This window comes from Solanum lycopersicum, chromosome 1 (genome assembly GCF_036512215.1).
Source record: "Solanum lycopersicum chromosome 1, SLM_r2.1".
NCBI classification, from domain to species: Eukaryota; Viridiplantae; Streptophyta; class Magnoliopsida; order Solanales; family Solanaceae; genus Solanum; species Solanum lycopersicum.
The window spans coordinates 73,424,872-73,569,050 of record NC_090800.1 but is presented as its reverse complement, the minus strand read 5'-3'; the positions used below and the strand labels follow the sequence as shown (position 1 = coordinate 73,569,050).

Here is a 144,179-nt window from a genome sequence, read left to right as displayed (position 1 = left end):
TCACTAGCGTCACCTGGTGATAGGAATGCAAGCTGACCCAAACACCACAGTTTTCAACCAAAAAAAAAAAAATGAGGACCGCCTAAGTAGTGATACCACCCATCACCATTCAGGTTGAACTTCTTTGAAATGAGTTCAAAGGGATTCACCAGGACCATGGCATCCACTCTTTGACCTGCCAATATGCATCTAAAATGACAGTTACAAGGCATACAAGTCACAGCAAGGCTAAAAGTACAAAATCCCTCGATGCATATTATACCTGTGGCCAATTCCCAGAGGGGAAAAGGGTGAAGTTATATAAAGATTTACAAGCTTACACCGAGATATCAAAGCCACTTACAGCAAAGGTACATGGGCTTTAGCAACATGCAATTTATCATCATCTATCATACCTACTACCAACTATCCATCCAGCAGGATATTTTCTCTTTAACCAAAAATAAATAAATGGGAACAGAAATGAGCTTTTTTATGTTACACATTTCCGCTCAATGCCATAACATTTCTCCTATTCCACTGCCCTTACCTGTCTACCATCCCTCTGCAAGATCATGGTTGCAACTGCTCCACCACCATTGGACTTGGTAAAACCCAATGATGTTACATAACATACAAAAAGATCCAGAAGTTGGTCAACTTTTCATTGAAAAGATAACTTAAGAAGCTCGTTAACTTTTTCATTGAAACGCCACCTTAAGAAGTTGATCAACTAGTCATACATGCTGTTAAAAGTAACCCTCTTCTGTGTGTTTTCTTCTCTCCAATTGTTCGCAGTCCTCTGTTCATCACTTTGAAACCTTGAGCTTTTGTACCTCGGCACATGTTGTGAAGAACTTTCCCTCTTGCGCGAACCAGAATAAAAGGTACTATTACCTCTACTAGGTCTTCCAAAATCCACATTTCTGTCGTTACTCTGCCTTGGTTGTTGCTGATAATCCCAAGAAGTGCCCTCAGATCCTCTCCGTCTTCTGTCCTTTGAGGTTGTTCCACCACCTCGACTAAAATTCCTGTTCCAGCGAGAGCCATAGTCTGAATTCCGCTGCTCATGCCCTCCAGTATTCCAACAGGTTTGACCCCAGGAACCAACGCTATTATCAACCCATTCGTTTCCTTTAGCACCAGAAACACATGCACCACTTCGATACCACAAATTGCTGAAACTGTTATCAACACAAGCATATCCATTCTGATAATTCATCCCACTGTTCCAACCCCACGACTCATTTCCACAGCCTCCCCAGGCAGTACCCTTCAAGATGCCCTGGGTTTTTGGGGAACTCCTTTCCCACGGATTATCATTTTTGATGTTTACAGGGGTATACCATTCATTCCAAGTCTGCTTCGTATCCTCAATAGAAGCACTTTCCCAAGGATTTTCACGATTGCCAACAGGCTTTGAGTCCTGCACATTGCCACTTTCCCAAGGATTTTCACCATTAGCAGCAGTTTTAGAGCCCTGCACATTACCACTTCCCCAAGGGTTTTCACCATTATCAGCAGTTTTATCCTCCCATACCAGGGTGCATCCAGGATCTAAGTTGTTCTCAGACTTGACAGAGTTCTTAACTTCATTAGGGTTGAAATATTCTCTGTCCAAATCTAATATCAGCTCCGGATCGATAGCTGAGTCCCAATCAACTTTATCAATGTACAAATCTGGATTGGGAGGAGGATTCTGAGGGGGAAAACCAGAAATCTTCGCCCAATATCTCCTTTTTGCAACGTTGAATGCTTCTTGACCTGCAGAGTCATCCCACTTAACCACATTTTCATAACAGTCCATATATGTTTTTGCACTCACAACCTTGTGCCAGGGAATCCCGGCTACTCTGCAGAAATCTATCTCCCATAATGGGGCACTGTTTTCCTGGATAGCTTTAAAAGGCCAAAAAGAAGAAGTTATCAGATTCTGTAGATAATACACGACTTAATAGCATATATTTTATGTGAAATAGACTTCTAATTTAATTTTAAAAGAAAGAAGAAGAAGAAGAAGCTGAAGGAAACATATGAAGAGATGTATTTTATTAAAATGACAACTTCCACAACAATCAGAATTCCAAGCATGTCTATCAAGATCTTTACATACACACACACATGTATATGAGTGTGCATAACTTTTTAAAGCACAGAATCTAGACACACAAATTTCAGAGGAATATTGGAGCTGGGTCAGCTGGCTTCAACACTTACAACCTTCTACCAACTCCACTTAAATACCAGACTTGGTTCACGAGTTAGGATTTGAGTCGTGACTTGTGCCAACCACAATCTCGAGCCCTACTGCCTTTTGCCCTGAACTAAATCCTCTGAGGCAGGAAATTCGCTATTCAATGCTTGTTATTTTCCAAGTCAAAACAATGACAGACTGAAACACGAACCAATTTCCTTATAGAGAAGGTATACATGTCTCCCTATTTACAGATTCAGCTATTTCCCCTTTCGACATTTCTACTTTATATTATTCCCAGACAAGCAACTCACATGCTTTTTAAATATCTACCTTCCTAAAATAATTGCAGTCCGAAAAGTGATCATGACAGACTTTGAAGCAATAACAGTCTCAAAAGATAAGAATGACAATCAAACATTTCTAGAAGCTGATTCACACGGGAAAAGTTAAAAAGAGAAAGGTCTTCCTCATAAGCTAACTGGTAGAACAATTTAATAATTTGACAGAGGATCACAAGTCCCAACTAAAGGGGGTGAATCATTTTAAATTCTTAGTTACAGCTTCAGGGACTTGTGAAAGACAAGCTTCATCCTATAGAATGTAAAATACTGTATCTTACAAAATATTTCAAAAGGAGGCCAAAAGTAAACTACTCGATGGCATCACTGTTTGATGTGAACTTCACATGCTATCAACCAATTTTACCAGGTGTAAGTAGTCAAGGTATCTGTTCTAAGAACTTAAAAGGCACAGCAACATAGCTCTCATCGTTTTCCTAAATACAGAACTGGGAAAATAAATAAAGTCACAGTTCTTACAGAAGCGATTCAATATGATATGTGAAATTCTAGGAAGATGATAATATGTAAATGGCCAAAAAGGGTATCAATAATCAGAGCTATTAGACACTGATAACTGATAACTCCCCCACCCCCTACACACGTAGTTCAATAACTCTACAACAACAACATACCCAGTGTAATCAACAAAATTAACTTATCATATTTGACAGTTCTCATCATCATTAAGACTAGAAGTATATTGGTCAAAAGCGCAACGGTCACAGCTTCCAACAGATGGAGTTGTTTAGGGGTCAGAATTTTTTTTTAAAAAAGAACAAAGTTAACAGGCAAATAAAAACAAATCTTTGCAAATGACTATGGGGACTTAGCAATGACAACACATTCTAATGGGAAATGAGCGATTAGGGGAAAGTATGGGATGTATGGAAATTGAATTTCAGGAACAACAAATGGCTCCACTGAGTAACCCACTGGCGCCTATAAGGAAGCTTTGGGAGGAATTCTACCACCAGGTATACATGGCAGAGAAAGAAGAAGATGGTCTATCCACGGTATTAAGGTATAACTCCAAAATTTTTTTCAGATTTGTTCACCTATTCCTACACAAAGAGATATCCATAACTGAATGCAAAACTGTAGAAGAAAGAAATTGAACATGAGGAATATATTTAATCGACAGATCGATTGAATGGATCTATCATGGTCAGATATTCAGCTACTTTAACCATAAAACTAGATGCTTACAAATATTAAATTCCTCGTCTAATCTGACTTTAGTAAATGATGTCAACTCTTTTGTAGATTTCACATATTACTAGCAATGAAGTAATTTGATCATTTTGCTGCCATATCTTGAAGTGCCTTAGTGAAGTTCTCAGTGAAATTATTAACATCACTTATTACTCAAAAGAGAAAAAGACTAGAAGTTTTAAATATTAGAGAAGCTAGCACAATTTTTTTTTTTTAAAAAACCATCAGTAAGATAAACACCATCTAAAAGAATCTTGTGATGGGCAATCTGTTACATTTTAAAAAAAGAGAATCTTGTATGGACAAATATCATGGAGAAAAGAAAAAATAGTCAATCTAGTGTCTCCACTGGATAAGTAACAACAACACGTTCACGTTATCAGTAAAATATTCTATCACCAGCTACGAAATAAAACATAACCATACAGCCACCCATTTCCGTAAAATAACAAGTTTTTCCTTTTCCAGAATATCGTTCATTTATGTTCGACCAGACTGTATTTAATCCTTCACTCAAATAATAAAAACAAACGGAATAAGAAAGGAAAAATGTGCAGTGTTGACAATATCAACTGGGCAAATGGCCTACCACTTATGAATAGGACTAGCCACGTCCTTGTGTAAAAATATGTTTGGTGCTTCATACGGGAAACAACCCCTTCCTAGTTGTTTATGATCATGAATTGATTTTAATTTTCCTGTTTTCCATCTCCTCTTGGGAATTCCTCAATTTGTTCCAATGTTGTTTGCTGGGGCAGAGATAGGTAGTGGTCAGGGGGTTCGGACAAACCCCTTCGCCGGAAAATTACATTGTACATATACGGTTAAATCTGCATATTAGGTATATATATCATAAAATGAACTGCCCCAACACTTACCTATAGCTTGGTTCAGCGGTGAAGGCGGTGCAATGGGTCACTGGTTCCATTCCCCCAGATAACAATTTTAAGACTTCTATTTCCCTATTCTAGGTACCCACGCCCCACAACTATCTTACATAGGATACAACTTCTCGTGAATCGTGACTTTTTTTTATGATAAGGGTAACTGAATCGTGACTTATTTAATTAATACAATGTTTAGATAGATTATATTGTTTATTACATAATATTACATGTCAACAATTTAAATGGTTAGGGGGAGAGGTTCTATGAAAAGGTAGGGTAAACGACAAAATAGCATTATTATCAATAATAAGACAAAATAAGAATAACAACACAATCACGCCCAATCAGTCGTTACACAAATTGGGACAGGTGTTTTCGTCGTTAAGCAGCAATGATCCGTTACACAAAAATGGAACTTTTCGGTGTTAATGATGGATTAAACATACCAACAATGAAAACAATAAAGTTAAATAAACTAACGATTGGGGCAGTGGTTTTCGTCGTTAACTAACGATTCGTTACACAAAAAGGGGACTTTTCGGTGTTAATGATGGATTTCAACATACCAACAATGAAAACAATAAAATTAAACTAACAATCAAAAACAAACAATTTTTTAAAACTAATAAAACAGTACATACAATGGGTAATAACCATCCAAACAAAGTGTAAATCTTGTTCTTTAATGGATCCTATACAGTCCACACACACAGACGCAATCCCAGATGAAAAAAATTAATCAAACAAAAGAAAACCCAACAAAATTCACCGAATTCTTGATCAAAAAAACACCACCGGCAATAATCATTACAGAAAAATAATTGATAATCAACAAATAGCATGAACCAGTACCTAAAAAGAGAAAAAAAAAAGACAGATGAGTACCATGATAAGGAGATTGGTTGTACTGGTACGGCTGAGAAGGGGGAAGATCTTCCTGCTTGTACTTTTTTCTGGGTATCCATCTTCTTCTGTTCCAATTCCCCATTTTTGAAACTCAAAAACAAGAGTTTCTTTTCAGTCGGCAAAAGGGAAATACTCAGATTTAAGATGTTTTTAGGGCTTTTTAGTACTGAGAAATTGCTTTAATTCGCGCACACACAATACATGTTTGAAACCGATAATTAGTAAATTAATTGTGTGTTTATATATTAGTAAGAAAAATTGAACATGAACATCATCAATGGGCCAAACCGACTTGATAGGTGATGATGGGCTTTGCCACTTTTATTGCAAGTTTATGCTAGGAATGTTTCTAATTTGGGATTAATATTTATCGGATACATCGAAATATATGTATTTTATCATTAGATATATTCTAAAATAAGCATACGTGGAAAGAGATGGAGAGAGAAATATGAAGGAGGCGAGCAAGAGAATTAATTTACATAAGGTACATGTGAATGTGAATCATATATATATCTGGAATATAATTACGTTCTGAAAAATAAGTACAGGGTGAGAGAGACGAGCAAGATAGGAGAGAGTTATTGTATTTCATATAATAAATTAAATCTAATTTTGACCTAATGTATTCGAGATACGTATGCGTGGAGATCGAGATCTGATACTGTATTTGGAAACTTATGATAAAGCACATAATAATACCCTATACTGGTGTGATTTATGTTGTATTTCCATGTTTGTTTCTTGTCTCATCGCTTTTTATTTAATAAAAATATATAGGTTAAATACGCTATTTATGACCTCTTTAATTATTTTTTTTCATACCTGATAGTATTTAATTCGTATGACATAAGTTTTTTTAAAAAAATTGAATTTATTTTAGAAAATTAAGAGACATAATCTTGTGGATTATGAAACAAACCTTATGTTTTGTATGACATACACGTGCCTTGTGAATTTTACCTAGTGTGCTTATAATTTTTTGCCTTGTCGGGTATAATTTGTGTTTTGTGATTTTTATTCTTTTTAGATGTGGATATTTTTTATCATTTTTTTATTACTTAAAAGGAGGAATAACAACTTTAGTCCATGTATTTTTGTATAATTCTAATTTAGTTCATGCATTGTTTGACTATACATATTTAACCTTCAATTATTTAAAGTGTGCGATTTTGGTCCTTAAAGTTAACAAAAATTAACTATTTAACTAAATGATTATTTCAAAATATATAAAATAAAATAAAGGGTTGGTAATTCTAAACGTTTAAAGAATTATGTATATGAATGAATATATATATATATATATATATATATATATATATATATATATATATATACAAGTAGATTGATTATTTTAAATATATAAATTGATCTTAATTGCTTCTTTCTTTGCTTTGTTTTTTATTCATTAGCAATTCGTTCATCTTTTTTTTAACGATTATTAATCAAGGTCAAATACGATTACATTGAAAATGTTTTAGTAGGTGGGCAGGCTCCTTAGAGCTATCAATATGTCTTAACAACTTTCGATCTTTAAAATATTAACAATTTTTATTATTAATAATAGTATAGCTTTCATTCATTACCAAACAATGTACAAGTCTATCAACAACCTAGACGAGTTGCTCATACATACTCTCAACTAGTTTCAGTAAGATGTGACAAAGCAAACAACAAACCTATGTATCTTCCTAAGGGATAGGTTGCTTGATGTATTAGATATGTACCCATTGGACCCAAAGACAATCCTTCTTTTTATTGATATTCCATAGCAATTTTAGGATGGGAAGTGAATTTTTTTGCATATAGACATTCAAAAATAGTTTAATTATGTTTTATAACTATAATTTTCTAATTACGATTTATAGCTACATGCTAGAGGAAGAGAGAAACGAGCGAAATTGAGAGAGGGAGGAGAGAGGTGAGCGAGAGAGGATAGAGAGTAGAGGTGAATTGTATATGTATATTTTGCAAAATAATTATATACATGCAATTGGTATTCATGTCTATTTGTACATCTGGTGAGCAAGATTGAAAAATAGAGGAGAGAGACGAGCAAGATTGGGAGAGGAGAAGAGATGCGCGAGAGAGAGAGGGTAGAGAGTGGAGAGAGGCGAATTGTATATGTATATCTGTCAAGATAATTGTATATATGTGTCACGACCCGAAAGCACCCCGTAGTTGTATAACGACGTACTTGACCCCAAAGGGTCTCATACAAGCCCTTAGGGTATCTCCAATCCTACACTCTATTTTACTCTCCAAATATAGAGTTCTCTATTTTTTCAGACAGCCGACTCCAACTCAATTCTCTATTTTACTCTCTAAAAATGAATTTTTTTCTTTTTCCTCAATAATTATATTATTATTTCTATTTCATTTTTATGTCTTATTTCATAATATAAATCATTTCTTTTTTTCATAAATAATTACACTAATATTTATAATCTTCGTGTAATATATATTTTATTCTTTTCAAAAATTTTTATTAAATATAAAATTATATTTTATTCTAAATTTTTAAATAAAATAAATTACAACAAATATTATGTATAATACATACTAACAAACAATTCAAATAAAAGTGAAATCATTGATAAATACACAATTACATAATAAATAATGCATTATTGTAAAATTAAATTTTAAATATTACATAAATACTTGACTTTCAAGACTATATGTTGCTCCCATAATGCTCTATTAATGCATTACAGAGTTCAAAATGAGTAATTTTTTGTCGATTTTTTTTTATGTATAGCTAAAAATTATTTGAATTAACAATTTCATCTTGTATCCAATTATTTTGTGTACTAATTTACTTCTCCCTGTTCCATTTTGAACTATTGCAAAAGGTATTTTCATGCTCATTAAAAAGTGTAGTGTAATAATTTATCACTATAACACAAAAGTTGATTGTTTGAATTATCATGTAAATTTTGTGTCCTTCATATGAATAATTATAATTTTAAATTAAATATTTCTAAAGTGACAATTTTTTAAACAAATTTAATTTTTTTTAATTCGTGATGAAAATAGTATACTTATCAATAATATGTTTTTTAGATGTTATACTACTTAGATAATAATTCAACTATTAAAAACTTAATTAATAATCTCATATAGTATAAACAATATTAAAAGAATTTGAAATTACATATTTTAAGTGACACTTTTTTTAGAAAAAAATAGAACATTATTAATTTGGATGAAATAGTAACTAGCCAATAATATGTTTTTACATGATATATTATATCAAACAATTAATTACAAATAATAAGACTTAATTAATGATACAATGGAAATAATATTAAAATAATCAAAAAGTGAAATAGAGAGGTGAATAATAGTTCTCCAAATTTGGAGAACATCTATTCTCTCTATAAATGGAGGATAGAGAGTAATATGAAGAGGGGTTGGAGAGCCCATTCTCCATTTTACTCTTTAAGTATAGAGAATATTTAGAGAACTAATATTCACCTCTTTATAAATGGAGGATAGAGAGTAAAATGAAAAGGGGTTGGAGAGCCCATTCTCTATTTTACCCTCTAAGTATAGAAAACATAGAGTAAAATATAGGTGGGTTGGAGATGGTCTTAACATAACCATCATTGAATAAGACATTAAATAATGCGGAAATTCAAAACTTTTTAAACAATCTATGTCAAACTCTTTCATAATAGAAAATAGAATGTTTAGACGTCATCTCATCGACCATTGAAGTACAAAATAAAAGTCTCAAATAGGGACCTTAGCCCTTTACAATAAAAGTGTATCAAATCCATGTGAAACCATTAAAATATGCATAAAATGGACCTTTAGTTGAACATGCTATTTTAGCGTGTGGGCCAATTGTTTCTATAGCTAAGGTCTTAGCGGACGCCCATGAAATATTTTTACAAAAAAAAAGATCAAAATTTAAGATCACCAAAAAAGATAGTGAAATATAGAACACGAAAATCAGCAAAATTGTTTGAGGGGGATAGGGGTGTACCAGCTCTGTGGCTTGCTTAACCTTGCAAATGGTTAGTTTTGATCGTGTGGACAAACTGGGTCCATAGCAAAGGTTTTAATGGACGTCCATGAAAAATTTTGGCAAAAAAATATCAAAATTTTGGATCACCAAAAAAGATGTTGAACTATAGCACACATAAATCGGCAAAATTGAAGAGGGGGGAGGGCTGTTTCGTGCTCGGTTGACCTTGAAAATGGATCATTTTGGCGATGTGGACAAATTTGGTCCATAGGTATGGTCATACGGATGTCGATGAACAATTTTGGAAAAAAAATATTGGAATTTCGGATCACCAAAAAAGATGGTGAACTACAACACACGAAAATCGATAATATGGGGGGTTTGCCTGCTTTGGAGCTCGTTTGACCTTGAAAATGGATTATTTGGCTATGTGGGCCAATTGAGGCCTTACCTAAGGTCTTAACCAACGTCCATAAAATTTTTTGGAAATAATAATTTTGTAATTCTAGATCATGAAAAATCAATGGACTATAGCAAATAAAAATCGATAAAATTGGGGGTTTACATGTTTGGGGCTTGGTTGACCTTGAAAATGGATCGTTTAAGCCGTGTGGGCCAAATGGGTCCATAGCTAAGGTATTAACGGACGTCCATGAAAAAATTTGGTAAAATTATTTAGGAATTCCAAATCACCAAAAAAGATAGTGAACAATAGCACACGAAAATTGGGCAAAATGTGGTGTGTGTGTATGTAACTACTTCGAGATGTGGAAAAACTGAGTGCATAACTAAGATTTTAGCGGACGTTCATGAAAAACTTTAGCAAAAAAATGTCGGAATTTTGAATCACCAAAAAAGATAATGAACTATACAAAATGAAAATTGGCAAAATGAGAATTTACTTACTTCGAGGCTCGTTTGACATTGAAAATGGGTTGTTTTGGCCGTGTGGGCCAATTGGGTCCATAGATAAGGTCTTAACAGACGTCCATGAAAATTTTTTTCAAAAGAAACGTCGGAATCATGTACACCAAAAAAGATGGTGAACTATAACACATGAAAATTGGCAAAATTGGGGTGTACCTGCTTCAGGACTTGTTTGACCTTGAAAATTGATAGTTTTGGTCGTGTGGGCCAACTAGGTCTACAACTAAGGTCTTGACGTACGTTCATAAAAAATTTTGGCAAAATAATTTTGAAATTTCGAATCACAAAAATTTCATGGACAATAGCACTAGATTATTGGCAAAATAGGGGGTTTACCTGCTTCGGAGCTTGTTTGACCTTGAAAATGGGTTGTTTTGGTTGTGTGGATAAACTGGTCTACAGTTAAGGTTTTAACAGACGCTTACGAAAAATTTTGGCAAAATAATTTCGTATTTTTGGATTATCAAAATTCCATGGACTATAGCTCACGAAAATCGGCAAAATGGGAGGCGTACTTGCTTCGGGCCTTGTTTGACTTTTAAAATGGATTGTTTTGATCGTGTGGACCAACTTGGTCCATAACTAATGTTTTAGAGAGCGCCCATGAAAAATATTCACAAAATGACATCGAAATTTTAGATTACCAAAAAAGATGGTTAATTATAACACATGAAAATCGGTAAAATGGAAGAGGGGTGTACCTGCTCTGAGGCTTGTTTGATCTTGAAAATGAATCGTTTTGGTTGTGTTGGCCAACTGAGTCCATAGATAAGGTCTTAATGGGCATTCATACAATTTTTTGGAAAAAAAGTAGGAATTCAGGATCAGCAAAAAAGATGGTGAACTATAGCACATGCAAGTCATCAAAATGGAGGGTGCACCTGCTCCGGGGCTCGTTTAATCTTGAAATTGGATTGTTTGGTCATGTGGACAAATTGGGTCCATAACTAAGGTCTAAAGGGTAACTATGAAAAATTTTGGCAAAAAAAAATCAGAATTCTGGATTACCAAAAAAGATGATGAACTATAGACATGAAAATCATCAAAATTGGGGGGGGAGGGGGGGTTACGTGCTTCAGGGCTCGTTTGATATTGAAAATGGGTCGTTTTGATCGTGTGGGCCAATTGGATCTATAGCTAAGGTCTTAAAATACATCCATAAAATTTTTGGCAAAATGATATTGAAATTTCGGTTCATAAAAAATCCATGGACTATAGCACATGAAATCAGTAAAATAGAGGGTGTACCTACTTTGAGGGCTTGTTTGACCTTGTAAATGGGTTGTTTTGACTGTGTGGATAAACTGGTCCATAACTAAGGTCTTAACGGACGTCAATGAAAATTTTTGGCAAAAATGATTTCGTAATTCCAAATCATCAAAAATTCATGGACAATGGCACACGAAATCGGCAAAAATGAGGGGGGGGGGGGGGGAAGTCTACCTGCTTCGGGATTTGTTTGACCTTTAAAATGGGTCGTTTTGATCGTGTGGGCCAACTTGGTCCATAACTAATGTCTTAACGGGCGACCATGAAAAATGTTGACAAAATTGACGTCGGAATTCTGGATCACTGATCCGAGGCTTGTTTGACCTTGAAAATGGATCATTTTGGCTTTATTGGCCGTCTGCGTCCATAGTTCAGGTTTTAATGGACATTCATGAAAATTTTTGGCAAAAAATATCGGAATTCAGGATCAGCAAAAAGAAGTGATAAATCATAGCACACGAAAGTAGGTAAAATGGGGAGGGGGGGGGGTGTACCTGCTCCGGGGCTCATTTTGATCTTGAAAATGGATTTTTTTTGGTCATATAGACAACCTGGGTTCATAGCTAAGATCTTAATGGATGATGAAAAAATTTGGCAAAAAGTAACGTCAGAATTCTAGATCACCAAAAAAGATAGTGAACTATAGCACGCGAAAATTGATAAAATGGGGGTGTACCTCCTCCGAAGCTTATTTGACCTTAAAAATGGATCGTTTTGACCGTGTGGGCCAACTGGGTCCATAGAGTTTCAAAAGACTGAAGTAAGATGAAGTTCAAAAGCTCATAAAAAGTATACGATCATTACCTTCGGTGGCTTGTGAGGAAAATGTTTGAGATTAATAGCTTTATCAGACAATTTTTTTAATGAACTTGTACTTTTTTATGTTTGACTTGAAGATAACTTCGTCTATGTTGCTCGAATTCTTCAAAAATATCAAAAACACAAAAAGAGGTCTGGAGCTTATGCTATTATTTTATGCCAATGATAATTTTCTTTTAGGAGATGATCTGGTACACTAATGATATGGTCATTTTGTACTATACAATTATTTTCCTTGTGGTATCTTTTTCTTATGAGAGGTAGTGAAAAAAAAAAAATCTAAAATGGATTTCTACCTATAGGTGGTGCTTTAGTTCCAGGTTGGCTGCCATGTTAAAAATCCTTGGGAGGAGAGCATAAGGTAGTGTATAATTCAACATTGTGTTTTTACTTGCATGTTACAATATTTGGAGATACAAAAATTGTTACTTTTGGGTTGAGATTCTAAAATTGAAATTTATGCCCAATTATAAATACTTGAATTTGTCAAATTACGATAAAATGCTAATATAATATGTCATTCAAGGAGAAAAATTAAAATTAATTCTATACAATCGTGTGCGCACCTATATCTCTTGCCCTCTTCGTCTCCTTTTGTCATTCCTCCATCTCATCATTCTTGATAGCGGAAATTATTTTCTTGAGATTTTGTATATCTTTCGAACTTTATCTAGATAAATAATGTAGCATAAACATATTTTTCTTTGATAGTTCATACTTGAAATATGGACTGTAATTTCAAGTTGGCTAAAATTTTAATAGTTTACAAATATACTAGTAACATCAACAAAAATAAAAGTAGTGCTACCGTTGAATGATTTTTCAATTTTGCGGTCTTTCTGTGTTGCCAAAATGGGACGTCTCTATCGTCAAATAATAAAATAATTAAACAATCCTTTTGAAATGTGTAGCAGAGTCAGTTACCTCCATATCCTATAGCTCATCACTTCCGGTGAGGCAAAACCCTAACCCTAACCCTAATCTGAATTTTAATCCTAAATGGAACCGGCGAACGACGATGACCACCGAGCTAATGGCTCCGACCACAGTCATTTGGCTAAGAAACCTAAGCTGTCCACCAGATCGTCTTCTCTCATTACGGATTCCGAAATACGTGAAGAGTTCGCCCATCATCAGACCGGGATAGCTCGTATCAATAATGGCAGCTTCGGTAGCTGTCCGGCATCCATCATCGCAGCTCAGAAGCGTTGGCAGCTCCGTTTTCTACAGCAACCCGATGACTTCTTCCTTAACCATCTTCAGAAGCGGATTCTACATTCACGGACTATTATCAAGGATGTTATTAATGCGGAGCACGTGGATGAGGTATCTCTTGTGGATAACGCTACTACTGCCGCTGCTATCGTTCTTCAACATGTTGGATGGGCTTTCGCGGAGGGACGGTTTAAGAAAGGAGATGCTGTAGTCATGCTCCATTGTGCGTTTCAGGCTGTTAAGAAATCGATTGAAGCTTATGTCACCCGGGCTGGTGGTTCTGTGATCGTTGTTCATTTGCCCTTTCCTCTTCGTTCGGAGGAAGAGATTGTTGCGGAGTTTCGGAAAGCCTTGGCTAAGGGGAAAGCGAATGGAAAGAAGGTTCGGTTGGCTATCATTGATCACATTACATCAATGCCGTGTGTTGTCATACCTGTGCGTGATTTGGTTAAGATTTGTAGGGAAGAAGGTGTTGAACGAGTATTTGTCGATGCTGCCCATGCCATTGGCAGTGTTCCTGTCGATGTTAAAGAAATTGGAGCTGATTTTTATGTAAGCAACTTGCACAAGTGGTTTTTCTGTCCTCCATCGGTTGCCTTTTTGTATTGTCGGAAATCACCTGTATCACCTGATCTACACCATCCTGTGGTGTCGCATGAATATGGTAATGGACTAGCCATTGAAAGTGCATGGATAGGGACGAGAGACTACAGCTCTCAGCTAGTTATACCTGAGGTGTTAGAATTTATAAATAGGTTTGAGGGTGGGATTGAGGGAATTAGGTTGAGGAATCATAAGGCTGTGATTGAAATGGGACAAATGTTGGCCAATGCTTGGGGAACATCGCTTGGCTGCCCCCCTGACATGTCTCCAGGTATGGCAATGGTTGGTTTGCCTGTTAACCTTAAGATTCTCAGCGATAAGGATGCTTTAAATTTGAGAAATCATTTGCGTGACCATTTTGCGGTGGAAGTCCCAATTCACTACGAGGAAATAAAGGAATTACAGGATGGTGATGGCTACGTGACAGGATATGCTCGGATTTCTCATCAGGTTTACAATAAGGTTGATGACTATATAAAGTTGAAGGATGCAATTCTTCAGCTTGTGCGAGACGGAGTAACTTGTAAGATGCTTCACTCAGAATAAGAGGTATCGTTGTGCTTGTACAATTCTTTTTCCAACACATGATTGTTAATTAAGTGCACACTAGATATCTACAAGTTTGTGTGCTGTACTTCATGTTTATTGTCATGTGCATAGTGTCATATTTCTTTCTAATCATTTAAACAAGATGATGCTTCCAAGGATAGAGCAGTGTACCATAAAAGAGAAGCTTCTTGTTCCTATATTTAAATTATATATCTTATATATGAAGTATTTTGATTTTACTGGAATAGTAAACGAGCTAGACTGTTGTCTCCTTAGTTTTGCTCCGTTAAAGTCTCATGTCGCTGTTGAGTAATGAACTGTAGTCTCTTTTTTTTTTAAATCTTGCGCACCCAAAGGATAGCGGCTGCAGGTTTCCCTTGTCAATAAAAAAAATAAAAAATTGTGTACTAAGTGATCTCATTAAGAATCGGTAGTTTGTTTATGTCTCAACATTGAGGATGTTGGATTGGTATTGGCAATACTGGATGCTGAAATAAGTTGCTTTAATCCCAAACAGTCTCAATTGTACTAAACTCTCTTGATGAAAATGAAATGTACTGGATTCGTTGATTTTGTGATATTTTTTAATTTCCTGTTGATTGTAAGCTCATACTTCACTTCTCACTTTAAGCGATTTTGTCGCGTCTTTGCTTTGGATATTTAAAACACTGAAATACAACAGTATTAATTCTAAAAAAGAGGTACCAAAAAATAGAGAATTTACAGAAAGACAGAAGTCTCTAGGGAAGTCACCCAATCTTTTATACAAATAAGAGCCTGATGGGTATATACCAAAAAGACATTAAAGATGGGATGCTATGCTTTTTGTGCACTAAAACAAGCTCTTCCCCTTCAAAGATCTTCCTTTTCTCTAACCTCATAATATCTATGTAAGTGCTATAAAACAACATCCACGATCTACTTTTTCTCTTTTCCTGTAAAGGCCCAAGTAATAGTGCATCCTTCCCCTTTTTTTGAATGGTCCTTTGTATCAGAACCATCTTAAAAGCTTCCAGCACAAGAGTGATACTTTGTAGAATGCAGTAAGAGATGATCCATGTCATCTCTCTAGTGTATATGCTGGGACATGTTATTTTCTCCTTGTATGGTATCAGTCAATCCTTACCTTATGAGCTATCTTTTGAAGCTGATTTAGGATAAAAATTTGCTTTTATCGTTGTATTAGAATTGTACATTCATATTTTTTGATATACAGAGTAAAACAAATTCATGTTATAGGTTTTATTTAACGTGGTCCCCCATGTCATATGGTCATGCTTCAGATGTTCAGCCCTAGGCATACGGGGATTCAAATGCCTTACATAGTTGAGAGAATGATTGCTGTGTCCCGATATGATCTTTGATATTTCTCACATATTAACTAGCTTTTGAGATTGAGTTAGACTCAATGTGTTTCCTCAAATAATCTGTTTGCATTAAGTGTGTCCTTACTTCTTGGTGCATATACTGTAGTGCGGCACAGATGGGGCCAAACGACTAACTTACATTGCACCGAGTTTTAAGTGCTTCTCAAGATGACTTCTACAAAACTGCAGTAGATGAGCAAGAGAGGATGATGATGAGATATTTTGACTTGTAAATCATCAAACATATCTTGGATTGGATAATTTTTTTGATGAAAAGACCATGTGGTTTTCATTGTATACAAATAAAACAATTGTTTTCTAGATTATTATTGAACTCCTAATTTGAGATATACCCCAAGGTGTGTGCTATTGACAAGAAGAATCCACTTAGTAGAGATAAAGAGGGGCAAATTTCTGTCGGATCCAGCCTAACAAGTGGCAGCCCAATACAAGGTTTGTGGAGTCTGGGGCCAAATTGGAGAAAAGGAGAACTTTGCGCCCAATTCAAATTTCAGAATCAGTTGAATTAGTAAAACCCTACCCAAACCAAACCCTGATTCGGTCAATGTTAATTCTTGAAACTGGAGAACCAGATACTTTGGCAACTGGACCTACTAAGGGTTAGAAATTGAACCAACTGAATGGATACCCCAAGGTGTGCTCTAGACAAGAAGAATCCACTTAGTAGAATTGGAGAGGGGCAAATCGTTGTCGGATCCAGCTTAACAAGTGGCAGCCCGATACAAGGTTTGTGGAGTCGGGGGTTAAATTGGAGAAAAGGAGAACTTTGCGCCCAATTGGCCCAATTCAAATTTCAGAATCAGAACTAGTAAAAGCCTATCCAAACCAGACCCTGATTCGGTCAATTTTAATTCTTGAAACTGGATAACCAGATACTTTGGAAACTGGACCTACTAAGGGTGAGAAATTGAACCAACTGAATGGATATCCCTGAGATGTGGGGGTAGACTCTGAACCATATGGGGTGTGGGCATGGAGACCAATCAGGAATCTATGGTCACAAATGGATGGAAAGATGTATATCAAGGTGGGCAATGGAAGCAAAACTAAAATTTTGGAAAAATGGCTAGATAGATCAAACCTCTCTTGGGGAATTTTTTCAGATTTGTTTCTAATTTGTGAGAACCCTGATGCTAAAGTGAGTGACTGTTGGACTTGGACAGAACAGGGATGGGACATCTTTTAGATGACTACTTAATGACTGGGAGGTGGAGAGGATGGCAGCGGTACTGGAAAAACCAGCTGGAGTGAATGTAACAACAACAGCCACAAACAATATCCTGTGGAAACAGAGTAAGGATGGAGTCTTTTCAGTCAACAATGCCTACAAAAGAGGACTGGACTACAGTGGATGGCAGGGGGCCCAAAATATTGTTCTGGTATTCCTACAAAAGTGAAGTGCTTCACCTGGTTAGTGATAAAAAGAGCATGTCTAACACAAGAAGTTCTAAAGATGAAAGGCAGCTGGTCCCAGGGTGTTTCTTGTGCAACTTGACAGCGGAAACAAATAACCATCTTTTCCTTCATTGAAACGTGTTTCTCAACATCACAAGCATGAACTGGACAATGCAAGAACATACATCAGATCTGTTGAGCTGCTGGATTAGGAGGGGAGGCAGTAAGAGTCAAAAGAGATTGTGGAAGCTAAACTATCATGTGTATGGTGGTCAGTCTGGAGAGAGAGAAATGAAAGATGTTCGAAGATAGGTCCAATTCCATCCACAAAGTTAAATGGAATTGTAATTTGTAAAGTATCTTTACTTTGGTGTTAACAACTTTGTATAAATGATATAGATTAAATTATAGATTTGATAGGAAATCTGTAATTATCCCTTTCTGGAGGTAAGCAGCATATCCTTAATGCAGAAGAATACAACCTTATCAGTTTCACAAAAAGAAGATGTGGGGTAGCCTGTTGCATTAGGAAGCCAATTTAAGAAAAGAAAAGAGAAACAATGATCTCTTCTATGCATATCTAATAATATGACATAGGATTAAATGAAGCAACCATATATCTGGCGTTACAATTCATTGCTTTAACCCTTTCTCCCCCTAATTTATGTTTTTCATTGTCAAAATTTCTCTTTTCCTCTGTTGGTCTACAGTAGATGATACAGAAAGCTAATGCCTTTGTACTCAAATGTCTTCTCTTTTTGGTCTTTGCAAACATCTGCATTTGGGTGGTTTTGTGTCACCAAGAACGATTTACAAGTACATATATTGAGCTTGTTCAAGTAGGTTCTCTCTTGATATGTATGTGTTCACAGTCTACACTGTACAGTAGATGATACGGAAAGCTAATGCCTTTGTTTTCAAATGGTTTCTCATTTTGGTCTTTGCTAACATCTGCATTTGGGTGGTTTTGCGTCCCCGAGAACAATTTAGAAGTACATATATGGAGCTTGCCCAAGGAGGTTCTCTCTTGATACGTGTTCACACTATATTTCCATTAGATACAAGAAGAAAATACTTTGTGAACATAGTTTACTCATGCAAAATCCAAGTTTTAGCAAAAAGACTATTTCTGTAGTTCATGTAGTTGGGTATGGTAGTACATGTGAAGATTCATTTTCATATTTATTTTGAGTTGTATAACCTGCTTTTAGTTCATTGGATTTGGATATTTGATCAGTTTCTACATTGAAAGCTATGTAGGTAATTTTATTTATTCCTTTTTTGTTTTGTTTTGCAGGAATTCCTCCGAATAGTTTATTGATAGGTTGTTTGACTAGTTTGTATGGAGTTCTGTACTCTGGAAAAACAAGCTGTAGAAGTTTTCTGGTTATCAAGAATAATCCTTGTAGAAGCAGCATTGTAAGCGGCTAATAAATACCTATTATCGTTCCAATTCGGAAGTAGAATTGTGATTATATTTCTGTGGTACTTACTTCAAAGACTTCATTGCTTCTTTTTGATACCTGGAATTCCTTGACTTTTTCTTCCGTCCTAAATAGTCACTATACATAGGGCCGTAAACTCCCTTCTTTTAGGTACATCCTTGCTCCTTAGCTTTAAACTATCTTCTAACCTTAATGAGCCCCTAAATGGCAATTCGTCTGCTACGTACTTGTTAGCTGAAGATCTCTCCCCTCTTGTTCTACACTTGTTCCTTTTTGATATGTGCCATATAAGCTCTGGGCATATATAGAAGATTACAAGCATTTCTCTCTCTTTAGTCATTTAGGAAATTGGGGAATTCCAGTGAAGTGCTTTATATCATTCACATTTTCATGTTACTCCAGAAAATTAGTAGACAAATACACACTTCATTCTATCCAAACCACCCATGAACTACACGCTGGAAGTGTATCCGTTTCTCCGCTATTTTTAGCTTCAACCAACCAATTCTCCATCCTTTTGGTCTAGATTGATGTTCAGCTATCTGACATTGACATGCATCTCAGATAATTAAGTAGAAGGATTGGACGTTCGGTTGGAGGTGTCAAGAATAAATATTTTTTCCTTCGCAGGAAAATGAAGCATGGCTAGATTAAATCTTTAAAGATGCATGAAGTGATTTAGAGTTCTTGCTGTCCCTCCGAATGAAATTGGAACGATATAGAGAATCAACTTCTTGTTGGAAATTGTCTTCTTCTGTTATTTTTCAAGTATGAATCTTATTTACTGGTCTTTTACTGCTATGTTTATGTGCAATTTTGACGAAGGAATGCTTTTGGAAATCTTACTCTCTGGTAGGCTTGAGATAACACAAAAGGGATTATACATAAAGGATCTAGGTTAGACTTTAGAGGATGTCCAAGTGTGAAGTAGCGTGAGCGTAAGGGGTTCATCTGGACGCCCTTTAGTGATTTCACAAATTTTCTCCACTATTCTATATTGTCAAACTGAGTAGTGGGCTTCGATGCATGTTTCCTACTAACCTTTTATTATATACTATATTGGGATAATTATATATAATAACATAAAATAAATAGAGTAGCTATGGTTTGATTTAATTGTGCTTCATAGCAAACGTTAGCCAAAGTTTGTCAGTTCCCTCTCTCCCATTCTCACTTGCCACTCTCCCTCTGCTCGCCTCTCTCGCTTTATACACAGAAGTGTATAAATTGTGTTTCTGTTTTGTATAAAATGAGAGAAAATTGTATATACACATGCTAAAATATATATTTTCGTGCTATACACTTAATTATACAATTTACAGACATTATACTTCAATTCAATTGTAGACAAATGCAAATTTTATACAAATATAGCAGCAAAAAAGGCTAACGAATTATACAATTGCGAATTACACAATTGCAGTGATATACAATTTTCTCTCGCTTTATACAACAGAAGTGTATAAATTAAGTTTCTGTTTTTGTATAAAGCGAGAGTAAAACATATATCTTCTTCCTATACACTTATAATTTGCAATATACATACATTTTACTTCGATTCATTTGTATGCAAAGCAAATTTTATACAAATATTGCAGCGAAATAGGCAGTGAATTATACAATTGCAGTGAAATAGGATAGCGAATTATACAATTGCAGCGAAATAGGCCAGCGTATTATACAATTTAGGCCAGTGAATTATACAATTGTATATATATAGCGAATTATACAGTTTCTATGTTTGCTATGGAGCGCAATTATACAAATTTTGCTATAACATACAAATATGAATTTTTTGTTTGCTATATGTGAAAGTTGTCCTACTATATTTGTCATACGTGCATTATAAGGGAGTACCATATGGTTTGGTGTGAGGGCTTATCAATGATACTGATCGGATAAAGAAAAATTATCTTGTTTGGTTGTCATGTTTGGAATAATTTATTCCACTATTTATATTATAGTGGTGGGTTAAGTTGTTCCTGAGATAACTTGTTCCCACCCAAACGTTCTCTTAAAGTAGTATAGAAGTATAGAAAATTGCAGCTAGATTTAGTTTAACTTCAAACGGTTTTGTCACTTTTTACGATTTTTAAATAAATGTATGCTTTTATGTAATTATATATATAATTAAATAGTAGCATTTTATGAATTAAAAATCATCTTAAAAATTAATTGATATTTATTTTATTTTGTTAAAATTAAGAAGCTTGATAATTAATTTTATTTAAATCCTAGTAAATTTGGTTACATTCATAACTAGAACAGACTATAATTATATTGGAATAATTGTATAGAATGACAAACTAATAAGATAAAATAAATATAGCAGCTACATCTGATTTATTTGTGTTCCATAGCAAACTGTTTGTCACTCCCTCTCTCCCTCATATTCTCGCTCGCTTTGAATAGAATTGTATGAATTGTGTTTGTAATTGTATAAAGCGAGAGCAAATTGTATATACACATGCAAATACATATATTTTTATCTTATTCACTTATAATTATACAATAAAAGTACTCCCCTGCCCGAGTCTCTTTTGTCTTTCTCTCTTTCTCATTTTATACAAATTCAAATTGTATATAATTTCTCTCTTTCTCGTTTTATACAATTTGTTTCAATTGTATATTCCCTGCCCAACTCTTTTGCCTTTCTCTCTTTCTCATTTTATACAAATTCAAATTGTACATAATCGCCCTATACACTTATAATTATATAATTCGTTTTGTATGCCTCGTTTTATACACTTTGTTTTATACAATTCTCTGCCCAAGCCTGTTTTTCTTTCTCGCTTTATACAATTCGCATCAATTGTATATGTATAACGAATTATACATATATATGTTTGCTACGGAGCACAATTATGCAAACTTTGCTATAGCATACAAATATGAATTATATAGAGATCATTGTTTAGAATGACAAACTAACAATATAAAATAAATATAGTAGCTACCCTTTGATTTATTTGTGTTCCATAGCAAACTGTTTGTCAGTCCCTCTCTCCCTCATATTCTCGCTCGCCATTCTCCCTCTCTTGCTCGCTTCCTTCGCTCGCCTCTCTCGTTTTATACAATAGAACTGTATAAATTGTGTTTCTAATTGTATAAAGCGAGAGAAAATTGTATCTACACATGCAAATACATATATCTATGTCTTATACACATATAATTATACAATAAAAGTACTTTCTTGCCCAAGTCTCTTTTGTCTTCTCTTTCTCGTTTTATACAAATTCAAATTGTACATAATTTCTCTCATTCTCGTTTTATACAATTCAATTGTATATTCCATGTCCAAGTCTCTTTTGCCTTTCTTCCTTTATCGTTTTATACAAATTCAAATTGTATATAATCGTCTTATACACTTATAATTATACAATTCGTTTTTATACTTCATTTTATACAATTTTCTGTCCAAGTCTCTTTCTCTTTCATGTGTGTGTGTGCGCGCGTGTGCGTGCGTGCGCGCGTGTGCGCTGTGCACTATGCGTGTGCGTGCGTGTGTCTAATTCTAGACAAACTTATAAAATACAATTTTTAAAATACAAATCAGGTTAGAATACAACTTTTTCTAATTATAATTAAGTGTGTGTGTGTGTGTATATATATATATATATATATATATATATCGAGTACAAGATATATTTAATTTTAATTACAATAATTATCGAGTACAAGATAAATATTTTCTAATACACTATAATTTAAAATTAAAGAAAATTATTTCGTAATTTTAGTTCATCAATTATTTCATCCATCCGCTATTAATCATATACTTTATAGTTTTAGGCAGACTATAAAAACTTTAATTAATATTTTAGGATAATTTTTTTTATCATATTGATATGTAAAAATTTGCAATATATAATACTTTTTGTAAAATTTTTAAATATTTAAATTTTTTCATTTACAAAATCAATTGATTTAATATAATATAATTATAAAAATAAATCAAAAGATTGACTTTTTTTGAAAAGTGTAAATAAAAGTTGACTGAGTGTGGTAAATTAATTCGAGATTACTTTATCCCTGCTCCCAATATAGGCCTTCGAGTTAGGGATTGAAATTGGAAAAGAAAGAGGGAAAACACAGTTGCTTCAAAGCATCTCTATTGCTACTAATATACACACTTCACCTCTGCACTCGAACTCCGACTTAGCGGTGTAACTACAATGGCGGACGAGGATTTTCCACCTCCGGTGAGGTTGATGAATTTTGTCTCCGAAGAACAGGTAGTATCGGAACCCCGTACCTCTCTCTACACGAGGGTTAATGTTATGTTGCTTAAACGAGTTTTTGTTTTGTAGTTGGCAGAATCCAAGAAAACTCGGGGTGCTCGGGTTGAAGATGGAACTGCTCAGAGAGATCGCCCTCTTTATGAGGTCCAATAACTCCCTTCATTTCTTGTTACTTCATTCGCCTCCCATTTATATCATTTACCTGCGTCAAATGTGTGTGGATACTTGGGTAATTTGTCTTAATTCTTCAGAATACACTAAAATTTAGCAACAAAGTGCAATTATCCTGTGGGAATCGGGATACTTGCATACTGTATGCAAATATCCTAACTTGGTAGTAATGCATACATTTTAGTGATTCGTATCTCCGAAGGTGTAGCTAGGACTTTAAATTTATGAATTCTGTATTCTAGACAATGCAGCTTATGGGATTATTTATAAATTATTTATGCATATTAAGTGGATTTTTGAACACAAATACAGAGTTGAGTCAAAACTACCAAGTCTACTGAACTTGTAGGTGAAGTGTATCTCTTGCTCGGCTGATTGAATAGCAAGACTATTGTTGTTAGTTTTCCTTTCACTTACTATCCATTCCAGTTTCAATCTTTTAAGTGAAGGTGCTCTAGATCATATGTTCTGCCCTCTGATATGTATGTGCACTGAATTTTCAAACTCTCCTGCTTGAGTTCTATTTTCATTGAAACCTCAGATCTTGAAGGAGAACAAGGACAAGAAAGATGCTGAATTTAATGAACGCTTTAAACACCGTGAGTAATTGAGGTCCCTTGTTCTTCTTGGTTTCTTGTGTAATGACTTATGATTATTCATTTTTCTACTTACTCTATTTGCTTACAATTGGTCTTATTTATGTTGTTGCAGAACCACCCAAAGCCTTAGATGAGGACGAGACCGAGTTTCTTGAGAAGCTTGAAATGGTTAGTTGTTGCTGTATGTTATTTATATTTGTTTGGGATGCAACTAATAGATAATCTACACATGCTTTGAGATAGTTATTCACTAATATTTGTTGCTGAGGCACTGATATGATGTCCTGTCCACAATAGATAAGCTACACATGCTTTATTATTTCCAGATTTTCTTTCACATTTGGTGGGGCAAGTTCAATTTTGCTTCATGGGCTCATTTGATGGACGAAGTTAAGATTTAATGTTTACGTGAGCGGTGGGTTATGAATAACTATCTCAAAGCTTATTCCATCTTAAGGTTCCTTATAGTTCTTTTGCAAGTGAGAACCCCTCTGATCAAGGAGTTCAAACTTACGGTTACACAACAACATACCCAATGTGATCCCATATATGAAGAAGTTCAAAATTACGGTTATTTATGGATAATGATTCACTCTTTAAAATTTGTTGATTGTAGTATGTATGTGGAGGTTGTGATGGAGATACAATTGACGGAAGTAGACAAAATTAGAAACAATCTCATCCAACAGACGATACCAGAAATAATAGTTGGGATTAAAATACAATAAGTTTGTTTGAGATGTATAGCATTCATGCTTATAGCCTAGGGATAAGCAATAAGCTAGCTTCGTGAGTATTACGTATCCTGTACTAGAGCTCCAAAAGCACTTGCCCTTAGTTGCGACACTGTAATGGTTAAATATGTTAAAAGGGGACGAGAGCGTGAGATAACATGATGGGAAATTGTCTTAAAAGACATAAATCTCTTGAATCTATGTGAACTTTTTGAAGAAAAGAATAGCATAGAAGTAAAAGTTCTCGTAGGTGATACTAATAGTTAGGATTATGGCCTAGTTGTGTTGGTACACATACATAGGGTGTGTATGGTATGAAAATGTTTTCCAATTTTCTCATGTTTGGTTGGGTCAAATGTTTTCCAAATCAATTCATTTTACTCAAATTTAAGGAAAATGACTTTCCTCCAGAACTTGAGGAAAACATTTTCCAAAACTCTCTTCCAACCTCCCTCTACCTTCCCCACCTTACCAGCCCCCAACCCACCCCCCTACGAGCCCCCAACCCCCAACCAGCCCCCCTACCCCTAAAGAAATTTTAGTTTATTTTTTTAAAAAAAATTTCAACTTCAAAATTTCATTTTTTCACCCCTACCCTCGACCCCCATCCCAAAAAATTAATTTAAGTTGGTTTTTAAAAATATTTTCAACTTCAAAAATTCATTTTTTTGATATTATTTTTTTTTAAGAATCCAACTTTTAAAATTTATTTTCTACTCTAGTAAAAAATAAAAGATATTTCTCAAAAACATTTTTCATTCAAAAACCAAACACTCACGATATAACTGTTTGATTATATTTTTTTTTCAGTTTTAAAAAAAACACTAAAATATTTTTCCGGAAAATATTTTCTATTCACCAACCAAACATGAGAAAGCAAGTCAATATCTACTTTTTTCCAGGAAAACATTTTCCTTCATACCAAACACACCCATAAAGTCCAGTATTTTCGTCAGCTTTCTCTCTTGTTTCCTTTTGATAAGGCTTACCTTGTTGGTTTGTATGGCACTTCCCATCTGGTGTAGGTAAAAGTTATACAATTCTATGTGCCAAAGTGATTATCTTCTTTTTGCAAAAGAAAATGATTACGTTCTTTTATAGTTCATACATGGAAATTTGGTTTTACGTACTTATATGAATGTTTATTTCAATCTCTTATTTTTCTTGTTAGTTAAGGAAAATCTTACTTAGTGTCTTCTTGATATCTTTGTGTGAAAATATTTCAATGATGGTGAATTCCACTATTGTTTTGCAATGGACAGATCAATTCCCGAGAAAATGGTATTACGCTTCAATTTATTCGCATTAGAAGAAAATACCGATATAACTATTTGATACTCTCTAACTTGTTGATCTCTTCATTGTTCAATGCATTTGTGTATGTGTACATGGCTCTCTGTGTGTGTGAACGTAACAGAAACGTATTTATGCATGAATCATACCTTTGATAGTTTTCATTAACTCTTTGATCCATTTAGTCAAGGAGAGAATATGAGAAGCAAGTGGCTGATGAAGAAGATGAGCAGCTGCGAAGTTTTCAAGTAATTTAGTGTCATTTTTCAACTTCATTATCTGGAAGCATTAGAGAGTTGAATGAAGGATAAGGGATTTCATTTATTTTTTTATTTTTATGGTTATAATATTTTAAATATGCGAAATGGGGGTTGGATTAGAATATTTGAAAGTTTAGGGTTAAAATTAAAAAATTTATGGAACCCCCCAAAACTTTACCCTATAAGGGAGATGCCTCTTGTGATTTTGGGGTTTTTGGTGGGTTTTATATATTATAACCAAAAAAAATTGAAAATCCCTTATCCTTCATTTCAACTCCCATATGTCCCGTTTAGCTCGTTTTCAAAAGATGAGCATTCGCTAGGGTCTATGAAGAATGCTGATCATTCTTGGGTTTTTTAGGCTGCTGTTGCTGCAAAGTCTACGATTGTACATGAAATCAAGGAGATGCCTCTTGTTCCCAAAGTCCAGGTTAGTCTCTAAACTAATTATGCCTTGAGAAAAGCACTGTATTTTTAATCATGTCTTATTGTTTCTTAGCCACCTTTTATCAGCATCCGGCCCAATTTTTGAAATTCTCTGCCTTCACTTCTGCTGTATGGCCTTTTATCTGAACTATCGACAATGTTATTTATTTTGAATGATTTCATAGTCTCTCTGAACTGAGATACCAATGGTCTTTCATAAACATTGGAAAATGACAAAGCTAGGTGCACATCAGGGCGGTCATGCTGGCGTTTCTCCTAGGAAGTGCCTCAGGGCATGTGTCTCATCATCCTAGCCAGTGCCTCAGGGCGTGCGTCTCATCATCCTAGCCAATGCCTCAGGGCATGTGTCTCATCGCCTAACCAGTGCCTCAGGGATTAGGTGGAAGATCATTCCTGCTTGCATCTGGTGGGGTGTGTGGAAGAAAGGAATTCCAGATTTTTGAAGGCACTAGCAGTTCTATCCATAAAATTAGGATAAATTGTCTTAGTCTGCTCTTTTTTTGGTATAAACAAAATATGAGGGGAAGTAGGTGACTTAGTTGATTTAATTGGCTGTGATCGTTTTTAAGACGGTGGTCTTTTGTACCTTTTTGTTGTTTTTGTAAAGATTTCAACTTAGCACTTTTTGTGGGTATCTAAGTCTTGTTTAATAGAAATTTAACTGTTTCCTTCCTAAAACAAAAGATCCATTAATAAGTACAGAAAACCTTACAATGCTGATGCAGAATAACATCCATTTAGTTCTTTCCTCCCCAAATCCATATCCTTCAAGACTTAGTTAAGTTACAATTAACATGGTCATATGCTTCTCCAATTCACGTAGAACTCCTGGTATTTAATCCCTCGAACTAGTACTCCTCACAGTTGTTGGTGATCAAAGATGCATCCATTATCCGTCTTCGAATGCTATTTAATGCTTGTGCACATCTTTTTTAGTGTTTCTGTCAATATCTTGGAATTGAAATTGATCAAGTACAAGTGATAAGTGATAATTTCTATTTATTTATTTTTTTGATAAGGTAACATTGTATTCACACCAAAAAACTCAAGTAAAATTAGCACCAAGGAGTAAGTAAATTCAGAAGGGAGATAAATTCCCCAACCAAACTTTTTAATAAAAGGAATCAGTAATTTTACCCATGATAAAGCTGATTACTCAGTGTAAAGAAGAGGAAATTCCCCAATAAAAATAACAATAATGAAAAAGAAGGAAATCCCCCCCCCCCCCCAAAAAAAAAAAAAAGAAAAGAAAAAAAAAGAGGAATTGTTGGCTGGCAAGTGACAACTAGGAGGTAGGCTAAAATGACATGCTGCAACAACTATTAATTTACTAGCGGGAACTTGAAAAGTATCAAACTATTCAATATTCCGTTTCTTGCTGCTGCCTTGGAGCTCCCTTTTTCTTTTTGCTCCCTTAGTGACTCGAACCCTCTACCTTAGGGTCAGGTGGAAGAAAGCTTACCATCTGAGCAACCCCTTCTTGTCAACTATTCAAGATTCAGTTTATTATATTTAGAATCTGAAACTTCTATCTGTGATATCAATAGTAAGTTTCCAATTTTAGATGAATGGTATGTTTTGCTGGATATCTTCCGTATTTCACATTTTCCTGTGGGCATAGGGTTCCTGTCTTATACAATAAACAAATGGCCTTCTGAGTCATTCTACTCTTAACTGTGCAATTTTATAAGGGAAGGGGAAGGGGAAGGGGAAGGGGAAGGGGAAGGGGAGTACTTGTTACATGCCAATATAATTAATGATGAATTTCGTGTGGTGTATATCAATATCATTAATAAACAACATTTGGCAAGATGTAACGCATTGCATTGTTGGTTGATGCAGGAGCCGAAATTAATTAAGAGGAAGAATCCTCCAGCTAATCCATTGGGAATGATTGTCAAAATCAAACCACAAGCTAAGAAAGCTAAGATGGATCTGGTATCTTCCGTATCTTCTTTGACAACAGCTACCTCATCAGATGTTGATAACGTATCCACATCTGAAACAGAAGAATCCCAGAGATTAACAAAAAGACCTATTGCTAATGCTGACAACCACGGACCTGTTACAATAGGTGGTTTGGTTTCATATAGTGATGAAAGTGATGATGATTGACTGGCATGTTCATATATTACTGAGAATTTCCCTTGGTTAAAACCACATCTAGAGAGGAACTAAAACCAAACAAACTCACTGTCACATCATCTTTTATGTGTTCTAGCACAGACACAAACTGTTTTCTTCAAGCACGTATAATATTAAATTTCTGTAGAAGATAACATGATTTTTGTAGGTGGCCCAGACACCACGGTCATCAGAAAACACTAGGTGATTCTTCCCATCTGTTCTAGCCTTGGTGGATAGAGTTATCTGGTATATTTTTTGTAGTAGTAAGTATGGTTTAAATAGTGCAGTCATCCTCGGCTAAGTTTTGCTTCTTTGGAGCATGGGTGAAATCAATGAGTTAGGGTAGGATTTTGTTTACTTCTTTGAACAAAACAATTAAAGTATCTGGTGTTATTAAGAAATTTGGGGTTGCCTAGGTTGTGCTGCTTTACGGAGGGGCTATATTGGGGACATAATTTGACACATTTATATTTGTAAAAAATGTATCAGAAGTCACACAGGCAACAAATATATATATTAACAGAATCACACAAATTAATGAATACACTTTTTGATAGCAGGAGAGACATTAATTAGTTAGAGCATCATCATGTTGAGAAATGTATGAAGATGGTGGCTGTGGACGCACCAAGTCATGAGCCTAATGCCAGTTTTAGGCAAAGGCTGTTTGCTAACAATGCCTACAGGTATCACAGCAGACCCTTGTACTGGTATAACATGCACAGGTTTGCCCCATCCATAATCAACCTCATTAAAACCCAATCGTCCCCACTCCGAGACAAACAATGTGTTGTAACCTACTCCTTGTCCTGGTGCAAATGGATCGTTGAATTGATCATCATTCGTAGGTTTGTTAGTCTTGTTATTGAGCCATTGTGAAAATTCTGCTGGTAGGTCAGCCTTGGCATCTTTGATCAGCTTCACTACCTCAGCAAGAGATGCTTCCGCCACTACTTTGTTTGAAGCCGTTACAGTCACTGGGAAGAAACAGTTCCCATAGAACCCTTCTGGTAGCGGCACTAGTTGTCGACAATTAGCAAAGAACACGAGTTTCACTTCTTCATCACCTGCATTAGTGGAAAAATCACGAATTTCACTTAAGAGTATTCAAAATTATGTATATAGAGTATTATCATTCGATGAGGGGGTCAATTGGCCATCCTCAGATGGTTGTAACTCTTCTACTGACCTGCATCATCTGCAGGAATAAAGCTTGTATTCGACGAGGTCTTCTTATCATCTGTTATATTCAAAATTGCCCGGGTTCGGTGCCTCCACAAAGTAGCAGCTATAATCTCAAAAGAGGAACAAAACACATTTTGATCCATGTTTAACTCTTGTATCACTTCATGTTTTAGCTGATTGATCTCATCCAGGGGAATGTCGAAACTAGCATGCTCCAGCCGCTGATCTGGTACTGGAATAGTGAGTGGTGGTGGTGGCATTGACGAGTTGTCTTCTGCAACTCCTTTTTGTGGAAGTGGAAGGAGAAGTTCCCTGCACCACACTGGTGCAACACTCAGTTTCTCAACTCCCCTAGCAAACTCACCCACTGCTTTCAAAAACTGTGCAGCACCCAGTCCATCACATATACTGTGACAGAAAGTAAGTCCCATAACATATCCACCGCACTTAAATTCAGTTACCTGTGCATGATCATGTCAATGACAATCGTATCGTTAACTATTTTATCATCTAGTTCTCTCTGAACATATATATAGCTAGTTGTTTACCTGCACAAGTACCAGTGGTGGGTCACTGAAAGAATCATTACTAACAGGAAGTGGAGTTAGTTGAGGTAGAAGTTTGTCAAAAGTAGTGTCATCTAAAGCTGAAGCTTCATCGAAGTAGTTGACATCTAGGAGAGTACAATCAGCAGAAGCCTCAACAAACCAAATTCCCTGACCTGAACAATCAATCTGAAGCAACTGGTTATTGTGTGCTGAGAATTTTAGACGACCTGCTAGCGGGTAATAAGGAACCAAAGCTTTTCCAAATGCCTCTCGAATAACAGTAGAGTTTCCTCCTTTAAAGACGTGTAGTGTACGAGCATTGCATCGAAGAACAGCTAAACTGTCTATGACTGACAGATCAAGCACACTACCAGTTGGAGTTTGTCCTAATGGTGTTATGAAATTGCCTCCTCCTGATCCCTTTGTAGTCACCAAAAAGTCCATCACCATTGCTTCTGATTCACTATGAACAGGGTTGAGCTTTGCTATAGGTAATTGGCAGGGCAATCCTGGATCAAATCCTGTTCTTCGAGAACAAATAAAGGACTGTTACCGTAAAGAAATGAATTTTGGGCTTAACTCAATTCCAAAATCTAGCTTTTGAGGAGAGTTTTATCCCACTTCATCTAAGGAGATCACCCATTTTCGTTAATTATCAACGTGAGACTTTTTCATTCTTCGATAGTTACAAAATAATGGCTTACGAAGGGGGGTGGAATTAGGGAATCACATTTTTTTCATTAAAAAGTCATGGAAATTCACGTAATAAACCAACTGAGCTACTAAGACGGTGGAAATCTGGAGTTAAATTCTATTTTCCCGAAAACAAATAAAGATTCAGAAAAATGGGAACTAAGCCTTGATGTAAAAACTTGCGAAACGATTATCTTTTAAATTCAGAGAAATCCTGGAATTAAAAGAAAATAGGCAAGCCAAGTCGTGTTCTTTTTCCCTTAAACAAATAAAGGTTTAGAAGAATGAAAGTTTGTAACAAAAATAAATGGAGTCTCACCTCAATTATTAGCAAATTAAATGTAGAATATATTCTATATTTTTATTTATCCAACACAATAGCAGGGTAATGGCAAATTTATAGCTGGTTGAAGTAACACAAAAGTTTGCTTGGCTTGTAAGTCCATGAAACTGAAACTTTGGCTTCACATTGGGGAATGAAGCACTAATATTATAAGCTTATCTCACTTATTTTACATATATATATATATATATATATATTTGTTTCTTTCCTAGTTAGGTGACTATATATTATAAATGAATAACTAACACAAATTTGATTGCACTTAATAATATTTGCGCTAAGAAAATACATTCATATGTACAAATATTATATTTAGGTCCTACCGTACACGACATCAACAGAAAAAGTTCATTTTCTTCTAATCACTTGTTCATTTTGACAAATTAAAAAAGAAATATATTTTTTTACTTATCCTATCCTCAATTAATTAATTTTGAAAAAGGTAGAACGTTTTGAAAATCTTAAATTTTTAATTATAAGGATAAAATGATAAATTCATTGTAAATCATGTTTACTTAATAGACGTGTCAATTTAAAAGTGGACAAATAATTAGGTAGAAAATACTTTTTTTTTATTGGGTAGAATAAAACATTATTCTCCATGACACAACTAATACTACCTTCGTCCCTAATTACTTGTCCATTTTTTCTTTTATAGTTGTCTCTAATTACTTGTCCATTTTGATAAATCAAGAAGGGACAATTTCTTTACCTATTATACCCACAAGTTAATGACTAATTACTTTGAAACATATAAAAATTTTATCCACTGTATAGGTTATAGGGTAAAATAATAAACTCACTACGTCATTAATTATTTTCTTAATAGTTATATTATTTAAAAATGGACAAGTAAAAAGAGATCGGGGAGTAATTGGTTTTAAATTGTTTTATTTCGTAACTCGAGAATTAAAACTTAATTTATTCTGGTGTAAGAATATATTTAAGTTAGCTCTGGATGGTTCAGATTCATGAATCAGTACTTTTTCTTTTTATATATTGTAGAGGCCATTATTGGTTAAATCACATGCATTAGCAACCAAAAAAATCCAATTGGGATGGAGTTCTTTTATTATCATTATTATTTTATTTTTATGTTTACTAAACAAAAATTCGTTCTCGACATATAGCCCAAATTTATTTTGCATTTTGGAATGAATTTTCAGTACAAATTTTACTTGTTTGCCTATTGCTAATCATTCACTTTTATTCGTCTAATTTAAACTTTATAATTTCTTAAGAAATAAATTACATACGCATTTATTATAATAATTATATTTGTTAAAACTTTAATTTTAGATTTAAAAAATAATAATAAGCGACATAAGTATTTATTATAATATTCACATATATTAAAAATAATTTGAAGGATAAATAATTAATATTGAAGTTAAAATATAAAGGGAAGAGAAACATGTTTTTTTATATGCTAGAAGGATGAATAAAAACAATAGTGTATTTTTGATATAGACTAATATTAAATTTGTAAGATTATTCAATACACCAATTAGTACTTCCAAATAGATTATGAAGCTTTTTGACAAACTTCTTTCTTTTTTTGGGTGACATTATGAGCATTGGGAAATGTTAGTGGTAGCAATAAAAGCAGCTAATAAGGTAGGGCTAATAACCTTATGGATGGGGCATGACTTATTTAATGTATTATAATCGTAATTGACGTTATTACCCTTTTAAGGTGGGTTATCCTTGTGTAATTGAGAAATCAAGTTAATGATTAGGAAAGAGATCAGATTAAAATTGAAGATATTTGAGACTATGAGTTAAGGCAGGAGTGACTTTAGTGGGGGACAAAGTGGTAGAAGCGAGTCTGAGATGGTTCGGACATATGAAGAGGAGATGTACAGATGTGATGTGCGAAGGTTTGAGAGGTTTACTGTAGATGGTTTGTAAGAGGTAAATGTAGATTGAAGACTAATCTGACATGATATGACACAACTTCAACTTATCGACACATGCTTTTATATGAGAGACTACTTCTGATTCCGCAACTGATGAGAGGCTATGATTACACAAATTGTAGTAAAACGTTAGAAGGTACTTTAACATTGTCTTACACATTATTTCATATCTAGTATGTCCATGTGAATTGTGATAAACTTTTTGAGACAGGGGAGTACAAAGCAATATCATGCCAACATTCTAACAAAATGTGAGTAGCTTGGTTTCTAGTTTTAAACTTCTAATTACTTAGTTACAATGCAAAACTATTAGATACAAAATAATTTGGTAAAAATATTTACTTATCTATTTAATTAGTAATAAAATGTAATTAAACTCTAATCTATTTACAATAACTACTTCAATTCAAAGAAGTAAAATTTATATTTAGCTTTAATAAACCATAAATAATAATGGCCGTACTATAAATAAACAAAAATTGAATGTATAATTTTTAAAAATATAACAAATTTATTTTAAAAATAAAAAAATTAAATTCACTTTTTGTAATAGATATGTGTAGATTGTAGACATTAAAAATTTTCGGGACTCCAAAGAGACAAGATGCATGTGTTCAATTCGAGTTAAGGCTCTAAAAAAAGATCAATTCCAATTAGGTTCTTGGAGGTTACTTAACTCTAAACTTTAGTTCATGCCCAGGGTAGTATATACCAGATCTGGCTCCTCTCTATTTTCCCCAAGTTCTAGCTTGGATTTCAGACACATGTCATAGTTTTGAATTAATGGTTGAGATCTAATTGATTAAAATAAAGTCCTAAGCATAATTATTTACTTCCACATATTTACTTCTTAAAATATATTTTTGCAATCCATTATATTTTCCTTAAATATATTTAAAATTTTTCTTTACTGCTTGCCTACATATTTAAAACTTTACTAAATACTTTACGTTTTTTGAAAAAAATTATAATACAATTAAACATTTTTATTATTCTAATAGAGTATTAAGAGCTGCAATGTCTATAGAGTAATATGGACTTGATTTAGGGAGTAAGAAACAATTTAAAGTTGAGTGACAATTTATTTTAATCCTAAAATTAAAAAAAATATCTCAGATCACAATTTTTAATTTTTGATTCGGCAAATATTATTTGAGAAATGACAAACGTTAGGGAAAAAAAGTAAAAAATTAGCAAAAAGTTACTCAAGTAATTAAGAAAAGAAACTATTTTAGATAAATTTATGAAAAATATAGTGTAAATCTAGAATTGTTGGATTGCAAAAATATTTAAAAAGTATATATATGAAAGTAAATAACTATGACTAGAACTTTGTTTTAATCAGTTAGCTCTTCTTCATTAATTCTAAACTATGACATGTGTCCAATCTAAATTAGAACTTGGGGAAAATGGAGAAAAGAAAAATGGAGAGGAGCCGAATCCTTATATATCCTTAAAGAGGCATCACGAATATCCGTAAATTCATGGAATATTCATAAAGAGATCATTCAAATAATCCTAGTTCAAGAATACGCCACTAATAACCCTCAAATCATAGATAAATTTTATCGAAGAAAAATTATGGATAAATCATATGAGGAATAAAATTATACCCGTATTATTTATCAATAAAATCATGTTTTGTCATACTTCCTCCGCCTATTTTACATGACACTTTTCAAATTTCAAGATTTAAACAATTTTATTTTTGATCATAAGTTTTTTCATAGATCTTTTAAGCACTTGAAATTATCTATTATTATGACTTACAATACTTTTTATATAGTTTATAAAATACATAAATATTTTCAAGAAAAAATAAAAATTTCATACACAAATTCCAATTAAATTAAACAATCTATTTTTATAATCCTTTACCACTCCACTAGTGAATTGGAAGCTAAAAATATCTTGTCTGATGATGATATCTTTGTCAGCTCTTGCCCACTAGTCTTTTGTTACTAGTTAAATAATTAAAAGCATTCACTTTGCTCCAATTTCATTTTTTTTATCGTCTAATCGATATTTATATTAAAATTTGATTAAAGTACATTTATTTAAATAGTTTGATATTAGTCGATAAAATAATTTTTAACAAAAAACAACTAATTATTTAATAGACTAGTGGTGGGAACACAAGATTCACGAAGAATTGTCTGTTCTATAGAGAGTAAAAGTTTCATACTAGGTTGTTGGATAACCAAAAAAAACAGGGACCTTGTTTCAGTTTCCTCAATCACCGGACTTATCCTATTTTTATGCTCTCTTGTCATTTTTTTTGGGTTTTTATCGATATTCGGAGTTTATATTGGAGCTCCGACTAAATTTGAATTGCTTAATACATAGCTCATTCGAAGGTAGCGCTCTCAATATGATTTTCTCCATATTCGGAGCTCAAACTAGAAATATGGTTAAATCACATCACTGTATCACAATGTTAATTCTCTTGTCTTTATTTAAGTGCATTAATTTGACAAGTTTAAAGTTTAAGAGATAAAGATAGATCTTTTAATCTCATGACTTCAAATTTAAAAAATGTGTATGTTTTTTAAAAAAATTGATCTAAAACTCACATTTATTGAAGTTGGAAAATTACTTAATATAAAAAGAGGTATTTTTTTGAACAGACTAAAAAGTAAAATAAAACGAGAAAGTGTTATAGTTGAGGAAAATATATTACTCCCTTTGTCCCTATTTATTTATTCATATTTTCTTTTATATCTGTCTCTATTTACTTGTCCATTTTAACAAATCAAGAAAGGACAATAATTTTTTTTCTAATATGCCTTTATTTAATTCTAGAAAATTTCTAGTACTACTAAGTTGTAATGCATGCTTTTTGGAGCCAGAAAATACATTTATTATACTTGGAAGGTAACTAACCTATGATAATTATTGGTGTCTTAATACATGTGTCACTTCTAAAGTGGACAACCAAATAGGCAAGGAGGGAGTATTTAATAAGATGAAATCAAAAGGTTTAGATAGATTAACTACTACTCCTTCCGTTCGGAAATGTTTGTCATGTTGCGCTTATTGAAAGTTAATTTGACTAATTTTTAAAGGTAAATTAGATCACATTAATTCGATATTTAAAAAAAATAGATATTCTAAAACTATATGAAAAGTACTATAAATTACAATTTTTTGCATATTAATATGATATGATAAAAAAAATGTATCTTAAAATGTTTGTCAAAATTTTTATAGTTTGACTCTAAAAATAGAAACCATGACAAATAATACCGAACGGAGAAAGTATAAACTAGTACTTGCAACAAATAAAGACAATATTTTTTCAAATTCCTTATGTATAAATTTGAAAGTCTTGTAAAAAGAAACAAATTTTCTTTTAATAAGTAGCTTAATAAATCAATTGTCCTTAGATTTCTTGCGTCAACATTTTATATATAGTAATATAATTTGAATTCTTCTTATTACATCCCACTTTTGAAAAAGCCCCGTTTTCCATCTTGAAAAAGACAATTTCAAACATAAAAGAAATTAAGATAGTGATACTAGGCAAAATGAGTCAAGTTGGAATATAATGAATCTTAGTATAAATTTTTTAAAATATATACTTTTTGAAAGATAAAATTAAAAGATTATCAATAAGTCAATAACAATATATTTGATATATCAAAATATCTATTTATTGCATCTAATATAGTACATATATATACTAAACAATCATGTAGACTGTTTGTTTTTTTTTTTCTTTTGAGTTAAGATGTTTGGTCAAAATTATTTATTGTGTTCGGATAATAATTAAAATTAATTTCCTTTTCAAGTTAAACTGAAAAATATAATTTCCCTCAAGGATAGTAAAAGTTATTTTTCATTTTTAGGACAAATATTTTTAGTAAACATAATCCATCTCTCCATTTTCCATATAATATTAGTACGATGCTCACCAACTTTACTGGTTCATGTTAGATTACTTGACAAATTTTTCTAAGAGATTAATAAATAAAAGTATAAGTTTACTATGGTATCTTTATTAATTATATCATAAAAAAAACAAGAAATGAATAATATTATTTAATGACAAGAATAAAACAAGCACAAAATAATAAATTATCACTAGATTTTGTATTGAATCTGTATTTTAAAAATATTTAGAATAATAATTTTGAAGAATTTAATAAGAAATAGTAAAGTTTAAGAGCATTTTCAAAATAAGAAAATTAAAACCAGTATAAAAAGTAGGATCAGAAATAAAATAGAAATAATATACAAAATATTTTTCTCTAAAAGAGAATTGAGTCCATTGAATACATAGTGTGTTCTTAAGGCCACAACTATTTTTCGCATCAAAGGTTAATGGAATATACCTTTAATGATAGAATGATTTTACTCACTGGTGTATCGAAACTTATACTTATGGGTCAGTGAACCACTCAACGACAATCAAATACATTTAGAATGCTAGATTTAGTAGAAGAAGAAGTACAGAAAATTGATTCTTAAAAATTGAGAGAAAGTTCCTGTATTTATAAAAAATAAAGAGTAGTGTGAATAAGTGTCTATTATGCATTACCGAAAAAGTCACAACTCTTAAAAAAATACTAAAAGTCACAACTTTGAAAGATATGGAGGTGGGGGGGGGGGGGGGGGGGATGAATTAAAATATTTGTCCAATCGACTGATTATGTGTAGTAGTCGACTTTCATGCAGGTTAGTTCAATAGAATATAAGGAAATAATTTACTGAAAGTAAATAAACATAGAAAATTTTATACTGGTTGGGATCACCATTGTAATGCCTAGTCCAGTTCTCTTGGTTTCAAGGGTGTCTACTCCGGTCCCCTTGGTTTCAAGGGTGTCTAGTCCAGTCCCCTTGGTTTCAAGGGTCTCTTAAGAGCCTGATCAATTTGGTTGTATAGAATGAATAGTCTTTTGATCCTGTCTTATATGCAAATCAGATTTTCTAAAATTGACAGTACATTTACTTGTATAACCTACTCTTTGAATTTTTCCTACTATTTTTTTTTACAATTGTTCACTCTTTGTGTACAAAGCTTTATCAAAGATAAAAGAAGATTACAAATAAGTTTAAGTAAAGTTGCGTACTTCACACTAGAGGCAAAGGAGGTTTATATAGGATAAGCTCTTGAAAGGAACCCAAGGGTGTTTGAATCAAGGATCATAAGTCTTGTCCTTGATCGATTGTAATTGATCTTGCTAAATCATGTCCATATCATATATGTGTATAGATCAATTCCTTCTTGTAGGAGGATCTTGAATCTTGACTTGATTTGATCTTCTCATACTTCCTGTAGATGTTTGCCCGATATTGTTTCTTTAGTTTGTCGTGTGATTTCATCGACTTATGTGTCTTGATTGATCTGGAGGATTTTCCTTGTGTGCTTTTTCATTTCGTAGGCTGTGAGATTTGATTTGACTGATCAAATATTCGTTTTTCATTTTAACAGAATTTGCCCATAATCAATTTGATTCCCGCAATCTCCAGGATTGATAGCCTTGTACTAGTGTTTGTATTTCGTTCCTTTCCTTTAGCAAGCGGGTTAGTCACTAAATGCATTGTCATTATTAAAATATTTGATTATGAGGTTAACAAACTTTATAATTTTTATTCGTATCTTTTAAACCCAATAGGTTTTACAAAATAGACAAGTAAAATTCAATAACTATTTTTAATATACTTGATAAACAAAAGTGGACAAAGGGAGTATTGCTTTACATTTTATTAAATAAAATTACGATAAATTTAAAGTCTCTGATAACAGAAATTTGATATATAGTAAAATCTCACCAAATTAATACTCGTTTAATTAATAAACTCTTTACGATAATATTTTTCTCCGATCTTGATTTAGGTCAAAGCAAAAGATCACTCATTTCGACAAGATAATATATTTTCAAAAGGCTCCTATATAAATTTGTGGTCTCATTAATATTATAAATTAATAAATCTTTAAAAATACAAATATATTTAAGACAATTTAGTGAAATACTATTTTATTATGTTCTTTTTTTAATTAAAATTATAATCTAGTTGAAGTTCACCTTTAACTTTTTTTATTGCATCCAAAAGTTTCAATGTTGTCTATTCAAACTACAGCATAATAATGTGAAGAGTTCTAATGCAATAAATGCTTCCTTACGCTAACTAGTTTCAAAAATATTTTTTTCGACGATATTCACAATTCTACTAAGTTCTGGGCCTCTAAAAATGTATTATTTTCACCTATTCAATATGTCATATACGTCTATTTTATTGTGGTAATCAGGATCACTAATCCTAACCTCAAATTTATGATTAACATTTTTACAATTGAGTTCATTTAAATTCTCTACGATTTCATTCTGAATTAATTTTACGGTATCAAACATTTTAAATCGATTAAATAATACTTTTACAAAGTAATAATATTTTATGGTCCTGCCTATAATTTAATGGGACTTGTATTGTATAATACTTTTCAAATAATTTAAAGAAATATAAAATTCACTATTATTCCAAAACACTTTTTTTTTTTTTTTGATTACTTAACGAAAATGCATTTCTATTATTAGTAAAAAAAAATAGTAAGATTGGCCAAACAAGCGCCAAAATTAAAGTTATAACCGACCCTCTATTGAGGCCGGTCAGTGTCACCATCATTTTCAGCTGCCAAACGTTAAATTACGCGCTTTCCTTTATTCGGCTCCCGCCCTTTTTTCCTTTTTTTTTTTCTCTCGAGAGCATTTGATTGTATTTTACGATGAAATTTAAAAATAAAAATAGTGAATAAAAATTAAAGTTTTTTTTTTTTTTGACTTTTTATGTATATTTTAATTTTTTGATTATTTTTCAAATGGTTAGATTGTGATCTGTGGAATCTGGAAAAAAGTGAAATTTCTTCCTTTAAATAAAAGCACAAGTGTACTAAAAATACACAAGCACTTTTTCATTTTTTTGGTTGGTTGCATAAACAGTGGCCTTTTAAGTTTTCTTGCTTTTGTTCATGCAACATGGAAATTATGTTTCCATTATTATTTATGTTGTTATTGTTGACAATGAATTGGATAGTAGTTCTAATTTGCTGTGAAGGAGGTGATAGTGGTTATTCCTCTGCTGTCGGAGATCCGGGAATGAGAAGAGATGGACTCAGAGTAGGTTTAGAAGCTTGGAATTTCTGTAATGAAGTTGGTGAAGAAGCTACTGGAATGGGTAGCCCTAGAGCTGCTGATTGCTTTGATATTTCTGGTAAAATCTCCTTTTTTTTCCTTTTTCTTCTGATTAAGGCGGAGCTAAATGGGGTTGATGGGTTCGGACAAATTTTTATGAACTCTGTATAGAAATATATTTCTAACATAGTTGATTGACAGCTCGTTCGGTCAAATTCACTAGTTTTTTATAGATTCTGTATTTATATTAGAAATATATTTCTAACAAAATTGATTGATAGCTCAGCGGTAAGAAAGGAGCGGCGTAAATGCTGGTTCAAACTTTGTTAATTTAGAACCCCAAATTGCCTCTGCAGTTGTACATAAATTGATAAATAGCAATAACCCCTTTTTCCTATGTAATGGATATTTTGAGCTATTTTTGTTATGGTTGTGTGATGTGCAGGGAGTTCATTGAGTCACAAGGTAACTGAGTCTGATAATAAGCTTGGTGTTGGGAAGTCATTTCCGGGGTTGAGTCTTAAGGCTAAGAACGATCCTGATTTGTATGCTGCTGAGAAGGAATTATATCTAGGTTCATTGTGTGAAGTTGATGATACCCCAAGGCCATGGCAATTTTGGATGATAATGTTGAAGAACGGAAACTACGACTCGAAATCTGGTCTTTGTCCAGAGAATGGGAAAAGAGTTCCCCCTTTTAAGCCGGGAAGATTTCCGTGTTTTGGGAAGGGATGTATGAATCAGCCTATACTGTTTCATCAGCCTACTTATTTATCTGATGATGAAACTATGATGGGAGGTTTTAATGGTACTTATGATTTGGCTTCTACAGCTGGTAGTAGTAGTAGTAGTTCCTTTTTTGAGGTAGTTTGGGAGAAGAAAATTGGCAAAGGGGGTTGGGTATTTAAGCACAAACTCAGAACATCCAAATTGTATCCATGGCTGATGTTGTATCTTCGGGCTGATGCGACTAAAGGGTTCTCTGGAGGCTACCACTATGATACCAGAGGAATGTTAAAAATTGTAAGCTCACTGTTTTTTTATACTCAAATTTGTGTTTATTCTCTCCATTCAAATTGTATAAAAGACCTTTTAAAATATCTTCCAAGGCTGTGTTTGCCTTTACTATCATCATGAGCATGAGTTTCCTTTTAAGTTCCATTTGCAATTAGGATTGTTAATCATTATTCTTTATACAGTGTCTATTAATTTGGTGTAATGTCAACTCTGATGGCCCCCATGAAAGGTGGATTAAGAAAGCAAAGAGAAAAAATGAGTGATGGATAAGTTGAATTAGTACAAGTCACTAACATGATATCCTCATTAGAGAAATTAGGTCTGCCCTGAATGGTTGTTTGGCACCATTATCATTTTATCATGTCTTTATCTTACCACTAAATTTCGATCACAACAGGTTATTTAATTGTAAACCTCCCTGGTAGGTCAGCATAGACCTGAGGGGTATTCAGCAGTTAAACCCTTATTATCATTTACCAGCTAATGTCATTATCGGAAGTGTGAGCTAGACCCAAGACCTAATTTAACACCGGGGTCGCACTTGCTTGCTGTCACTTTTGGAAGTTAATTAGTAAGAGGGCTTTGAGCACATTAGACAATACTAATAGTTCATCATAATTAAAAGATGGGTGGAAGGCAGGGGGGTGGGGAGGTGCTAGTTATACAAATAGTTTATCCGGAGTATTAGCAAAGAACTGAGGATACCAATATGTCTTTTGAGAAATGCCGGTGTTAGGCTAATGAGAATTTTTCTAAACCATTTGTCACAAATGAAATACAAAGATGAAAACGATATTTTATTAATGCTATTCCCTGTAACAGCACGATTATTTTTCTTTCAGCTGCCAGAGTCACCTAATTTTAAGGTCAAATTGACCTTGGATGTCAAGGTAGGCGGAGGACCCAAGAGTCAGTTTTACTTGATAGATATTGGCAGTTGCTGGAAGAACAATGGTGATCCATGTGATGGAGATGTTCTCACTGATGTTACCAGATACAGTGAAATGATCATTAATCCAGAAACTGCAGCTTGGTGCAGCCCCACAAATATCGGCAACTGCCCACCTTTCCACATCACACCAAACAATACAAAAATCTACAGGAATAACACCTCTCACTTCCCTTACTCAGCTTATCACTATTACTGTGCGCCTGGGAATGCCGAGCACTTGGAAAAGCCATATAGCACTTGTGATCCTTACAGTAATCCCCAGGCACAGGAGCTACTTCAGTTGCTGCCTCATCCAATATGGGCAGACTATGGATATCCAACCAAACAAGGAGATGGATGGGTTGGGGATGGAAGAACCTGGGAGCTTGACGTCGGTGGCCTTTCTAGCAGACTTTACTTCTATCAAGTAAGTGGGATTGTTAACTGTTGATAATATAATTAACTAAGAAAAGTGTCTTCTTTGTAACAACTTAAGCTTTTAGATGAGATGGTCACACACTTCAACATGGTATCAGAGCAGACAGAGGTTCTAGGTCCTGGAATCGAACCTCAACGCTATCCATATCAAAAAAAATCTCCACGTGCTTAAGCTCATGAAAAACAATCAGGCCTGCATGTGAGGGGGCGTGTTGAGAATATAATTAACTAATGGTAGTGTGTTCTTTATAAAAAATTAAGCTTTTAGATAAGACGGTCACACACTTCAACATTAACTTTATTAGATGTGTGCCAAAACCATGTTTGAATCAGACGTAAATGCGCAAACAAACACTAAAGATTGAATAACAAGTGGCCCAACCAACCTGCATGATTCCATCCTTGCTGTTTTTGGCTGCAGGATCCAGGTACACATCCTGCTAGAAGAATATGGACATCTCTGGATGTGGGAACAGAAATTTTTGTTAGCGACAAAGATGAAGTGGCAGAATGGACTCTGAGTGATTTTGATGTTCTACTTACCTCGTAAAACCGAAATTATGTTGCCATTCCATTCAACATTGTAACTGTAGCCAAATTATGTTACACCAAGTAACTGTAATATTGTACCTGTAGCCAAATTATGTTACACCAAGCAACTGTAATATTGTAACAAAGATTTGTCATTCTTGATGTGCAAAGCTTCATCTTTCTATACTAGATGTGCAAAACAAATTGTTTTTGTTTTTGCTTTATTTTCATGGATTTTCTGGATGTAACCTTGATAGCATTGGCTTCTAAAATTATAGCACAATGACTTTGGAAATGAACCGGATACTTCTGTACTTCATGGATGAACATGAAGTGTAAAATCTATGTACTTCTTGTGATGTCTATTGTTAAAAAGAGCATACTGTTTCTATAAGCATCGGAAAAGAAACAAATCCAAACCATGTAGTAGATGATGTTTTTTCTTTGGCCATGAAGCAATCATCCCCTCTTGCAGTTGGCCAATTTGATTCAACTGCTATAGTTTATCGACTTATCGCTCTATGGAAGTGGTATTATTGCACTGTTTAATAATTTAAGGACTCGAGGCCATGCTATATATACCATATCACAAACCCATTATGGTACAGAGAAATCTATGTGCTTAACATTTTTTAGATGTTTGTCGTAGGTTGAAAGTATTCCATGGGAACTGATTGATGAAGAGGGTGGAAGACAGTAGTAAGTGCTAATGGAACTTCAAATAGTCACAGGTTCAATCTTTCTGATCTTACTGCTACTATACATAAATCCTTCATTCATATGAGCACTAACATCTTATTGCAAGTTACATCGAAAGGCTTCCACACGTTTACTATTCATGAGGAAATCTGCTCTTGTCGGCAGAAGTAGTAAAAACAACATATCTTAGAGCCATACTGTGTGAAAAGGCAAAAGCTGGTGTTTCATGATAGCAAGGTGCTCCACTTTAAGAAGTGATAGTTCTATTGTACTTGCAATATTTGCTTCAGACAGGGAGTTTAGGACTGATCAGTTTGCCCTCATATGACAAGAAAAAACTGTAAATTGTGTTCTTTTACATAACTTGGATAGCCAAATGGTCAGTCATGCACCAATGCTGACGAGTTGTCTCGTTACCTGAACTCAGTCGTCTGCAAGTCCTAGCTTAGCACTCTGCACGCTTGCTTTTAGGCCTATTGTTTTTTCGCTTACTTCCCTTTAGGTTAGATATCTGTTTTTGTCTATTTCATATTTGGGTTATTGATGACTTGACATAGCTCTAAAAATAAGATGACAACATGCACCAAGTTCACAGGCATATAATAAGAAGGCGGGAAAAGTTTGCACATACAGAAATGGATTAAGAAAACATGTTTTAAACAGAAATCCAGGTCAAGTAAGGAGACGTAAAGTGGCAGACGTCTTCTATGCCGAAAAGAAAATAGACAAACAAATCCTATGAGGGAGATGACTATTTTCTAGGAAAAAACTAATTTCTTTTCCTTGTAGGATTCTACCAAGGCTTAATCCATTTCTATAGAAGGACAAAGTCAAAGAAGAGAAGGTGGACTTTTTCAAATTACAAATTGAGAGAATTCTCCAGCAAAGACATAGCGACACCTATTTCATATTCACAACCATTGGAGCAAAACTGTAAGGCTTCGTTACAACAACACTGGGACCAGGTTCATGAGTTGTGTTCGAGTCTGAACTATTGAATATTGAAGTCTGATCAATTAAAGTTTAGGATTATTAGTCTGTGTTGATTTGTTCTATGTTTATTATTGAGTTGTAACAGTTCCTATGTTTGTAACAAGAAGTGGGTTTGACTTCTTGAAGAGTAGAGTATTTTACTATAGTTTAAGTGTTGAACAGTTTTAGTGAACTGTAGAGGTGAAGGTACTAAGTTGCTCTTTGAAGATAGTGAAGTTTTGGCGTGGTTTTTCCTTTTGTTGAGCAAGGAAAGTTTCCACGATAAAATCACTGTGTTTATATCTAGGCAAATTGACAAGAACCTAGTTCTTGTTTAGGTAGTAAGGTTTCTTCAGTTATATATATATATATTGACTTGATTTTCCTTTTTACATGACATATCCACCTGAAAATGATTGTTGTTGGCCTGAAGATTGAGCTTAAAACCTGTAACTTAATCCGAATTTAAGTGAATCATTAAGCTCACATTGGCCTCGCGGGAAGATCATTGGAATAAGGTAAGACAAATATGGTGAAATTGTTAGTTACATATACCTAAACTATGCAACTGTGTTATTTAGTTTGCAGTAAGAAGAAGAAATAAGTAACATTGAAATTTTGATTTTGACTTTATTATCATCAAAAAAAGAATTGGTTACATACACAAAAAGAACAAAAGTATGTCTTATTTTTTCTTTTTTTTGTTGCTAAAAAAAGGATGCTCTAGCTTCTCCAACAAAAAATGAAAGAAGATTGAATTGGTAGGTAGAGGAAGGGGTGTTGAGAAGTAGGGAAAATGATGTTTGTTTGTGATGATCTATTTTCCACCAAGACCAGGGTAGAAAGGTGCACTGGTTCCAGGCAACCATTCATTAGCTTGAAGGAAAGTTGCAGCGGTGTATTTAGTAGCTTCCTGTGGGCTAAGAACCTTGAACTTCTTGAAGAGTTTGCTCCTTCCGTTAGTGTTAGCACCAGGTCCTCTGTTTGCATATTCATACACTTCACATGTCTGTTCGAAAAGATTTGGCTTGTCGGACGCCCAAAGCAGATATCCCTCAGGCCTGATGAGGTCACCTATCTCACTTTCCATGTAAACATTGGTGGAATATGCCTTCCATGGGCGCATTAAGTAGTGTTCGTATTTGAACCTATCTTCAAAAAGTGATTGTTCTGGTACAATTTTGCAGTTCTGAAGTACTACCCCAGTGTTTTTGTCTGCTTGGTCCTTTCCATCAGCTGTGATGGTGTTCTTGCTTTGTTGTCTAGGCCTCCTCAATATGATCTCACTGTTCTGGATGAGAGCTGTTCCACACCCGAAGATGAAATCAACGGTACCAGATATTACACAGTTGCGGTAGAATTGACGGTATGTTTGGTAGTACAAGGTGTCTTGGTTTCCCTCTATGCTGCAGTCAAATACTGCTCCCCTGTCTCCAGAGATCCTAAGTGCAACAGCTTGTTGACCCTCTGGACCAGCAGTGTTGCGGAATGTAATTCCCTTAGCTATGAATCCCTCGCTGTTCACACCGACTGTAGCACTATTCATGGTGGTGACTTTATTCATTACATTCTTGTCACAGGAAATGATGGTTTTCCCTGCTCCATCACCATACATGAAGACGTTTGGTTGGTTTTTCTCAATAAGGACTTGTTCAACGTAAGTACCAGCCTTGATGTAGATAATGTATCTGCCTTGATGGTTTGCTGGGTAAGCCTTGATAGCGTCTACAACACTCTTGAATTTTCCGCTTCCATCCTTGGCAACCACAGCATCAGGAGTTAATGGTCCTGATCCTACTGGGGGAAGTGCTGGTCCTGCTCCTAGAGGAGCACCGTCTTTTCCCTTTCCTTTTCCTTTTCCTTTTCCCTTTGAGCTCTTCTCCAATAGCTTACGGTCAGCAGCTGGGAACCATGTTGGGTAACCACCCCCATCCACCTTGTTTACATCCAACAAACGACGATGAGGAGAGCTGTTGCCATCCAGTAAACCTTGCGGGATTTGAATGTTGAATGATTTCAACACATCAGACATCTTTGCTACCATGCTGATCGCGTTATTGGTAAGCTGTGTAGCATTCACTAATCCTTTTTCAATTGCTGATTTATATTCTGGCTTTTCAATAGCGTCAATACATATGGTTTGGAACGAGTAAACTCCTCCTATCCAGTTCAACAGATCAACACTATACTCATGGATCGACTCTTCATCAGTCTCACCAATCAACTTCACTGATTCTTCGAGCTTCTCCACACCCCATTGCAGCATCAGCTTGCAATCATCAACAGCCATATGATTGTAAGGATCAGCGTCTTTGTCGACCTTAGTCTTTCCAGTCTCATCCAAACCCTTTTTCAGTTCATCAAGTGTTGTTCGGAATGCAGCTGTAAGGTAATCCTGTATTGTAGCTGACTCATTTTTAGCAGCACTTTCAAGTGACTTAGCACATTGATCTTTAAATTCAGTAGCTTGACAAAACTCATGCACTTTCTTCATTTGTACTTTTGTGCTTTCATCGTGTTTGTTGTCACCATTTTTGTTCACAACAACCACAACTCCTACTATCACACCAACTAAAAGTATCAATGATACTAATGAAACCACTATTTTCCCCACCATTTTTTATTTTTTTTTCCCCCTCTTTCCCTCTTTCCTATCAATCAATTGGAAAAAAGGAAAGAAGTTTTATTAGAGAAGATAGATGATTGAATTATGATGTTTAAGGTCGTGACCTTTTTATAGTAATTAGGAAATAAATTTGTAACCTTAATTTGCATGGCAACACGAACATCACGTAGCCAAAATTATGGAATGACCAACAATTCAAAAATGCCTATTTAATTTGCGTGGCTTTGAATTTAACTAAATAGGTTCTTATCACACATTTCAATGTTAATTATACCATTAAAATAGGAAACTAGTGGTACTTACGTTGATATTAACGTAAGCTGAAGAATATAAAATTTGATGATTAAATATTCTGATTTTCTTGTGTGTAAAAAATACTAGAAAAGATTTTACTACTACTTAGATAAAATAAAATAGATAATTCAATTACTCATCATAGTTATCGACTTCTATAATTACGATTAGCGACTAATATTATACATTAATTACGTGGGCTGACTTTGAGTTTGTATAATACTCATGTTTGTATATGTATAATTTGCCAGAATATACAAATACATGTGTATAATATACAATTATCTAATCGATATACATATAAAAATTCACCTCTCTTCCCTCTCTCCTCCATCTCTCAATCTTGCTTGTCATATATACAAATCCATATGTATAATATACAATATATACATATACAATTCACCTCTCTTCCACTCTCTAGCTCGCCTCTCTCCCAATATCGCTCTCCTCTCTCCTCCCTATACTAATCTCGCTTTCCATATATACAAATACATATGTAATTATCCAACCGATATATATATATACAATTCATTTTTCTCCCACTCTTTTCCTTCTCTCTCGCCTCTCTCCTCTCTCTCCTAGTCCCGCTTGTCTCTCTCCTCCATAAAACATGTAGCTACAAATTGTAATTATCAAACTATAGTTGTGCAGAATAATTATGCTATTTTTAAGTAGTTATACGTGAAAGTTAAAATTGTGTTCCTTTATTTACTTGTTTTTTTATTTAATAAGTATATTCATCTCTCTTTATCTACCCTACTCTTTTTTTAATATCTAAATATAGGAGGACATATATAGCCTGTTAAAAAATTGTAGTAACAAACCTTTTATAATAATAGGTCAAAATATAAGATAATTATGTAAGAAAAATATTTACACAACCAATGTATATAACTTTTTTTAAAAAAAAAAAAATTTGTTTGTCCTATGCTTAAAGGTCGTTATGTCTTATATATATTGTTATATTTGCGATCGACTTTTTGTGTTTTACTTCTTAGCTTGACTGTCTTTTTAGCAATGAGTGGAACCTCTTGTCCCTTCTAATCCGTTGTGTTTTTAGCATGCGTGGTTCAGTTATAGAGTCTATTATGATTGGCGAAAGACAGGGCATTAATGCGAGCGCGATTAGATTTTTTCAAGCAAGCCTCAAGCTTGAATGAGCTCTCTAAATGACTTTGGAGGTAAATTCGAGTAGATTCAAATAAATAGAACCATGTTTTGGTGTAGCTTATAAAATTGTTTTATATAATCTAAACAAATGTTTATTTAGATTGTCCGATTTTAGGTTTCCTGCGTAAATATAACTCGATGATTGCTAAAAACAAATTTTTGTTAATTTTTTCTTTCACAAACTTGCATCAAAGTTTCCTTATTTTGGTATCTTCTATCATCATGAAAAATTGGACGGACCCTAATTTTAATGGAACTGAATTTAAATCCGTAAATTATATGATAATTTATCTAAATCCACTTACCATTGCTAATAACAGATTCATTTTTTATTTTTATTTTGCAAACTCAACACAGAATTGGTGTTCAACTATTATTGCTCAAGTATAAAGTTTCAGTGTTTGAAAAATTAAAATTTTGCAATAAGCTTCTTTTTGAATGGTATTGTTGCAAAATCTGAAATGTTGAGGTGTTTTTGATGAATTTGCTGTTTGAATACAAGGAAAATGATGAGGTCGGATTTTGTATAATTATGTATAAAATTGTATATTGTGTATAAATATTTTGTATATTTTTGTATATTAAAATTTAAATATTTTATATAGAAAAAGGGAAACTTACATAAATATACTAAAATAAAAAAATATTTACCATTTATAGCAATAATATCTTTTTTTCACTTGATCACTTTTAATTCATTTTTAATACAAGTTTAATACATATTACAAATAACAATTTATTATTCATATATAATACAAATTTTAATAATGGATAATACATTTATCGCACATTTTAATACACTTATAATACAATATGTCAAATTTTTAACAAACAAACATAATATATTTCAAAAAACAATTATAATTCATATATATTACATACATAATTCACTTTTAATTCAAATTGTAGATTTGACATAGCATTGTTATAAATGGTAATAAATAAAAAGTATTGCTAAAATCAGTAATTATTTATTAAAATGTACTAATTTATGTAATTTTTCCGAAAAAAATATGAAAATTTTGTAGTTTATTGTATATACTAGATATATTTTATTGTATGTCAAATTAAGTTTTAAGTTAAATATTTATAGAGTTAATAATTAAAAGCGGGAAAATACACAAGTACTCCCTCAACTTATGCCTGAAATCCCAGAGACACACTTACATTAGATTGAGGGGTATTTATGCATTTTCCAATTAAAAGCTCCTTTAAATTTGGTACACTTTATAAAAGGGAAAATTGTATATAACGGCAAACTAATAAATCAAATTAATTGCTATAACCATCCTTTGATTTAATTGTGTCCTGTAACAAACTGTTTGTCAAGTCACCTCTCTCCCTCAAACTCTTGCTCACCACTCTCCTCTCTCGCTCCATCTCTCGCTTGCTTCCTCTCACTTTTTTACAAACATAAGTGTATAAAATCTGTTTCTATTTGTATAAAGTGAGAGGAAATTGTATAAATACATATATTTTTGTTCCCCTCTCCCAGATTTCGCTCGACACTCTCCCTAATCTCGCTCGCCATCCTCGCCTCTATCACTTATACAAACAGAAAACAAAATGTATAAATTGCGTTTCTGTTTGTATAAAGCGAGAGAAAATTGTATATACACATGCAAATACATATATTTTCGCCCTATACACTTATAATTATACAATAAAAATACTCCCCTGTCCAGTTTTCTTTGCCTTTCTCTCTTTCTCGTTTTATACAAATTCAAATTGTATATAATTTCTCACTTTCTCATTTTATACAATTTGATTCAATTGTATATTCCCTACCCAAGTCTCTTTTGCCTTTCTCTCTTTCTCATTTTATACAAATTCAAATTGTATGTAATCGTTCTATACACTTGTAATTATACAATTCGTTTTATTCACTTCGTTTTATACATTTCTCTGCCCAAGTCTCTTTCTCTTTCTCGTTTTATACACTTCGTTTCATACAATTCGCTTCAATTGTATATGTATAGCGAATTATACATTTATATGTTTGCTATGGAGTGTAATTATGCAAACTTTGTTATAGCATACAAATATGAATTTTATGTTTGCTATACATGAAAGTTGTCCTTTATAAAATGCATACCTAAACAATGAGAAGTTTTACTTACCCAATCAAACTTTGGTTTTTGGAATCATTTAATCCCCTAAACTAGTACTCCCTTAATTTCTAATTTTTTTTTTTTTTAATTGTTCCTAATTACTTGCTCATTTTGAAGATCAAGAAAGAATCAAAAAAATTTACTTATTATACCCTCAATTAATTACTTTGAAAAATGTACGACTTCTTGAAAATCTTAAATTCTTAATTTACTCACTCACAATTAGTAGGGTAAAATGGTAAACTCATAATGTCAATTACTCCATCTGTCCCATTTAGATGACACCCTTTATGTTTGAGAGTAAAATAATTTAAGTTTGATTGGACATTTGCCCATGAAATCTTTTCAATTTTTTTGAAATGAAATTTATATATTTGTAAACTACATAAAAAGAATTATGAGTCACAATAATTAATAATTCAAAATGTTTAAAAGATTTATGAAAAATTTACGGTCAAAGATGGATTTGTTTGACTCTTGAAATTCGAAATGTGACATATAAAATGGGATGAAAGGAGTATTTTTTTCTTAATAGATATGTCAATTCAAAAGTGGACAAGTAATTATGGACAGAGAGAGTACTATGAGAAGTCTCAAATAGAAATTTATAGTTTGTATCATAATATACCACATGGAACAAAAGAATTACTTTATCTCAATTTATACTCATTTTCTATATTTCGATATTTAGTACCTCCCCCCCCCCCCCTCCCTTTCTATTTTATATGTCATCGTTTAAGGTTTCACGTCTCTTAAAATGAAATCTAATTTAATTTTCTCTTGAAAAGCACCTCATAGTTAACTTGCCAGCTTACCGACCAAGGACTTATTTGTTTAGTGGGCATAGCTTTTGTTCTTTTGGACCAAAAAGTCATGTCACTTTCAATTATTTTCACTATACCTTATGAATACTTGCACACAGGGCAAATTTATGTATTAAAACTGGGTAATTGGAACTCGTGGTCATCCGACTAAATTTGATATATTACTTTATAATTATTAAGGAAATATTGAATAATAACTTGTGGAACCCATTCTCAAAGTCGTTGGATGGTTCACTGGTTTGATAATCAGATTTTAACATCAAAGTCTCGAGTTTGATCCCAGCCAATCACAATTTGATTCATTTTTTTATCAACTGAAAGTACAATTTTAATATGATTTTTAAATATTTTAAGTTGTTAACTATTGTAATTTATAGTAATTTTATTTATATTTCAATAATATATGCTCTTGTCCTTGTATATTAGTAAAAAGAGAATTTTAAAAGTCAATATGTTGTTAATTATTTATATTTACAATACTTTTTACGTAGTTTTCAAATTAAATAATACATGTTACTTCTTTTATCCCATTCTATGTGAATCAAATAGATTAATTTTATGATTTGATCAATTTTCTTTTAAGAAATTAATTTTTTTTATATGTTTTTCAAAAATATTTTAACTTGTCAATTAGAGATCTTTCTACAGATAGTGGGGGTATCCACCCCTATAGCCATGTTCTATTCGGAGGAATAAAATAAAAATAGTCTTTCGGAGATACATATTTTTAAAAGTAAGATAAACAAATTAAAACAGAAAAAAAAGATACAGGAAATGTGGAACCACACGGATGAAGCGGGGATGTCTACTGCCACCTGTGTGGTTATCGACACTTATAATTAAGTAGTAGATAGTAGATAATATCCTTACAATTGTTTTGTAATATGATGATAATACATTTGATGTTTGAGTTTTTAAGAAAAACTAACATTTACCTTTGACAAAAACACCATCTTCACTTTAAAATAAAGAGAAAATGCACAAGTACCTCTCAACCTATATCCAAAATCTTAGAGACACACTTATACAATACTAAGTTCCTATTACCTCCCTGAACTTATTTTTATAAATAATTTTCTACCGTTTTTTCGACCTACGTGATACTATCTTGTGGGCACATTGTGTGTTGACATTTTTTTCAAGCTAAACTTACAGTGTCGCCTTAAGGAAATTATTCCCCTCTAGTATCCAAGGTTTGATTTGAAATATGACCTTCTAGGGTAAAATGATCTCAATCACCTGAGTATAGATACCAAAAACTCTGATCTCAGCAAACCACTCAACAACACCACTCAACAACAGTAAAATATACGAAGTACCTATGCTTATAAATAATTATATATTACTCCACTGTTTAGTGATTATGTACCTTCTTTGAAATTAGTTACATTGAGATACTTCACTCTTTAAAATTAACCTAAAATAAAGTGTTGTCCACTCAATTATCAACCCACTTTTTCTCCTATTTCTTCCCCTTAAAACCCCTAAAATACCTCATAAGCATGGAACCAAGATGTCATGGCTATGGCTATGACATTAACTTATCCAAAGTTGTCTCCTCCAAGTAATCTTTTTCACACATGGCTCCTTCGAGATGAATTTTTGTTACGACACATTATCGAATTAAAATTATATGTATTATATGTATTAAAAAATTTTAATTGTATCTAATTAAGTGTATATATTTGAATTAGAGTAGCTGAATATGATAAAGTGTTCATGCATGTGAGTTAAGATATAATGTATATAGTTTTTATTAATTATCTGACTAAGTAATATGTATTTGACAAAATATATATTTGTATTCGAGTAAGAGTTCTTATATAAGACAAAGCATGTATTTGGCACATTGTTTAATATTTATCAATGTATCTAATTGTGTACACGTAGAAAATAAATAAAATTTAATGAACCTGTACATGTTTTTAAGTTAAGAAATCTACACTTTGTTGAATTGCCTATAAAAAGAAGGATGTTGATTGTTTTGATTTTTCTTTTAGGAGCTATGATATGTTATATCCTCTAAAGTTGTTATAAATGTGATTTTCTCCTTAATTAATATTTTAGTTATATCCCTTCATTAGAAACACTTCTTAATTAATGACTTTTACTTATTTCATTAATGAATAACTATCCCTTTAACCTATGTCCGAGATCTCAGAGACACACTTATACTATATTAAAGTCTTATTATCTCCCTAAATTTATTTTATTAATAATTTTCTACCCCTTTTCGGCCTACGTGGCACTATCTCGTGGGCCCAATGCTAATTGACTTTTTTTTCAAGTTATAAAATAAGTTTACGGGGTAATAGGACCTTAGTATAGTATATGTGTGTCTGGAATTTCGAGCATAGGTTGAGAGGGTACTTGTACATTTTCCCTTTAATTAGATACTAATTGATATGTATTTGTCACACCCCTTTTTCCAGGATCTTTAAAAAAGATGAAGGGTTTTTACAATTGAAATAATGATATTAAATTGGGATTATAATTTTTACAGAGTCATCACTTGAAATTGTATTATATTGTTTCTAGTGACCTTTCTTAAATCCCTATTAAAAAGAGTATGACTCTTTTTATTAATCTTGTGTAAGAAAATTTGTTGACCTAGGGAAAGCATAAGACACCCTCTGAATCTCCTGGTTATAACACGATTGTTGTATCAACTTATATTTTACTTAAATTAAACTTGGTTAAACATTTGCTTATGGTTCGTTTAAATTGTTAAATTTTGTTTGTCTTAATTCTTAAGTAAAGATGGAGTCAGAATTACGAGCTTAGAGTTCAAAATTTGAGGACGGGTGGATACAAAGTTGAGAGATATCATGTTTGAAAAAAAAATTGTTTATATTAGGGTTTGTACGCACAACAGAAGTGTGGAAAGTATACTTTCCTTACCACTTGGCCAAAAAACAATATTCTCGAATCATTTTTTTTATATTAAATATAAGAAAATGTAAACGAAATATATTTTTGTAATTTTTCTTTTCTTAAAAAATAAAAGTATTACCTAAGAATAACTATTTGTGTGATTTTAAATTTTCTAAAGTAAAATCGAGTAAAAATTTTTAAAACAAAACTAAAATAAAAAATAGATTTTAAAATAGATATTTAAAGTTGAAAATGAGTTGAAACTCGGAAAAGGTAAAAAAATTACGTGGTCATCATGTATACAAGGCCCATTAAATGGTAAGAAAACGTATTATTACAAAACACCGTGAAGCTGAATAATTAGCTTCAAATCTAAGGGATTTGTGAAAGTTATTCAAAAAAATATATCAAAAAATAACTAGTTACTATTATTATTGACTAATAATTTTTCACAAAAGTATGTGTTTTGAAAGTTTGTAACCACAAATATTTATTTATCAAATTAAAAAAAATATAGAGATATGTGATTTATCAATATGGCTAATGGCACTTTATGATTTTGATATCTTGTTTGTAAACTACAATTTATACATTGGTAAGATTATATAAAAAATAAAAAAATATTAAAAGATTTTCATAATTTGTGAAATTTTTATGTTTATGAAAAAAGAAATTCAAACTCAAAAACTTTAAATTATATGCTAAGATTTTATAAAACAAATATTAAAGTATTTTACAATTTATGAAATTTTTATGTTTATGAAAAAATTTCAAACCCAAAAACTATATGCGTAGACAAACCTTCAATCTCAAAACACAATTTGATTTAAGTATGATTCCATCTTACATATTCAAAAGGCCCCCTACTATATGTTCCACTATTCCACATGATACATCACATACTATTTTTTTTAGGACAACGAAATCCGTACAGGATAAAATGATACATCACTTACTATTATTTTTTGTTTACGATAAGAAAATTTGCAGCCACATAAGAAAGATAACCCGTATCAGGCGAGTTTGACCTAGAAGGCAAATTCCTTGTTTTGGCTGTGAAGGGATTTTGAACTTAAGATCTCCAACATGAAAGTCCCAAACTCAAATCACTGGGCCACCTCGAAAGGTACTTACTATTATTTTTACATTTACTTTTACTTCTCTATTATATATATTAAAAATATTTTTTCTATCTTTATATATATTGTTCTAATCACTTGTTTTCCTTAAATATTTTTTATAAGTAGGATTAAAAGTTACTTAATATAAAAAAGGAAAAAAATACTTAATATAAATATTATAATTAAAAATTATTCACACTAACTTTCGTTCCTTACCGTAAAAAATATTAAAAAATATATTTAATATAAATATAAAATATATTCATAAGGAACAGTAAATTTAAATAAATAAGTAAGAATAAACTAAGGGAGTAGTATTTATGTATTATCCTAATAATAAATGTTTTGTGACAAGATGGTCAAGGTCAACACATAAGTCGGTCCATATTTAATCATCATGTGTCACATACTTAAAGAACTCATAAAAAAATTAAAAAAAAGTCAGCAAAAATATTTTTTGCATATTAATTTATAATACATAAAAGATATACATATTTAATATTATATTGGCTAATAATGATAGTTACTTTTAAGTTTCTTTAGTTATGTTCTTATAATTGATTTAATCATCAAATAAGATTAATTAAAATATGATATATCAAACAAATATATATATATATATTAACATAATTTTTCTTGAATTTATTTCTGCTATATATTAATCACAAATAATTCCAAATTTCAAACAAATTAAATTAAATTAAAATTTTAAATTGGTGGAATCAATTTTTAACTTTGAATGGAGTCATTAGCAAAAATTTTCATCATAATTACGCATACACACAGTGAATGGAAGGCCACAGAAATCATGCACTGATTGGGGGATCACATACTGCCAGGAATTTTGACTTCTTACGATAGTTGACTAATAAAGTATATTTATCACGGAAAAATACATCTAAATTGTTTCAATCTTTTATTTATATTGAAATTATTAGGAGTGATAATTTTTTATTAAAGCTATCATCAAATAACTAATAAATTACATTTCGATTAATGTTTTTATAATATGTATACACTCTCTTTTTCATTTATAATTTTTTTCACGTGATATTTCAAAAAAATTATATTATTGTAACAAAATATGATAAATTAATAGGGAGAATGCACAAGTATCCTTCTAGACTGTGACCGAAATTTCAAAGACACATCTTAACTAAACTAAGGTCCTATTGTCTCCTTGAACTTATTTTTTTGTAATTATATACACATTTTATTTTATGCGGCACACTCCATGATCCTTGTCACACCCCCTTTTTCTCTTTTATTTATTTTTTAATTTTTTATTTGTTTCGAAAGAAAAAGAGTTTTTCCAATTAAAGTGACATTTTGAAAAGGGATAATTATTATACAGAGTCGCCACTTGGAATTGAGTTTTGGTGTTCCAAGTCACCTTATTTGAATCACTAATCAAAAGGAAATTTGACTTTATTTTATTGGTCTGCGAACTAAAAATTCGCATAAGGAATTCTGTTGACCGAGGGGAAGGTGTTAGGCATCCCTTGAGTCTCGTGGTTCTAGCACGGTCGCTTTATTGACTTTAGTATGACTTAACTTAATTTTTGGACATTATATTATTTAACTTAATAATAAAAATATTTCTTTTTTTTTACTTTATTCTCTCATTTATTTTAAACCTTTTAAAAATCGTCTTATTTATTTTAAATCTATTGAAAATTATTTTATTATGTTTTTGTGTGTGTCCATTAATTCAAAATTTGAAACATTCATATTTATTATTTATTATTTATTTATATATTTTGCTTTTACATTTTTTACATATATTTTTTATGTTATTACGAGGATAAATTTATATAGGTATTTTATAGTTAGAAAAAATTTAGAGTTCGAGTTAATTTAGGATTTTCTATTTATTTATTTTTTAATTTAAAAATAGAAAGATGAAATTTTATGAGATTTGAAATTAGTTTTAAAATCACAAAAATTCTAAATAGATTAGGACTATGTTTATTTTCTAAGAAAGGTTTTAACTTTTTATTTTAATGCACGTGACAATTTTAACATTCTGACTCTTTTTTTTTTACATTTTTTTCTTCTTCTTTTTTTTATGTTTTTTTCTCTACGCGTTTTGTTTGATTTGAAATTTTATATTTTTTTTGTTTTCTGTAAAATTTGTTTCTCTTTTTTTTTTTTTAATTTTAATATTATTTTTTTTTTAGATTTTATGTATTTGCTTTTTGTTTTTGTAATGACCTGTTTAATCGTTTTGAGCAGCAGATTTTATTTCTGGAAAACAGGCTGAGGCGACGGACCCACGACGGACCGTCGCAGGGTCTCGTTTCAAAACACTTAGAAAATCTGAGAGTGGGTACTGAAAATCGACTCTCTGAACTTTGTAACAGAATGGCAGGACGGACCGTCACAGACTCTTCAAAGAAATTGAGTCTCTGAACTCTGTGACGGGGCAGCAGGACGGACCGTCGCAGGCGCGACGGGCCGTCACAGACTGCGTAATTCCAGTCTAGGTCGGATTTCTTGATACGTTTTAAGGGACGTTTTTGACTATTCCTGCTTTAATTATAAAGTTAGTGGGTTAATGTTAATAAGTCTAATTACTTAGGGGTTAAAAGAGGTAACCTTAAGTTAATTAGTGGGTTATTATTGCCATCTTTTATTCTTAATTATATACTAATTAGGGTAAAAGAAAGAGGGTTTGAATAAGAAAAAGAAAAGAACAGAAAGAGAGAGAAGGAGAATCGATAGAGAGAGACGAACGAAGAGGAAAAACACAAGGCTTTGGGAAATTCTTGCTTGATCACTAGTCTTCGGTGGAGGTAGGTTATGGTTTCTCTTACGATATTCGTAGTAAACTCTTAATAACGAATGATATGTATTGATAATATTGTAAACCCTACTATGTGCTTAATTGTATGCTTGCATGAATGTAATTATATAATTGTGATTATATAAGCATGATGAAGTTATTGAATCCCAAATCTTGCAAAACCCTAATTTCTTGTTAATGATGTTGCCTTGGTATAAAAGAAGGCTTGATGAACTAAAGTAATGAGATTGATGATGCCTTGGTATAAAAGAAGGCTTGATGAACTCAAGTAATGAGATTGATGATGCCTTGGTATAAAAGAAGGCTTGATGAACTCAAGTAATGAGATTGATGATGCCTTGGTATAAGAGAAGGCTTGATGAATTGATAGAATGAGATTAGGGGATCGGGTGTCACGAACCGATACGTAGATTTAGGGGATCGGATGTCACGAACCGACACGTAGATTTAGGGGATCGGGTGTCACGAACCGACACGTAGATTTAGGGGATCGGGTGTCACGAACCGACACGTAGATTTAGGGGATCGGGTGTCACGAACCGACACGTAGATTTAGGGGATCGGAGTGTCACGTACCGACAAGAGGATTAATGAATATGAGGGAGCGGAGTGTCACGTACCGACACAAGAGAAATAAAGATAATGAATCTTGAAAGATGTTAATATACTCAATCTAATGAACATAATTCCCAAATGAGTATGGTATTGAGGCTTGAGTCCTCATGTGTGAACTTGACGGTAATTGTTAATGATATAGTACTTGCTGTTGCTACATGTTGAGTATCATAGTTGATTTTATGATATTACTTGGTATATATTGATTTCTATTTTGAGTTGGCCGATGATATCTACTCAGTACCCGTGTTTTGTACTGACCCCTACTTTTATGTTTTCTTCTTGTTTATTTGTGGAGTGCAGCAAATGTGCCGTCATCTTCGACTCAACAGTAACTCTAGCCAGTCTTCATTACTCCGGATATCAGGGTGAGCTAATGCTTCTAGCTTGGACTGGATCTTCCTCTACATGTCTTGATGCCTTGAAGTTCCGGCATGGACTAGCTTTTATGTATTTTTAGCTTCTTAGAAACTCTTAGATTTAGTAATTTGAAGTAGATGTTCTTGTGATGATGACTTCCAGATTTTGGAAAATAATAGTTATTGAATTGGTTTTTATTAATGAGTTTAAGTCTTCCGCATTATTTTATGATGATATTACATTGAAATGTTAAGGTTTAGATTGGTTGGTTCGCTCACATAGGAGGGTAAGTGTGGGTGCGAGTCGCGGCTCGGTTTTGGGTCGTGACAGTTTTGTTTTGTTTTCTGTAATTCTATTTCTCTCTCCCTCTTTTTTTTTTATATATTTTTTCACGTTTCTTCTTTTTTTGGTTATTTTCTATTTCCTTTTTTTTTAAAAAAATATCAGTTATTTTTAATTTTTTTTCGTTGTTTTTTTTTTTATGTTTTAGGCTTTCTTGTTTTTATTTTTTTATTTTTTATTCTTTTGTTCTCTTTATACAATTTCTCAAAAAAAAATTATAATTATTAATAGTAATTATCATTATTTTATTATGAATCTCTAGATGAAATTACAATTCTACTTAGATAAAAAAAAATTTACTAATTATTTATATATCCTAATTTAAAAAGTTTATAAATTTTATTTTATTTATTTTTTAGTGAAAAATTAGGCTCCAGAAAAACATTAGCTATTAAATATCACAAAATAAATTCTTATATAAATTGCATCTAAAAAAGAATAACAGACACTAATAATAATGCAAAAAAAAAATGTATGGTACATCTTTTATTTTATATTATTTTTGTTAGCAAGAAACATTTTTTTTCTTTTTTCATTTTTTTTCAGATCGAGAGAAAAAAAATAAAATAAATCTTAACATGCATCACATATTGATATATAATAATAACATACGATTCAAAGAACTTCATATTATTAGATTAAAATTTTCATATAACATTACATTTAAATAATGTGATAGTTTAGAATTACCTCACTGCGAAGATGGATATCACGAAAAATAACTTCTATGATCTACTGATTTGAGCCACGAATTCGGAACCACGACAAAAGAACTCTAACTCTGACCTTATTCTCGAAAGAATGACTCCCTTTTCTTCTCTTTATGTTTGCTCTATATATTTCTCTCTGTATTTCTCTATATCTTTGTATTTGTGTATCTGTGTATTCTGTGTATTTTACCTCTCTCTGTATATATTCTTCTCAACTGAACGTATTTTTTTTAAATCATTTTGGCTGAAAGTTTGGTGCTAATTAAAAAGAAAGTAATAGAGTTGGATTAGGATTTAATTTGAAATATTGTTGAGGGGATTGGGGTTGAGATAAGGATGGATATAAAATAAATAAATAATAATAATAGAAAATTAAAAAAAATGGAATGAACGTTCAAAGAGAGAGAGAAGAAAAAGAAAAAAAAATAAAAAATAAATGGGATGAGATTTTTTAGTAAAATAAGTTAGGAAGTTCGGAATAATGCTTCTAGCTTGGACTGGATTTTCTTCCTCATGTCTTGATGCCTTGAAGTTCCGGCATGGACTAGCTTTTACTTGTTTTAGCCTCTTAGAATACTCTTAGTTTAGTAATTTGATCATAGATGTTCTTGTGGTGATGACTTCCAGATTTTGGGGATAATAATAGTTATTGATTTTATTAATGAGTTTAAGTCTTCCGCATTACTTTTTGTTGATATTATATTGAAATGTTAAGGTATAGATTGGTTGGTTCGCTCACATAGGAGGGTAAGTGTGGGTGCTGGTCGCGGCCCGGATTTGGGTCGTGACAACATGATGCAACAAGTAGCACAATCATATTTCTATTGAAGACTCATAATGGTTCGGGAGAGAAACAATTCAAATATTATTAAAACATTAAATAAATAAACAATTAGCATATTAAGTTAAAATAAATACAATATACAAAAATCGTAAATATATAAGTCATAGTCATACATAAATTAATATTTAAAGCTCGAATTCTAGTTAATCCCGAGCGGAGTCGCCATCTGTCACACCCCTTTTTTCTCTTTTATTTATTTTTTGATTTTTTATTTGTTTCGAAAGAAAAAGAGTTTTTCCAATTAAAGTGACATTTTGAAAAGGGATAATTATTATACAGAGTCGCCACTTGGAATTGAGTTGTGGTGTTCCAAGTCACCTTATTTGAATCCCTAATCAAAAGGAAATTTGACTCTATTTTATTGGTCTGCGAACTAGAAATTCGGATAAGGAATTTTGTTGATCGAGGGGAAGGTGTTAGGCACCCCTCGAGTCCCATGGTTCTAGCACGGTCGCTTTATTGACTTTAGTATGACTTAACTTAATTTTTGGATATTATATTATTTAAATTAATAATTTCTTTTTTTTACTTTATTCTCTCATTTATTTTAAATCTTTTAAAAATCGTCTTATTTATTTTAAATCTATTGAAAATTATTTTATTATTTTTTGTGTGTATCCATTAATTCAAAATTTGAAACATTCATATTTATTATTTATTATTTATTTATATATTTTGCTTTTACATTTTTTACATATATTTTTTATGTTATTACGAGGATGAATTTATATAGGTATTTTATAGTTAAAAAAATTTAGAGTTCGAGTTTATTTAGGATTTTCTATTTATTTATTTTTTAATTTAAAAATAGAAAGATGAAATTTTATGAGATTTAAAATTAGTTTTAAAATCACAAAAATTCTAAATAGATTAGGACTATGTTTATTTTTTAAGAAAGGTTTTAACTTCTTTTTTTAATACACGTGACAATTTTAACATTCTGACTCTTTTTTTCTACGTTTTTTTCTTCTTTTTTTTCTTATTTGTTTTTTTTTTTTTTCTCTACACGTTTTGTTTGATTTGAAATTTTACATTTTTTTTTGTTTTCTGTAAAATTTTGTTTCTCTTATTTTTTTTTAATTTTAATATTTTTTTTTAGATTTTATATATTTGCTTTTTGTTTTGTTTTGTTTTGTTTTCTGTAATTCTATTTCTCTCTCTCTCTTTTTTTTAAAATATTTTTTCACGTTTCTTTTTTTTTTGGTTATTTTCTGTTTCCTTTTTTTTTAAAAAAAAATATCAGTTATTTTTCTTCTTTTTTTTCGTTGGTTTTTTTTTTTATGTTTTAGGCTTTCTTGTTTTTATTTTTTTATTTTTTATTCTTTTGTTCTCTTTATACAATTTTTCAAAAAAAATTATAATTATTAATAGTAATTATCATTATTTTATCATGAATCTCTAGATGAAATTACAATTCTACTTAGATAAAAAAAAATTACTAATTATTTATATATCCTAATTTAACAAGTTTATAAATTTTATTTTATTTATTTTTTAGTGAAAAATTAGGCTCCAGAAAAACATTAGCTATTAAATATCACAAAATAAATTCTAATATAAATTGCATCTAAAAAAGAAATAACAGACACTAATAATAATGCAAAAAAAAATGTATGGTACATCTTTTATTTTATATTATTTTTGTTAACAAGAAACATTTTTTTTCTTTTTTCATTTTTTTTCAGATCGAGAGAAAAAAATAAAATAAATCGTAACATGCATCACAAATTGATATATAATAATAACATACGATTCAAAGAACTTCATATTATTAGATTAAAATTTTCATATAACATTACATTTAAATAATGTGATAGTTTAGAATTACCTCGCTGCGAAGATGGATATCACGAAAAATAACTTCTACGATCTACTGATTTGAGCCACGAATTTGGAACCACGACAAAAGAACTCTAACTCTGACCTTATTCTCGAAAGAATGAAAGAATGACCGCCTTTTCTTCTCTTTATGTTTGCTCTATATATTTCTCTCTGTATTTCTCTATATCTGTGTATTTTACATCTCTCTGTATATATTCTTCTCAACTGAACGTATTTTTTTTTTTAAAATCATTTTGGTTGAGAGTTTGGTGCTAATTAAAAAGAAAGTAATAGAGTTGGATTTGGATTTAATTTGAAATATTGTTGAGGGGATTGGGGTTGAGATAAGGATGGATATAAAATAAATAAATAATAATAATAGAAAATTAAAAAAAATGGAATTAACTTCCAAAGAGAGAGAGAAGAAAAAGAAAAAAAAATAAAAAATAAATGGGATGAGATTTTTTAGTAAAATAAGTTAGGAAGTTGGGAATAATTAGGATAAGGGGAAGGTAATTTGAATATTTAGCACTCCCCTTTTTTTTCTTCTTCTACCATTATTTTTAAACTAATTAAAAGTTGAAGATTTAAAACAAATACATAATTTTTATTTTTAAAGTAATTTACACAATTTATTTATTTTTTATTTATTTTAAATGTAACATTTTTTTTAAATTGGTGTTAAATCTTTATATTTCGGTAAAAAATTAGGTGTTCACCACAATTGAGGCGCTGGTAAATAATTGAATGTCATGTAAGTCAAAAAGATGCATAAAATTACAAAAAAAAGTAAGTTCATGGGGGTAATAGGACCTTAATTTAATGTGTCTCTAAAATTTTCGTCATAATCTAAGAGGGTACTTGTATATTTTTCTTAAATTAATATGAGGTTAAACAATAGATTAGAAGTTAATTAAAAATATCACCTTATAAATTAACTTATTTCAATTGTTGATATCTACTATCTTCTTCTCCATTTTTTTAGTTGTGATTCCGTTTCGTTTCTATCATGCTATAGATAAATTTAACTTGATTAAAAACAATTTTAAAAATGTCAAAAAAGTCGAGTTAAAATATAAGTTAAAAAAATAAAGTATCGATAAATAGCATTGTCATATATGTCATATATAGGAAAATATTTATGAACAAACGACGTTGGAAGCATTTCTAAATAAACACTATTTAGTCTAATCAATGTCTAGTTCCGTTTTCCTAATTATTAAGTGATAGTTCAAATAATGAAAACATACTCTTTTAATAATTTAGATATTTAATTCAATAAAATAAAATAATATAAAATTGAAGGATTAGATTTACATATTTAGAGAGAAAATTCTATTATATAGAAGAGTGAAGTGGAGGACGATCAAGGGAAAAAAATATAATTTCACGCTAATAAAAATAATGATCAATGGCAAATATGTAATTTTACACTAACAAAAATCTATCAAAAATGATAACAAGAAAATTAAATAGTTCTAGAAACATTTCAAAATATTGTTATTACCATTAACTTATTTTGTTATTACTTCATTTCCTTTTTATTTCTTTTGTGAATTATTTTGATATCTATTTTTATTATTACTCTATTTTATTATTACTTTAATTTAATTTTTAATATTTTTGCTATTCATTATGCTTATAAAAAGCCTAATTTTTATATAAAAATATCATGAATTAATTATTTTCATCTTTATTTTTGTTGTAATTATATATTTGAAAATAAATGATTGTGATAAAATTAATAATATATATTAGATTAAAATTAAAGAAAAAAATTTAAAAAGTAACTTTACAAATAAAAATGAATATGATGATATATTTGTATTAAAGACGACCAAGAATAAAAATATAATTGCATTCTAACAAAAATCAATTAAGAAGTATATATCAAGTATAATATTAGGTTAATGAATCAAATTAAAACTAAAATTTATATGTATTTAAATTTTGTGTATTGAAATACTTTTTAATTTTGTGATCTTAAATATATTATATAAAAAAATTAAAATTCAGAAGTTATTTTCTTTTTGAAATAAAATTAAAAAATAAGTTCATATAAATCGAAAAGGAGAGAGTCATATATTAAAAATGAAATATAATGATTTGAAAACTGTAATTCTTAGTTTTAATTTCTAATTTGTTATATTTAAAAATTACATAAAAAGAAGCTTAAAAACGCAATGTAACAATTTAAGATAAATTTCAAAAAACATAATCAAAAAACATAATGAAATTTGGTTGACTCCGTTATTTTTATCGAAACAAGAAAAAACATTGCATATATTATTTGAAAATAACGTAAGAACTAAAAAGTACAATAAATCACAGTAAAATGACAATTAAAAATATGTTAGAACCGTATAAGAAATTTCGTTGATTTTTCTAAAATCACTTGTATCAAATAAAATGAAACAAATAGATAAACATATATATTATTCGAAAATGACATAAAAAGTACATTAATTAATAATTAAAAATATTTTTTAAAAACACATATAAAATTTAGTTCGCTTTTTAAAATTTCGTTGGTATCATATAATCAAAAAAAAATATATTAACATACGTTAAGTCTGTACTGGCGCAGACAGATAATATCTAGTAATAATAAGATAAAACAGGTGCATGCAAACGTGATTAACGCAAAGGCGAAAGAGCTTAAAGAATATCCTTTGGGTAATATCCTTTTCTATCTTTTTTGTAACATTGGATGGATCATATCTTTTTCCAACTTTGTGTTATATTTATCATGTCATTTTAAAACAAAAAATGTTATTTTATTTGATTTTTAAAGTTAAATTATGTTACACTAATTTAATATTTTTAATAAAAATAAATATTTAAAATTATACGAAAAGTATTATAAATTACAATTTTTTATATGTCTATTTGATGCAAATAAAATGTTATTCAACGTTTTTATCATTTGACTCTAGAAAAGAAAATTATGATAACTAAAAGTGGACGAAAGAAATAACTATTAATGGGGTGCTATATACTCCTTCCGTTTAAAGTTAAAAGACCACTTTAACGTGAAAAAAAAACGTTTTTACAATTATCAAAAAGTACAAACCGTTTTAATAACGATTGATAGTAGGATTATTTTAGTCAAATTGTACCTTATATAAATTTTTTCTTAAGGATTATGCATGATCTTATTCTAATAAACAATAGTGATCGAAGAGAGTATGTCACTAAAATATTTGTCCCTTTGAAATTCTAGTTGGTCCAATATAAACAATATATATTAATTTAGTATAGTTTCACAATGTAGAGTTTTGAAAGAATATGCAAATCTTATCACTTTGTCAAAGACAAAAATAAAATTTTCGATAAATTCTCTGCTCAATGAAAAAGATGTCTAATGCAATTCAAAAATTGAAAGACATAACATTATAGGAGCAATACAACATTATTAATATATATGACCAACAAAACAATACTCCCTCGGTTCCTATTTTTAGTTGTACACTTTAGAAATGACACATATACTAAGATGATAATAAGTAGCATACTAAAGTTACAATTTTATCCTTTTTAATTATAATTTCAAAAAACATGAGTTGAACTTAGAAATTTTCAAGAAGTGTAAATGGGGGTATAATAGAAAAAAAAATTCTTTCTTAATTTGTCAAAATAGACAAGTAAATAGGAATAACCTGTGAAATTAGGTCTTTTGCCTAACTCACATCCCAAAAGCTAGCTCAAAGGGAGGAGGATTGCCCAAGCCTTATAAAGAGTCCACTCATCTCATTAATCACCGATGTGGGACTTTTGTCATTCTTTAACACCCCATCTCACGCCCAGTGCTTAGCATCTGGTGCGTGCGCAATTTTAATTTTGGGGACCCCAACATCGGGTGAGATAGGCCCTGCTCTGATACCATGTGAAATTAGGTCTTAGGCCTAACTCACACCCCAAAAGCTAGCTCAAAGGGAGGAGGATTGCCCAAGCCTTATAAAGAGTCCACTCATCTCATTAATCACCGATGTTGGACTTTTATCATTCTTTAACATAACTAGAAGAAGAAATATGGACAAATAAATAGAAAAAGAGAGAATACATTTTTATCTATTAATCTTCTCATACCCTAATCTATATTTATTACACAAACAAAATATGATAAATAATTTCTTCATATTTATCTAAATTTTGATAAATAAAATATGTATTCGTAAAATAATTAAAATGTGTGCAAATTCCACCTAAATAAATTATTTTTAATGAAAAACACTTTTTTTGAAAAATAAAATTAAAGAAGAAAACAAAGTACTCTTGGTTGTACTTAAACGGAAGTGCAGGGTTGAAGCACGTAACTATTTTTATCCTGCATTTTAATAGTTATTATTATTTTCAACTTTATTTCTAAATTGAAACGACAGCATAAAGTTGAAGATAAGGTTTTATTTTTTTATTTTCAAATCCTCATATTATTCTGTTTTATTAATTTAATAATCACATAGCGTCTATAAACCGTATACACAGAGAAATAGAGAATCTTTGATGAGACAAAATTTACCTTTTAACATTCTAGAATTGAATAATACTATTTCCTATATTTACTATGATTGTCCGTTTCAAATCAAGATAAAATTAATTAATTTTTAAAAAAATATTAATAGTAACATTTTAAACTAAATATTATTGACTATTGAAACAAATTAAGAGTAAACTAGTAAAAATGTATTTTTTATTTGCAATTTCTTAATGAACTTTCCACCGCTTAATTATTTTGGGAGTAATTTCTCTAGATAGTCAGTCATTCATGTTTGGGAAATTACCTAGGAATATTATTTATGTTTGTTTTAAGATTACAATATCACCAAGCTTGCCTATTGTCCTCAAAATATACTTGATACAAAAAAATACATTATTTCTCTTCTACTAGGGTGCCATGCCACAATTTTTAATTTAATATTTTTCTAATTCTTTTAAAGAACCGGAGGAATCCACATATTTTCTTGAAGAATCGGATGAGCTCATACTACAATTCTTAATGTAATTTTTTTACTGGATATAATATGTGGGTTTGTCTATTTCTTTAAAAAACTCAATCTATAAATAATAGGAGAAGTAAAAAATGTCACATGTCAGCATACAAATATTCAAGAATTTTAATTTTTCAAAAATATTTAAATATGCTCTAAAAATACAATTTAAAAAATAGGAATTTTATTATAACTATTTTAAATAGAAAATAAAAGTTCTTTTGTTTTAAAAAAATGTAATGGCAAAAAATGGATGATTTTTAAATGACTCTAATTTCAATTTTGAAGAAAAAAAATGAAATCAAACTATTTTTTTTATAAAAACAATAATGACTATTACAGAAAAAAAGATGAAAGGTCTTTAAATACTTCAAATTTTAATTTTTAAGGCTAAAAAATAAAAAATGAAAATTGAATTATTTTATACAAAAAACTATAATATCTATTTATATTTATCACACTTTAGTGATTTTAGGGAATGCTCCAACAAAATGGAATGTAGAAATATCTATGTAAATAGGAGAAGAAAAAATGCACCAAAAAAATTATAATTATTATTTTAAAAATTAATTAAAAAATCTATAGTAAAAAAATACCAATTATCATTAAAAAATTTAAAAATTTTTTTTAAAAAAATAGTTAAAACAATCCATTAGTAGTTAGACGTATAAATGAGGTACTTTTTTTCATCATTTTTAAAATATATCTTTATATATCTAAAAAACAAAATATTTTCAAAAAAACATAAACAGAAAACAATAATTAAAAAAAAAACATATTGCAATCTATCATTTAAATAGGTTTAAAACATATTTTTTAATAATATAAAAATAAAAATGTGAAATGGCAGTCAAATATATTTTTAAAAAAATAGGTAAAGTTGGGTGATATTATAATCCTAAAATAAATATAAATGTTATTCCTGAATAATTTCCTAAACATGGGTGATTGTCATCTATTGAGATTACTCATTATTTTGGTTGGCTAGCATTTAAATTCTAATAATTTTAATTATTTTTTTTTGGTTGACTCTATAACCGTTTTGATGATTAACAAATAAGATATGAGTTTCTATGATGTATATATGTTGGTACAAAAGTAATTAATGCTTAATTATAATTGAACTTATTATTAAGTAGACTGATTATGACAACAACGAGAAATAAATGGACTTGTAATATAAATGAACACGTTAACCATTTAATTGGAATAAAACCTTTGTGTGCGTGAATACGACATAGTCTATTAATAATAACACAAAAAATTATTTGTTAGTGAATAAAATAGTTATTGGAATATCATCTAATTTAAGGAAAATTACGTTGTATAATGCATGCTTATAATTGCAAAGATCTTTAAATTAATGTGTTCCCTTATTTACCGTAAATTAATTGTTTTTGTTATATACTAACTTATTATTTAAAGATGAATCTTAATTGTTTTTGTTATATACTAACTTATTATTTAAAGATGAATCTAAGATTTGAAGATTATAAGTTTATGATTCTCGTCAATGTGAATTAAAATATGTTTTTAAGACATTGCAAAACTTAAATATGATTTAATTATACTGTCTATAATAATTTTTCACCATCTCCCTGCTCAATATAACGAGTAGAAAAGAAGATTACTCTTGCTGTCTCATATTAGTTGGTTATTTTTCTTTTAACGGACATATTAAGAAATGATAATTAAGAAGATAATTTTATTAATTCATCCCTTAAAAAACATTTTGAATATTTTATAAATAAATATAAACACTCTTAAAAGGAATTAATTGCAAAAAGTGTATAATAAAATTTAAATTAATACTTAAATGATTTAATGAAATTGACAATTAACATAAAATAATTATTTTTAATAAGACGATCGTCTAATATATTAAATAATAATTAAGTGTATGAAAAGTCTGCAACCTACTATTGACAATCGAATGAAAATAATTTAGTTGACCAATTTATTGTAATGTTAGTCTATTCCAAGGTGGAAATGATTATTATTATTATTAAATACTCATCTTATTTCATACATTTGGTTTACTTGTGGCCGTTTAGCAAGCTCTCTAATTTATTTAAATTAAAAACATACATTTAATCAAATATTCTAAAAATCCTTAAAAGGCAGTTTTAATTTTAAAACATTTTAAATAGGCCATACAAACAGGCATTAAATGCTAACTCTATATTAAGCATTTCCAATTTGTACTGAAGAATAAAGAATTACTCCTCGTTAGTGGAACATAATTGACGTTAAATATAAAAATTAAATGTTACTAATTATTGTATTGTCAAACAACTTGTAGTAATGTCACGATGTGGATGATGAAGTGGTAAATTTGTACTGAAAACCCACCTCCACAATCACAATTAGAATCGTCATCAACAATAAATAATTAATCATACATTTTTTAGTCAATACTATTAATATCCTTAATTACAAATATTCAACAAATTTTATCATTAGAATTACTATCAATAGTCATCATCCTAACGGTCACTACAACACTAACCACCTCAATCGTCACAACTATCACTATCATCATTACTAGTCACTAACATCAATCATCTCACTCATTACTAACGATATTTCGATATTAAAGACAAATAATCTTAATAATTTAATATTTCAATTTAGATAACATATTTTAATCAGATTAATTTAATTTTAAACTTTTCCGTTACATAATTCTTTTTAAAAATGGAGTGTCCATAACTTTAACTCTTGTGGTTATAGTTGCAAGTCTAAATCAAATGTTGATAAAGAAATATACATCAATGAGAATAAAACATTGGGGGTGGGGGTGGGGGTGGGGTAGGGTATTTGGTAGCCTTATTAGAAAAAGAGATTAAAGTTGTTAAAAAGTTATTAGTCTGTTCCCACTAAAAAAGTTGATTTGTATTAACGACTTTTTGAAGTCTACTGAAATTAGTTTAATAAGATAACGAGTTATAACTTCTCTCTGCGTAAACACGTTTACGTCTAGTAACTGTAAATTACAAATAATATATAAATGGGATTATTTGGATTCCAAGAAAAGTATGTAAAACAACAACAATAATAATAATACATAGGAAATAAAAAAAATATAAATTATAGAACATATAGATAATATTATTTCTCATTTTGAAGTTTTTAATATTTTTCTTATTGAATATTTTGAAGAAGAAATCAGTCGAAGGAGTGTGAGGGCATTGTTGTTAATTTTAGTTTAATACTTTGGAGAAAATTTGAGAAATGATGTTCTCAAGTAATATTTACCTACTAGATTATTCCAATTAATAGTTATTCCTCTCAGCTATCTATACAGGGGTGACGTTAAAGAACAATTTATTTTTAATAGATTATAAATAATTTTTAATCAGTGATAGATTTAGGTATGCGATTAATGTATTGTTGTTATTCATATTGTTATTTTATTGTTGTTATTGTTATCAACTATGTTAGGAAAAATGTCTGAAATATATTTGAATTTTGATCGAAAATGTTGTAACAATGCCGAACTTTGAAAATGACCTTTTACAATCTCTCACTATTTAATAGTATTTATTAAAAATATATATGTGTCCACTTCGACTCATAAATATTGCATTATTATAAATAATAATGTGTTCACGTATGTACATATATACTTTTAAAAATACATTACTCCCCCCGTTTAAAAAAGATTGACCTAGTTTGACTTGGAACGAAGTTTAAGAAAAGAAAGAAGACTCTTTAATCTTGTGGTTCTAATTTAAAATCATGTCAAATGTACCAAAATATCTTTAATCTTATTGTCTTAAACATGTCACGTGGAAAGTTAAAGTTAAAGTGTTGCCAAAAAAAGAAATGGGTCATTCTTTTTAAAATAGATTAAAAAGAAAATAGTGTTATTCTTCTTTAAACGGAGGGAGTATTAAATAGTACAGGGGTAAAAGGTCCTCCATAAAATTTGGTATGGTAACAATGATTTCGATCAAAGTTGGAGCATCTTTCCGACCCTTTTCCGATTATGTTATGAGGTTATTTTTTAATAGAACATGCCATAATAAAATGACAATACAAACTTAAAGATATTTTAAATAATTTTTAGAACTTAGGGATATAAATTATATTTTTTGAAATAGTCAAATATTTCTTTTAAAATTTATGATCCAATGCATGGCGAAATTCACCCAAAAATAATTAATTTGTCAAAATTATTTGAAAATTTGAAGCCAAACGCTAACTTATATTTTTATTTCACAATCTACCCTACATTCAATAATATACAAGCACAAATATACTTTATGTAGATATCATTTTATGCGAAAAACTAAAGAAATAACTAAACAATATTATAATTGTGCAAAATTTAATTCGGTGATTAAACTTCTTTTAGAAAAAAACATGCACATGGCACAAGCTCCCTAATGATCAGTTTAGCTTTTGTAAATGAAATAATGAACTTCGAAATTATTCTTAGTAAGGTGCTTGATAATTTAAAACTACAATAAAGTCATAACCCTTATTGACAATAATAATAATAATAATAATAACAATAACTATAATAATTAACTTATATAATTTTTTAGTTATTATATTTTGTTATAAATCTAGGAAGATTTAGTTGAACTTGAGTGTCGCAACAAATTGAACTAAATAATGCAATTACATGTTTCAATACAATATTTAATTAAATTATAATCTTAATCTATTAAAGATGAATGGTACTTTTACGACATTACATGTGCACTCTTATTTGTTTTTAAGCTTATAACATGAAAATATCTTCAATTAATAAGTTATGATTAAGTTAAAATTCAAAATATATTTTATTCAGTTAATATATTTACCATTTAAACAAAATAACTTTAATTCAACCGCGTAAAACAAATTAGGAGTATGTAAATATTTAAGTCCCTAAAGTAAATTATTTTGGAAATTATAATAATAATTGAAAATGAATTGTTTGTAAAAATAAAATAAATAAATCCGTACATTAGAAAGTGACCCATCTTTTGTTTGTGCTGGATTGGGCCCACCCAATATGGGTGCTTAGTACGGGTTTTGGGGTTTTGTGTTAATTGGACCCTATCTGCCCAATTTGTTACTTCCGGGTCTCTTCCCATGCTCTAAATTTCACATCACACTGTTTGTTACGATTATCGAGTTGATTGAGCAAGTAATATTTCGAATAATTTTTCTGATTCATCTTTTTTTAATTAGTTCATCGCACAAAATCTTTTTAGTACGATTTTACCTTTTTAACGTGACTTGTATTCTATATATGAATTTTTTTTAGAAGGATGAGGTTAAATTAGCAATAAAGTTTTATTCTGAGTTATCTAATTTATTTTATGTTGAATAGATATTTTATTGTATACTTTGTATATCCTTTTTCAAGCCGAAAGAACCAAATAGTTGTTAATAAAAGTATATGCATATAAATAATGTTCTTATTTATTTAATTCTTTTATTGTAATTTCATTCATTAAAATGTTAGAATAGTTAGTATTTTTTTAAGAAGTTGATTCAGTAGGTGGGATATGTTTCTAACAACTTAGTATAAATTTTGATATAAATTTTTAAATATTTATGTAAAGTAAGCGTTTCAACATGTAATTTTATAGAATTTTAAATTTTTCATGTAAAAAGAAAGTATTTGAAAAAGTATAACATTGTTTTTCATTTTTCTGATAAAAAAATTGGCCCAATTTATATTTTGTTAGATATTTTGTTTTTCTTTTACATTTATTAATCATTTATTTCACGTATATGAGAAAATGATAATTATTATTATTAACCTTTAAATCATTTATATCGAATATAAGTATTATTCTCATCAACCAAATTTGCCGTTGATATTATTATTTTTATTGATCTTTAAACTATTTATATCAAGAAATAATGTTTAACGTGAAAAAAATTAAGCGTATTATATGAAATTATTATATTACAAAATGGTACACTCCAGTTCATATGTAAGATTACTTCTTTATTGAACTAAAGTTTGGCCAATACATGTATTTAGATTGCCTAAAGAATTGGGGTGATTGTGTTAGTCTCACAACTAATTCTTTTTTTTTTGTTTTTGTTTATGAACATAAAATACAATTTAAATTGTATGTTTAAACAAAATTTCTATTTCATCTCATATAATGTCAAATTATATTTTTATCTCACGTGATCATACAAATCACAAAATTATCATTCAAATTTGAATATGATTATGAGTTGTACAAGTATGAGTACGTTTCAAATGGGACCAATATGCTTATAATACTTTGATTAGTTTGTCTAGCCTTTCTAAGTTTCTACCTTTTAAAATTTTATGTCTTTTATAAGAAATTTATGTGTATATGTACTAATAATAATTTTTTTACATAAAAGATTTAAAAAAGTAGAAGTTATTTTTAGATAATAAGATTCCATTTTCCTCAAATATTGTTCTACATAGAGTCTGTTTAAATTAGCTGGTCAAATTGACTTAAAAATTTATTTTTAACTTATTTAAGTGTTTGACAATTTTCAAAGTGACTTATTTTAATTTTAAAAAAAAACCTTATTTTAAGCCAAAAGTCAAAAGTTGGGGAAGGTGTTTTTTTTTAAGCATAAAAGCTTTTTTAAGTTGACCAAAATTTTACCTTTTTGCCCTTATTTCTTTTATTATTATTATTATTATTTTCATATTATTATTATTATTATTATTATTTGTATTATTAATATTTTATTATTATTACTCTTTATCATTATTACTATTAAATTATTATTATTATTATTATATATTACTATTATTATTAATAATATTTTATTATTTTTATTATGTATTTTATTATTATATTATTATTATTATTAAATTATTATTATTATTTGTTGTTATTATTAATATATATTATTATTATTATTATTTATATTTATTATTATTAATATTTTATATATTATTATTATTCTTGATTTATTTATTTATTATTATTATTTTCATATTGTTATATTATTATTATTATTATTATCTATATTTAGTTATTCATTATTATTATTATTTTATTATTATTATATATTATTATTATCATTATTATTATTTATATATTTTATTATTATATATTATATATTATTATTCTTTTCATACTATTTTATTATTATTATTATTATATATTATATATTATTATTATTATTACATTAATCAACTTTTATCATGTTAACAACTTTTAAGGATATTTCAGACATTAAAAAAAGTATTTGCCAATACTTATTTGCCAAAAACATCAACAACTTTTTTTTTAACTTCAACACTTTTATCAAAACCTATAACTATTTATTTTAAAAATAAGTTTCAGCACTTTCAAAGGTACTTTTTAAAAACTGCTTTTTTAAGCCATTCAAACGGGTTCATACTGTATTATTAGTATCACCTCAATAAGTCTTCGTAATAATCACATAATATAAATTTATAATTTGGCTTAATACACAGTTAATTTTTTAAATTTGGCAAAATAATTTATTTAGACACGTCACCTAAGTTTTTTAATTAATCACCTCAACTCTTAATAAAATGATCCAATTAGATTATTTCGATTTAAACTTTGAATCGTCATTGAGTCATATTACACTTTTTGTGACATGTGATTTTTCGCAAACAAAAATTAAGGATTTTAAATTGTGTGTTTCATTGATATAAGTGTATAAAAGTCTTCTAAATCATTCCGTCTATAAGTACTAGTTGAATTGAAACAAACAAAATAAAAAATTAAAACTATCAACAAATGTAATGCGACTATAATTCAGTGGAAAATACTGCTTATTTCTTAATTAAAAGTTTCGGGTTAAATCCTTGAATATAATTTTTCTTAAAATTCTTCATCACCTCCCTTCCAATGAACAGGACTCTATACTATGCGGACTTAAAATAATCACACTCTAATATGAATACTAAACATTGAGTGAGAAAATAAAATAAAGAATTGTCATTAGTAGGGTAGAGGCAGAGCTACTTTAGTAAAAAGAAGATCAATTATATTATTTTTATCTTAAAATCATATTTTACATTATGTAAAACAAAAAATCACATATAATTTGTTATATCCACGTAAATACGAGATATTTCTAAGTTTTAGTGGCATGCAAAATGATTCAAATTTGTGGCGTTTTGCATTTATATAACAGAAGATGAAAAATAAGTTTATAAAATGGTCACAATACCAATTAAATTATGCAGTTGAACAAATAAATCATCAAACTCCAATACATCAACAAAATAAGGGTCACATAAAAATACAAATTAGTATACACATATTAAACATTATTCAACTTTTTTTTAAAAATATACTTACCGAAAGGTGTTAATAATACAACAAATAATAAAACAAGAAAAAATATTTTATTTGCGATAGTTTATTTATATTTTATTTATGTAGACTTTCAAACATAGCGTATTGAAAAGTATAATCACTAAAATGTTGAAAGGGGGATGTACCTAAATTTACATTAAAAGAGTTGTTTTAAAAAACAACATTAAGCCAAACCTAACAAACACAACAAAAAGAGCCATATAAAATAAAGAGATCCATATTAAAAGGTATTTAATTATAATTAAGTTTAATTATGTTAAAATATTTAATTTAGATCAAGTATTTGCTATGAGTCTTGTAGATCTGGTTGAAATTCACACATCAGGTACAAAATACACATAAATATTTAATACTAGAGGATAAATCTATTACTATTATTAATAAAGTTAGATTAAGATGAACTTAAATAGAGTAATACAGACAAATTTTAATACATTCCAATTTACTCAGATTTGCTACATAGTTATTGTTCTCTTTTTTTAATTTATGCACAATTTTTTTTAGTCCATTCTAAAAAAAATTATGAATTTTTATAATTAGAATAAAATATTTTGTTTTTATTAATAAAATGATTTATAACCATATAAATATCTAAAAAATAATTAGAGCATGATTTATTATACCAAATCAAACTGTGAATTGAAACGGAGAAAGCATGGTAAATATTACTATACTTCTATATTCTCATATACCTTATGTTTTTTGTTTATTTTTGGTTGTAACTGTCATTTTTTACGCTTAATGGTGTATAATCCTAGATTGCCGAACGAATATAATGTAAATATAACAATTGAACATTATTTGAGTAGTATTTATTTTTATTCGATATTTACTATTTATATTATAGTTCAATTATTTTAAATTTGTATCATATAAAACTTTATTTAAAAAAAATATTTCATAGATTTTTTTAATTTAAAAATATAAGACATTTAATTAAGAAAAAAATAATATAATTTGATGCGCCACTAGTTGTTTGTTAGTATTAAGTGTAAATAATGTGATGTGAAAGGTGAGGAAAGAAAAAGGAAACAAAGAAAAGTAAAGATGGTACACACACTATTTAACTCGTTTGGATGCTTGTTAGCTACTGTACTGTATCATGTTATTTTAATTATTATTTTAGATTCATAATATTTTATGTTCCATTTTTACTATGATTTTGCTTGGTAATTTGCTTTTTTTTTTTGCCAAATTTATTTATTAAATTATTCATGATATTTTGACACAATGAGAAATCATATAATTAATAGATCGAATCACTTAAGTGGTAATTTTGTTAAGTATTTTGCTGAAAATTCTTGCGGCGGCATTGGATATGTGTTAATTATTAACGATTATAGTGTATGTTTGATTTAGCATATCTATATCATAACTGAATATATTTTTATCACACTATTCAATCAACATCTTAGTTAATACTGTTGAAATATTTTATTTATAATTTTCATTCGGTATTTGATAGAAAATCTACATATTTCATAATTTATTTAAGAGTGACCTTTCAATATTTTTTTTTTCCTAAATTTAAAATTTTAAAAGAGTATAAAATAATTTTATTATAAAATTATGTTTTATTTAAATATAATATGATATATTATGAAACGGTGATGATAGAAATATAGTAAGGTAAATAGTACGTATATATATATATACTGTTTAGAGGGGAAAAAAAGAAAGAAAAAACCACCGTAGTACAGCTGAGCAAACACACACAGTCATATACAACACGCTTCCATTTTCAATTTCCATTCACATTCACATTCCTCTCTAATCTTATCATTCATCCCAACCTTTCGCTACTTTCTTCTTACCCCCCACCCCCACCCCTACTGCCCCCCAACCACCCACCTTTCTCCTTTCTTCCTTCTTCTTCACCGTCGGTGAATCGGCGGCGTTGCTGTTTGTTTCTTGAATACCGGAAAGTTATTTCTGTTAGTTGTTGTATACCCCCTTTTGGCTAGTGTTTCTTCTTCTTGAGCTAAATTCTCGGTCTAGAATCTAGATGCTTCTTGTTTCTTCATTTTTCCAGTAATTCATGAGTCAACGCTGAGATTTAGCGAGGTGGGTATGTGGCTTCCTGTTAATTGGTATCATGGTTTTCTCTTTGTACTCTTTCTCTACTTTTGGGGCCGTACAGAAGCTGATTAGTGCTCATCTTTCTTCTTTTTCTCTTTTCACATCGGTTTCCTCAATTATTGACTTCTGATCTGTAGCTAACACTTGTCCGATCGGAATCTTTTTTTTTCTTCTTCTTCTTGCTGAGAGACGTCTTTGGATTTGGATCTTAATACACATATACACATAGTACTTAAATGGAAGCGAGTGTGGGAGAGCGTTTTTATCATATGGGAGGAACGGATCTGCGGGGATTAGGGAAGAGGAGCTTGGAGTGGGATCTGACGGACTGGAAATGGGATGGAGATCTTTTTATTGCGACCCCTCTTCAGCAAAACCCATCTAATTACCAGAGTAGACAGTTTTTCCCCGTTGAAACTGGAAATCTGGCTTCATCCAACAGTTCATCTTCTTGTTCAGATGAAGTAAATCATGGGATGGAGCAACAGAGGAGGGAATTGGAGAAAAGGAGGAGGGTTATTGTGGTCGATGAAGATGATTCTGGCCCTCTTTCGCTGAAGCTTGGTGGACAAGGTGAGCCAGCTGCCGACGCCGGCAGGGAAATGAGTAACTGGGATGGAGCCGCCGGAAAAAGGACTAAATTAGCTGCACCTGCTGCTGCCAGAGCTGTATGTCAGGTTGATGATTGTGGAACGGATCTCAGTAAGGCTAAAGACTACCATAGGCGGCATAAGGTTTGTGAGATGCACTCCAAGGCTAGTAGAGCACTCGTTGGGAATGTTATGCAGCGCTTCTGCCAGCAGTGCAGCAGGTCTGTTCCCTCTTTCTTCTTGCTTTTTGCCCTTCACGATGACTTTCTGCAGCTTTTATTTATGTTTTTTCTCTGCTGTAAGATAGTCTATCAAAAGTTCTGTTTCTTTTTCCTTTTGGGGTTTGGGTGTGGAGGAGGCAGGCAGTTCTTGGGAATGAAATGGTACAAAAAGAGCGGACAGAATATAAATGATTAATATAACGGACTTAGAATAATTTGGGGTTGAGGTTCAGTTGATTGAATAATTGAGTGATGGAATTCTTGTGAATCCTACCGAAAAAATCAAATCTTTTTTGTGTTTGATTGCTTCTGCTTGGGCTGCATAAATTATTATGTGGTTATATTCCATGAAATTCTGCTTTTATACTCAGGTTTCATGCTCTTCAAGAGTTTGATGAAGGAAAACGAAGTTGTCGTAGACGCCTAGCAGGACATAATAAAAGGAGAAGGAAGACACAATCAGAAACTGTAGCTAACAATAATTCGTTGAATGATGGCCAGACTAGTGGTTATTCCTTGATGAGCCTGCTAAAGATACTCTCCAACATGCACTGTGAGTAATTCCTAGATTTCCTTCTGATATGTATTGACTTCGCAAATTAATTGACTTGTTTCTCAATTATCTTGTTGGTTCTGAATTTGTTTGCTGGTTGAGCTATAAAATTCACGGCAAGGTTATGATTTCATCAATTGCAGCAAATGGAGCAAACCACACTGAAGATCAGGACCTTTTATCTCATCTACTAAGAAGCCTTGCCAGCCAGGGTCCCACAAATGGGGATAAAAGCTTATCTGGACTTCTACAAGAATCTTCAAACTTGCTGAACAACAGGTCGATTCTTCGAAATCCTGAAATAGCTTCCTTGATCTCAAATGGTTCACAGGCACCTCCTAGACCCAAAGAGCGTCAGTTCACTAATTCGGCAGCTGAGATGCCCCAGAAAAGGCTAGAAGATGCGCGGACTGCTTCTTCTCAAAGTCCAGGCATTTTGTTTCCCATTCAAAGCAATTCTCAAGCTTACACACCAGGCAGGGAAAGTACCACTGGCAGGAGCAAGTTGATTGACTTCGATTTGAATGATGCGTATGTTGATTCAGATGATTGTGGAGACGATATAGATAGATCCCCTGTGCCTGAGTGCCCATCTTGGTTACAACAGGACTCTCACCAGTCGAGTCCACCTCAAACAAGTGGAAATTCAGATTCTGCCTCTGCCCAGTCACCTTCCAGTTCCAGTGGTGACAATCAGGTACTCCTAAAAGCACCTACTCAGATTTGTATGTACTTGTGCTGCAAATATTGTAGTTTTGGTTTCCTCTTCTGTTCTTTAATCCCATCTTTAACACTCTTGTCAAGATGGAATTAAAGAACATTTTTCAGTCAGTTTCTGTTCTCTCTGATCCCGAATGACATGCCAATTTCTGAGTGTTGCACAATGATCTTGTTTGATGATTCCCAGATGTTAATAAAAAATTATCACTTTGTTGCTTAAAGCGATTAGGCTTACAAACCGTTGGTTTAACACATCATAGCGAAAGCTAAGAGCTTTAGGGAGATGTACACTTAAAACAGTGATGTTCATAGTGATCCAAACAAGAAGTGTGGACCGGTTCTTTAGATCTCAACTTCGAGGAATTGTATCAGCATTATTGCAGTTGTCTTGTCTTCTCGCTGTTTGCAACTTAGCCCAAGGGACCTCATTTTTTTTTTGTGCTTCACTTTTAAAAACATCGAATCCACCAAACTTATATTTGATTATGTTCACTGCTGAAGTTTGTGCTTCCATTGTGTACAAGACAGAGTATCTTACAAAATGAAAGAGAGACTGACAGAAGTCGACAACAACCCAGTCTAATAACTTGATATTATTTTTTACCAAAATTGTCTGAATCTTTTTTTCATTTGATGCAGAACCGTACAGATCGGATTGTTTTTAAACTATTTGGGAAAGGTCCTAGTGATTTTCCATTTGTCGTACGAGCTCAGGTACTTAATTGTCTTATGGAACATGGTTTTAATTTTGTCGTATGGCACATGGTTTTTATCATGTTGTATGTTTCTGGATAGCTTAAACTCCGGTTTACTTAATTCTTTTTCAAAATTTTCTTGAAATTGTTTCGAAATTGCAGATTCTTGACTGGCTATCTCACAGTCCAACGGAAATTGAGAGCTACATTAGACCTGGTTGCGTTGTGTTGACAATATATCTGCGGCTTCCTGAGTCTGCATGGGAGGAGGTACTGCATATTATTTGAAAGCCAGTAATTTGACGTAGTTGGGATGTCTATGGAAAACCTGTTTGACATTTAAAATTATTTGTTTTGTACAGCTTTCTTATGATCTAAGCTCCAGTTTGAGTAGGCTTTTGGATGTCCATGGTGGTGATAGCTTCTGGACAAAGGGATGGATTTACATTAGGGTGCAGAACCAAATTGCATTTGTGTGTGATGGTCTGTTCAAATTTATATCTTCACCTTATTAAATTCCTTTCTAAACCCAAATTATAATGTCAGCTAGAATATCTCTTTTCTGGCGAATTTTACATTGGTACTGTCCTCCGCTGAGATATTACTCTCTTTTGTTTATGTGCTGCAGGGCAGGTTCTGTTGGATATGTCATTGCCTTGTGTTAGTAATGACGGCAGTACACTATTAAGTGTCAGACCCATAGCTGTGCCGGTATCTGACAGAGTTCAATTTTTAGTCAAAGGCTACAATTTAACTAAGCCATCCACGAGGTATGCATCATTGTTACGTGTTTGAGATTACAATGGCAAACTTCTTTTCTTCTCTTTAGAGGATTTTTGAGGTTCATTTCTTTGCAAACCCTGGTAGAGAAGTCGATGTTTATCTTCTTTATTTTTTGTTTCCAGATTACTTTGTTCTTTAGAAGGTAACTACCTGGATCCAGAAGCAGATAATGAGGTAGAAGAACAAGTTGCTGGTGGTGACAAGGATGATAAGCTCCAATCCCTAAATTTCACATGTTCTATTCCAGCAGTCGGTGGAAGAGGATTTATTGAGGTGAACCTTTTCCTCAGCTTGTCGTTTTCCTGTTTGAGCTTAATTTTTTAAATCTGATAAGAAAAGGTAGAACATTTGTCTTTCTAATGACTCAACCATGCTACAAGAATGTCATTTTATGTGGCACCCTTTCCTTTTTAGTCCGTCCAAAAAAGAATGTCACCTTATTATAATTGGAAACAGTTTAACTTAAAATTTTTCATTTAATCTTCAATGAAATGATTTACAACCACACAAATATCTTAGGATTGTTTTATACCATAAGTTTCTCAAGTCTTCCTTATTTTCGTAAACACCGTGCCAAGTCAAATAGTGCCACATGAAATAGGACGGAGAAATAGGACAGAGGGAGTAAATTGGTTTTAAACTACTTGTAATTTTCGAAAATCAAGTAAGAATTAATTTTTTTCTACTTCTATCGTTGCTCAATTGAAGTGGAGAGATTAAAATGGTGAAAGGAAGGGGAGGATGAAATTGAGATCAAAGAAAACTAGGGTACTCTAGTCAAGCCATCCTTTTAGATAATGTTTTCTTAAGGGTTGTGCAAAAGGTGAGCATAACAAGTAAAATGGACTGGGAAGCGGTTTCACTCTGATTCACATTTAATATGCGGCTGAAATAGATATAACTATTTCGCCATTATATGCAAGTTTTTCACTACTCATTGCCCTTTTCCGTTATCGACAATCTCGTTCTTATGATACTTTCAACAACTTGCCTCTGAATGACATTATTTCATTGATTTATGCATCTGAATAGTAAGGTCTTCAAGTTGTGTTATCCAGAATCGTCTCCTAGGCGCATTAATTACTGTCTTGTTGATCAAGCTCTTTTAGAACGTGCAAATCTGTTTTTCCTGTAAGTTGTTTCCTTCATCTGGTGATTCTTCTTTAATCACATAAGACACCTACCTATAGGCTCAGACAAACTACTATTTCCCAAGTTGGGTACACACGATGTCTACACATAATGATTTAAATGCATCTAATTTACTTGTAAACATTCATCATTAATGGAACATATATCTACCTTGAAAAATGAATTTAATGTTTGCGAAGGGAATATATTCTTTTTCATACTTTATACTTTAGAGCGGATGACTAGGATGAATATCCAGTTTCTAGGGCTAGGTTCTTTCAACAATTATGGATGTGTGCATGGAAGATAGCAGGTTGCGAATTTATTCCAAGGGTCCTGACAAGTTTTCACTGCTGTCAACCATAAAACGATAGGGAAATTCTGATCTTCTCCAAGGTTGCCCAATTTACTTCTGTCGGTCCTTCTCAGAGAAATCTTTTTTACTTTACCATATGGCTGGGTAATTACATTATGTTTGCGCTTCTCCAGATATAAGCTGTGGGTTAACATGGCGACTTCTCTCTATGTTATCCAACTCCAATTCATGAAGGCTCATTCATATATGTCTCCACATAAGTACTCATAGCTACTTCCACAAGACATTCACTTCATCATGATTATGCATAGGTTGCTTGGAGTATTGTGGCTTCTTCAATTTCAGTTGCACAAAAAATTATTTTCTCATGTTGATTATATTATTCAAGTCTCACAATGTACTGAGCCTGTGAAGTAGACCTAGGTCCAACTTTTGGTGCTTAGTGCATAAGTTTTTACCTGTTAAAAGTTTCCCTTTTTCAACAATATATATTTAAGTAGCTCTAGAGCTAATGGGTTGCCTTTGTTCTACATTACTGTTATGTTATAAAAGATATCCGGTGCCTATATTATATTTCCAAAAAGTGTTGGGAGGGAATGCATTTTTTGCAAAATCTCGCAAACAAGTGGCATACACTCTTAAGTGATGCTGAGATTCTTTTGTTTATTTAGGTTGAAGATCATGGAGTCAGCAATAGCTTCTTCCCATTTATAATTGCAGAGGAGGATGTTTGCTCTGAAATCCGTATGCTTGAGAGTGATCTAGAGTTGACTTCATTGGATTATGTCAAGGGGCAGACAAATAATATTGAAGCAAGAAATCAAGCCATGGATTTTATTCATGAACTTGGTTGGTTGCTTCATAGAAATAATTTGAGGGCTAGATTAGAGCATTTTGGTCCTAATGCTGTTCTCCATCCTTTGAAGCGGTTCAAGTGGCTTGTGGAGTTCTCCGTAGACCATGAGTGGTGTGCAGTAGTTAAGAAACTATTGAACATTCTCCTTGATGGAACTGTGGGTGGAGACGATTCTTCCTTGAAATATGCTCTCACTGAGATGGGGCTTCTGCATAAAGCTGTGCGTAGGAATTCTAGGCCTTTGGTGGAATTGCTTTTAACATATACCCCCACAAATGTAGCAGATGATCTATGTTCTGAATATCAATCTCTGGTTGGGGTCGGTGGGCAATTCTTGTTTAGACCCGACTGTGTAGGGCCTGGAGGTTTGACACCTCTTCATATTGCAGCTGGCATAGATGGATATGAAGATGTGCTAGATGCATTGACAGATGATCCTGGAAAGGTATTTAATTCCTTCTGTAGGATGCATATATACTTTTTTTTACGAGGCTACGATCTGTTTACTTATCGGTATTGTCTAAACGTGCTAAAATTTTCCCATGCAGGTGGCAATTGAAGCGTGGAAGAACACTCGTGATAGCACAGGTTTCACACCAGAAGATTATGCCCGCTTGCGAGGGCATTATTCTTACATTCACCTGGTACAGAGGAAAATTAGCAAGAAAGCGAACAGCGGACATATAGTGGTTGATATTCCTCGCGTTCCGTCTGTCGTTGAGAACAGTAACCAGAAAGATGAAGTGTGTGCAACCACCAGCTTAGAGATATCAATGACTGAGAGAAAAGCCATTCCTCGGCCATGCAGACTTTGTGATAGGAAGCTGGCTTATGGAAGTCGGAGTCGATCTCTACTGTACAGGCCTGCAATGTTCTCAATGGTGGCTATGGCTGCTGTATGTGTTTGTGTTGCTCTCCTCTTCAGGGGCTCACCGGAAGTTCTGTACATTTTCCGTCCATTTAGGTGGGAAATGGTGGACTTTGGAACAAGCTGATTTCACCAGTCAATAAATGTGATAAAAAAAGTATATTAGTTACTTGTACCAGTATTTTCGTCTATATAAAAGAAGACTATATAGGGCCTGATATATGCTGTAGGAATAGCCCTTCAGACACTTCAGTTGTTATACCAACTTTTTTTTAACATATTTATTTTGTTTGATAAAAGTGTATCTTGTCGTTGGGACCTAGTAACTAGGTCCAACTTTCCCTCTTTTATTTAATCTTTATTTACATTTTGGTAATATTGAATTCTGTAAATTAGTTCATTTTATTTGTAAAACTACAATAAGAGAGCTTATGTCATATTTACTCTGCTAAGCCAATGAAGTGTGTGGTTACATGCCTTTGTAAGCAAGTCAACATAATGATTAGAAACTTTAAAATTACAAAAATCTCAGGGGGAAATGAAAATAAAAAATGTGAGGTGGAAATAGCCATGAAAATTGTTAAGTTATTATTTCAGAGATCTTTTTCTTTTTTTATTTTATTTAGGAAGGTAAATTAAAATATAATAAAGAAATTTTAGTAGATTAAATATAAAAATGGTGTGTTAAATTATGTTGACGTGAATGTCATTCATGTTAAAAGCAAGCATTGGAATGGCGGCTATAGATAGCTGTGGTAATTTTCTTCATGCCTTTGGAACTCCTATTCAATTTGTAGGCAAGGCCATAGCATTAGCAATTCGGGAAGCTATGAAAAGAGCACTACAAGAGGGTTGTTCAAAGGTTCACATATTGTGACAATATGCAAAGAATGTCATATAAATGTTGCAAAAGAATTTGATAACATCTTGGGAAATAGAGACCATTTGCGAGGATGTTTGGCGATTGATGAAATCTTTTGAAGAAATCGAAATTATATATGTTCCTCGAACATGGAATGTAGTAGCTCATAATCTAGCAAAAATTTCTATTTCATGTACAAATAAAATTTCTTGGGATTCTGCTTTCCCAAGTTGTGTTGTAACTGATTCACCCTGTCTTATGGACATCTGAAACGTATTTTAAAGTGATGCAATGAAGTGTTTTCGTGAAAAAAAATGTCATTCATGTCAAGCAAGTGAGGAACATATATGACAAGTTTAAAATATTTTTTGATCGAGTTCAAGTATTTAGATGAAACTTCGAAGAAGATAAGAGCTTGGATGTCTTTTTTGGTTTCTCAATAGGTGTCTGATATCCACATTGGAGCCCGTCTAAATTCGAATTCGCGCTAGGAAAGTTCTAACGCATATTGCCACATTTACAGACCCTTTTTAAGGAATCACACAAATATCTCAATTTTTTGTGTGTATTAGCCTATTAATCTCTGTAATGAGTTGATGAACCATCACATATACTCACACCATATTTTAACACTCATCTCCACATTGTTTTTTTTAGGAATTACACAAAATTTTTAATTTTTTCGTGTGTATTAAGCCCATGGATCTGGTGCCCCGGAAAACCCTAATTTTTTTTCTTAAAAAAGTTTATGAGACCTCCGTAATGAGTTGGGGAACCATCACGTATACTCACACTATTTTTTAACGTCCATTACCACATTTACATGTCCTTTTTAAGAATCACACAATTTCCTCAATTTTTCATGTGTTATCCTTGGATTTGGCACACCGGAGCGCTTATAATTTCTTTCTCAAAACATTATGAGGACCTCTGTAATGAGTTTTTCTTTTTTTCTTTTTTTTTTGGGGGGGGGGGGGGGGATAAGGGATGAATGAGGTAAAAAATCTTAACATTTGAAACATTTTTCAAAAATAATTTTTTTTGATAAGAAGGGTTAGGTATGGAGTATGAGTATGGTAAGAAAAAATAATTAAATGATGAAGTAGAGCTTTAAAAAATGTTTTCCTTTATTTTGAAAGGAAAGTCGTCTTGATCATGTTATATTACACAAAAGTTCAATTCTTGCGATAGGAGTCCCGAACTCATGATGAAATGGAAACATTTGAAATGAACAACGACAGACGAGGTTCAAATTCAAATATAATAGTATCTCAAATTAAAGTAGTTAAAAAATTGATTTATTACAATTTATAATTGTGTGGAACATTTAAGAAAGGAATTTAAAAGCACATAGTTGATCATATTTATTATCTACTTTTCTTTAAGTTATATGAATATTTACACATTGATCGCTAAATATTTGGAAATAACACATACGTCATTGTAAACATCGTTTTTTAATCATTGAGATATTCGTTAGCTATTTTTAATAAAGAATCATCAAAATTGAAGTTTAAAAACCAATTCGAATATCAAATCTCATAATGTTAGTCTTCGAAAATGAGTAATTAATTTCTCTAAAAATTATAATTTCAAATATTAAAAAAACTATATTCTTGAAATATCTTTTTCCCGACATGTCTAGAGCAAGAAATTCAAATCTCATCGAGTACCCATGATAGATAACTTTTTCCCGATATATCTAGAGCAAGAAATTCAAGTTTAGAAAGATTAGATATTATTTAAGAAAAGAAAATTTATACCTTCGAGACTTTTAAAGTCTTTATTTGAACTGATAAAGACTCGTGCTGATAACGTGTTATAAAATAACCGCTAAGTAACTTAATATTAGTGAACTAAAAGAAAACAAGTGAAAAATAATAAGAAAGTAATGTAATTGGTATATATATATATCTATACTATTTATAACCATGAGCTTAATATACAAGTATAACTTTGGCCTATTATGGCCAAGTGATGTATACCTCTAATAGGAGAGTTCCATATAGTGTGTATAGTTGATTTGCAAAAATAATGCAACTCTTTTAATATTTGGGGCCCACGTGGCACTCAAACATACTTCACAACAGATGACAAATAATTGAAGTCTATTTTATTCTTTCTAAATCGGTTTCTTCTTGAGGTCTTCTTCTTCACCATTAGCAGTGCAGTTTAGTAAAATCAGTGCAATTTAAGCGTCGAAATATGACCGTTATGAGGGATCGTCCCTCTATATTTACTTTCACTTGTTCTTCAACTTCAAAACTCTGATGAAAAATATACAAAATAATTTTGAGAAATCGTCCAACATACTGCTGAGAAGAAAGCTTGATAATCTTGTGTGCAAATTCTCCGAAGGAGGCTGTAAATTTCTCTATTTTGTGAGTTTTTTGTGTTCTTCTGCTATGCTGAGAAAAATTATAATTTTTTTTTGTTTAACTGCTATGGAACTATGCTCAATACTCGAATCTTGTACATTTGGCAATCGGGGGTTTCTTCTATTTTTGGGTTCAAATTGAAAACAGATTTTAAATTCGATCTTTGGTTCTTCATATGAAGTTATTCTAGGGGTTTTCATTGTTAGATCAAGGGGAATTGTAGCTATCTGATCTTGATACAAACCCAACATTTGTAGTTTATAGGTGTATTTGTTGGCTGTTGACAACTTGTATCCCCTGTTTTTCCAACGCTTGCATAATCTGTATAAATTCAAAGTTCAGAATTGTGTAAAAGATTCCTTTTCCGTATCTCTTAAGACCTTGTTCCTTTTGAATATCCCATAGGGTAAACTGTTTGAACTTTGCTGATACAAACACCGGGAACAAGCATCTCCATGTTTAGGTGGGATTAATCGTCTAGACCTAGAAATTTCAATAGACGGGGATGATGGATTTTTCCCTTCATCTGGCAATGACTTGGTATGTTTGATGTTGTCCATCACAATGATATGAGAAATTTAAATTTGCACCCTCTTACAGTTGATCAGAAGTAGTCAATTCCAGTCGGAAGTATTGTGTTCGTGTTCTGGTTTGATCTCTGTCAATTCTGCACTCGATGAGATTGTGTTGCACATTCCAGACACTGATACACTCTTTTTTTATTGTACAAATTTCTTCCAACACAAGTTGTTGTGGTGTTGCTATGATGAATAAATAGCATTACCTGATTGTTGAATTTACAAAATTATAGGACACTTCTCCGCTCCTTTTGTGCTTTTACAACATGAAATTTCTATTATTCTGAAAATTGCCTGAAGAAATCTGTTCACTGATCTTACATCAGCTTTTAGTATCTGTTCCTTTTGTGAATGAAATTAGATATAACAGACAACAATGTGATAACTAAGTCAATGAGTGCTATGTGAATTTTTTTTTCCGGGTTAAGTTGCATATTTCATTCATAACAAAAATTGTACAAAAACAAAGTAGTATTGGACTATCTGCTCACTCATAATACAAACAAAATCCACTAACCTATAGCCTTCTATAAAATACAATCTAAATAGATCAGTGATTTAATACTATATATAGCTAAACCGAAACTAAAGGGTCGACATTTAGTTGTTGAAGTGCATTCTCGGGGCACTGCGCCTCGGGGACAGGGAGATGTTCTCGGGGCACTACGCCTAGGGGAAAGGGGGGGGGGGTTGGGAGGGGTTCTCGAGGCACTGCGCCTCGGGGACGGGGAGAGGGGGAGGGGGGTTGGGAGGGGTTCTCGGGGCACTGCGCCTCGGGGACGGGGGGGGGGGGGGGGGGGTTGGGGGTGGGGGAGGGGGAGAGGAGGGGTTCTCGGGTCACTACGCCTCGGGGACGGGGAGGGGGGTTTGGGGGATCAGGGAGGGGGGGGGGGGAGGGGTTCTCGTGGCACTACGCCTCGGGGATCAGGGAGGGGGGGTTGGGGGATTGGGGAGGGGGGGAGGGGTTCTCGGGGCACTACGCCTCGAGGAGGGGGGGGGGGGGGGGGGGAGAGGAGGGGTTCTCGGGTCACTACGCCTCGGGGATGGGGAAGGGGTGTTGGGGGATCAGGGAGGGGGAGGGGTTCTCGGGTCACTACGCCTCGGGGACAGGGAGGGGGGGTTGGGGGATCAGGGAGGGGGGGGGGGTTTAGGGGGGGAGAGGAGGGGTTCTCGGGTCACTACGCCTCGGGGACATGGAAGGGGGGTTGGGAGATCAGGGAGGGGGAGGGAGGGGTTCTCGGGGCACTACGCCTCGGGGACAGGGAGGGGGGGTTGGGGGATCAGGGAAGGGGGGGGGGGGGGTTCTCGGGGCACTACGCCTCGGGGATCGGGGGGGGGGGGGGGAGGGGTTCTCGGGGCACTACGCCTCGGGGATCGGGGGGGGGGGGGGGGGGTTCTCGGGGTACTACGCCTCGGGGATCGGGGGGAGGGGTTCTCGGGGCACTACGCCTCGAGGATCGGGGAGGGGGGGAGAGGTTCTCGGGGCACTACGCCTCGAGGAAACAGGGATGGGGGGGGGGGGTTGGGAGGGGTTCTCGGGGAACTACGCCTCGGGGACGGGGAGAGGGGAAGGGGGGTTGGGAGGGGTTCTTGGGGCACTACGCCTCGGGGACGGGGGGGGGGGGGGGGGTTGGGGGGGGGTGGAGGAGGGGTTCTCGGGTCACTATGCCTCAGGGACGGGGAGGGGTTGTTGGGGGATCGGGGAGGGGTTCTCGGGGCACTACGCCTTAGGGATCGGGGAAGGGGTTCTCGGGGCACTACGCCTCAGGGATCGGGGAAGGGGTTCTCGAGGCACTACGCCTCGGGGATTGGGGAGGGGAATAAGGTTTCTCGGGGCACTGCGCCTCAGGGATCGTGGAGGGGAATAGGGGTTCTCTAGGCAATACGCCTCGGGAATCAGGGAGGGGGGAGTTGGGGGCGGGGAGAGGGTTTCTCAGGGCAATGCGCTTCAAGGACGGGGAGAGGGGGTTGAGGGGAGGGTTCTCGGGGCACTGCGCCTCGGGGACGGGGAGGGTGGGGGGTTGGGGGGGGGGGAAGGGGTTCTCAGGGCACTGCGCCTCGGGGACGGGAAAGGGGCGTTGGGGGTTGGGGAGGGGTTCTCGGGGCACTGCGCCTCGGGGACAATGAGGGGGGCGTTGGGGGTTGGGGAGGGGTTCTCAGGAAACTGCGCCTCGGGGACAGAGAGGGGGGGGGGGGGTTTGGGGGGAGGGGTTCTCAGGGCACTGCGCCTCGGGGACGGGAAAGGGGCGTTGGGGGTTGGGGAGGGGTTCTCGGGGCACTGCGCCTCGGGGACAATGAGGGGGGCGTTGGGGGTTGGGGAGGGGTTCTCAGGAAACTGCGCCTCGGGGACAGAGAGGGGGGGGTTTGGGGGGAGGGGTTCTCGGGGCACTGCGCCTCGGGGACGGGGGGGGGGGGGGGGGTTGGTGCGTTGGGGGTTGGGGAGGGGTTCTCGGGGCACTGCGCCTCGGGGACGGGGAGGGGGGGTTGGGGGTTATGAAGGGGTTCTCGGGGCACTGCGCCTCGGGGATGGTGAGGGGGGGGGGGGTTGGGAGTTAGGGTGGGTTTCTCGAGGCACTGCGCCTTGGCGACGGGGAGGGGGGGGTTGGGGAGGGGGGGGTTGGGGAGGGGGTTCTAGGGGCACTGCGCCTCGGGGACGGGGAGGGGGGTTGAGGAGGGGTTCTCGGGGCACTGCGCCTCGGGGACGGGGAGGGGGAGGGGGGTTAGGGGGGAGAGGGGTTCTCAGGACACTGCGCCTTGGGGACGGGAAGGGAGGGAGAAGGGGGAGAGGGGTTCTCAGGGCACTGCGCCTCGGGGACGGGGAGGGGGGGGGGGGTTCGGGGTTATGAAGGGGTTCTCGGGGCACTGCGCCTCGGGGACGGTGAGGGGGGAGGGGTTGGGAGTTGGGGTGGGTTTCTCGGGGCACTGCGCCTTGGCGACAGGGGGGGGGGGGTTTGGGGAGGGGGTTCTAGGGGCACTGCGCCTCGGGGACGGGGAGGGGGGGGGTTGGGGAGGGGTTCTCGGGGCACTACGCCTCGGGGACGGGGAGGGGGATGGGGGTTAGGGGGGAGAGGGGTTCTCAGGACACTGCGCCTCGGGGATGGGGAGGTGGGGATAAGAAGGAGAAGGGTTCTCAGGGCACTGCACCTCGGGTAGGGGGGGTTGGGGGGGGGAGGGGTTCTCGGGGCATTGCGCCTCGGGGACGGGGGTGGGGGTTGGGGGTTATGAAGGGGTTCTCGGGGCACTGCGCCTTGGGGACGGTGAGGGGGGGGGTTGGGAGTTGGGGTGGGTTGGGAGTTAGGGTGGGTTTCTCAGGGCACTGCGCCTTGGCGACGGGGAGGGGGGGGGTTAGGGTGGGTTTCTCAGGGCACTGCGCCTCGGGGAGGGAGGGGTTGGGGAGGGCGTTCTAGGAGCACTGCGCCTCGGGGAGGGGGGGTTGGGGAGGGCGTTCTAGGAGCACTGCGCCTCGGGGATGGGGAGGGGGGGGGGGTTGGGGGGGGGGTTCTCAGGGCATTGCGCCTCGGGGACGGGGAGGGGGAGGGGGGTTAGGGGGGAGAGGGGTTCTCAGGAAACTGCGCCTCGGGGACAGGGAGGGGGGGTTGGGGGGAGAAGGGGGAGAGGGGTTCTCGGGGCAGTGCGCCTCGGGGAGGGGGGGTTGGGGGGGAGAGAGGGGTTCTCAAGGCACTGCGCCTTGGAGACGGGGGGTGGGGTGGGGGGTTGGGGTTGGGGAGGGGTTCTCGGGGCACTGCGCCTCAGGGACGGGGGAAGGGGGGGTGGGGGTTGGGGAGGGGTTGTCATGGCATTGCGCCTCGGGGACGGGGAGGTGGGGGGGGGGGTTGGGGGTTGGGGAGGGGTTTTTCGGGGCACTGCGCTTTGGGGGGGGGGGGGTTGGGGGTTGGGGAGGGGTTTTTGGGGTACTGCGCTTCGGGGGGGGGGGGGGGTTGGGGGTTGGGAAGGGGTTCTCGGGGCACTACGCCTCGGGGACGGGGAGGGGGGAGGGTTGGGGGGGGAGGGGTTCTCGGGGCACTATGCCTCAGGGAGGGGAGGGGGTTGGGGGTTGGGAAGGGGTTCTCGTGGCACTGCACCTCGGGGATGGGGAGGGGGGAGGGTTGGGGGTTGGGAAGGGGTTCTCGGTGCACTGCGCCTCGGGGACGGGGAGGTGGGGGTTGGGGGTTGAGAGGGGTTCTCGGGGCACTGCGCCTCGGGGACGGGGAGGTGGGAGGGGGGGGGAGGGGGGTTGGGGAGGGGTTCTCGAGGCACTGCGCCTCGGGAACGGGGGTGGGGGGATGGGGGGATTGGGGGTTGGGGAGGGGTTCTCGGGGCACTGCGCCTCGGGGACGGGGGGGGGGGGGGGGAGGGATGGGGGGAAGGGGGGATTGGGGGTTGGGGAGGGGTTCTCGGGGCACTGCGCCTCGGGGACGGGGAGGTGGGGGGGTTGGGGGTTGGCGAGGGGTTCTTGGGGCACTGCGCCTCGGGGGGGGGGGGTTGGGGGTTGGGGAGGGGTTCTCGGGGCACTGCGCCTCGGGGACGGGGAGGTGGGGGTTGGGGAGGGGTTCTCAGGGCACTGCGCCTCGGGGACGGGGAGGTGGGGGGGGGGGGGGGGTTGGTTGTATGGGGTTAGGGAGGGGTTCTCGGGGAACTGCGCCTCGGGGAGGGGGGGTTGGGGGTTGGAGAGGGGTTCTCGGGGCACTACGCCTCGGGGACGGGGAGGTGGGGGTTTTGGGGGGGGGGGGGGGGGAGGGGGTTTGGGGGCTCTCAGGGCACTGCGCATCGGGGACAGGAGGGGGGGGGGGGGTTAGGGGTAGGGTGTTGGGGAGGGGTTCTCGGGGCACTGCGCCTCGGGGACCGGGGGGGGGGGGGGGGTTGGTGGTTGAGGAGGGGTTCTAGGGGGCACTGTACCTCGGGGACGGGGAGGGGGGAGGGGTTGGGGGTTGGGGAGGGGTTCTCGGGGCATTGCGCTTCGGGGACGGGAAGGGGGGGGGGGCGGAGGTTTGGGGGTTGGGGAGGGGTTCTCGGGGAACTGCGCCTCGGGGACGGGGAGGGGGGGGGGGGGTTGGGGTTGGGGAGGGGTTCTCGGGGCATTACGCCTCGGGGACGGGGAGGTGGGGGTTTTGGGAGGGGTTGTTGTGGCACTGCGCCTCGGGGACGGGGAGGGTGGGTTCGGGGGGAAGGGGATTTGGGGTTCTTGGGGCACTGCGCCTCGAGGACCGGGGGGTTAGGGGTTGGGGAGGGGTTCTAGGGGCACTGCACCTTGGGGACGGGGAGGGGGGAGGGGTTGGGGGTTGGGGAGGGGTTCTCGGGGCATTGCGGCTCGTGGACGAGAAGAGGGGGGTTGGGGGTTGGGGAGGGGTTGTCGGGGCATTGCGCCTCGGGGACGGGAAGGGGGGGGGGGTTGGGGAGGGGTTCTCGGGGCATTGCGCCTCGGTGATGGGGAGGGGGGGTTGGGAGGGGTTCTCGGGGAACTGTGCCTCGGGGACGGGGAGGGGGGGTTGGGGGTTGGGGAGGGGTTCTCGGGGCACTACGCCTCGGGGACGGGGAGGTGGGGGTTTTGGGGAGGGTTGTCGTGGCACTGCGCCTCGGGGATGGGGAAGGGGGGTTGGTTGGGGAGGGGGTTTGGGGTTCTCGGGGCACTGCGCCTTGGGACGGGGTGGGGGGGGGGTGGGGGGGTGGGGTTAGGGGTTGGGGAGGGGTTCTCGGGGCACTGCGCCTCGGGGACGGGGAGGGGGGGTTGGGGAGGGGTTCTCGGGGCATTGCGCCTCGGGGACGGGAAGGGGGTTGGGTTGGGGGTTGGGGAGGGGTTCTCGGGGCATTGCGCCTCAGGGACGGGGAGGGGTTGGGGGTTGGGGAGGGGTTCTCGGGGCATTGCGCCTCGGGGACTGTGAGGGGGAGGGGGGGGGGGTTGGGGGTTTGGGGTTGGGGAGGGTTTCTTTGGGCACTTCGCCTCGGGGACGGGGAGGGTGGGGTTGGGGGTTGGGGAGGGGTTTTCGGGGCATTGCGCCTCGGGGACGGGGAAGGGGGGGTTGGGGAGGGGTTCTCGGGGCACTGCGCCCGGGGACGGGGAGGGGGGTTGGGGAGGGTTTCTCGGGGCACTGCGCCTCGGGGACGGGGAGGGGGGTTGGGGGGGAGAGGGGTTCTTGGGGCACTACGCCTCGGGGACGGGGAGAGGGGGGTTGATGGGGGGGGGGGGGCGGGGCGAGAGGGGTTCTCGGGGCACTACGCCTCGGGGACGAAGGGGTTGGGGGGGGGGAGAGGGGTTCTTGGGGCACTACGCCTCGGGGACGGAGGGGTTGGGGGGGGGGTTGGAGGGGAGAGGGGTTTTCGGGGCACTGCGCCTCGGCGATCCCTTTCTGGCTACTCTACTCAAAGTCAACATTACTTGACAACCTCATCTCAACAGGCATTCAAAACCTCAAGTTTAAACTTTATAAGTATGATTAAGAGACTATACAAACATAATAACAGTATTCAGAAATTATTTTATAACAGTATTCAGATTGGTATAACATAATAACAGTATTCGGATTTGTATAACATAATAACATTATTTTATGATTGTTGAAACTGATGCATCTGATTCAGGATATGGTGGTATTCTTAAACAAAGAAAAGCCCCTAAAGAACCTGAACAACTTGTTAGGTTTACTTCTGGCATCTGGAACTGTGCACAAAGTAATTATAGCACTGTTAAAAAGGAAATTCTGGCTATTGTTCTTTGTATAACCAAGTTTCAAGATGACCTGATTAATAAAGAATTTTTACTTAGGGTAGATTGTAAATCTGCCAAAGAGATCCTCAAAAAGGATGTTAAAAATCTTGTCTCAAAACAAATTTTTGCTAGATGGCAAGCTTTATTATCCAGCTTTGATTTTCAAATAGAATATCTTAATAGAGAAGAAAACTCTCTCCCTGACTTTCTAACTCGTGAATTTTTGCAGGGAAAAAATGAACAGAGGAAAACAGCAGATTAGGCCAAACAGGCCTATTGCACCAAATCCTAGAGTAAATCCATTCACAATCAGGCAAGACCTGAATTCAGCTAAACCTTCAGTACTAAACCCTGGAGCAAATCCATACCCAATTAAGCCAAGCCTAAGTCAAAACAGATATTCGGCATTGGCTCACTTTCCCCCTATTACTCCAGCAGCATTACCACAATGCAATTCTTCGAATATGCTTGTTTTGAAGAAACCTTTCTCTCAGGACCTAGAGTCCTTTCAATCACCTTCAGGAAAACTCAGATTTTCCCAAAAGCAAACCAGCGATAACTACGCAATGAAGCAACCAAAAAACTTCGCTGAAGCAGTATCTCCAGCAACTAAGAAAGTTGCAAAGACTCTTTCCAAAGAGAAAGAAGAATTTGAAGTATATCCTTTGTATACTTTTCCTATTCTTGCTCTTGACAAGGAATTTGAAAATTATGAGATCAGAAATCTGCTTAAACCTGTTTATTCTAACAGGAATTATGTAGACAATGATAATGCTTTAAAAACCAGAAGGTACTTTGAGTTCATCCTGATTGACACTGGATCAATCGAAATTGAACATGAACTAGCAGATCAATCAGACCCGGATAGCATAGCCCATTCAAAGTTTACTATTAAAAAGATTTTGTCACCTTTTAATTGGTTGACTGACCATCTTCTCACTCCAGTTAATCTTTCAAAAAGATTTAACCCTCAGACATTTAATTGGTTCGACTATAGAAATGCATGGATGAACTTTTTATTTGTCAGGCCAATCACTCACACGTGGTTCGTCAAATATTGCCCAGAAGCATCAACTTCTGTAATCCCCAGGTGGTTCTACGAATGGTGGAGTTACTTCGGAGGAAATAAACAAGTCATGCCTAAAAGGTTTGAGGAAGGATATCCTCAATTTCAAATTGATGAAAACATCTCTACTCTTCCTGAGAATATAAAACTCTGTAAGTATTTCTTTAGAAGACATTTATCTTATATCATAAGTTGGACGTTTTGTACTGCAGAGTTTGACAGGATAAAATATCTCTCCAAAGAGATATGAATTAAAGGCTGGTCTCCAGCAAAAAGAGAATCTCCATGATCTTCTACAAAGAAGACATCAGTCAAGGTTTCACCATCTAAGAGTGAATTAAAACAGCGCCTTGAAAAGGCATTATCAGAATTAGATGATGAAAAGGTTAATCCAGATGAAGCTGCAATTGAGCAACTTCTTGAAGAAGCTTCGTCACAAAGTGACGATAATAGTGATATGTTGTATCCAAAGGCTCTAGCACAGTCTTATCTAAATCCTTTCGATTAATCCTAATTGAGCTTATTAAAAAGCGGAATAATTAGCCTTCAAGACAGAGATCAAAAGATCGGAATTGTCTAAGAAGGAGTAAAGGAGTTTCAAAGAAACGAAATCTTTACTGATTAAACACATGGCCCCAAAAGGGACCCGCCACAATAAGAAGACGTCTTCTCCGCCAAAAGTCATTTGGATTATTCGGAAAAGAAAGACACATGGATCCCACATATCTTATCTCCAGACAAAGCAATCTGGATTTGTCAGCAGAAAGAAGAAAAGCAGAGATTCCTTCTTATCTCTTCTTTTTTATCTTTTAAATTTCAAAAAGTCTATATAAAGACTCCTGGTAAAACCATTAGAGGCATCCTAGAATTTTCTATCTTAGAAAATCTGAAAGAAAACCTCTCTCTTGTATTTAAAGTTAGTGCTAAGGGTTTTACTATGCTCATGGAAGCAAACCAAGAACATAGTACTATTTTTGTTCCTAGTTTATTAAAATGGAATGATATTCTTACGGATGAAGAATGGAATTTCCAATCAATAACCAACCCTTTACCTGTTAATGCTGAAAAGTCTCATCTTGACTGAGTTATTTAGTTTCCTGATGGATCTGTTAACCTTAAGTTTCTAAGATCCAACTGCTTTAGCCAGGCATCTTCAAGTAGAATAATGTCCTCGGCCAGACCTTCTTCTTTTTTTCGGGGGGATGATGACCGAGCGAAGATTCTATCTCCATAGAAGAACCTATAGATAAAGGAATGAAGAAAAAACTTTTGAAAATTTCAATGCTAGTCCTTATTCTATTCAAGAAGTATTTTCCAGACTTGAAAAGAAAGGAACAAGTGTTGTAAGAGATACTTCTTGGATGATTTAAAACATGAGGTTGAAAACCTTAAAAAAGAGATTAAATCTTTAAAACAAATCAGTTAATTAACGATCATCGTATTTCCCAACTAGAAAATAATATTTCTGAAAATGATATTTCTATTTCTGAAAAAGGAAAAGATGTTATAGATAATGAGATTGATGAATCCCAAAAAGTTCTTGGAATGTTGCAAATTGTTACTGCTCATCGTTGGTATATAAATTGTACCATTCTAGTTAATAATGATTTTAAGATTTCGAGTATTGCTATGATTGATAGTGGTGCTGATGTTAGTTGCATTCAAGAAGGACTAATTCCTTCAAGATATTTTGAAAAAACTACGCATGTTGTTAAATCTGCATCAAATCATGCTTTAGACATCAAATATAAATTGTCCAATACTTGTATTTGCCAGAGTGAAGTTTTTATTCCTCACTTTTTCTTTCTGGTTAAAAATCAATTATATCCGCCAATTATACTTGGTGCTCCTTTTATAAATGCTATTTATCCATTTTCAAAATTAAATGCAAAAGGTTTTACAGCAAATTATAATGGTAATACCATTAATTTTGAGTTCATAATTGAACCAGTTACTAGGGATATTAACTCTTTGATTCATCTAAATCAAAAGCATATTGAGTCTTTACAAATGGAAATTTACAGTCTGAATATTTCAGAGTCTTTACAATCTTTTAAAGTCCAAGAAAAAATTAAATTAATTTCTGGAAAAATAGCTTCTAATATTTGTGCAGATCATCCAAATGCTTTTTGGGACAGGAAAAAACATATTGTGACTTTGTCATATGAAGATTCTTTTGATGAATCAAATATTCCTACGAAATCTCGCCCCTGTCAAATGAATTCTGAATTGGTCGATTTCTGCAAAAAAGAAATTGATAATTTATTATCAAAGGGACTTATAAAACCCTCTAAATCTCATGGTCTTGTACTGCATTTTATGTTAATAAAGCTGCAGAACAAGAAAGAGGTGTTCCCAAGTTGGTAATAAATTACAACCCTTTGAACAAAGTCTTGAAATGGATAAGATATCCTATTCCTAATAAAAAGATCTTCTTTCCAGGTTATATGATGCCAATATATTTTTAAAATTTGATTTAAAATCAGGCTATTGGTAGATCCAAATTTTTAAAGAACATACTTATAAAACTGCTTTTAATGTTCCTTTCGGACAATACGAATTGAATGTTATGCCTTTTGGTTTGAAAAACGCACCATCTGAATTTCAAAAAATTATGAATGATATTTTTAATCCTTATATGGATTTTATTATTGTTTATATTGATGATATTCTTATTTATTCTAAAACATTAGAATCTCATATAAAGCATCTTGATATTTTCAAGAACATTGTTATTCAAAATGGTTTGGTTATATCTAAAACCAAAATGAGTCTTTTTCAGACAGATGTAAGATTTTTGGGTCATCAAATTTGCAAAGGGCGAATTACTCCAATTCAGAGATCCATAGATTTTGCATCAAAATTTCCTGATGAAATTATTGATAAAACTATGTTACAAAGATTTTTGAGCAGTTTAAATTATATTTCTCCTTTTTATAAAAATTTATCTAAAGATCTTGCTCCTTTAACTGACAGGTTGAAGAAAGGTAAAATGTTACCTTGGAATAATAATCTTACTAATTTGGTTAAATCCATTAAGCAAAGGGTTAAATATTTACATTGCCTTACTCTTGCTAATCCAAATTGGATTAAAGTTATTGAAACAGATGCTTCCAATATTGGTTATGGAGGAATATTAAAACAAGTAAATCCCCATGACAAAATTGAATATCTTGTCCGATTTCATTCAGGCAAATGGTCTGAATCCCAGCGCAAATAAGCGACTGTAGTGCATGAAATGCTTTGTATAGTTAAATGTGTTTTAAAATTCTAGGATGATTTATATAATCAGAAGTTCATTATTAGAACTGATGTTCAATCCGTAAAATATATGTTTAATAAGGATTTTAAGCATGATATTTCGAAATTAATGTTTGCCAGATGGCAAGCACAACTAGCTCCTTTTGATTTTGAAATTTAGTATAAAAGGGGGACTGATAACTCACTCCCTGATTTCTTATCCAGAGAATTCCTGAATTCTTAAATGTCTACTTATCAGTATTTCCTTAGTGACAAAACTCTTATTACAATTTTAAAGGTTCTTCCATTAAATAACGATCTAAAAGAAGAAATCTGAGATAAAATCATTGATGATCTTCTCATGAATTACTTTCTGCAAGGATCACAATTTGCTGATCTTTCCCTAGCTGATGATAGTTGGCAATTGGATATTGAAGGATATTTGTATGATTACTAATCTATTTGTTATATCTTTGCAGAATGGCAGGAGGAGATGAGCCTCCGCCATGGTCGCATATTCGTGGCCGTGGAGGAAAAACTAGAGGAAGAGGAAGATCATCCTCTTCACAGACCAGAAGATCGTCATACGATTCTTCCTTTCCTGTTATACAGTTAGGAAGAAAAACTTTAATCAATTCAAAGATTGGCGAAGCTTCTTCATCAGTTTCATCCTCTGTGAATATAAAAGATATCCCAAAAGATAGTTCAGTATATGAACATATTCAAGCATATCTGCATAAAAAAGAGCAAGGTAATACCTATGCCTCTTTAGCCAGAGAAGCCGATATAGCCAGAGTTTCAGAAGAAGCACCTAAAAAAGAAATTATATTTCTTCTAGAAAACTCTGACATCCAAAGAGCTAATGAACCTTGGAAGATACTCCAAAGGTACTTAACAAAGGGATTATATTTCCCTGGAGAATCATACAAGACTCGGTCATACTATGAGTCCATCCTAAGTCATACAGAAAATGCAGAATTTCAGCATTTTACCTCAGAATATAATGAGAATGTTTATAACTTCTCAAAGATCACTATTAAACAGATCATATCTATGGAAGATTGGGGAATATCCACAATGCAGGAAAAGATTGTTCTTGTTAACAAAGTAAATATGAATTTTACTTATTGGGATTATATCCAAGCGTTTCATAAGATTTTTTATTATAATAATGAAAAACTCAAGCACACTTGGTTTTTGAAAATCTGTGCAAAGGTTTTTACCCAGAGTTCGCCTAATTGGTTTATAAACTTGTGGGCTCTTCATGGGCCAACAAAGAAGATTTTACCATATAATTTCTTAACTTTATATAAACAATGGGTGAAGATTCCCCCCTTCTTAATGAAATTATATTTACAGGATCATGTTCCAAACATAGAATTGATTGATCAGATGTATTTTTTCATTGAATTTTCTACACCATGGATCCACAAATGGGTTCCAGAAGTGGGTTATATCCCTGATGAGAATATTCCGTGCTTATATCGCAAGTATTTCCATAACTTCTGGGAAAAACTAAATAGAGGTGATCCCACAACTGGCAAGATATATGGTCAAGAACTTATTGATCAAATCAGGACTCTATTTAGTTGTAGTGATTTGATCAATAAGTTCTTGACCATATATCTTGCCAGTTGTGGGATCACCTCTATTTAGTTTTTCCCAGAAGTTATGGAAATACTTGCGATATAAGCACGGAATATTCTCATCAGGGATATAACCCACTTCTGGAACCCATTTGTGGATCCATGGTGTAGAAAATTCAATGAAAAAATACATCTGATCAATCAATTCTATGTTTGGAACATGATCCTGTAAATATAATTTCATTAAGAAGGGGGGAATCTTCACCCATTGTTTATATAAAGTTAAGAAATTATATGGTAAAATCTTCTTTGTTGGCCCATGAAGAGCCCACAAGTTTATAAACCAATTAGGCGAACTCTGGGTAAAAACCTTTGCACAGATTTTCAAAAACCAAGTGTGCTTGAGTTTTTCATTATTATAATAAAAAATCTTATGAAACGCTTGGATATAATCCCAATAAGTAAAATTCATATTTACTTTGTTAACAAGAACAATCTTTTCCTGCATTGTGGATATTCCCCAATCTTCCATAGATATGATCTGTTTAATAGTGATCTTTGAGAAGTTATAAACATTCTCATTATATTCTGAGGTAAAATGCTGAAATTCTGCATTTTCTGTATGACTTAGGATGGACTCATAGTATGACCGAGTCTTGTATGATTCTCCAGGGAAATATAATCCCTTTGTTAAGTACCTTTGGAGTATCTTCCAAGGTTCATTAGCTCTTTGGATGTCAGAGTTTTCTAGAAGAAATATAATTTCTTTTTTAGGTGCTTCTTCTGAAACTCTGGCTATATCGGCTTCTCTGGCTAAAGAGGCATAGGTATTACCTTGCTCTTTTTTATGCAGATATGCTTGAATATGTTCATATACTGAACTATCTTTTGGGATATCTTTTATATTCACAGAGGATGAAACTGATGAAGAAGCTTCGCCAATCTTTGAATTGATTAAAGTTTTTCTTCCTAACTGTATAACAGGAAAGGAAGAATCGTATGACGATCTTCTGGTCTGTGAAGAGGATGATCTTCCTCTTCCTCTAGTTTTTCCTCCACGGCCACGAATATGCGACCATGGCGGAGGCTCATCTCCTCCTGCCATTCTGCAAAGATATAACAAATAGATTAGTAATCATACAAATATCCTTCAATATCCAATTGCCAACTATCATCAGCTAGGGAAAGATCAGCAAATTGTGATCCTTGCAGAAAGTAATTCATGAGAAGATCATCAATGATTTTATCTCAGATTTCTTCTTTTAGATCGTTATTTAATGGAAGAACCTTTAAAATTGTAATAAGAGTTTTGTCACTAAGGAAATACTGATAAGTAGACATTTAAGAATTCAGGAATTCTCTGGATAAGAAATCAGGGAGTGAGTTATCAGTCCCCCTTTTATACTAAATTTCAAAATCAAAAGGAGCTAGTTGTGCTTGCCATCTGGCAAACATTAATTTCGAAATATCATGCTTAAAATCCTTATTAAACATATATTTTACGGATTGAACATCAGTTCTAATAATGAACTTCTGATTATATAAATCATCCTAGAATTTTAAAACACATTTAACTATACAAAGCATTTCATGCACTACAGTCGCTTATTTGCGCTGGGATTCAGACCATTTGCCTGAATGAAATCGGACAAGATATTCAATTTTGTCATGGGGATTTACTTGTTTTAATATTCCTCCATAACCAATATTGGAAGCATCTGTTTCAATAACTTTAATCCAATTTGGATTAGCAAGAGTAAGGCAATGTAAATATTTAACCCTTTGCTTAATGGATTTAACCAAATTAGTAAGATTATTATTCCAAGGTAACATTTTACCTTTCTTCAACCTGTCAGTTAAAGGAGCAAGATCTTTAGATAAATTTTTATAAAAAGGAGAAATATAATTTAAACTGCTCAAAAATCTTTGTAACATAGTTTTATCAATAATTTCATCAGGAAATTTTGATGCAAAATCTATGGATCTCTGAATTGGAGTAATTCGCCCTTTGCAAATTTGATGACCCAAAAATCTTACATCTGTCTGAAAAAGACTCATTTTGGTTTTAGATATAACCAAACCATTTTGAATAACAATGTTCTTGAAAATATCAAGATGCTTTATATACCATTAATGAGCGGAATTAAATACTAGAATAAAATGAGTATTTAACAGGAACAAGAAAACTTACAAAATTGAAAACTTCTTTATTTCAACACAAGAGCAAACATGATTACAGAGAGAGAGTCTTTCTTGAAATTTCTTAGTGATAGAAAATTTCGGATGCCCTCCAGCATTTACAACAAGTCTATTTTATAGACTTCAAAAAGTAAAAAGCAATGGAGATAAGAACGAATCTTTAAGAGATAAGAGCGAATCTTCTGCTTTTTCTTTTGCTTTTCTTTTGTGATAATGGTCTGAGCCATGCTTTTGATAGTGGTGGGTCCAGATACCTTTCTTTCCGGATTTGAAAGTATCTTCACGTGATAACCAGCTTTTAATATAATAGAGGGTCCTTCTGGGGTCCAAGTGTTAACCAGTAAAGATTCCGTTTCTTTGAAACTCCTTTACTTTCTTCAGAGATAATTCCCATTTTTAATGTCTATCTCGAAGACTAATTATTCCGCTTTTTGAAAGCTCAATTAGGGTTAATCAAATGGATTTAAGTAAGATTGTGCTAAAGCCTTTGGAATTAGCATATCACCATTATCGTCACTTTGTGACGAAGCTTGTTCAAGAAGTTGTTCAATAGCCTCTTGATCTGGATTATCCTTTTCATTGTCTAAATCAGACAATGCCTTCTCAAGTCTTTTCTTTAGTTCACTCTTAGATGGTGAACTCTTGATTTGTGGCTTCTTTGAAGGAGATTCTCTAACCTTTGGAGACCATCCTTTAATTCTGGTCTCTTTGGAGAGATACTTTATCCTGTCAAATTCAGAAACGCAAAATGTCCAACTTACAATATAAGATAGACGTCTCTTAAAGAAATACTTACATAGCTTTATATGCTCTGGAAGGGTGGAGATGTTTTCTTCAACTTGAAATTGTAGGTATCCATCTCTAAACCTTTTAGGCATAACTTGTTCATTTCCCCCAAAGTAACTCCACCACTCGTAGAACCACCTGGGGATAATAGAAGTCGAAGCTTCTATACACTACTTAATAAACCAAGAATGAGTATTTGGTCTGACAAATAAAAAATTCATCCACGCATTCTTGTAATCGAACCAATTGAATGTCTGAGGATTAAATCTTTTAGAAAGATTTATAGGAGTAAGGAGATGATCCGTCAACCAATTGGAGGGAGACAAAATCTTCTTAATTGTAAACTTCGAATAGGCAATGCTATCTTGATCAGATTGATCTGCAAGTTCATGCTCGATTTCGATTGAACCTGTGTCAATAAGAATAAACTCAAAATATCTTCTGGTCTTTAAAGCATTATCAGTATCTACATAATTCCTGTTGTGATAAACTTGTTTAAGTAGATCCTTTACTTCAAGACTTTGTAATTCCTTATCTAAAGCAAGGATTGGTATTGTAAACAAAGGATATATTTCAAAGGTCTCTTTTTCTATTGGAAGAGCCTTTTCTTTATCCTTTCTGTTCATCGGGGATACAGCTTCTGCAAAATTTTCTGGTTCCTTCATTGCATAGCTGTCACTTGTTAACTTTTGAGAAAATCTGAGTTTTCCCGAAGGAGACATGGAGGATTCTGGATCTTTTGAAAATGGTTTCTTCAATACGAGCATGTTTGAAGAACTGCTTTGTGGTAACGCTGCTGGGTTAAGCGGTGGAAAATGTGCCAATGCTGAGTACTTATTTTGTCCCAAGCTTGGCCTAATTGGATAAGGATTTGCTCCAGGATTTAGTGCTGTAGGCCTGACCTGACTTGGTTCTGGCCTGATAGTAAACGGATTTACTCCGGGGACTGATACTGGTGCAGTAGGCCTGTTTGGCCTAGCCTGCGATTTTCCTCGATTCATTTTTACCCTGCAAAAATTCACGGATTAGAAAATCAGGAAGAGAATTGTCTTCTCCTTTAAGATATTCTATCTGAAAATCAAAGCTGGATAATAAAGCTTGCCATCTAGCAAAAATCTGTTTAGAAACAAGGTTTTTAACATCTTTTTCTAGAATTTCTTTAGCAGATTTGCAATCTACTCTAAGCAAAAATTCTTTATTAACAAGATCGTCCTGGAACTTAGTGATACATAAGACTATAGCAAGAACTTCTTTCTTAACGGTGCTATAGTTGCATTGAGCAGGGTTCCAGATACCAGAAGTGAACCTAACAAGTTGTTCAGGTTCTTTAGGAGCTTTTCTTTGTTTAAGAATGCCTCCATAACCTAAATCTGATGCATCGGTTTCAACAATCATAAAACAATCAGGGTTGGGGATCCCTAAACATGGGAGGCTTTTAACAAGGTTTTTGATATGAATAACAGCATTAGTTTGAAGCTCATTCCAAGGAGGTGGAGAGGTCTTCAACCTGTCATACAAAGGTTTGCAGATTTGCCTAATTTTAGGAATGAAGTCAGCCACATAATTAAGGCTTCCTAAAAAACGCTGCAACTGAGTTTTGTCAATGATAACATCAGGAAATTTATCTGCAAACTCGATGGCTCTGCAAATGGGTAAATAGGTTCCTTGAAATAGATCATGACCTAAAAATCTAATTTTTGTTTGAAACAACAAAATTTTCTTTGCACTAACAACCAGGCCATTGTTCTTAACAATATTGAAGAATGAATTTAGATGCTTAAAATGAGAATCTATGTCCTCAGAGAAAATTAAAACATCATCAATATAAACAATTGAAAACTGGCTAATGCAATTAAAGATGGAATTCATTATATTTTGGAATTCAGAAGGGGCATTCTTGAGACCAAAAGGCATAACATTCCATTCATATTGTCCAAAAGGGACATTGAAAGCAGTTTTATATTTATCTTTTTCAGAAATTTGGATTTGCCAAAAACCTGATTTCATATCAAACTTGCTGTAAACATTAGCTTTGAAAGTCCTTTTCAAAAGATCCCTTTTATTAGGAATCGGATACCTGATCCATTTCAAGACTTTGTTCAAAGGTTTGTAGTTGATAACTAACCTGGGGGCTCCTCGCTCCTTTTCAGCAGCATTGTTGACATAGAAAGCAGAACAACTCCAAGGAGATTTAGAAGGGCGAATAATCTTGTTATTTAAAAGAGAGTTGATTTCTGTTTTACAAATTTCCAAAAGTTCTTGATTCATTTGAATCGGCCTAGCTTTCGTAGAAATGGCCTGTTCATTGAATCCTTCAATGTATGGAAGATCAACAGTGTGGGATTTTCTGTCCCAAAAGGAGTTAGGAAAATCAGAGCAAATTTCTTTTTCAAAAATCCTTTTCAGGTTTGAAATCTTAGAGATCATTCCCGGGGTTTTTAAAATTTGCTCAATTTTTTGATATTTAATATCACTTTTAAGAAAACAAACCTGCTGAGATAAATTATTTAATTTAAAAGCAGTTTTCTTATGAACAAAATTTCTTTCATCCTGTGAGAGTGTTTTAATAAAGGGGAAGGAAATGTCTTTTCCCAAAATATTAGTTTTGATAGCATCAAAATCAGAGACATAAGGTTTTATTTGAGTAATGAAAGGTATTCCCAAAATAATATCTTCACTGATATTTTTTGTAATAACAAAATCATTAGTCAAGCAAATACCATTATTACAAATATGAGCGTTATGTAATTTATAATCAATAATAATACGCTCACCTGTGGCGCTGTATAACCTAGTAGTACCTTTCTGCAGATACTTGGTAGGGATCAAGCCTTCAACTATGCAGTTTCTATCTGCACCACTGTCTAATAAGGCAATCTTGTTAAGGATCAAATTGTTGTTGACAACAAGTTTTATCATAATATGAGAACTCTGAGGTCTGACTTTGGTGATCATTGTGACTCCTGCCGAGTCATCTTCGTCACTATCTGCTTGATTGGAAGGTTCTCCTAATTCTTTGGGTGAAGAGGTTTTAAGGATATCATTGGCTAGATCATTAATCTCAAGACAATGAAGTCTGGATTTAATATCTCTGATTTCTTTTTTCAGAGTATTAACTTCTCCTCTGAGCTCATCAATTGAAGGCTCATCCTTTTTGTGATCAAATCTGCTCATGATTTGTTTCATACTAAAAGGCTCAACATGAGGCCTTTCTTCGTGGTGATGCTTAGTAACCAATTTTTGTAATTCAAGGAGGTACTTTCTCCTAGCATCTTCATCTTGAATATGTTCGATTGTTTCGAACAATGTTTCAGCTGTTCTTTCAGAAAGAACTTTAACATCTTTTGCTCCACATAAGCAAAATGGTCCATGACAATCACAAGTTGTCTCATTATCTGAGTCTTGAGCGATATTCAGGAATTCTTCGTCACTTTCGTAGGAAGATTCTTGAGAATGAATTGATTCAGAATCAGACTCTGATTCTTCTTCTTCAAGGATAGAGAAGAGCTTATCTTTAGTTTCTTCATCGACTTGGAGAAGACTAATCTTTTTCTTTTTCTTCTTATTTCTTGGACATTGATTTGACCTATGTCCTTTCTTTCCAAATGTCCAGCATGTATCTCCTGAAGAAGATTCTTTAGACGCCTTTTTCTTAGGCTTGTAGTCCTTAGATTTAGAAGACTTCTTGCTGACCCTTTTATTTTCTTGACGATTGTTTTTATCAGCCTTTTTTGCTGAAGGTGGTTTCAAAGCAGGAAAACCAAAGTCCTGACAAAAACTTCCTAATTCAGCTGATGTCATTCTTCTGTCATTCTTAAGTTGTTCTCTTAGCTTAAGATCTGTGCATAATTCCATAGCTACTATGGTTACGACACTGATTAAATCGCCATAAGACAGGAGGCTGTAAGGGATTTTTCCCTCGCATCTGTCTTTGATCTTGGATCTTACCTTTTCAGCGAAGTGGGGGGGTAATCCACTGATGAATCGCTCTTTCCAATAATCATTGTTACAGTCTTGTCTGATCATAACCTTGTTAATGAACATATCTTTATACCATCTCCAATCTGTAAGTCTTTTACAGTGTAGGTTATTAAGAATCTCAAGACTCCTATCTTGAAAGAGTCTGGGTTCTCCAACAAAATGCTTGGCGATTCTATAAACTAAGGTGGCAAATGCATCTTCAACAGGGACTTCCGTAGAAACAGAAGTTCCTTCTTCTTCTTTAACAACTGTTTTGAGGATTGTTGCATTAAAAATGGTGTTTTTATCTTGCTCAGTCAGATAATTGTCCCACCAATTTTTTAATGTTCCTGTGAAACCAGCTACAACCCTATGAGCAGCTTGCTTATCAGAAGCACCTCTTAATTTATAAGCTGTTACAGAAATTCCTATTTCTTGTAGCTTGTTATAAATTTGGCCTTCTGCCATTCCATCAATGTTCCACTCAGTTATACCGTTTCCGTCGGCATGGGCATAAGGGTGAAGATGATTTTCTTCAAACTGAACATCAGGAAAGGAAGGTTTAGGGTAGTAGTTTCTCTTATTTGGAAATCTATTATCTGAATGGATTGCACCAAGGTTATTTCCTTTGGTAACATTGAGTTTAGAGAGTTGCTCACTGATTCTTTCTATGAGGCTAGAGTTGTCGTCCTTTTTACTAAGGTCTGGGAAATTTTCTTTTGAAAACTCAGGGACCTTAAAGATGGGGATAGTTTCTCCTTTCTCAATAGTTTTGGAAGAACTAGGTTTGCTACCTATTTGGTTGGAGACCTTTTGTTTGGAAGAGTCTTCAATTTGTCTGGAGACGACATGGAGAATTTGATTGGTATAATTGTTTTGCTCAATAATCTGATTAACATTATCAGCAGTAATCAAAGAGGTATTCTTTTCAATGTTTTTTTTGAAGGGGGAAGCAACAATGATGTCCTTTCTGTAAGGAATTCTTAATCCTTCAAGGGGAGGAGTGATGCTTTCGACAACTTCATTTCTAGTATGCCATTTATTTACTAGAACTTGGAGATGACTTTGTGTCATCAATTTGCCCAGAAAATTCAAACCATTTGAAGAATTCAACTTCTGCTTTGAATCTCTTCATATCTAAATACCATTTGTCTCTAAAGGCTTTTCTTTTGGACAAAGGGTAAGTGGCTTTATACCAATCTACTTTCTGTTTATGCTCAGGAAGTTTCCACCATTGATTGAGGATCCTTTTATCCGGGATAAATTCATTTTCTGTAAGAACTCCAAGGGAACTTCTCTTAGGATCTTCAGGTCTCATATCACTGGGAGTAGGACTTCCAATATCTTCATAGTAGACCTTAGGGATGTTTTGAGAAAAGTCAACCCCTCTGATTTTTCCTTTATCAATGGTTTCTTCAGCCGAATTTCTTTCACTAGGTTCAGTTTCTCCTCGGAAGAAGGAAGAAGGTCTGGACGAAGACATTCTTCTACTTGAAGAAGCTTGGTTAAAAGAATTGGATCTTAAAAACTTGAGGTTGACAGATCCATCCGGGAACTGAATTATGTGGTCAAGATGGGATCTTTCAGTTTGAACGGGTAAAGGGTTGGTTATTGATTGGAAATTCCATTCTTCGTCTGTGAGAATGTCATTCCACTTCAATAATCTAGGAACAAAGGTAGTACTATGTTGTTGATTTGCTTCCATAAGCATAGTAAAACCTTTAGAGCTCACTTTAAGAGCTTTTGGGGCAATAGTCGTTTTCATTAGCTTGTAATATACCCTATATATTACAGCTATTTCTCTGGTGTCAACCTTACTATTCATGTTCTTGGTTTTGACGTTGAGCGTCAAAGTATCCATGATATTAGGATCGTTAATATCAACAGAAAAATTAGGATAACAATTGAAGTAAATCGGGCCATCAGCGAGATTACTTTCAAGGATTCCTAATAGAGAATCATCAAAGTTTAATAATCTATCATCGCGTAAGAGAAGACAGATAGGAATATTTAAACCTTTTCGGAATAGAGGCTTAACAGCAACTTGGACAAGACCGATATGAAGAAATTTAAAATCCTTTTTATAGCGATCAATATCGGCAGCAATTAACAATTTAATTGATTCAAGACTATTATTAATAGCGATAGTTTGTTCACATGTTTTGATATTAAAACGTTTGAACAAAGAAAAATTACCTAACTGATAAATCTTTTCAAAGGACTCTCGAGGGATGTCCCAATTTTGTAAATCATTTTCTATTTTTGAAATAGAAACATTAACAGAATTAACAATATTATAATTCATGAGAAAAGTACTGTCCTACGGAAGTATGTATACGATGAATAAATTTCTAGGATGAGTATATGAGAGAATACTAGAATCATGTTGGCATAATATCATAATCGTCATGGCAATACAAAGTCAAATTATCTTGGATTTTACTTGAAATCGTTGAGAGGTTTTGGTAGTAGAAACGCCTTGGATCTTGCTGCCTCTCCTAGGTCTTACTATGATCCTTTTCTGGCTACTCTACTCAAAGTCAACATTACTTGACAACCTCATCTCAACAGGCATTCAAAACCTCAAATATAAACTTTGTATGTATGATAAATAAGATTATACGAACATAATAACAGTATGCAAAAATATACTTATTCTAAAAGTTATTCGAAGTATAAGAACTTCCTGGACAGCAGAGAATTTAGCTACGCATGCTTACATATAACATGGCTCTGATACCATTAATGAGCGGAATTAAATACTAGAATAAAATGAGTATTTAACAGGAACAAGAAAACTTACAAAATTGAAAACTTCTTTATTTCAACACAAGAGAAAACATGATTACAGAGAGAGAGTCTTTCTTGAAATTTCTTAGTGATAGAAAATTTCGGATGCCCTCCAGCATTTACAACAAGTCTATTTTATAGACTTCAAAAAGTAAAAAGCAATGGAGATAAGAACGAATCTTTAAGAGATAAGAGCGAATCTTCTGCTTTGCTCTGATTTTCCTAACTCCTTTTGGGACAGAAAATCCCACACTGTTGATCTTCCATACATTGAAGGATTCAATGAACAGGCCATTTCTACGAAAGCTAGGCCGATTCAAATGAATCAAGAACTTTTGGAAATTTGTAAAACAGAAATCAACTCTCTTTTAAATAACAAGATTATTCGCCCTTCTAAATCTCCTTGGAGTTGTTCTGCTTTCTATGTCAACAATGCTGCTGAAAAGGAGCGAGGAGCCCCCAGGTTAGTTATCAACTACAAACCTTTGAACAAAGTCTTGAAATGGATCAGGTATCCGATTCCTAATAAAAGGGATCTTTTGAAAAGGACTTTCAAAGCTAATGTTTACAGCAAGTTTGATATGAAATCAGGTTTTTGGCAAATCCAAATTTCTGAAAAAGATAAATATAAAACTGCTTTCAATGTCCCTTTTTGACAATATGAATGGAATGTTATGCCTTTTGGTCTCAAGAATGCCCCTTCTGAATTCCAAAATATAATGAATTCCATCTTTAATTGCATTAGCCAGTTTTCAATTGTTTATATTGATGATGTTTTAATTTTCTCTGAGGACATAGATTCTCATTTTAAGCATCTAAATTCATTCTTCAATATTGTTAAGAACAATGGCCTGGTTGTTAGTGCAAAGAAAATTTTGTTGTTTCAAACAAAAATTAGATTTTTAGGTCATGATCTATTTCAAGGAACCTATTTACCCATTTGCAAAGCCATCGAGTTTGCAGATAAATTTCCTGATGTTATCATTGACAAAACTCAGTTGCAGCGTTTTTTAGGAAGCCTTAATTATGTGGCTGACTTCATTCCTAAAATTAGGCAAATCTGCAAACCTTTGTATGACAGGTTGAAGACCTCTCCACCTCCTTGGAATGAGCTTCAAACTAATGCTGTTATTCATATCAAAAACCTTGTTAAAAGCCTCCCATGTTTAGGGATCCCCAACCCTGATTGTTTTATGATTGTTGAAACCGATGCATCAGATTTAGGTTATGGAGGCATTCTTAAACAAAAAAAAGCTCCTAAAGAACCTGAACAACTTGTTAGGTTCACTTCTGGTATCTGGAACCCTGCTCAATGCAACTATAGCACCGTTAAGAAAGAAGTTCTTGCTATAGTCTTATGTATCACTAAGTTCCAGGACGATCTTGTTAATAAAGAATTTTTGCTTAGAGTAGATTGCAAATCTGCTAAAGAAATTCTAGAAAAAGATGTTAAAAACCTTGTTTCTAAACAGATTTTTGCTAGATGGCAAGCTTTATTATCCAGCTTTGATTTTCAGATAGAATATCTTAAAGGAGAAGACAATTCTCTTCCTGATTTTCTAATCCGTGAATTTTTGCAGGGTAAAAATGAATCGAGGAAAATCGCAGGCTAGGCCAAACAGGCCTACTGCACCAGTATCAGTCCCCGGAGTAAATCCGTTTACTATCAGGCCAGAACCAAGTCAGGTCAGGCCTACAGCACTAAATCCTGGAGCAAATCCTTATCCAATTAGGCCAAGCTTGGGACAAAATAAGTACTCAGCATTGGCACATTTTCCACCGCTTAACCCAGCAGCGTTACCACAAAGCAGTTCTTCAAACATGCTCGTATTGAAGAAACCATTTTCAAAAGATCCAGAATCCTCCATGTCTCCTTCGGGAAAACTCAGATTTTCTCAAAAGTTAACAAGTGACAGCTATGCAATGAAGGAACCAGAAAATTTTGCAGAAGCTGTATCCCCGATGAACAGAAAGGATAAAGAAAAGGCTCTTCCAATAGAAAAAGAGACCTTTGAAATATATCCTTTGTTTACAATACCAATCCTTGCTTTAGATAAGGAATTACAAAGTCTTGAAGTAAAGGATCTACTTAAACCAGTTTATCACAACAGGAATTATGTAGATACTGATAATGCTTTAAAGACCAGAAGATATTTTGAGTTTATTCTTATTGACACAGGTTCAATCGAAATCGAGCATGAACTTGCAGATCAATCTGATCAAGATAGCATTGCCTATTCGAAGTTTACAATTAAGAAGATTTTGTCTCCCTCCAATTGGTTGACGGATCATCTCCTTACTCCTATAAATCTTTCTAAAAGATTTAATCCTCAGACATTCAATTGGTTCGATTACAAGAATGCGTGGATGAATTTTTTATTTGTCAGACCAAATACTCATTCTTGGTTTATTAAGTATTGTATAGAAGCTTCGACTTCTGTTATCCCCAGGTGGTTCTACGAGTGGTGGAGTTACTTTGGGGGAAATGAACAAGTTATGCCTAAAAGGTTTAGAGATGGATACCTACAATTTCAAGTTGAAGAAAACATCTCCACCCTTCCAGAGCATATAAAGCTATGTAAGTATTTCTTTAAGAGACGTCTATCTTATATTGTAAGTTGGACATTTTGCGTTTCTGAATTTGACAGGATAAAGTATCTCTCCAAAGAGACCAGAATTAAAGGATGGTCTCCAAAGGTTAGAGAATCTCCTTCAAAGAAGCCACAAATCAAGAGTTCACCATCTAAGAGTGAACTAAAGAAAAGACTTGAGAAGGCATTGTCTGATTTAGACAATGAAAAGGATAATCCAGATCAAGAGGTTATTGAACAACTTCTTGAACAAGCTTCGTCACAAAGTGACGATAATGGTGATATGCTAATTCCAAAGGCTTTAGCACAATCTTACTTAAATCCATTTGATTAACCCTAATTGAGCTTTCAAAAAGCGGAATAATTAGTCTTCGAGATAGACATTAAAAATGGGAATTATCTCTGAAGAAAGTAAAGGAGTTTCAAAGAAACGAAATCTTTACCGGTTAACACTTGGACCCCAGAAGGACCCTCTATTATATTAAAAGCTGGTTATCACGTGAAGATACTTTCAAATCCGGAAAGAAAGGTATCTGGACCCACCACTATCAAAAGCATGGCTCAGACCATTATCACAAAAGAAAAGCAAAAGAAAAAGCAGAAGATTCGCTCTTATCTCTTAAAGATTCGTTCTTATCTCCATTGCTTTTTACTTTTTGAAGTCTATAAAATAGACTTGTTGTAAATGCTGGAGGGCATCCAAAATTTTCTATCACTAAGAAATTTCAAGAAAGACTCTCTCTGTGTAATCATGTTTGCTCTTGTGTTGAAATAAAGAAGTTTTCAATTTTGTAAGTTTTCTTGTTCCTGTTAAATACTCATTTTATTCTAGTATTTAATTCCGCTCATTAATGTGGCATCCGAAATTTTCTATCACTAAGAAATTTCAAGAAAGACTCTCTCTCTGTAATCATGTTTTCTCTTGTGTTGAAATAAAGAAGTTTTCAATTTTGTAAGTTTTCTTGTTCCTGTTAAATACTCATTTTATTCTAGTATTTAATTCCGCTCATTAATGGTATCAGAGCCATGTTATATGTAAGCATGCGTAGCTAAATTCTCTGCTGTCCAGGAAGTTCTTATACTTCGAATAACTTTTAGAATAAGTATATTTTTGCATACTGTTATTATGTTCGTATAATCTTATTTATCATACATACAAAGTTTATATTTGAGGTTTTGAATGCCTGTTGAGATGAGGTTGTCAAGTAATGTTGACTTTGAGTAGAGTAGCCAGAAAAGGATCATAGTAAGACCTAGGAGAGGCAGCAAGATCCAAGGCGTTTCTACTACCAAAACCTCTCAACGATTTCAAGTAAAATCCAAGATAATTTGACTTTGTATTGCCATGACGATTATGATATTATGCCAACATGATTCTAGTATTCTCTCATATACTCATCTTAGAAATTTATTCATCGTATACATACTTCCGTAGGACAGTACTTTTCTCATGAATTCTAATATTGTTAATTCTGTTAATGTTTCTATTTCAAAAATAGAAAATGATTTACAAAATTGGGACATCCCTCGAGAGTCCTTTGAAAAGATTTATCAGTTAGGTAATTTTTCTTTGTTCAAACGTTTTAATATCAAAACATGTGAACAAACTATCGCTATTAATAATAGTCTTGAATCAATTAAATTGTTAATTGCTGCCGATATTGATCGCTATAAAAAGGATTTTAAATTTCTTCATATCGGTCTTGTCCAAGTTGCTGTTAAGCCTCTATTCCGAAAAGGTTTAAATATTCCTATCTGTCTTCTCTTACGTGATGATAGATTATTAAACTTTGATGATTCTCTATTAGGAATCCTTGAAAGTAATCTCGCTGATGGCCCGGTTTACTTCAATTGTTATCCTAATTTTTCTGTTGATATTAACGATCCTAATATCATGGATACTTTGACGCTCAACGTCAAAACCAAGAACATGAATAGTAAGGTTGACACCAGAGAAATAGCTGTAATATATAGGGTATATTACAAGCTAATGAAAACGACTATTGCCCCAAAAGCTCTTAAAGTGAGCTCTAAAGGTTTTACTATGCTTATGGAAGCAAATCAACAACATAGTACTACGTTTGTTCCTAGATTATTGAAGTGGAATGACATTCTCACAGACGAAGAATGGAATTTCCAATCAATAACCAACCCTTTACCCGTTCAAACTGAAAGATCCCATCTTGACCACATAATTCAGTTCCCGGATGGATCTGTCAACCTCAAGTTTTTAAGATCCAATTCTTTTAACCAAGTCTTCAAGTAGAAGAATGTCTTCGTCCAGACCTTCTTCCTTCTTCCGAGGAGAAACTGAACCTAGTGAAAGAAATTCGGCTGAAGAAACCATTGATAAAGGAAAAATCAGAGGGGTTGACTTTTCTCAAAACATCCCTAAGGTCTACTATGAAGATATTGGAAGATCAACAGTGTGGGATTTTCTGTCCCAAAAGGAGTTAGGAAAATCAGAGCAAATTTCTTTTTCAAAAATCCTTTTCAGGTTTGAAATCTTAGAGATCATTCCCGGGGTTTTTAAAATTTGCTCAATTTTTTGATATTTAATATCACTTTTAAGAAAACAAACCTGCTGAGATAAATTATTTAATTTAAAAGCAGTTTTCTTATGAACAAAATTTCTTTCATCCTGTGAGAGTGTTTTAATAAAGGGGAAGGAAATGTCTTTTCCCAAAATATTAGTTTTGATAGCATCAAAATCAGAGACATAAGGTTTTATTTGAGTAATGAAAGGTATTCCCAAAATAATATCTTCACTGATATTTTTTGTAATAACAAAATCATTAGTCAAGCAAATACCATTATTACAAATATGAGCGTTATGTAATTTATAATCAATAATAATACGCTCACCTGTGGCGCTGTATAACCTAGTAGTACCTTTCTGCAGATACTTGGTAGGGATCAAGCCTTCAACTATGCAGTTTCTATCTGCACCACTGTCTAATAAGGCAATCTTGTTAAGGATCAAATTGTTGTTGACAACAAGTTTTATCATAATATGAGAACTCTGAGGTCTGACTTTGGTGATCATTGTGACTCTTGCCGAGTCATCTTCGTCACTATCTGCTTGATTGGAAGGTTCTCCTAATTCTTTGGGTGAAGAGGTTTTAAGGATATCATTGGCTAGATCATTAATCTCAAGACAATGAAGTCTGGATTTAATATCTCTGATTTCTTTTTTCAGAGTATTAACTTCTCCTCTGAGCTCATCAATTGAAGGCTCATCCTTTTTGTGATCAAATCTGCTCATGATTTGTTTCATACTAAAAGGCTCAACATGAGGCCTTTCTTCGTGGTGATGCTTAGTAACCAATTTTTGTAATTCAAGGAGGTACTTTCTCCTAGCATCTTCATCTTGAATATGTTCGATTGTTTCGAACAATGTTTCAGCTGTTCTTTCAGAAAGAACTTTAACATCTTTTGCTCCACATAAGCAAAATGGTCCATGACAATCACAAGTTGTCTCATTATCTGAGTCTTGAGCGATATTCAGGAATTCTTCGTCACTTTCGTTGGAAGATTCTTGAGAATGAATTGATTCAGAATCAGACTCTGATTCTTCTTCTTCAAGGATAGAGAAGAGCTTATCTTTAGTTTCTTCATCGACTTGGAGAAGACTAATCTTTTTCTTTTTCTTCTTATTTCTTGGACATTGATTTGACCTATGTCCTTTCTTTCCACATGTCCAGCATGTATCTCAGCAAGAAGTCTTCTAAATCTAAGGACTACAAGCCTAAGAAAAAGGCGTCTAAAGAATCTTCTTCAGGGATTCAGACCATTTGCCTGAATGAAATCGGACAAGATATTCAATTTTGTCATGGGGATTTACTTGTTTTAATATTCCTCCATAACCAATATTGGAAGCATCTGTTTCAATAACTTTAATCCAATTTGGATTAGCAAGAGTAAGGCAATGTAAATATTTAACCCTTTGCTTAATGGATTTAACCAAATTAGTAAGATTATTATTCCAAGGTAACATTTTACCTTTCTTCAACCTGTCAGTTAAAGGAGCAAGATCTTTAGATAAATTTTTATAAAAAGGAGAAATATAATTTAAACTGCTCAAAAATCTTTGTAACATAGTTTTATCAATAATTTCATCAGGAAATTTTGATGCAAAATCTATGGATCTCTGAATTGGAGTAATTCGCCCTTTGCAAATTTGATGACCCAAAAATCTTACATCTGTCTGAAAAAGACTCATTTTGGTTTTAGATATAACCAAACCATTTTGAATAACAATGTTCTTGAAAATATCAAGATGCTTTATATGAGATTCTAATGTTTTAGAATAAATAAGAATATCATCAATATAAACAATAATAAAATCCATATAAGGATTAAAAATATCATTCATAATTTTTTGAAATTCAGATGGTGCGTTTTTCAAACCAAAAGGCATAACATTCAATTCGTATTGTCCGAAAGGAACATCAAAAGCAGTTTTATAAGTATGTTCTTTAAAAATTTGGATCTACCAATAGCCTGATTTTAAATCAAATTTTGAAAATATATTGACATCATATAACCTGGAAAGAAGATCTTTTTATTAGGAATGGGATATCTTATCCATTTCAAAACTTTGTTCAAAGGCTTGTAATTTATTACAAACCTGGGAACACCTCTTTCTTGTTCTGCAGCTTTATTAACATAAAATGCAGTACAAGACCATGAGATTTAGAGGGTTTTATAAGTCCCTTTGAAAATAAATTATCAATTTCTTTTTTGCAGAAATCGACCAATTCAGAATTCATTTGACAGGGGCGAGATTTCGTAGGAATATTTGATTCATCAAAAGAATCTTCGTATGACAAAGTCACAATATGCTTTTTCCTGTCCCAAAAAGCATTTGGATGATCTGCACAAATATTAGAAGCTATTTTTCCAAAAATTAATTTAATTTTTTTTGGACTTTAAAAGATTGTAAAGACTCTGAAATATTCAGACTGTAAATTTCCATTTGTAAAGACTCAATATGCTTTTGTTTTAGATGAATCAAAGAGTTAATATCCCTAGTAACTGGTTCAGTTATGAACTCAAAATTAATGGTATTACCATTATAATTTGCTGTAAAACCTTTTGCATTTAATTTTGAAAAGGGATAAATAGCATTTATAAAAGGAGTAACAAGTATAATTGGCGGATATAATTGATTTTTAACCAGAAAGAAAAAGTGAGGAATACAAACTTCACTCTAGCAAATACAAGTATTGGACAATTTATATTTGATGTCTAAAGCATGATTTGATGCAGATTTAACAACATGCGTAGTTTTTTCAAAATATCTTGAAGGAATTAGTCCTTCTTGAATGCAATTAACATCAGCACCACTATCAATCATAGCAATACTCGAAATCTTAAAATCATTATTAACTAGAATGGTACAATTTATATACCAACGATGAGCAGTAACAATTTGCAACATTCCAAGAAATTTTTGGGATTCATCAATCTCATTATCTATAACATCTTTTCCTTTTTCAGAAATAGAAATATCATTTTCAGAAATATTTTTTTCTAGTTGGGAAATACGATGATCGTTAATTAACTGATTTTGTTTTAAAGATTTAATCTCTTTTTTAAGGTTTTCAACCTCATTTTTGAAATCATCCAAAGAAGTATCTCTTACAACACTTGTTCCTTTCTTTTCAAGTATGAAAAATACTTCTTGAATAGAATAAGGACTAGCATTGAAATTTTCAAAAGTTTTTTCTTCATTCTTCTTTGGTCTTTCAATTTTTTTTTGAAGATGGTTTTGAAGAAGCCATATCTAAAATCTTATTTCTAAGATTTTCATCTAAAACATCTTTTAAAAGTTCAATAATATTTTCTGAAGAAATCATTTTAAAAGATAAATCTTCAAAACTTTGATGCAATTTATCAAGATAAGAATCTCCTATCTGAGATTGTAATTTATAAAATTCATCATGTCCACAAGTACAACTATCACTTGGACAATTAACACACTTATTAGTAATAATATCAACATTATTATCAGTACTATAACCTGAAGAATTACCAGAAGAATTGGAATCTGAATCTGATTCATAAAGTAACTCATAGAGTTTATCTTGTGTTGGTTCATCCAGCTCCAAAGCTTTAAACTTATGTGCTTTGAAATTATTTGCAAGATGACCAAATCGTCCACATTTGTAACATTTAATGTTTTTGAAATCCCCTGTAGAGAAATTTTTAGCAAACCTTGTTGCTTTCCTATGAGATTTCTTTTCCTCTTTCTTTTCTTTGTGTCGTTTTGAACAATGACGTCTTTTATGATGTCTTTCTTCAGTTTGGCTCGTCTTTGGTTTAGAACTAGACGGTCCTTCTATACAAAACTGTGTACAAAAATCTCCCAATTGAGATCTTTCAGACTTTTGAGTCCTTTTTATCTGTTGATCCAATTTAAGCTCATTGCAAATATTCAATCCTTCTTGGGTACAAATCCCTATTAAATTTCCTTAAGTTAATGTATCATAAGGGATTTCTGATCTATCTCCTCTTAAGATCTTTTTAACCCTTTCAGAGAATAATGAGGGAAGACCATCAATAAATCTATTTTTCCAATAGCTTGATTTACTTTTAGGTAGTTCCATGACTCTACTCATGAAAGTATCTTTATACCATCGAAAATGTCCCAAATGTTTACATTTAAGTCAATTCAGTAAAGTTCTAATAGTCTCATTCTGATTGGAAAATCTTCCATTAAAATGTCCTAGGATAGTAAGAACAAGTGTATACACAACATCTTCAACCTTGTGGGTTGTAATCCTTTCTGCTGGTTGTCCTTTTTCATCAGTACCAGCTTCTCTTTTAATTTCTTCATTGTATGCATTCATAATTGCATACTTTTCTTCAGGTGTTAGGAAGTTATCCCACCATCCTCTGAGTTGACCTGTAAAACCTGCTATAATCATTTTACATATTGCATGGTCATTATTATTATTCGTATGATGACAAATTGATGAGTACATCAACATACGATGTACTACAATGGAAACCTGTCTTTCTGTTAAGGCGTCCAAATTCCATTCATATACCTCATTTCCACTATAGGATGTGTTAGTTTTATTTCAGTCTCTTTCTTCAACTAGCACATCTTGAGGAGTAGATCGAGGATAATAATAAGTCATCATAGAAGGGAGAGTTGCATAACCCCCTTTTCCTATAACCTTTTGTTTTTGGTTATAACCAGATCTAAATCTTCTGGAGTTTACTTCCGAAACATCTTGATTCTGATATTGGATACCAAGGAGCTGTTTTTTTCAATATTATCATCTGATTCAGAAGAATCATTTGTAATTGGTTTTGAACCTAAACCAGACAATTTTTTGTCAAGAAGATCTTCTACTTCTTTATAAAAAGATTTAACTTTAAAACCAGATGTATCAATAGGACGTTGAAGATGTGTAGGAACATCTAAAAGAGTTTTTGAAGTAGAAGCTTTATCTTCTTTAGGAGCTTTTTGAAATTCTTTGACCAAATTAATCAAATCATCTAATTTTTTTGTCTAAGGAACTAATATGTTCTCCAAGAACTTTGACATAAAGACTCAAATAATTATTTTGAGAAATAAGATTATTAACCTCTTGAACAGTAATCTGAGCAACATCTGTTTGGATAAACTTTAAGAAAGCTGAAAAAGTTAACTCAGTTTTATTTGGCAAAGTAAAAGGAGCTTGAGGAGGGTAAATGGCTTTAGTGATAGTACCATTACCCTCTTTAAAAGTTCTTTCAATAACATTAATATATAAAGGTAAATAAGTAGTTATAAACCATAGAACAAAATAAATAATTTTGTTGTGTAAAATACAAATATCATAAAAATCTTGAGAAATATTATTTAAATCATTTTCACTATAAGTTTCAAAAAACCAAGTTCTAAATTGGTTCCATTTTTTACTATAAAATTCTTTTTGAATCTGCTTTCGAGCCAGGGATCCTGGACTAAAATCAATGAGTCGATTAATCATAATTAAACATCATTGAGATCTGTTGATTTATCAACACTGAAATCCATTTCTGACTGAGTTGGATCCATATCTGACAACTTATCAGTTGCTTGAACAATATTTGTTCTAGGGTCTATCCTTACTTTTTCAACCAATCCTTCACTTGTAGTATCACTCTAAGTGTGAAGAGATAGAGGTCTTCGCCTTGCTGTTCCATAGCTAGGACCTTCATGACTTATTGGAGAAATATGTTGGATGTCTGGTAACCTTTTGTAACCAGAGAAAGATCTCCTACTATAAACCGGAGAATGATAAATAGAAGAGTTATCAGCAAACTCAATACAAACCTTACCATCAGGATTTTGAGTAATATGATAATAGTCACTATTAGTGACTTCTTCAGCAACCTGTCTTTGAGACACAGTATCATTTAAAATCCATTTATCAGGAAAATTAATTTCATCCCATTTAATAGGTCTTGTCGTAATTTTAGATTTAATAAAATTGGTTTCAACAAGAATAGTTTCATTAGATGAATCATATAATTTACATCTAGGATTTAAAGTAGTCAACAATATATAATAAATTCTATAAGATAAACAAATAAGATAAGAACCAACATTATAATTATAACCATGGGTTTTAACATTTAATGTAAGAGCATCAAGAATATTTCTATCAGTTAAAGATAATTGCAAATTGGGTTGCGTATTGAAATAAACTGGTCCATAGGCGACAATAGATTCAATTGAACCCATAAGCGATTGTCTGAAATCTAAATTTCTAGCATCTCGTAGAGCTGCTAAGAATGTTTCAGGTAACCCTTTAAGAGTTAGCGGTTTAAAGGCAATCTGCACCATACTAATATGCATCCAGTTATATCTGGATTTATAAATATCAATATCTCTTTTGTTCAATAGTTGAACAACTTGTTCATCAAAATTTAGAGCAAGAGATTGCTGTGTGGTTTTAACCACCTGTTTAGTTGATAATTTATCAAACCAACCATAATCATAAATTAATCTTGTATGATGTTTTGGAATTCAGAAGGGGCATTTTAAGCCCGAAAGGCATTACGTTCCACTCGAATTGTCCAAATGGAACATTAAAAGCTGTTTTGTATTTGTCTTTTTCAGAAATCTGAATTTGCCAAAAACCTGATTTCATATCAAATTTGTTAAATATCTTAACATTAAAAGTCCTTTTTAAAAGGTCTCATTTGTTAGGCATGGGATACCTGATCCATTTTAAAATGGAATTAAGAGGCTTGTAATTAATTACAAGTCTGGGTGCACCTCTTTCTTTCTCGGAGTTTTTATTGACATAAAAGGCAGAGCAATTCCAAGGAGATTTGGAAACCCTAATGATGCCATTTTTTAAAAGAGTATTAATCTCTTCTTTACAAAATTCCATCATTTCATGATTCATTTGAATAGGTCTTGCCTTGGTGGTAATGGCCCGTTCATTGAATCCTTCAACATAAGGTAAAGAAACAATATGTTTCTTTCGATTCCAAAAGGCATTAGGAAAATCAGAACAAATTTCTTTTTCAAATTTTTCTTGAAGATTTTCTACTTTGTTAACAGTCTCTGGGTTTTTTAAAATCTGTTCGATTTTTCTAATACGGATTTTATCTTTCAAAAAGGTGAGATGTTGAGAAAGTTTGTTTATTTTGAAAACAGTATTTTCTCTAACAAAATTACTTTCTTCCTAGGAAAGAGTTTTTACAAAAGGGAAAATTAAATATTTTCCTAATATTTTAGTGGAGATACCATCATGAGAAGTGAAATACGGTTTTATTTGAGTAATAAAAGGTATTCCAAGGGTGATATCTTCATAATGTCTTCTGTTATGAAAAAATCATTTGTTAAACAAATGCCATTATTACAAATATGAACTTTGGAAAGCTTGTAATTGATTTTTAAAAGTTATTCTGTAGCGGAGTATAATTTTGAAGTACTTTTTTGTAAATACTTAAGGGGAACAATACCTTTCATGATGCATTTTCTATCGATACCGCTGGTGCTGCAGAAGTAGAGGCATTATTACCAGTGGGGGTAGAAAAGTCTGCTTCCACTAGATGATCATTGTTGATATTAGAAGTATTAATATCATCATCATCATCAGAGTCTTTCCTTGAAGAACTATGTTTAGATCCGAAGTCAAAAAAGGATGGTTTCTTAGAATCCTGATGAGTAGGAATATCACTTTCTATGATGGAAAGAGGAGATTTGATATTTCGAATTTCGTCTTTAAGAAAGGATACTTCATGACGAAGGTCTGTAATGGTAGGTTCAGAATTGTTTTCTGATCGATTCATAACTTGTTTCATACTGAAAGGTTCAATAATTGGACGGGTTTTAGGTTTGTCCGTATTGAGGAGAATGCTTTTGAGTTCTAGAAGGAAATGATTTCTAGCCCTCATCGTCGTTGATGTGTTGGATAACATCAAAGAGAGCTTCTTTAGAGTGGTCTGAAAGTACTTTAATTTGAGGCTCCTTTCCGCAAGTATAGAAGGCTTCAGTGCAAGTACAACCCTATCCCGATTGGCTGGAGTCTGAATCATAATCTAAATTGATGTCTTCATCATCACTGTATCCTTCAGATGTACCTGAAGTTTCAGAAAAAGGTTCATCTAGGATGGCAAGAAGCTTACCCTTAGTTTCTTCATCCATGTTAAGAAGATTGATCTTCTTCTTTTTCGTTTTTGAACGGCATTCACTAGATCTGCGACCTGCTTTGCCGCAGTTCCAACAAACATCATCTTTTCTTTGGGCAGGTCTTTTAGACCTCCTTTTCTTACTCTTTGGTCTAGAAGAATCATCTTTTTTTCTGGATTTCTTTCTGTAAGATTTTTCTTTACTCTCCTTCCTTTTTGCATCAGGTGGAGTAATAAATCCAAAGTCTCTGCAAAAACTTCCAAGTTCTTTTTTTTGAAGAGGATTGTTCTTTTTTAAGTTGGTGTTTGAGCTTAATGTCTGTGCATAGCTCAAGGGCCACAACATTGATTGTGCTTACCGAATCACCATAGGTAAGGTTACTGTAAGGAATACTTCCATTATTCCTATCTTGTATTTTAGTTCTTACCTTGTCTGCAAAGAGAGGAGGTAGACCACTAATGAAGCGTTCCATCCAAAAGTCCAAATTGCAATCTGGACGGATCATAACCTTACTCAAAAAGGCATGTTTATAGTGAATAAAGTTGTCTAAGTTTGGGCAATTTAGATTACTTAGAATCTGGAGACTCTTGTCCTGAAACAATTTTGGTTCTCCAATAAAATGTTTAGCAATATGGTAAAGTAAAGTAGCACAAGCGTCTTCCCTTGTTTGGGTAGAGGTCGTTTGTGTGTTACCTTCCATTTTTATAACGGCTTCATTTGCCATAGCATTGATAATCAAATGCTTGATTTCATCTGTGTAGTAATTATCCCACCAATGTTTCAGCATTCCTGTGAAACCTGCAATTATCATATTTGCAGCATCCTTATCCGTTGATCCTCGCATTTTGTATGCAGTGATGGCAACGCCCATTTCATGGAGCTTATTATAAACTTGATGTTCTGCAAGACCATCAATATTCCAATCAGTGATGATCCTTCCTTCATGAGATGAAGTGGATAAGAAGGAATTTTCCTCATACTGTAGGTCAGGGAAGGATGGTTTGCTGTGGTAGTTTTTCATGTTATGAAAGCGACTACTGGCAAGTTTTTGGAGAAGGTTGGTTTTCTCTTGGGAAGAGGAACTAGGTTGTTTATTTTGGATGGTAGAAACCTTTTTGGTTTCCTTATCATTCTTAACAGAAATATTAAAATTGTTGAGTTGGGCATTGATTTTCTCAATGATATTTCCCGTGACTTCAAAAGTATCTGAAAGCTTTGGGAATTTCTCTTTGGAAAATTCTGGTATTTTGAATCCTGGGTAGGTTTTGATATTATGATTGGATGAAGTAGAAGCTGGTGTTGGTCTTCCACTAAGATTTAGTTTTGTGTCTTCTATTTGTCTTGAGATCACATGAAGAATTTGGTTTGAATAGTTGTTTTGTTCAACAATTCTATTAATATCTGCAGTTGTGAGTAAAGTGTCTGTCTTATCACTTTTCTCTTTGAAGGGAGAAGCTTTGATCACTGTACCTGCAATTGGAATGTTGATTCCTTCAAGAGGAGGAGTAGTTGATTCTACTACCTTGTTAGAGGATGTATACCATTTGTTAATGATAACCAGTAAAGACTCAGTAAAATTTTCAATTCTACCGGTCATCTCAAACCATTTGAAGAATTCTATTTCACAACAGATTCTTCTCATATCTTTCATCCATATATCTCTAAAGTTTTTTCTTTGTTTAAGAGTATAGGAAGAAACATACCATTTTCTTCTGACTTGGTTGTCAAGATGAGTCCATTGTTCCTGTAGAATGGTAGGATTAGGTTCAGAAGGTTTATTTACCTTTAGCATTCCTAGCCAAGCAGGTTTGTCAGTAGGCGGTTCCATCTCACTTGCAGTTGGACTTCCTGAAATGTCTTGATAATAAACTGTTAGTACATCACCTGTGCAATCTACACCTGTGACGTTACCTTTGCTGTTGTCTACAGAGTTACCTGCGACAGTGATGATATCCTCTTTATCCTCCGGGGTTTTTAAAGAAGATGGCCGGGGAATCGTTCTCGAAGGACACAAAGTAGACGGAGACCAAGATGACCTCCGAGCAGATGAAGATCTCATTGATGGATTTTCAAGAAATTTAAGATCAATAGATCCATCAGGGAATTGAACTATCCTTTCGATTTGAGATCGTTGAGGGTGAGAATTGAAGGGTTGAGTGATATTCTCAAAATGCCAATCATTGTTGGAGGGAATATCTTTCCATTGCAAAGTTCTAGGAACAAAACTTGAAGTGATGAATTTGTTTCATCAATTTGGCCGGAACATTCAAACCATTTAAAGAATTCAATTTCAGTTTTGAATATCTTCATGTCTTTGAACCATTTGTCACTAAATGAGATTCTCTGATCTTTTGTATATGTGTCAACATACCAAGCCTTTTTAAGAGCATGCTTGGGGTTGTTCCACCACTTGCTGATTTTCTTGTTATCTGGAGTAAAATTCTCTATAGATTTGATAACACCAACTGAGTCCTTTTTTCTATGGAAAGAAGGTCTCATGTCACTGGGGGAAGGACTTCCTTGAGTTGATTCATAAAAAACTTTAGGAACTGTGTTGGTAAAATCCACACCCTGAAATTTACTCCGTTCTAAAGCTTTAGAAACTTCAGAAACTTCATCATCTTCTTGGTTTTTTGAAGAAGATGGTCTAACCGAAGACGTTCTTCGACTTGAAGAGGCTTGGTTGAAAGAGTTGGATATTAAAAACATAAGGTTAATAGATCCGTCTGAAAACTGAGTAATACTTTCTAGTGAAGACCTAGAAGGTTGAATGGGAAGGGGTTCAGTAATAGATTCAAATTTCCAGTCATTATTGGAAAGAATCTCATCCCATTTAAGCAAACGAGGAACAAAGGTAGTACCGTGCTCTTGGTTTGCTTCCATGAGCATGGTGACTCCTTTAGCACTAGAGTTAATAGCCTTTGGGGCTATTGTAGTTTTCATTAGCTTGTAATATACCATGTATATTAGGGTATATTACAACTATTTCTCTAGTGTCAATTTTGCTATTTATATTATTGGTTTTGACGTTAAGTGTCAGGGTATCTATGAGATTAGGGTCGTCAATGTCAATCGAAAAATTTGGATAGCAATTAAAAAAGACTGGGCCATTAGCTAGTTACTTTCAAGGATACCTAACAAAGAGTCATCAAAATTGAGAAGCCTAGCATAACGAAGAATTAAACAAATAGGAATATTCAGACCTTTACGGAAAAGAGGTTTAACAACAACTTGGATTAAACCAAAATGAAGGAATTTAAAATCCTTCTTATACCTATCAATATTAGCAACATCTAGCAGTTTGATAGTATCTAAAGAATTATTAATAGTAGAGGTTGACTCATAAGTCTTGATATTGTAATTCTTAAACAAGTTAAAAATTACCTATTTGGTAAATCTTTTGAAAAGGTTCTTTGGAATTAGACCAATTTTACAATCTTTTTTCTTCTTCAGAGATAGAAACATTAACGCTATTAATAATATGATTATTCATAATTCTAGAAATATTGTCGTTAGGCTAGAGAGAAGTTTTAGATTACCATAAAGAGAAGATAATATTAACAGAGATTATCCTGATTATGCGAACATGAATATTGGTAAAACAAATAAATTGAACTGTAACAAGGATCATCAGATTCATCTAAGGATTAATAGTGATATAAACAATTAAATTGGCTTTGGATATTACTCATTCTTTGGCAAGTCATGTTGCAGGACAGAACACCAAAAGATCTTTTGCCTGCCATTTAGGCCTTACGGACTTATAGCGATCTAGTTTCAGGCTTAGCAAGTCCTTAAGCCGGAGATTAATCGTCATACTCAGACTTATGCATAGAAGAAACCTTAGCCTTTAACTTGTTTTAATCAATATTAATAACAAGATGAAAATCAAAATCACTAAGTCAAAATTCTATAAATTGTTTTATCCAAGATTAATAGAAACATAAACAGTATAGTAACTAAGTTAACATTATTTTATCTAGATCCAATCATATGACTTCTAACTGCCCAGACAACGAAACAATTAGCTATGCATGCTAAAGAGTAACACAATTAAGATGGCTCTAATACCATTCTTCAGGATCTTAACGGTAAGAGATAGGATAAATAAAAACTTACTTTATTATATATATTTCGGAAGCTTCAGAATTTACAGAAGAAGAGAAGTAAAAACATTTGATGAATAATACAAAGTGTCTTTTTGTTTTTCGGTCTGTCTTTATTCTTTAAGGATGAAGTCTTAAATAGACTTGAAAGGATGAGGGAAATCTAAAAGCTTTTCTTCTGATTGGCTGTTGATTTCTGTCCGTTGCTTTTGATAAAGCAAAGTATTTTGTTTTCTTTTGAAAAGCATCTTCACCTTTATCTTTTGATAAGGTTATGTCTGCCATTCTTGTCGGCCATAATTGTTGATAATGCTTTGTTGACCATTATTTGCGGGTCCTGACAGACTCCACTTAATAATTTAATCAAAATGAAATTCCATCTCTTTGAGACCCTTCCTTTTCTTTCTAGATAATTCTAGCTCTATGAGCCTCTATCTGAAAGACTAGTTATTCCGGATTTTAATATCCTCAACTAGTGATTAATCATAATAAGATTGTGCCAAAACTTTAGGTTTTTGCATGTATCCATTATCGTCACTTTGAGAGGTATCTTCAGTTCATTCTTAGATAAAGATTTATGGGGAGATCTTCTAGAGATCGATTGGTTGACGATTGCAGCTTCTTTTGAAGCTGGAGACCATCCTTTAATTAGGAATTCCCTTGACAAATATTTGATCCTGTCAAATTCTGCAATACAAAAATTCCAACTAATAATATAAGAAATTCTCTTTTGAATAAAATATTTACATAGTTTTATATTCTCTGGGAGAGAAGATATGTCTTGATCTAGCTGAAACTGGCTGAATTTGTTAGCGAAGTTTTTTTGTAGAACTTGTCTATTACCGCCAAAACAATTCCACCATTCGTAAAACCATCTTGGGATGACTCTCTTTGTCACCTCTAGAGTATACTTTACAAACCACGTGTGAGTAGTTGGCCTAAGGTATAGGAAGTTGAACCAGGCTGATCTGTAGCATGCCAATTGAATGTTTGAGGTATGTGTTCCACTTCAATTGAACCGGTATCAACAAGTATGAACTCGAAGTATCTTCTTGTTTTTAGTGGATTATCAGTATCCGCATAATTTCTGTTAGAAAATAGATGTTTAACAAGATGTTTTACCTCAAAATTTTCATATTCTTTGTCAAGGGACAATATTGGAGAGACTTGCAAAGAGATGATTTCAAAGGTTTCTTTTACCTTTGGAGTCTTATCTGTAGTTGAGGCAATACTTGGTGCAACTTCTTCTTTGAAGCTCTTTGGAGCTTTCATGGAGTAAGAATCTTTGGTTTGGGGGGAAGAGTATCTGGGTACTCCTGATGGCGAGTATGAGCAAGGCTTTACAATTTGTTTAAAGGGTTTATTAGAGCTCGGACGCAAAGGAGGAAAAGGAGTTATTGAAAATCCTGGATTTATGGGTGGTAAGCTAGATAAATCTGAGTATTTGTTTTTGTCATTCGATGAAGGCCTGATAGCAAATGGTTTGGCTGAAAGTTTTCCTTCAGGACTCTTTCATTTATTCTTGAAGGGGCTCCCTGTTATGGCTCTTGAAGAGGGCCTCATGATGATTTTCCCTGCAAGAATTTTCGCGTTAGAAAGTCTGGCAAAGAATTATTTTTTCCTTTATTAAATTCAATTTGAAAATCGAAGCTGGATAATAAAGTTGTCCACCTAGCAAAAATTTATTTAGAAACAAGATTTTTAACATCTTTCTGCATAATTTCTTTAGCAGATTTGCAATCTACTCTAAGCAAGAATTCTTTATTAATAAGATCATCTTGGAATTTAGTGACGCAGAGAACTATATAAAGAACTTCTTTCTTAACAGTACTATAATTCTTTTGTGCTGAAATCCAGATTCTCGAGGTATAACGAACTAATTTTTCTGATGAATCTGGGGGTTTTCTGTTTGAGGATACCACCAAATCCTATATTAGATGCATCAGTCTCTACGATCATAAAATAGTCTGGGTTAGAAATACCTAGACAAGGAAGGCTTTTAACCATATATCGAAGAAGAATAACTGATTTAGTATGTTCGTTAGTCCAAGGAGACGGATCCTTCTTTAACCTGTCAAAGAGTGGTTTACAGATTTGCCTTACTTTAGGGATAAAGTTGGCAATATAATTAAGGCTTCCTAAGAACCTTTGCAGTTGAGTTTTATCAAGAATAATATCAGGGAATTTTTCAGAAAACTCAATGGCCCTGCAAATAGGTTTATAGGTACCTTGATACAAATCATGACCTAAAAATCTGATTTGTGTTTGAAATAATTTTATTTTCTTTGTTTTTGCGCTCATTTTCGCATCTATTGGCCCTTTCTTATGAATTGTACAAATTTCTCAATTTTTCATGTGTATTAGCCATTGATCAGGCGCCCGAAGTATCAAAAATAATTTCTCAAAAAAATTTGGACCTCTTTATTGAGCTTGGGAACAATCCCTTATAATCAAATCATTTTTTAGCGTCAATTTTTTCATATAGGCCCTCTTTTTTTTAACTTTTACGCATATTTCTCAATTTTTCGTGTGTTAATGCCTATTGATTTGGCGCCTAAAGCACTCAAAAATTTTTTTCTCGAAAAACTTATTAGGACCTGAATATTGAGCTAGGAAACCATCATGTATACTGATACCATTTCTTTCACGTCAGTACTGCATCTGTGGGCCCTTTTTTAGGAATCGCGCAATTTTCTCAATTTTTTTTTGTGTATTTACCCATTGATCTGTGTCTGGAGAACGAAAAAAAAGTTTCTCAAAAATTTAATGAGGACCTCCATAATAAGTTGAGTAACCATCACGTATACTTACACCATATGTCGCACCTATTTCTCCATATACATGCCCTTTTTGAATTGAGAAAATTTCTCAATTTTTTCATGTGCATTAGCCCATGGATCTGGCGTCCATGGCATCAAAAATATTCTCAAAAGTTTAATCCCATAGTGCCCTTTTTTAAGAACAATGCAAATTCCTCAATACTTCATTTGTATTAGCCCATGGATCTGGTACTTGGAGTACCATTTTTTTCTCAATATTCTTCATAAGGATCTCTGTATTGAGCTAGGAACCATTATGTATACTCACACCATTTTTCGATCCTATTTTTGCATATACGGGCCCTTTTTTAGGAATTGCACATATTTCTCAATTTTTCGTTTGTATTGGCCCATGGATCTCGCGCTTGGAGCACTCAAAAAATTTCCTCAAAAATCATTACGAGAACTTTTGTATTGATTTAGTGAGCTATCATGAAGGCCTTTTTAATTTAAAAAGAACTCTATGATGACCTCCGTATTTAGGTTGGGAACCATCAACTATACTCTACAATTTTTTTTCTGCACCCATTTTCGCATCTACATGCCCTTTATTAGGAATCGTATTTTTTTTAAATTTCTCGAGAGTATTAGCCCATGGATATTGTGCCCTGATCACCCAAAAATATTTTCTCAAAAAAGTTATTGAAGACTTCTGAATTTAGTTGAGGAATCATCACGTAATCTAACACCTTTTTTCACACATTTTCAAATCTACATGCCCTTTTTCAGTAATTGCATAAATGACTTAATTTTTTGTGTGTATTAGCCCATAGATCTAGTGACTGGAGCGCCCAATTTTTCTCTCAAAAATCTTTTTGACGACCTCCGTATTAAGTTGGGGAACTATCATGTATACTCACATTTTTTTTGCTCTCATTTCACATCTAAAAGCCATTTAAGGAATCGCGCAAATTTCTCAATGTAGCGTATGTATTAGCCTATAGATCAGGCGTTGGGAGACCGAAATTTTTTTCTCAAAAAACTTTATAAGGACCTCCGTATTGAGTTGGAAAATCATCACGTATACTCAAAACATTATTTTTTCACCCATTTCTGCATCTTTAGGCCCTTTTTCAATTTCATGATATTCATCAATTTTTCGTGTGTATAAGCCCATGGATCGAACGCCCAAAGCACCCAAATAGTTTTCTACAAAAACTTAATGAGGACCTTTGTTTTGAGTTGAGGAACCATCTTGTATACTCATACCATTTTTTCACGCCTATTTCCGCATCTACATGCCTTTTTTAAGGGATCACACAAATTTTACAATTGTTAATGTGTATTATCCCATGGATACAGTGCCGACGCATCAAAAAATTTTACTCAAAAAACTTTACGAGGACCTCTTTATTGAGATAGAAAACCATCACGTATACTCACACCATTTTTTTCAGGCTCATTTTCGCATATACAGACCTTTTTTAGAAATCGCGCAAGTTTCTCAATTTTTTGTGTATTACACCATTGATCTGGCGCACGGACACCAAAAATAGTTACCTCACAAAGTTTTATGAGGACCTCCATATTGAGCTGGTGAATCATCAAGTATACTCACACCATTTTTGGCACCTATTTCCGCATCTACGTGCCATATTTTAGGAATCAAGCAAACCCCTCAATTTTTCGTGTGTATGGCCCATGGATATATATATATATATATATATATATATATATATATATATATATATATATATATATAGTATCAATTACAATGCTAGTCCCTATTCTCTTTTAACGTCTTCTTTGTATGCATTCATTATTGCATGCTTTTCTTCAGGTGTTAAGAAATTATCCCATCATCCTCTGAGTTGACCTGTAAAACCTGCTATAATCATTTTACATATTGCATGGTCATTATTTTGGTTCGTATTACGACAGATTGATGAGTACATCAACATACGATGTACCATAATGGAGACCTGTCTTTCCGTTAAGGCATCCAAGTTCCATTCATACACCTCATTACCAGTGTAGGATGTGTTAGTTTGATTCCAAACTCTTTCTTCAACTAGCACATCTTGAGGAGTAGGTCGAGGATAATAATAAGTCATCATGGAAGGGAGAGTTGCATAACCCCTTTTTCCTATAATCCTTTGCTTTTGATTGTAACTAGTTTTAAATCTTCTGGCATTTACTTCCGAAACATCTTGATTCAGGTCTTGGATACCAAGGAGCTGATTCTCAATATTATTAATATTCGACTCAGGAAAATCATTTGTAATAGGTTTTGAACCTAAACAAGGCAATTTTTTATCAAGAAGATCTTCTAGTGAATGAAAAGATTTAACTTTAAAACCAGAAGTATCAATAGGACGTTGAAGATGTGTAGGAACATCTAAAGGAGTTTTTGAAGTAGAAGCTTTATCTTCTTTTGAATATTTTTTAAATTCTTTGACCAAAATAATTAAATCATCTAATTTTTTGTCTAAAGAACTAATATGTTCTCCAAGAACTTTAACATAAAGACTCAAATAATTATTTTGAGAGATAAGGTTATTAACCTCTTGAACCGTAATCTGGGAAACATCTGTTTGAATAAACTTTTGAAAAGTTGAAAAAGTTAACCCAGTATTATTTGGTAAAATAAAAGGAGCTTGAGGAGGGTAGATGGCTTTAGTAATAGTGCCATCACTTTATTTAAAAGTCCTTTTTATAACATTAATATATAAAGGTAAATACGTGGTTATAAACTATGGAACAAAATAAATAATTCTGTTATGTAGAATACAGACTTCATAAAATTCTTGAGAAATATTGTTTAAATCATTTTCACTATAAGTTTCAAAAAATCAAGTTCTAAATTGGCTCCATTTTTTATTATAAAATTCTTTTTGAATATGTTTTCGAGCCGGGGAACCTAGACTAAAATCAATGAGTGGATTAATCATAATTAAACATCATTGAGATCTGTTGATTTATCAACACTGAAATCCATTTCTGACTGATTTGGATCCAAATCTGACAACTTATCGATTGCTTGAACAATATTTCTTTTAGGGTCTATCCTTACCCTTTCTACCAATCCTTCACTCATAGTATCACTTAAAGTGTGAAGAGACAAAGGTCTTCTCCTTGCTGCTCCATAACTAGGACCTTCATGACTTATTGGAGAAATATGCTGGATTTCTGGTAACCTTCTGTAACCAGAGAAAGATCTCCTACTAAAAATAGAAGAATTATCAGCAAACTCAATACAAACCTTTCCATCGGGATTTTGAGTAATATGAGAATAGTCACTGTTAGTGATTTCTTCAGCAACCTGTCTTTGAGACACAACATCATTTAAAGTCCATTTATCAGGAAAATTAATTTCATCCCATTTAATAGGCCTTCTAGTCGTAATTTTAGATTTAATAAAATTAGTTTCAACCAGAATTGTCTCATTAGACGAATCATATAATTTAAATCTAGAATTTAAAGTAGTTAACAATTTATAATAAATTCTATAAGATAAACAAATAAGCTCAGAACCAATCGCATAGTTATAACCATGGTTCTTAACATTTAATGTAAGAGCATCAAGAATATTTCTATCAGTCAAAGATAATTGCAGATTGGGCTGCGTATTAAAATAAACTGGTCCATATGCCACAGTAGATTCAATCGAACCCATAAGAGATTGTCTGAAATCTAAATTTCTAGCATCTCGTAGAGCTGCCAAGAATGTTTCAGGTAACCCTTTAAGAGTTAAAGGTTTAAAAGCAATCTGTACCATACCAATATGTATCCAATTATATCTAGATTTGAAAATATCAATATCTCTTTTGTTCAAAAGTTGAACAACCTGTTCATCAAAATTTAGAGCAAGATATTGCTCAGTAGTTTTAACCACCTGCTTTGTAGACAATTTGTCAAACCAACCATAATCATAAATCAATCTTGTATACACCTTAGGGACAGTCCATTTGTTTAACAAATCAAGATTTTGAGGTATATCTACCTCTTCTAATTAGTACTTTTAATACTATTATCACCAAAATTCATAAATTTGATTAAATTTCATATCCATGTTTCGCATTCATTAGATTTGCTATATGTTCTTATAGAATATCTGGCTCTGATACCATACCAGGATCTATAGGGCTGGCGGTAGTCTGCGCGGCCATCCAGATCTAGTTTTGCCTATGACCAAGTTATACTTTGAAACGTATTATAGTTATGTTAAAACTTTTAACCTAAGTTTTGACTGTATGGTAAATGTTTACTCAAGCATGGAGTTCGTCTTAATATTAATAGATAGCAGTTCTAACAAGGGTTTCAGGCTGCCCCTTTCTTCATCTTTAACGGGGACTTACAATACCACATGCTCGCTATCATTAATATCAGACTTACCACCATCTTGAAACCAAGTCAAAACTTGTGATAAAAGATTTAAGAACTATAATAAGAATTCATTATAACTTGATTAGATCAAGAATTAAACAAGAACATCATACAGAAATTATGAAGCTAGCATAGATATGAAAATTATCTTAGCGCCATATAGGCGGCAATCACAAAAGATGATAATTAAAGAAATAAAAGAAATAAATAAAGTACCTTCGAAACAAATCTTCAAACCAAAGCGATTAATATTATTGCTCAGAAGGATGATTTAAAACATGAGGTTGAAAACCTTAAAAAAGAAATTAAAATTTTAAAACAAAATCAATTGATTGATAATCACCGTATTTCTCAACTAGAAAATAATATTTTAGAAAATAATTTTCCGGTTTCTGAAAAAGGAAAAGCTGTGGATGAAGAGATTAATGAATCTCCTAGTCCCAAATTTTTGGGAATGATGCAAATTGTTACCGCTCATCGTTGGTATATAAATTGCACCATTCTAATTAATAATGATTTTAAAATTTCAAGTATTGCTATGATTGATAGTGGTGCTGATGTCAGTTGTATTCAGGAAGGATTAATTCCTTCAAGATATTTTGAAAAAACTACCCATGTTGTTAAATCTGCATCACATCATGCTTTAGACATAAAATATAAATTGTCCAATACTTGCATTTGCCAAAGTAAAGTTTGTATTCCTCACTTTTTCTTCTTGGTTAAAAATCAATTATATCCGCCAATCATACTTCCTTGGAGATAGGACTCTTATTACAATTCTAAGAGTTTTACCCTTAAATAAAGATTTAAAAGAAGAAATCTTAGATTTAATCATTGATGATCTTCTTATGAATTTCTTTTTGCAAGGATCACAATTTTCTGATCTATCCCTAGCTGATAATGACTGGGATATTGATATTGAGGGATATTTCTCAGACTTATATCAATCTGTTCTTTCTACTTTTGCAGTATGGGAGGAAATGAGCCTCCGCCATGGTCACATATATGTGGTCGTGGGGGAAGAAACAGAGGAAGGGAAAGATCATCCTCTTCACAATCTACAAGGTCATCGTATAACTCTTCCTTTCCTGTTTTATAGTTAGGAAGTAAAACTTTGATTAATTCAAAAATTGCCGAAGCCTCTTCATCAGCTTCATCCTCTATAAATCTAAAGGATATTCCTAAAGACAGTTCATTATATGAACAAATTCAGGCATATTTACAAAATAAAGAGCAAGGTCATACCTACGCCTCTTTAGCTAGAGAAGTTAATTTAGTCAGAATCTCAGAAGAAGCATCTGCAAAAGAGATTATATTTTTTTTGGAAAACTCTGATATTCAGAGGAGTAATGAACCTTGGAAAGTACTCCAAAGGTATTTAACAAAGGGATTATATTTCCCTGGAGAATCATATAAGACTCAGACATATTATGAGTCTATTTTAAGTCATACAGGAAGTGCTGAATTTCAGCATTTCACTTCAGATTATGACAAGAATGTTTATAACTTTTCTAAAATCACTATTAAGCAGATTATATCTGCAGAAGGATGGGGAATATCCACGATGCAAGAAAGGTTTGTTCTTGTTAATAAAGTAAATATGAATTTTACTTACTGGGATTATATCCAAGCTTTTTATAAAATATTTTATTATAATAATGAAAAACTTAAGCACCCTTGGTTTTTAAAAATATGTGCAAAAGTTTTTACAACTCAAAACTTACCAAATTGGTTTATAAACTGGTGGACTCTTCATGGGCCAACCAAAAATATTTTACCCTATAATTTTTTAACTTTATATAAACAATGGGTGAAAGTTCCTCCCTTTTTAATGAATTTATATTTACAAGATCATGTTTCGAATTTAGAACATACTAGGGAATTTGGCCGCGCTTCGCGCGGTCTTTAAAATAAAAATTAAAGGATTACTTTTTTTTCAATCAATTATATAACTCTCTTTATTTTCAAACGTAATATTATCACTTTATTTTTTTTTACTATATATTAATTATGAAGATCGTTTTGAGATGACGATCAAAATGAAACTTAAATTTAACATCTATAATGAGGGATAGTACATTATCAGTCAATATATCAAATGTCAATATATATTTTCTTAGTAATTTTTTTGTTTGGACAGGTAGTTAATATGTCAGTTTCTACATTTTATTGGAATATCAATGAGTTTGAATCTTTATATTACAACATATAATCCGATGTACTTTTTTTCTTGAGTATATACGAATTATATTATAAATAACTGAAAAATACTAATAAAATACATCTACACGTCTTATTATCCTTTTTCATATTGATATGATAAAACTCCTTTGAATATTTCTTTTTTCAATCGTTTTTATTCCTTTTTCAAATATACAATTTAAATTTGTATGATTTTTGCTTGAATCACATCTATGGCTATTTTAGATTCTTTAGTTGTATCTATATCAAATATAATTGTTATCATTTGTCAAATTTGTTTTTTAAGAATGTTATTCAAAATGTTATGCTATTATTAAGTTTCAATATATCCAACCTCGAATGAGAATATGTTTTTTTTTAAAAAAAATTATTAACTCGTTTGCTATATTTTAATCTGTATCTTTTATATGAAAAATAAAGATAAATAGATTCATATAAACTACGTAAAAATATTTGATAGATAATAAACATCTTCACATATTATGTGTATAGAATAATAAAATTCAAAAGTTAATTAAATTGAATACTCTGATAATATGTTTCATTTCAAATATACTTCTTGCATTCTCAAATTAATGATTGCACCTCTTTCTATAAAAAATTAATACATGAACATCCTAAGATATATACTCATTACTTAGTATATTAAAATAATTTAAAATTTTAATCATAATTTTGTGTTTTTTAGTCATACTCATATGAAAAGTTTTTATGTACAAGATTTTGTGTTTTATTTTTAAAAAATATATTAAAAATCAAATCAACTTATTTAGTCATTTGTATTCATCTTTTATTTAAAATTTTCAAAAGATACATATTTAACAAAAATAAATTAATTTATCAAATGCGTGAGTAAATTTTTTTGGCATATATGTTTGTCCTATTTTTGAATTTCATAAAATTTATATTAAATATTTATATTCACTATTTTATTTATTTTGATCTATATTTAATTATACTTCAAAAGAGTTACAAAATATGATTTTCATAGTATATAAAATACAAGTATTTAATATTACAAAATATTAACATATAAGTAAACCAAACAAAAAAGAGATCAGTTTTGACTAAAAAATTTACAAAATCTTCAATTATGAGATCAATATTTTCATTTATTGAATTTTTATTTTTCAATTACTTTGAATAAAACGTGAAATAAAAAATAGATAAACTAAAGTGGGATTAAAAAACAATAAATAAAATAACAAAAACATGATTCATAAAATTATACTATTTTTTTTCAATTGTTATTTTTTATTTTGGCAAATAAATTAAATATCTTCTATCATAGGTTGATATATATATATATATATATATATATATATATATATATATATATATATATATATATATATATATATATAACAGTTTCCTCATCATGAGTACATCAAATGTGAATTAAAATACATTAATATTTGTCTCAAAAGGGTTGTCTTACAATACACATTTATCTAGATAGTTATTAAGAAAAACAATAAATTATCATAAGTTTACACATTTAAAATTTGAGAGTCATGAGGAGTTATAAAGATTATGAAAAAAAAAATTAGAGCCTAAGATTCAGATTTTGTGGTTAAGAATTGATCTCTTGAACATGACTAACTAAAAAGGAAGAAAAAATCACTATACATAATTCATAAGATTTTCCTCTATCATGAGTACATCAAATATGAATTAGAATACAATAACACTTGCTTAAAAAAATATTGTCTTACAATACACATTTATTTAGATATTCATTGAGAAACACAATAAATTATCATAAGTTTACACATTTAAAATTTGAGAGTTATGAGGAGTTAGAGATTATAGAAATATAAGTTATTAAGATAAAGAGATACATATTTCTTAGTTTAAGAAGGGAAAATTAATGAGATTAATTTTAGGGAATGCTAAATTCAAAGTTCCAATTATGTTTGTAAGATTAGTTTCTCCCTTATCTATTTAATAGGAGAAAATGAAAAGGTAAGAAACTTAAAATGTTAATAATAACAAATTACAATAAAAAAAAGTTGTCTAATCGAAATTAATTTTATTAGTCACAAATTTACATATATTCTCATACGGTTTCATTACTAACTTAAAAAATATAAACTTTATATGTTTAATTCAAACAACAACAATGTAGTATATTCTTACAAAGTGATACCGAGTGTGCTCAATTAGAATATATCATTAAAAATATTCAATACTGAAAAAAATATTTATTCAATTATTTTGTGATTGATTACTAATATAATAGACCATATGTCACGACCCAAATCCGGGCCGCGACTGGCACCCACACTTACCCTCCTATGTGAGCGAACCAACCAATCTAAACCTTAACATTTCAATATAATATCAACATAAAGTAATGCGGAAGACTTAAACTCATTAATAAAATCAATAACTATTATTATCCCCAAAATCTGGAAGTCATCACCACAAGAACATCTATGATCAAATGACTAAACTATGAGTATTCTAAAAGCTAAAAATACATAAGAAGCTAGTCCATGCCGGAAGTTCAAGGCATCAAGACTTGAAGAAGAAGATCCAGTCCAAGCTAGAAGCATTAGCTCACCCTGAATTTCCGGTGTAGTAATACTGGCTTGAATTACTGTTGAGTCGAAGGCGACGACACGTTTGCTGCACTCCACAAATAAACAAGAAGAAAACATAAAAGTAGGGGTCAGTACAAAACACGGGTACTGAGTAGATATCATCGGCCAACTCAAAATAGAAAACAGTATATATCAGATAATATCATAAAATCAACTAATATCCTTAGCATGCAGCATTTACAGTTACCATAACCCTTGGTTACAACACCAAGCACATCAATGAGGACTCACGCCTCCTCATCATACTCATTTGGGAATTAGGTTCATTAGATTTGAATATATTATCATCTTTCAAGACTCATTATCTTTATTCCTCTCGTGTCGGTACGTGACACTCCGCCCCTCAATATACTATCCTGGTGTCGGAACGTGACACTCCGATCCTCATATACTATCCTGGTACCGGAACGTGGCACCCGATCCATATACTATCCTGGTGTCGGAACGTGACACTCCGATCCTCATATACTATCCTGGTACCGGAACGTGGCACCCGATCCATATATTCTATCCTGGTGTCGGAACGTGGCACCCGATCCATATACTATCCTGGTGTCGAAACGTGACACTCCGATCCTCATATATCCTGGTATCGGAACGTGGCACCCGATCCATATATTCTATACTGGTACCGGAACGTGGCACCCGATCCCCTAATCTCACCACTTTCGTTCATCAAGCCTTCTTTTATACCAAGGCCTCATCAATCTCATTATTTTAGTTCATCACGCCTTCTTTTATACCAAGGCCTCATCATTAACAAAGAGATTAGGGTTTTTTTCAAGATTTGGGATTCAATAACTTCATCATGCTTATATAATCACAATTATATAATTACATTCATGCAAGCATACAAGTAAGCACATAGCAGGGTTTACAATATTATCAATACATATCATTCGCTATTAAGAGTTTACTACGAATATCGTAAGAGAAACCATAACCTACCTCCACCGAAGAATTGCGATCAACAAGCTATCTTCTCAAAATCCTTGTTATCCCCTTCGTTTCTCTCTCTCTCTCTACTTGTTCTCTTTCTTTTTCTGTCTTTCTTTGTCCTTTCTTATTTTTCTTATTCCAACCCTCTTTCTTTTACCCTAATTAGTATATAATTAAGAATAAAAGATGGCAATAATGCCCCACTAATTAACTTAAGGTTACCTCTTTTAACCCCCAAGTAATTAGACTTATTAACATTAACCCACTAACTTTATAATTAAGGCAAGAATAGTCAAAAACGTCCCTTAAAACGTATCAAGAAATCCGACCCAGACTGGGATTGCGCAACCTACAATGGCCCGTCGTGCCTGCGACGGTCCGTCCTGCAGGTCGTCGCAAGGGTCAGAGACTCAATTTCCACTGAATAATCTGTGACGGTCCGTCACGCCTGTGACGGTCCGTCCTGCCATTCCGTTACGAAGTTCAGAGAGTCGATTTTCAGTACCCAATTTCAGATTTTCTAAGTGTTTTGTAACGAGACCCTGCAACGGTCCGTCGTGCCCATGACGTTCCGTCGTGGGGTCTGTCGCTTCTGCCAGTTTTTCCAGAATTGAAGTCTGCTACTCAAAACGACTAAACAGGTCGTTACACCATATCATATATTTTTAGGAACAAAAATATTCAGTAGATATTATAAAAAGTGTACCATAGATAATATCCCCTTTAATTCAACCATGAAAAAATCTAAAATATTATATATATATATATATGGAATAATCATTTTTTCATCTTCAACAACAACAACAATGAATAGAATAAACATTTTTTTTGTTCAAAATGAAGAAATAAAATAAAAGAGAATAAAATAATATTAATTGGAATCAAAATAATACAACAATAAATTTTCAAAATGTTTGGAAATCATTCAAACTTTTATAATACTATGACTCTATCTTCCGGAATCTCCAAGATAATTATGCTTCCTTCTTCATTTTGTTGAACTTATACCAAATAATGTGATAAATCTTTGAACAATATATCTATGATCTTCATCAAAGTGAAGGTCATATTGTGACATCATCTTTTTTATGTCTTTTTTTTATTATATACATGATTGATGAATAAAAAGACGAAGAAAAGAAAACTAAAAACCAATACTACTAAAAAGAAAGGATGAAAAAATGAAAAATGAACATTCAACATCTCTATAGATGATAGATATTTATAGATTGGATAAGTCACACAAATAATTATAAGGAAATTGAAAAGACATGCAATTTAAGTGAGAATATCAATAGATGGAGGTTTTTTTGTAACCATTATATATAATTACAATAATAAATATACTTGAATTTTTAATTAATAAACAAATTATTTCATAAAAAGAAAGAAGAAAAAAATGTCAAAAAAGAGAGAAAATGAAAAAAAGGAATGGAAGCCATAGAGAGGTGCCACATCACCTTGTCTATGGTCCTCATTTATATATATATATATATTGATTGATCAAATGTATTTTTTCATTGAGTTTTATATACCCTGGATTCATAAATGGGTACCAGAAGTGGGTTATACCCCAAATGAAAATATTCGATGTTTATACAGAAAGTATTTTCATAATTTTTGGGAAAAATTAAATAGAAAAGATCCTACAAGTGGTCAAATGTATGAACAAGAATTAATTGATCAAATCACCAAGACCATTCAAATATACCGTGACTCTCCTCAAAAAGGAATATCTACGGGGAGTTCCATTAAGCATATTGCCCGAAGAATCTCCATTCAAGATGGAGATAAAGAAAAAA

At 33.5% G+C, this 144,179-nt stretch overlaps 8 protein-coding genes across 15 annotated transcripts; 5 read left to right on the top strand and 3 right to left on the bottom strand.

Annotated features, from left to right (window-relative positions):
- Window positions 1-229: 229 nt before the first annotated feature.
- On the bottom strand, window positions 230-5,898 carry LOC104647318 (uncharacterized). The gene is made up of 2 exons (XM_010322541.4): window positions 5,502-5,898; window positions 230-1,878 (listed from the first exon to the last, which is right to left on the bottom strand). Exons 1-2 carry the CDS (start codon window positions 5,602-5,604, stop codon window positions 713-715), a joined length of 1,269 nt encoding a protein of 422 aa, XP_010320843.1. The 5' UTR covers window positions 5,605-5,898; the 3' UTR covers window positions 230-712.
- Window positions 5,899-13,206: 7,308 nt separating this feature from the next.
- Window positions 13,207-19,138, top strand: LOC101258894 (L-cysteine desulfhydrase). 2 transcript variants are annotated; one of them, XM_004229127.5, is made up of 2 exons: window positions 13,207-14,880; window positions 18,961-19,138. In XM_004229127.5, the coding sequence occupies exon 1, from the start codon at window positions 13,513-13,515 to the stop codon at window positions 14,875-14,877; it is 1,365 nt and encodes a 454-aa protein (XP_004229175.1). In that variant the 5' UTR covers window positions 13,207-13,512; the 3' UTR covers window positions 14,878-14,880; window positions 18,961-19,138. The 2 variants fall into 2 exon arrangements, with proteins under 2 accessions (XP_004229175.1, XP_025886553.1); XM_026030768.2 differs by having other exon boundaries at window positions 16,354-19,138.
- Window positions 19,139-23,125: 3,987 nt separating this feature from the next.
- On the top strand, window positions 23,126-29,395 carry LOC101259480 (uncharacterized). Of its 4 annotated transcripts, none has more exons than XM_004229129.5 (7): window positions 23,126-23,343; window positions 23,419-23,493; window positions 24,062-24,119; window positions 24,232-24,287; window positions 26,332-26,394; window positions 26,768-26,836; window positions 28,696-29,395. In XM_004229129.5, the coding sequence occupies exons 1-7, from the start codon at window positions 23,284-23,286 to the stop codon at window positions 28,966-28,968; spliced, it is 654 nt and encodes a 217-aa protein (XP_004229177.1). In that variant the 5' UTR covers window positions 23,126-23,283; the 3' UTR covers window positions 28,969-29,395. The 4 variants fall into 4 exon arrangements, with proteins under 4 accessions (XP_004229177.1, XP_010320866.1, XP_010320858.1 ...); XM_010322564.4 differs by lacking the exon at window positions 28,696-29,395 and adding an exon at window positions 27,087-27,536; XM_010322556.4 differs by lacking the exon at window positions 28,696-29,395 and adding an exon at window positions 27,076-27,536 and having other exon boundaries at window positions 23,151-23,343.
- Window positions 29,396-29,472: 77 nt separating this feature from the next.
- LOC101259192 (acyl transferase 4) lies at window positions 29,473-31,906 on the bottom strand. 2 transcript variants are annotated; one of them, XM_004229128.5, is made up of 4 exons: window positions 31,726-31,906; window positions 30,714-31,234; window positions 30,170-30,626; window positions 29,473-30,047 (listed from the first exon to the last, which is right to left on the bottom strand). In XM_004229128.5, exons 2-4 carry the CDS (start codon window positions 31,161-31,163, stop codon window positions 29,557-29,559), a joined length of 1,398 nt encoding a protein of 465 aa, XP_004229176.1. In that variant the 5' UTR covers window positions 31,164-31,234; window positions 31,726-31,906; the 3' UTR covers window positions 29,473-29,556. The 2 variants fall into 2 exon arrangements, with proteins under 2 accessions (XP_004229176.1, XP_010320878.1); XM_010322576.4 differs by having other exon boundaries at window positions 30,714-31,239; window positions 31,726-31,900.
- An 8,003-nt stretch (window positions 31,907-39,909) lies between these two features.
- Window positions 39,910-43,948, top strand: LOC101260262 (uncharacterized). Its single transcript, XM_004229132.5, has 4 exons — window positions 39,910-40,880; window positions 41,247-41,824; window positions 42,661-43,176; window positions 43,609-43,948. The coding sequence occupies exons 1-4, from the start codon at window positions 40,646-40,648 to the stop codon at window positions 43,735-43,737; spliced, it is 1,458 nt and encodes a 485-aa protein (XP_004229180.1). The 5' UTR covers window positions 39,910-40,645; the 3' UTR covers window positions 43,738-43,948.
- A 2,046-nt stretch (window positions 43,949-45,994) lies between these two features.
- On the bottom strand, window positions 45,995-49,218 carry LOC101259781 (pectinesterase 4). Its single transcript, XM_004229130.4, has one exon. It carries the CDS (start codon window positions 48,004-48,006, stop codon window positions 46,207-46,209), a length of 1,800 nt encoding a protein of 599 aa, XP_004229178.1. The 5' UTR covers window positions 48,007-49,218; the 3' UTR covers window positions 45,995-46,206.
- Window positions 49,219-78,827: 29,609 nt separating this feature from the next.
- LOC101260569 (squamosa promoter-binding-like protein 1) lies at window positions 78,828-86,389 on the top strand. Its single transcript, XM_004229133.5, has 10 exons — window positions 78,828-80,091; window positions 80,463-80,644; window positions 80,788-81,341; window positions 82,004-82,078; window positions 82,222-82,329; window positions 82,422-82,542; window positions 82,688-82,829; window positions 82,965-83,115; window positions 84,961-85,590; window positions 85,694-86,389. Exons 1-10 carry the CDS (start codon window positions 79,517-79,519, stop codon window positions 86,138-86,140), a joined length of 2,985 nt encoding a protein of 994 aa, XP_004229181.1. The 5' UTR covers window positions 78,828-79,516; the 3' UTR covers window positions 86,141-86,389.
- A 2,431-nt stretch (window positions 86,390-88,820) lies between these two features.
- Window positions 88,821-115,708, top strand: LOC104647324 (uncharacterized). Of its 3 annotated transcripts, none has more exons than XM_069298898.1 (3): window positions 88,928-89,256; window positions 96,764-97,752; window positions 113,742-115,708. In XM_069298898.1, the coding sequence occupies exon 3, from the start codon at window positions 113,749-113,751 to the stop codon at window positions 115,084-115,086; it is 1,338 nt and encodes a 445-aa protein (XP_069154999.1). In that variant the 5' UTR covers window positions 88,928-89,256; window positions 96,764-97,752; window positions 113,742-113,748; the 3' UTR covers window positions 115,087-115,708. The 3 variants fall into 3 exon arrangements, with proteins under 3 accessions (XP_069155001.1, XP_069154999.1, XP_069155003.1); XM_069298902.1 differs by lacking the exon at window positions 113,742-115,708 and adding an exon at window positions 101,320-103,282 and having other exon boundaries at window positions 88,930-89,256; XM_069298900.1 differs by lacking the exon at window positions 96,764-97,752 and having other exon boundaries at window positions 88,821-89,256.
- The last annotated feature ends 28,471 nt before the right edge of the window (window positions 115,709-144,179 follow it).

Bases quoted from the DNA above. Each gene is read 5' to 3' on its own strand.
- LOC104647318 (XM_010322541.4), bottom strand. From the start codon at position 5,604: ATGGGGAATTGGAACAGAAGAAGATGGATACCCAGAAAAAAGTACAAG. The intron at 1,879-5,501 runs GTACTCATCTGT...GGCCTTTTAAAG, and splicing joins CAACCAATCTCCTTATCATG to CTATCCAGGAAAACAGTGCC.
- LOC101258894 (XM_004229127.5), top strand. From the start codon at position 13,513: ATGGAACCGGCGAACGACGATGACCACCGAGCTAATGGCTCCGACCAC.
- LOC101259480 (XM_004229129.5), top strand. From the start codon at position 23,284: ATGGCGGACGAGGATTTTCCACCTCCGGTGAGGTTGATGAATTTTGTC. The intron at 23,494-24,061 runs GTCCAATAACTC...TTGAAACCTCAG, and splicing joins GAGATCGCCCTCTTTATGAG to ATCTTGAAGGAGAACAAGGA. The intron at 26,837-28,695 runs GTTAGTCTCTAA...TGGTTGATGCAG, and splicing joins CTCTTGTTCCCAAAGTCCAG to GAGCCGAAATTAATTAAGAG.
- LOC101259192 (XM_004229128.5), bottom strand. From the start codon at position 31,163: ATGGTGATGGACTTTTTGGTGACTACAAAGGGATCAGGAGGAGGCAAT. The intron at 30,627-30,713 runs GTAAACAACTAG...GATCATGCACAG, and splicing joins CACCACTGGTACTTGTGCAG to GTAACTGAATTTAAGTGCGG. The intron at 30,048-30,169 runs GTCAGTAGAAGA...CCACTAATGCAG, and splicing joins TATTCCTGCAGATGATGCAG to GTGATGAAGAAGTGAAACTC.
- LOC101260262 (XM_004229132.5), top strand. From the start codon at position 40,646: ATGGAAATTATGTTTCCATTATTATTTATGTTGTTATTGTTGACAATG. The intron at 41,825-42,660 runs GTAAGCTCACTG...TTTTTCTTTCAG, and splicing joins CCAGAGGAATGTTAAAAATT to CTGCCAGAGTCACCTAATTT. The intron at 43,177-43,608 runs GTAAGTGGGATT...TTTTGGCTGCAG, and splicing joins GCAGACTTTACTTCTATCAA to GATCCAGGTACACATCCTGC.
- LOC101259781 (XM_004229130.4), bottom strand. From the start codon at position 48,006: ATGGTGGGGAAAATAGTGGTTTCATTAGTATCATTGATACTTTTAGTT.
- LOC101260569 (XM_004229133.5), top strand. From the start codon at position 79,517: ATGGAAGCGAGTGTGGGAGAGCGTTTTTATCATATGGGAGGAACGGAT. The intron at 80,092-80,462 runs GTCTGTTCCCTC...TTTTATACTCAG, and splicing joins TTCTGCCAGCAGTGCAGCAG to GTTTCATGCTCTTCAAGAGT. The intron at 82,330-82,421 runs GTACTGCATATT...TGTTTTGTACAG, and splicing joins CTGAGTCTGCATGGGAGGAG to CTTTCTTATGATCTAAGCTC.
- LOC104647324 (XM_069298900.1), top strand. From the start codon at position 113,749: ATGAATCGAGGAAAATCGCAGGCTAGGCCAAACAGGCCTACTGCACCA.